We start from the raw sequence: 136,763 nt of genomic DNA, 5'->3' as shown, positions 1-136,763 counted from the left end.
AGAAATAGAAAATCTGTTTACAGTTCTGTTTCATATGGGTGTTGAGAGATGTATCCATAGATCTCTTAATGTTGCTCTCAAAGTGCACCAGATTGATGCTTTTAACTTCAATATTTAAAAAAAATCTTCCCGGGGGAGCATGCCCCCGAACCCCACTAGAGGAGGTGAGGTCCCTCCTAGAGGAGGTGAGGTCCACTCCCCACTTGTAAAAATAGCACTTTACCCCTGCTTACACCTATATGCCGTGAGCTGATTATCGAGCCTTCATTGTAACAGTCGCGGGTGCACTGTGTGTGTGTGTGGGGAGTGTTGCAGTAGAACATTCAACTGTAGCGCTGGTGCATTAATGGGAAACCCTTAATGTTTGAGCACCCTCTATGAAACGTCAAGCTACCCCACAGCACCCCCTAGAGAAAATCTCTGGCGCCGCCACTGGTCTGAGGGCATCTTAATATTCAATAAACTATGAATGTTTTATATCCATGTAACGGGAAGAAAGTCAGCTAACTGATAATTATTTTTATTTTTTTTCAAAAAAACCCACAAAGTTAACGCTCTGCCTCTGAATTAGCCATGAGCGAAAAAATAACAGGTTTATCATTACTTTGAGAAAAAAGATTATACATTTTTTCTCAAAGTAATGATAAACCTGTGAGTTGGATGTAGAAAAATCAGAATCAATATAGATGTTTTTTATTTTAAAGAAAATTCAGATTGAACATAGTAAAAAACTGTAAATTATAGTGTCCGTCAAAATAAATGTTGTACTTATAGTGAAAACTAACCTTGGATGATGGGTTAGTAGACTAAAAGCTTTAGGAATCCAAAGTACAACATATAATAAGTACCCTGTGTAAAGGAATATTTTGGTCTTGTTAAAGTATATAGAGTTTAGTGATTTGTCCTCGGGAATCTGTTTAATGGTTAAAGTGTATTCCTGCCTGTAATGTGATCCATAGCTTCTCAGGAAGACACAGGTCAAGAGGTCATCTGATGTCTTGTGGGGGAGAAGCTTGGCTCATGTGGGTTTACAATGCAACGAGTCTTTGTCTCGACATCTGGCATGCATTAAAGGAAAACCCGCGTGTTTTAGGGCCCTCCTCTTCTCCATGTATAGATGGGTGCTTGGCGCTTTTGGGGCAGAGTTTGCTGGGATCTTACATGAGAACTGTGATATGCTGTGAACTCTCCGGCCGTTCAGGCTCTCAATAAATATCAGTGTATTGACAGGCGAATCCAGTTTCACTCATTTCATGATTGGCTCAACATTGCTGCAAAGAAGTTTTAACTTCACATTTTGGCGTCACGAACAGTTACCAACAAATCGTCGAGCTGGTGAGTGTAATTTCAAATCTATATTTTGACATTGCCTCGCCAGACTCTGTGATTGACGGTATAAAATTACCTGTGGAACAGATAGATGCAATATTTTTGGTTTCCTCTGTGTGTGTGCACGGCAAATATTCGGAGAGACCTTAAAGAGGGCATCAGTAATGTGGAACTTCGGTTTAAAAGCAATGTAAAGATTTGTACTGAAACGAATCGCCGAATTCTGGAGATTTCAACGGTTTAACTAGTTAAATCAACTCGCCTCGAAATTTTCCTGTTGCTGCTGCGGGTGCAGGGTGTGGGTAATTCCCCTCCCCCCCCCTGTGGGGAACAGCACACACGGGGATAAACAAAGCACAGTGTCGTATCTTCTTAAATCGCACCATTATGAGTTTTGGAACTAAACAGAACTCTTATTAACGGGAAACGTGATACGAAATATTACGTCACGCTGTGTTTCATAAACTGAGGGGTTGTTGAATTTGGCTGTTGTTAAAATAAAGGGTACTGAATTCATTAAAAGTCTCTGCTCTCCGGATCGGGGAGGGCAGAGCACCACTAAATTAGCATAGTGGTTGTTGATTGAGAATAATGTGGTTATTACTCTTCAGCAGATTCCGTTCTTAGAATTAATTACATTAATTAATATCTCTGCTCTCGGTCGGTTGAGCAGTTTTACCACTACATTTGCATAGTGGTTTTGATTGAGAATAAGGTAGTTTATTGCTCATCAACAGAATTAATGTTTAACAACACAGACTTGTATTTTCTGTTAATCACACCATAAGCTCAATAACTAAATTGAGCTATTAAATGGGAAGGGTGGTGGCAGAATATTACATTCACACTGTGTTTAATAAACTTACGGATTATTGAATTGGATTTTGTTTAAAAAAATAAAAATAAAAATAAAAAACAATAAGTAAAAATAAGTACTGATATTTCCCTACCCCCGCTGAAGTTTCCCTAATTCGGATTAAAATTAAACTGGATGAGTTTAGCTGTCACCTGATATTTGTTGCGGGTTCATGTTTGTTTGTATAATTGTTTCGTGTTTGTTTGTATACCTGCCGTCTTGTGCATGTTTTTGTAACAACTAATAAATGAATCAGTCCACAGCCAAGGTAAAATGAATCTAAATTTCCGCAAAAGGAAAATAAATAGCAAAAAAGCCTCTGTTTTACACCCGGGAACCTCAGAGGCATAACTGCGGGTCATCTGTCTGCTCAAATAGGTCAATGTTGTATTATTTGTTTCATTTATTCTTAATCTATGTATTGTATGGTAATAATGAAAATAAAATAACCTAATGTATTTAACAGATTCCGAAACAAAGCAGATAAGACAAGACTTAGACACAATGGTGATTGAACCTTTTTGCACGATTGATGCAAAATGAAAACTTTGTCATTATCTGTTTCCAACTGGCCACTGGAATCAGATAATGGATATGAGTTGAAGTTCAATTACAGTTTTAAATATAGTTCAACATCCTTTTCTATACTCTGCTTGGTGCTGCAGAAGAAGAAAATAAAATAAAACGCAAGACATGGGGTCAGAGACAGGCGTGACCTCTGGAAGGAGAAGATAATCTGAAGCAGACCACGGCGCGACCCATTGGGGGTTTTATGACCTCAGCACAAAGAGGAACATCTAATTGCAGCAGTCAGTTTATAATTTTGCCAGTACTGTTGAGCATTTTCAAAATGTATTTTCATGCCTCTGTGCATGGCTTAGTCTTTCTATCTGCATAGCCACTGGTGTAACTAAGTTCATAAACTTAACAAGTACTATACTTGGGCACAATTTTGAGATACTGGTATTTTATTTGAGTATTTAAATGTTTTGCCATTTTAGCCATCCGCTCCACTACAGTTCAGTGGTACATGGTGTATTTCTACTCCACTACATGTATTAATACCTTTTAGTTACTTTCAGATCTGGATGAATGATGTGAAATCTAATCAAGTGTTGAATCAGACTTTAGTTCCACCTGGAGTAAATCCACCAGCTACCCTGCAGTATACAAAGTCATTCAAACTAGCTGCACCTTCACCAGCTTTGAGAACACTTTCATGATCAATCATTATAAAACATATCATATAGTATTCTGAAATAAACCAATCTGCACAGTGACTACTTTTACTGTCGCTATGTTCCCTATATTTTGATGACAATACCTTTATACTTTTACTTGAGTAACATTTTGAATGCAGTACTTTTACTGTAACATAGTATTCCTACACTCTGGTACTTCTACGTTTACTCAAGAACAAGATCTGAGTACCTAAGCTAACGTTAGCCAGAAACATTTTCAGTTCGCTTCAAGCTCTGCCGCTCAGGGAGCCGACAGGGAGCTCTGCTCTGAACACCCCGTTCTAACAGCTGTTCTCCAGCCGTCCAGTCTGTGCCACAGTCACTCCGGACCACACAGCTAATATTAACGAACACATCCGTAGGCAGTAATGCACATGAACGCGTTCATATTTTGGGCGAACGTGAACTGAACGTACTGTATTTCCGCTAGATGAACGTAATTGAGAACGCGTTCATTCTCAGCGCTGTACATAACGGCGTTCAAGAGTGCGTTCATTCTCAGCACTGTATTATAACGGCGTGGTGTTGTTGCAGGAAGTCCCGACGGGGAATACTTTTGCGGTAGTACATCTCTATATACATCGATACAACATTACGTGTTGATAGAAATCATCACATAATGAAATAAGACCCCACGGTTTGATGATTGACAGGTGTGTGGGCTATCTTCCATTTTGTCACACAGAACAAGGGGGGGCGATCCACCCGTATCCAAAAATGTAAAGTAATTCAAACAGACTCGTCCCTCTGTGAGGAGCAGCAGGTTCATTTAAATATGTCGTGCAGTAATAGATGGATTTATTTTTTTTTCATCTCAAGAGAGAATGTGTATTTTATGTTAGTATTTAAAAAATCTCCTGGGGGAGAATCCCCCCAGACCCCCTGCGGGGGTTGGGTTTTCAGCATGTCAACTCTTTCACTTGTGAGGAAATGGCAGGATTGGCTCCAGATCGCCTTTTTATTTACTACAAGACAAATGTTTTTATTTTATTTTAATTTCATACAGTTCAATTTGGATTGAGACAGGGAAATATTCTAAACCTCACGCGTGGCGTTTCACTGACAAGGGGGCGATATAGCGTGTATGTAATTACATTTCAAATACTGATTTGAGCCCCACCACTGTATGGGTTAGCCCTACCATAGAGTACCCAACGCAAATATCGCAAATACTCGGGAGCCGATAAGTCAATAAGTTGCTTATCGCGACAGGCACACAATAAAACAGTGGAAACAAACATGTGTTTGACTTTCATTAGTGAATGAAACTGTGTGCCCTTTATAGTCTGTGTCCAATATTGTGTATTTGTATATATATATTATATATATATATCCTAAATATATGCTAAGGTCCCGCTACGGACACGATAGCAGTCGCTTCGTGCGCATGTGTGTAATTAAACCCATGATATCAAAATCTCACTCCAGCCAGGTACCAAAAGTTAGCAACCCTGTCCATACCCCAATAATATTTTATTGATGACAAGTTTGCATCCCTGCCTGTTATTGTTTTCATCACGGAGCTGGAAAAATGGTGTATTGATTACTGATCTGTGCAAGTCCAATTTGTTAACTGACTTTGGTTCTAATGTTAATGTTAATTTGATTTCAACCCATAAGTAATTATTTAAATTAACTCAACATTCCACATGATTAGGCCAATGGTAAAGAGAGACATTGATGACCCTGTGTCCTTTTTGTTAGCACGTGGTTCCATTTTGTCTAATGGCGTTAGACAGCTTCACTAAGAGTCACCCAGTTCTACCCTGCTACAGTCCGGCTGAGTGCAGTCACAGAGATGCTATGGCTGCTCTACATGACATTAATGGTTTGGTCCGAGAATGGACACCATTTCCTGCTCCCAGAGAGAATGACGCTCCTCACACTGAACAATACAGCCATTGACACTGTCTCACGTGGGTCTGCTCCCCCCCACCGAGCCATGAACTGGAAGCATGAAGTCTGCTCTGAACACTTGGAACTGTCACACCAGCACCAACCCTTGGGTCAGTTAGATGAGACTAACGGCTTCACTTAGGGCATATGGGTCAGAAATATGACTCTCGTTACCACGGAGTGGGTTGTTTGTTTTTTTAAGGCTATTCATACTGCTATGCAGAGTGAAGAGTCCCTACTATTTTAACAAATACGCCTGATGTCAGGGGCCTCTTACTGTCTACTTCTGCATGTATTCACATTATATGGACCATGTTTACACCTGTTGAAACTAGGGCTGCACGGAACTCAGGCTACAATACAACCATTTTGTTCTGCTCTAACGATTCTACATCAAAATAGTTCGTTTTTATTGTTTCCAATGATAACGTCACCTTAAGTGGAGGAATGCAAACCTGTTTTAAAATGTAAGGTTTTGAATTTCTTTGACATTTCTCAGTAATGACACCCTCAGACACCCACTATCATTTATGCCAGTGGTTCCCAAACTTTGTTGTGCCCAAGGCACACCAAAGGACAAGTAAAAAATAAATCTCAAGGCACACCTATTGTGAAAAGATAGCCCTTATAACACGTGTTATCACTCATATTATGTAAAGTATCTGTAAATGTGCATAATTATTTACTAATGCCAAATCAAATGTGACAAAGACAACTATATTACGAAATATTTCCGAAATTAATTTGAAACTTTATCAAATTAGGCTTCATCAAAGCAGCAACACACTCATTTACACCAGACAGGTCACAAAATAGAAAATGAGGCAAAGGAAACTCAGCAGAAATTCAGCACAGACAACTGTCAATGCAAGGAAGCTGCATTGTCCATGGTCCGGAACTACAAATTATAAATGTATTACTTTAAAAAATGTAATATATTACACTACTTCGTTACTATCTACATAAAGTAACTCGGTACTTTACTCGTTACTTTCCTCGCCGAGCACGTACAAACTGCGCAGGCGTGAGTGGCAATAACTTTCCTTACCAGCAGGCGGCGGTAGTCAAGCCCCCAGGTAGTGCGCCGGACTCAGATGAAAATATTCGTGCTGGCCAAACGGCGGTACTACACTTCCGGTTTGGTTGCCAGGCCCGAAAACACTTTTCCCAATGATTTACATGGGGAAAGAGTGGTCTGTAACTCGTTGGATAATTTGTTTAACTAAATAAACTACCCAGTATGAACACTTGTATAGCCCTTATTAAAAAACATTCGTTCCTCAAGTTGTAAAACATTTGCTAATAACGTTATTTTGAGAGTTATTTCCCTCTGCATTATGAACGCGCATCTAATCCACGGGACCGCGCAGCCCGGCACGTTCATGTTACGTGTCCCGACCAATCAGAGCACACTGTGCTCACAGGGAGGGTGCTGGAGCCAGGCTCTGGCTGGAGTTTGTGGAGCTACAACGAGCGTTAAAGGCAGAGAGTGAAATTCAGTGAATACACGTAGTTTACAGAGATGCTGTATGAGGAACCAATGTGAGTTGCGTTTATCTTTACCCATGGATGCACAATGGGAACGGATCCATATCGTCTTACTGCCATCCCACGGAGCTGTAATAATGGATATATTGCACATGTTTGCTGTAATTCATTGTCATACTACATGGGCTGTATGATTGAATCTTGTACCGTAAATGTTGTATTAAATGGAGTTAATATTACCGATATCACTAGATCATTACTAGCTAGCCGCTAGCTGCTAACTGCCGCCTCGTTCATATCAAATCCATGGCGGTAGTGTGTATTTGTCATTTAATACAGGCAACAACCGGAAGACAGAGAAGAAGAATAGACTGCGTGATATAAAAATAATGGGCATACCTCCACCCCTCGATAGTTATCGCTGACTCAGCCATGTTTATGCAGCACTGCACGTGGAGATGTGGACGCGCAAGTCGCGCAGATTACGTACATAAACCTACAAAGTACTGATATAGTAAATAAAAAAATAAATGATTATTTTTGTGTAGTTGTATATTGAAAAAATAATGTATGGTTGTCACAAAATCCCACGGCACACCCGGACTTGCCTCACGGCACACCAGTGTGCCGCGGCACACCGTTTGGTAACGGTGGTAACTCAGATGCTTACATGGACTTGTATGTTTTTTCCTTCATATCTAACAGAAATAAGAGAGAAAGAGATGGGAAAGTGAGTAAAGAGGGATGGGAAGGAGGAGAGATATTTGCGAGTTGCATACTGACTCTGAGTTTTCTCGATTAATAGCTTATATAGACAATACCATGCTTAAATAGACTCCTAAGTTATTATTTCATATGTGACAATATGTAAGAAAAGGGAGGGAAGAGTCAAATTATATTGAGAAATTGAGCAATTGATTTCATATTGGAACATTCATTTCTCAAACCTATGTTTTATGGAAGAGGAAATGTACTTCTGATAAACTAATCCTTGATCAAACGGTAAATGGTGAATTAATATAACATTTATAATCATTGAGAAAGGGTTATTCCACAGGGACTAGCTCACATTTAACTTAAAATAACATTTCTCTGCTTTGGACTGATGAGTATATGATTCTTGCATGTTAAATGACTAACACAAACCTTACATTTATAATGTGCATGTCTCAGGAAGGCTCCCAAATAATTCTGAGGGGGCCTATCCTATTTTTGTAATTGAATGATAATGTGCTAATCCATTACCTTGAGTTGTCTGCACTCAGGAAAACATCCCTATCAAGTGTTAAACAGCTCTGAAGGCGAAGGGTCAGAGAGAGAAGCACACTCTGCAGCTGCAGAGAGCAACTTATCCACGGGCAAGGAGGTCGTTTGAGATGAGAGGATTCTAATCTTCAACTTTCTGATGAGATGGGATGCTTCTTCATTTTCGCTCGCAGGACGAGCGATGGCTTCAGAGGCTTCATACAAGGTTTCCATGTTTCATTGGAGGAGCAGATGTTTTCATAACCTCTCCCATCACGGGGGGGGCATCTGGATGTGCCACTTGGAATAGGCAGGTGCTCTCAAGCAGATAGCAGAAGGAATGCAGGCAGATGAGCCTCTGTTTCACTGGGAGATCATAAAGTGCTCACTGAATTGAGCCACAAAAGCAGAGCAATTGGGGGGGATTGAGATATGGCGCTCTGATGAAGAAGAGTTTTGAGCCAATCAGCACCTCAGTGCTAATCTACAGTATCAGGATGCCTTTACACACCAGACATTCTGTGTCATAAAGAGAGGAGGAAAATATGTCTTCTAGCTCTCGTACAAAGATAACATTTGAATTGAATGACCAGATGATTACAGATGTACAATTAATGATTGTTTTTGTATTCCCAATGAACAGATATGTGTTAAATAGTGGTGATAAATATATTTTATCAGATTACACTTTCACACTAAACTAATTAATTAATTGATATTTTCAGATTTATAAGGTATTGAACAATAAGATATTTCTAATATTATAACAGACAATGTTACTATCCTTAATCATTACCAGGTAAGAACAGATGTTTTGATATTGATTACAGTTGATGCTCTGAATAAAGAACAGATGTTTTGATTTTTTTCCCTTCTCAGGTCGTTATACAATAACATGTTTGATTCTTCAGATTGTTAAACATTTTGAGAATTGTTCAGTTTTCCCTTCAGATTTTGAGATGACATAATGATTGATAGTTGAAGTCTGATTTATACCTCAATTGGATTTATTATAAATCCTAAATTATAATTGTGTTTTAATAAGTAATCGCCTTGAAGTAAATCTTTGAGATGTAAGCTGATTTAGAATTTGTGTTTGATGAAGGAGATTAACTGAGTGATAAATGATAAAATATCTTATTCTTGAAACATATATTTTGCTATAATATTGTTGTATTTCACGTGTTTATTATTGTGCTTTTTGACAAATGATGCCAAACACTGAAGAGAGATGATTTTATTATGATTGATTGTATCTTGTCATGGTGATTGAAGTGTTTTCAATCTTGTTCTACTTTTGATGTTATTAACCTCTTAAGCCCCAAGCCTGTTTTTCAGGTTTCAGGCTCGAAAATGACATGCCCAAAACAAAGGACTATAACTTAACTTCTAAAAGGGTTATATGAATAATTTCTTTTATCAAAGCAAGGTCACATCTGTGAGTTGGATGTAGAAGTGTCAGAATCAATAAAGATGTTTCAGTGTCAGAGTAAATCCAGATGGAACATAGTCAAAAAGTGTACATTTTTGTCTCCGCCCAAATAAAACCCATTACTTATAGTGAAAACCACCCTTGAATGATGGGTTAGTAGCCTAAAAGCTTTAGGAATCCAAAGTATAACATATAAGTACCCTGTATCAAGATTGAGGCACAACAAGTGAGAATTGACATTTTTAGAGAGATTTAGCAAAAAAAAAGTCCAAGCGGACTAAGCTTTGGGTACATTTGGTTCCATCAGTGCCATTTAACCTTTTTCAGGTACCAGACTGTAAAAATCATTGTACAACATTTAATTATCACTATAGGTATTCATTCCATAAAAATAAAAATAAATGATTGTTAAAAAAAATAATATATGTATGTATGTATATGTATATATGTGTATGTATATATGTGTGTATGTATATATATATGTATATATATATATATATATATGTATATATATATATATATATGTGTGTATGTATATATATGTGTATGTATGTATATATATATATATGTCTCAGTAATCATTTTAAAGTGACAAGAGACATTGGATTAACCCTGAGCAGCGTTTTTATTCCTTTGAACACAACTTTTGATCACAAAACAGCCAAGGTAAGACCTAATTATTGTCAGGGATTTGAAAACTGATATTGTTTACTTGCTATGTTGTGGCTGCCAGCTCGGTTAATGTTGTGCCTGTAGTGATGGGGTGTATACCCATGGAATCTGTGGAATCTCAGCTTTCAGAAAATGTGTTGTTTGTGCGGAAAGGATGAATTATAAATGATCGTTTTTGTGAGTTATGAGCAGACATAGCAATTGTCCGTTTTTGACATGGGGTCATTTAGAGGCTTCTTGTGAGACTTCTTTTTCGAATTTTTTTTTTCTTTTTCGTATCGTCAGTTAGCCAAGTTTCCTCCGGTCAGATGGGTATGGAATAGTAATAGTTTCATGAATGACACTTCAGATATAGCACTGTTGCTACATATATAGCATTTTCGGACCCGAGTTCGGGTCCGTGGGGCTTAAGAGGTTAATGTGAGTGAGCCCACACAACTCTGAAGACGCTTATTGACTTAAGTATTGACTGAAATATTCTTTAGACTAATGTTAATTGATTATCATAAATTGATAAAAGGGTGGATCTGTAAAGGAATATTTTGGTCTTGTTAAAGTATATAGAGTTTAGTGATTTGTCCTCGGGAATCTGTTTAATGGTTAAAGTGTATTCCTGCCTGTAATGTGATCCATAGCTTCTCAGGAAGACACAGGTCAAGAGGTCATCTGATGTCTTGTGGGGGAGAAGCTTGGCTCATGTGGGTTTACAATGCAACGAGTCTTTGTCTCGACATCTGGCATGCATTAAAGGAAAACCCGCGTGTTTTAGGGCCCTCCTCTTCTCCATGTATAGATGGGTGCTTGGCGCTTTTGGGGCAGAGTTTGCTGGGATCTTACATGAGAACTGTGATATGCTGTGAACTCTCCGGCCGTTCAGGCTCTCAATAAATATCAGTGTATTGACAGGCGAATCCAGTTTCACTCATTTCATGATTGGCTCAACATTGCTGCAAAGAAGTTTTAACTTCACACCCTGTATCAAGATTGATGCAAAACAAGTGACATTTGACCTTTTTAGAGAGATTTAGCAAAAAAAAACACTTCTGGGGTCATTTGGGTGGATTTTCCATATCTCTGGCCCCCCTTGGTCGATTTTGATGATTGACATCTCTTTCTAACCGTCAGAGCCAATGGAATCGAGGGAAAGTTCCACATACACACACAGGTTACCAAATAAGGAGTGATAGTGACGAGTAGAAAACCCGGAAGCCGCGCTAGCCTCTGGTGGCTCATTTTGATTCTCCGTTTTTTGCATAAAAATTGAATTATGGATTATCAATAATTTGTTCAAAGTAACAGACACATTGGATTAACCTATGGATTAACCTTCAGCCGCGTTTGTTCTCGTTGTAATGCCATTGAACATAACTTTTGATCAGAATAAAAGCTAAGGTGGGTATGATGAATTGGAAATGGGGGACCCTGATGTAAACAAGACGAAAGTCTTTCTCTGGTCTGCATCCCCTTAACAATTGTATGTTTTGAGCTGTACTGTACTGTACCCAATATACAAGCTGTTAATAAACTTTTCAATCAATCAATCAAAGGTGAGCATATCTCCGTTTTTTGCTACCTAAAGCTACGTCGTGTGATGTCTGTATTTGCTTCCCCTGTCACGAGTTCAGATCGCTCAGTGATGATACTTATATTTCTATAATCTGTGGAATCTCAGGATGTTATCTAAGCTTGTTTGTGCAGATCCAATAAGTATATCCATCAGTATAGCTAGAGTTCTGTGCTAACGGCCTTAAAAAATGTTTGCCCGTGGCTAATTCAGAGGCTCAGCGTTAGCTTTGAGGTTTAAAAAAAAAAAGATTAGTTAGCTGAGTTTCTTCCCGTTACATAAATATGAAACATTCATAGTTTATTAAATCTTAAGAAGTCCTCAGACACTTTTGCTTGCAGATGTTGTGATTTCGGCCCCTTCAGCGGGTCCGTGGGGCTTAAGAGGATGGTCATTTGTTCTGGAAATGTCATTTTCGAGCCTGAGACCTGAAACACAGGCTCAGTGCTTAATAGGTTAAAGTTTAAATATGTTTAAATGTGTTCTCATGCTTTGCATTGGCTCTAGCTTCATGTTTAAGTCATAAACAAGAGTGGTATTGTCCTTTTCATCTAACTTACAAAAAGAAGGTGAATAACCATACAAGATGTGGAATAGTGAGTATTACTTTAAACAACCTATGATCCTGTCATAGAGACATAGAATAGAAGAGCAGATAATGAGTTGTGATTTTCACCGGGTGAAGACTGACAGGGGGAAATTGACTGATGCACAGAGTGAGTGACAGCTACAGTCCAGCGTGACCTCACACCCTCGCTGTCAGTGAGATATTTTTAAATCCTGCGGAAAACATCAGTGAATCATCATCAATCAATCAATGTTTATTTATATAGCCCAATATCACAAATGTTACATTTGTCTCAGTGGACTTTACAGTTTGTACAAAATATCAGTATGACAATACGACACCCTCTGTCCTTAGACCCTCACATCGTACAAGGAAAAACTTCCGAAGAAAACCCACAGTTTAAAGGGAAAAATGGGAGAAACCTCAGGGAGAGCAACAGAGGAGGGATCCCTCTCCCAGGACGGACAGACGTGCAATAGATGCCGTGTGTAAATTTAAAAGATAATACATTTGCAACATAGGTAGTCCAAATGTTTGAAAATGCATGTGTGTATAATAGGAAGATGAATCCACGAGGATATCCATCCAGGACCTATGATCCAGGACCACAGCCACGACTCAAGATCCAGGGCTCGCGATGCAGGACACAGGACCGCAGGATCATCCATGTCTCCGGATCCCGGCGTATATAGACACCAAAAAGAAAGAAATTTGAGGAAGCTGGGTTAATCGGAACATGAGAGTATACAGGTATAGACAGAGAGAAGGAAGAAGTAAGATGTCCCCCGACAAACTAAGCCTATATCAGCAAAACTAGGGGCTGAATCTAATCAGCCCTAACTATAAGCTTTATCAAAAAGGAAGGTCTTAAGCGCACTCTTAAAAACGGATAGGGTGTCTGCCGCCCCAACACAAACTAGAAGCTGATTCCACAAATGTGGAGCTTGATAAGAAAAGGCTCTGGCTCCCATTGTACTTTTAGAGACTCTAGGAACAACCAACAACCCTGCATTCTTGGAACGCAATGCCCTAGTAGGACAGAAGGGTATAATGAGTTCTTTAAGGTAAGATGGCGCCTGCCCATTAAGGGCTTTGTAGGCGAGAAGAAGAATTTTAAATTATATCCTGTGTTCTATAGGGAGCCAGTGTAAGGCAGCCAGAACAGGAGTAATGTGGTCCCTTTTCCTAACTCTGGTTAGTACACGAGCCGCAGCATTTTGAATCAGCTGAATAAGCTTGACTGACTTCTTCGTACACCCTGATAATAAAGAGTTACAATAATCCAGCCTTGAAGTAACAAATGCATGGACTAGTTTCTCTGCATCGTTTTGAGGCAAGATATGCCTGATTTTTGCAATGTTACGTAGATGGAAGTAGGCGTTCCTTGAAATTGATTTTATGTGGGCGTTAAAGGATACATCCTGATCAAATATAACACCAAGATTCCTTACAGTCTCACTGGAGGCCAAATTAATGCCATCCATAGTTAGTATATCCTTAGATAATTTGTTTCGTAGATTCTTCGGGCCAAGTACAATAACTTCAGTTTTGGTCGTGTTTAACATCAAAAAGTTTAAGGTCATCCACGTTTTTAAGTCCTTAAGGCAGTCTTGAATTTTATTTAGATGATTAATTTCATCAGGCTTGATTGATAAATATAGTTGAGTATCATCCGCATAACAATGAAAGTTTACAGAATGATTCCTTATAATATTGCCTAACGGAAGCATATATAATGTGAACAAAATAGGTCCGAGCACTGAGCCCTGTGGCACTCCATGGCTAACTTTGGTTTGCGTGGAAGATTCATCATTGACACGTACAAACTGAGAGCGTTCAGATAGATAGGACCTAAACCAGTCTAAAGCAGTTCCTTGTATGCCAACTAAGTGCTCTAGTATTTGCAATAAGATATCATGGTCGATAGTATCAAATGCAGCACTGAGATCGAGCAAAACAAGAATAGAGACACGTCCCTTGTCAGAGGCTATTAGAATGTCATTTGTGACTTTAACCAGAGCTGTCTCTGTGCTATGATGTGTTCTAAAGCCAGACTGAAAAGCTTCAAATAAATCATTGTTTTTTAAGTAATCACACAACTGTTTTGCGACCGCTTTCTCAAGAATTTTTGAGAGGAACGGAAGATTGGAAATAGGTCTATAATTGGCTAAAACCTCTGGATCGAGGTTGTGCTTTTTAAGAAGCGGTTTTATCACTGCTACTTTGAATGATTGTTGAACATAGCCTGATAATAAAGACATATTTATAATATTTAATAAATAAGTGCTAATTAATGGAAAAACTTCCTTCAACAGCTTAGTTGGAATTGGGTCTAACATGCACGTTGATGGTTTAGAAGAGAGAATCATTGAATTTAATTGTTCAATGTTTATGGCTGAAAAGCATTCTAGTTTACTATCTAGTGTAATATTAGAACTTACGTTTCCGGGAGCTGTTGATAACACTATACTGGTCAAAGGCAAGAGGTCATTAATTTTGTTTCTAAGAGTAACAATTGTATCGTTAAACAGAAGATAACAACAATATTATCAGTTTAACTGAAACAGACACAGTGCCGACTTCACACATAGAAGTCATATTGTGCAGGACTGCAAGATGCAAACACTTTCATCTTTCTTAACTGAATAATAAACCAGTCTGGGAATTAGTGGTGTGTTATTCATGGAAAATGCTGCAGAAAACAGGCTCTTCCTTACTAGAAAATAATATTTACACAATTACATTTTACCACACAGCGCTCTTTATTATATGATCCTGTGTCACGCCGCCTAACGTACTTTTGCATAACTCAGAGCAGTAAAACAGTTACTTAAGCTGTGGGCACAAAAGAAAATGATCCTACATGGAGAATGATGAGTTCCAATACACGTCTTTTTTTTCAAATTTGCAAGAAAGCAGGGAAATAAACGTTTAGTTCTGCTGCATAACTGTGTTCCTTTGCATGATTCAGTGCATAATATTTACTAGAGCAGACATTTGAATCAACAAGAATACAGCCTAATACCTGAAATATGATGTTTATTGCCAGCCTATAAGCTATAATGATCAATAAAGGAGGATGGGTTTATAAGAGAATGAACATTTCTGTCAGATTTAATTCAGTGTACAAACAGAGAAACACATCTAAAATGTAAATTAGCAAAAACTCCAGGAAGTCACTGTGAAGAAACAGCACACAACAATTCAAGTTATTAGATGGAACAAAGCTCTGTGGATAAAGCTGTGTGTGTGAAGTGATGAATAAATAAACTTCATATGAGTTGAATAGTGTTAAGATATTAAATGTTAATTGTGAAGCTTAGAGGTGCCTATATGGCAGATATTGACCTATTTTATACAGCCTGTGTTATCCACGGACTCCTGTTATCTGATGCTCTGCTCTGTACTGCAGACATCTCCGCCTCATGCTTCTTTTGTGGTTTTCACTCACACACACATGATCAAATAGGGCTCAGCGAAAGTTCAAGTAGGAAGATTGGTTATACATTTAGTCACTCTGCAACTACTAGGGGTGTAACGGTTCACAAACATTTAGGTTCGGTACGTACCTCGGTTTTTAGGTCACGGTTCGGTTCGGTATTTTTTCGGCACAGCAGAAAAAATTATCACAAAACATAACATTTAAAAAAAAAATGGTTTTATTATTATTAAACTGTGAATAATGTATTCACTCAAATAAATTAGGGCTGTCAGTCGATTAAAATATTTAATTAATCGCATGATTGTCCATAGATAATCGCAATTTAATCACACATTTTTTATCTGTTCTAAATGTTCCTTAGAGTGATATTTTTTCAAGTTTTTAATACTCTTATCCAGGGGTGGACTGGGACTACAAATCAGCCCGGGACTCTCGACCGGCCCACTTCGGTATTGTATTATCACTGGCCCCACCATTGTAACCACTGGCCCGGAGCATTCGTCCAAAAAAAATCGACTAATAATGAAGAAAATTAACACATTTGTTGCAATAGTAATTTATGCACTAACTACATTACTACTTCTACTACAACATTTTAATCATCAGGTCTTCCTCATTTTCCTCAATTGTTCATATTTGGTTTATTAAAATAATGATATTGTGGTCATTGTTAAAAAATGTCTGCTATTATTATGAGTAGCCTATTATTATTTGTATAATGCACTTTCTGCCTTCCTGTCATTAGGAGTTAGACTTGTAATGGCTATGTAATTGATTTGATTAGAACCTTCATTATCCTAAATTGCTGGGACATTTCGCCAATACCTTTATATTGTCTACTCTTCACTTACTTGTCAGCATAGGTCGGCATTGATGTACAGAGCCAACAGAAGGCCTTGTTTATATTGGCATCATATTGAGAGGTGCAGTGACGCATCCTAAAACCAGGAAGTAAGCTGCTGGTTCCCTCGACAAGGGTTTTGGAAAATAGCTGGAAATAAGGTCTGTGGAAAACAAACCTGTTTGATAAATGCACGTTTTGTTCAGCCGGATAATCTCCACATGTCTACCCTACTTTTATAATTTTCGAATCTTAAATCGAATCGATAGATTATAAAAGGGTTTTAGGACGCGTCATTGCAGCCAACTCCATCGATCAAGCTGGCTGAAACTTTCTCTCCCTCTTCTTCTCATACTCCCTGTCACTCTCCTTTAACTCCTCCGGTGACTTTCTTTTATTTGAAGATTGTTTTTTGCCCGGCGCTTGGCCGGTTACCGCTGGTATTAAAAACATTTGACGAATGGTTAGGTGGCGCGATAGGCTGTAATGAAGGAGCGCGCTCCCGCTCACGGGAGCCTGCTCCCGCTGCGCTCCGCAGCAAACAGCTGTTTGCTTTTCACCCAACGACAACCGACTCACGGAACGCTATGTTGTAGCGTTGATAAACGAAACAATTTAACTAAATTGCTAGTCAAAATACCAATACCACAGGACCATTTTTTTAAAGCAATATTTTTAGTGGCCCGAGCGGGCAAGTACGTTATGCTAGTCCGGGGAGTCTAAATAGTGTTTCCGGGCCAGCGGGCCATTTAATGTCGAGCCCTGCCGGTTACCGGCCGGCCCACATCTTCCGACCGGCCCACTTCAGTACCGATTCGTCCCAAATGTCCCGATGGCCAGTCCGCCCCTGCTCTTATCAACATATGAGTGGACAAATATGCTTTATTTCGTTGGAGCCATGTGCAACTCAAGGCATATGCTCGAACGGGAGCTGCCTGGACGCTGCAATCGTGTTGCGCGCACTAACTGTGCTGAGTGTGCTGACTTTTCGTACAATGTCCCACTGTCTGGCTACCTACATAAAGTCAAGTGCTCTGCGCAGTTGTCGGCGAAATGTCGCTCCTCTGTTTTCATTGAAACAGCTCCTTATATCCGTTAGCGCAGCTAGCTAGCACCAGATGCTAACAACAACACGTAAGGTGTGCCCGTTCTCTCTCTCTCTCTCGCGCGCCACACATACACACACCCTCCCGGTCCTGCCGATGGCCAGTCGGTGCCTGCCGGTGAGCGTGGAAGTGTGGTCTGCCGCAAGCGTACGGCAGGAGCGGGGCTGTCAGCATCAGCTTGTACATGGCCGTATCATATCCACCATTGAGGTCACCGAGGTCCGGACCTCGGTAATATTTGTCGAGCTGTGTATACAAACTTGTGAAATAATTGCACTAAACGGGGTTATTTGTAGTACTTCCATTTACTGACGATGGGGGCGCTGCATAACTACGTAGCCTCGGTTAAAGCAAACAGAAGAAGACGACAATTATCAACAAACCACAGCAGCTCAGACTTGTATTGGAGCAGCGGAGGAGTGATGAGGTATCTAGAGATCTGAGTCCAGCGGGCTTCTTGTGTTTCTGCTCCTCACAGAACATCATATGACCAGCAGATCCTGTGTGAACGCTCTACGTTAGTCAGTGGACGTCCGATAACATGCACACTAACTGATATTGCAGCTATAGGCAATACTTTGGTTTAAATTGCGTGAATAAACTAGCTAGAGAGCTAACGTGAATTACATTCATCCAATGTCAGAAGGATTACCTTTTAACAAATGTTGTAATGCTTTTCTTTCATTTAAATTTGAGTAAAACATTGAAGATATAACATTGTATTGTTTTCTTTTTACACTGAATCAGATATAATGAAAATACTACGTCAGTCAAAGCTCAGCTTTGGTAAGGAAGAGACAGGACAGGCAGAGAGAGAGAGAGAGAAAGTGATGGAAGTCAGGGAGGAACTAGGTACAGTTAAAATAAAATAATGTAGGCCATCTATTTATCTATCTATATATCTATAACAATAGTCTTCATTTACAATAGGCATCATTTTATAACAACATATATCTATTGCAGTTATGATGTTGTTACAGCCGCTGTTACCTTGTGCCCTTAACTCTGGTTGTGTGTGTGTATGTAAATGAGCTGTGCGGTTCCTATGCTGTCAGTGGCCGTACCGACCAACGTAGCATCCACGGTGATTGGACGGACGTCACCCAATCCCCGCCCGCTTCTGCCACGTCATCCGGGGGAGGAGCATAAAGGCCGGACACGGACATCATTCGGGAGGCTCTGTATTTTGGGACAGACGCCTCAAGCCTCGCATTGTGACATTGCCATATTCTGTGATTCCTTAGACTGCCTAACAGTGTGTATTCGGTGATTCGTTAGACTGCCTAGCAGTGTGTTCAGTAGGGTTCTGTGCGAGCACACTGATTAGCAGTGTGTCGTAGTACTCTGTGTTTAGTGTAGGGTTTGTGTGTGGGTATTGCGTAGATCCAGGTTGCTTAGCTCCTATAGAACCGCATTTAGATTATTGACATTGTGAAACAGCTTAGACCCAGGTTAGCTTAGCGCCTGTAGATCAGCCTTTGTGAAACTATTGCTTAGACCCCGGTGATTAGCACCGGTTGATCAGCAACAGCTGTGTTTCCACACAGCTTCCTTTTGTTTAGTGTTTTGTTCCACTTTAGAAGTGAGGTACGTTCTTTCTTTTATAGCATACTGTGCAACTCTCTTTTGGAGTCCTTTGTTGTTAAACCGTAACAGTTTGGTCCGTTGTTGGTCCAGGCTGTTCGTGTGGATATTATTGTGTTCAAAGTTTTGGTTACAAATAAACCACCGGTAACAATTACCAATTCCAAACTGGTCGTGTCGTGTCCCTTTGTACCCCTAGCCAAGAGGGAACGTAACACGTGGGGACTCGTCCGGGATATTTAAATCAATTCCGGGGGTTATAGGTGGTTTTATTGTGGCTGAAAACTTTGTAAAACGTATGGGTATGAGGAGCTGGACCGGTGTAAAAAGGACGACTTGATGGAAATAGCGCGGCACTTTGGTCTTGTGGTGAGCCGGCAAATGTTAAAACAAGAGTTAAAGGTAGTGGATGAGATGGTGAGAAAGGAATTACTAGTACTGGCTACCTGCTGAGCTCCCAGTGTCCAATGTTCTAACTGAAGACCCGTTAAGTCAGAGGCAAGCGGCGGAGTTTAAGTTTACCGAAGAAAAGAGTGGTGACAGCGAGGGGGGCGAGTCGTGTGAAGCACGGTTCATGTCGCCTCGCAGAGGTCCACCCTCTCCTGTGGGCAGTACAGATTCCCGGGAAGGGAATAAACTCAAAGTCCGTCTTGCCCGACTACAGTTGGAAGCTAAAGACAGGGAGCAAGACAGGCAGTTTCAGTTGGAAATAAGGAAAATCGAGGCAGATAAGGAAGTCCGGATCCGGATACGGCAGATGGAGCTAGACTCCGAACTGCGCGCATCCGGTGTTGTTGGCAATCCTGGAGAAAGATTTTCACTTCCTTCTCATTCACCTGCCTTCAATGTAGGGACAAATGTTGCATTAGTGCCGGTTTTCCGTGAGGCTGAAGTGGATGCATATTTTGGTGCGTTTGAACGCATTGCAGCGGCATTACAGTGGCCGGTTGAAGCCTGGGCTCTGTTAGTGCAGTGTAAACTTCACGGGAGGCGGTTGCTGCTCTTTCACTGGAGGACAGCCTAAGTTACGACCTGGTGAAGCGTGCCATACTTACACTGTAGGGTGTACGAGCTAGTTCCCGAAGCTTATCGGCAGAAGTTTAGGAATCACAGAAAGGGGGCTAATCAAACACATGTCGAGTTTGCCAGGGAGAAGGGGATGCTGCTCACTAAGTGGATTGACTCAGGTGACGCTGCAGAGTATTCTGCCTTGAAAGAATTAATCCTGATGGAGGAATTTAAAAGGGGATTACCTGACCGTATTGTGGGGCATATAAATGACCAGAAAGTGCAATCTCCCTCCGCAGCTGCTGTGCTGGCAGACGAATATGTGCTAACGCATAAAACGGTGTTTTCTCCGGCTATTGCTGAGAACTCTCGCCGCATGCCGGGTGCACCTGTTGGTCAGTCAGCTAAAGTATTCACAAGGAACAGAGAGGAGAGAGAATGTCATTATTGTCATCAGCCTGGACATGTTATTGCTAACTGTATGATCCTTAAGCGGAAGGAGCAGCCACCAAACATGACCAGGCCGAAAGGCATCGGCTTAATTAACACGAACTCACTCAGTATTTCCGCATCTGACAACGAGGAGGAAATAGATCCCTGTTTTAAGCCTTTTGTGTTCGAGGGGTTGATATCGTTAACAGGTGAGTCGGACGATCAGAGACCCATTCGCATTCTACGAGACACTGGAGGCTCACAGTCAGTGATTGTAGCATCGGCCCTGCCATTCTCAGACCAATCAGCGTGTGGGTATGGATCACTATTATGTGGCATTGAAATGGGTTATGTGCCCCGTCCCGTACACAATGTACACATACAGTCTAAGTTAATTACTGGATTTGTCCCTGTTGCTGTGTGCCCAGCATTACCCATACGGGGTATAGTTATTTTAATGGGAAATGACATCGCAGGAGGTAAGGTAACTCCTGCACTTGAAATATTGGATTCTCCTCAGACTGTGTTGTCTGAGGCAACAAATGCTCAAATTTTTCCCATTTGTGCTGTCACTCGCGCGTAAGAGTGACTCGAGGTGTCTCTAGATGATACTATGTTTGGGACCCTGTTTACAGATGATAAAATGCCGGAGGAAAAGCCAGCAGTGGCGATTTCCGTTTCCCCTGCTGAGACCGCTGCGCCAGCGCAATCTGCCAGCCCAGCCGTTGACGGTTCCACACTCCCGGTAACCCGAGAGCGGTTACTCGCCGCGCAGAGGGCGGATCCGACGCTTGTGAAGTGTTTCGAGCAGGTGGTGAGTAATAACAAAGCAAGGGGTGAGAAGGTAGCATATGTGTTGGATAAAGAGGTATTAGTGCGCAAATGGTCCCTCACTGCTACTGCTGAAGCTGACTGGAGTGTAGTGCATCAGGTAGTCGTGCCGGCACCATACCGCCAACATGTACTTTCTGTAGCGCATGAAAGCCAATGGTCAGGACACTTGGGCGTGATAAAAACCTATCAAATAGTTCTCAAGCATTTATTTTGGCCAGGTTTAAAGAAGGATGTTTCTAGCTTCTGCCGCTGCTGTCATGTGTGTCAGGTTGTCGGTAAGCCTAATCAAAAGATTCCGCAGGCTCCGTTACATCCCATACCGGCTATAGGTGAGCCCTTTGACCGGGTGTTGATAGATTGTGTTGGCCCTTTACCACGTACAAAAACGGGTCAACAGTATTTGCTCACCATTATGTGTACATCCACGCGTTTTCCGGAAGCTATTCCGCTGCGTAGCATTACTTCCGCATCTGTAGTTAAGGCCTTGACGAAGTTCTTTTCTACATTTGGAATTCCGCGAATAATTCAGAGTGACGTCTGTCCAATCCCCGTGGTGACCAAGGGACACATTTTAAATCGAAGTTGTTCAAACAGGTCCTCCAAACACTGCAGGTTAAACATGTCATATCCAGTGCGTATCATCCCGAGTCGCAGGGTGCGTTAGACCGGTGGCATCAGATGTTAAAAAGCATGCTGCGAAAATACTGTATGGAAACAGAAAAAAATTGGGATGAGGGAATTCCCTTCGTTTTGTTCGCAGCCCGTGAAGCTGTTCAGGAGTCATTAGGATTCAGTCCCGCGGAGCTCGTCTTCGGCCATACGCCCCGCGGGCCACTAAAAATCTTACATGATGAGTTTCTCTCGGCTGATAATCCTCCAGATAAGAACGTATTAGATTACGTTAGTCACTTTCGTGAGCGTTTGCACCGAGCAAATTCACTCGCTAGAGAGTCGCTATCCGCTTCACAAGCTGTCATGAAGCGTAATTATGACCGTGCCGCTGTCCCTAGGCACTTTGAAATAGGTGATAAGGTCCTCGCACTATTGCCTATCCCCGGCTCTGCGCTCTCAGCAAAATTCCTCGGCCCGTACGAAATCCGTGATTGTCTCAGTGACACAGATTACGTGATCGGTACTCCAGAGAGACGACGAAAAACGCCCGTCTGCCATGTAAACATGTTGAAGCGTTATTATTCACGCACTGCCACTGATAGTCCGCCGGCCGGTTTGGCTAATCAAAGAGTAGCTGTTTCGGCGTTAATCGTTACAGATAGTTCCGGCCCATCTGACGACGGTTTGGTGATGCGTTCACATCACCAGCCGGGTGCTCGGTTATGCAACTCGGAGATGGTAAAGACATTGCCAACTACGTTGGGTCACCTGCAGGAAGGGCAGCAGCACGACATAACGCAGTTGGTGGATCGTTTCCCGAGCCTTTTCCATGATGTCCCGACACAAACTAATGTGATAACGCATGACATCGATGTAAAAGGCGCGAGGCCGATTAAACAACATCCGTACCGTGCCAATCCGACCAAGCGCGAGCTCATGAAACAGGAGGCTGAATATATTATAGCAAATGGCCTGGCGACACAGAGCTCTAGCCCATGGTGTTCGCCGTGTCTTGTAGAAGCTAAATCTGATGGTTCTCCGCGCTTTATCACGGACTACCGTAAAGTGAACGCTGTGTTTAGAGTCGGCGAGGTCCTGATAATTTATTCCGGTAAATTACTCTGACCTACTAATTGACCTGACCGAAGTTATTGAGTCTAAGTTTACTGCTTGGCTCAGATCCACCAACGTCAGCAAGATCTCACCTCTACTAACCCCCCGAAGAACCAGGTTCAATTAACTGCTGTTTCAATTCAGACAACTCTTTTTTAATCTGTTTAAGGGATCCCGAAGGATTTTGATATCAGTAAATGGAGTGTGCTCCTACCTAAGTGTGTGTGGCAGGGTGCAGTCTTACCTTTTAAGCAGGAGAGGAGAGCACAGGTTGGCTTTTAAGTTATCCCAGTCCAAAAAGGTGGGATCAGTTTATTTGAAGAAAAATAGGTCCAAACTAATACAGGGTTTTTACCTTCTCTCTTTACAACATTATAATCATACTCAAAAAAAATTGTGCTGTGATCATGTTCAAATATGAAACTTTAATTCACAGTCTTACATTTATTACCAAAATGTTTAATTTCAACTGCCCAATTCAGTTGTGACATTTTAAAATTCTCCCGATAGAATTTAGAGGTATTTCCTCATAAAAAGACCGGTGACAATAAAAAGCGCATTCAACTTTTCATTCACCAAATCAATTCACATCAGTTTCATACCTTTTTTCCGACACAGACGGCGGGTATAACATTCAAAAACCTGTTCCTATCCGCAATTAATTCGGAGGAAGATTCCTCACAGGTGGCGGGTATAATATTCATACACTTTTTCCGACACAGACGGCGGATTAACATTCAAAAACCCATTCCTGTCCGCAGTAATTCGGAGGAAGATTCCTCACAGGTTGCGGGTATAATATTCACAAACACATCTCTCATCAAATCATTCCACTCAGCCAACAACCAAGAAATTCGAGAGATATTTTCCAAGTGTGAGAGGACCTTACCGAGAGCTATAACCCAGCTCTGAAGGACAAAGCCTACCGGGAGAGAGTCTACCAGGGGAAACCCCCCTCTCTCTCGCGCTCTCTCAAAAAACCAGTCTCTTTATGCTCAAAAAACCGGATCGAAACCCCAAAAAACAAACATCTCCTCTATTCCCAACCAACCTCTTCTATTGGCTATGGCCTAAGACACACCTTCCCATGTTTGTGTAGAAAACAGGACATGAACAGACATATTCTATGGCTCTCATAACCAACTTTTTGACGCCTCAATGTTTTTCTCCTTCAGTAAGGAGCCCCCCTCCCTGTGAACTGCTGTCAGAGGAGAGGGAAAAAACAGCCTACTCTCTTATCAGAGACACCCATAACTCTTATAGGCCTTACACTCAACTTAACAAACTACTTGGTTTTGTTTATACTGTAACTATAGAAAAACCTAAAATATGAAGCATTTTCATTGTGGGTTATACAAGAATATAATTGATTATATTTGATTATAACTAACTTTCGTTTTAAGTATTAAACATACTATGAAAACTCTCAACAGCTGTTACGGTGACAGATTGCTACCCATTGCCGAGAATGGAGGATTGCATCGACAATTTAGGTTCCGCGAAGTACATCAGTAAATTGGACCTACTTAAAGGTTACTGGCAGGTACCTTTAACGGACCGTGCCTCACACATTTCTGCTTTCGCTACACCTGACTGTTTTCTGCAGTACACACAGTCATGGCGTTTGGCATGTGTAATGCTCCGGCTACGTTTCAAAGATTGGTGAATACTGTCCTATCCGGAATAAGTAATTGTAACGCGTATTTGGATGATCTCATTGTGTACACGCCCACCTGGGAGATGCACATGAAGATCCTGGGGCAGGTATTCACCCGGCTCGCACAGGCGTCTCTTACTTTGAATCTGGCCAAATGTGAGTTTGGTAAAGCTACGGTCACATATTTAGGAAAGCAGGTTGGGCAAGGCCAAGTCCGACCAGTGGAAGCTAAGGTTGCTGCGGTGGCTGAATGTGCGGTGCCCGTCACCAGGAGTGATCTCCGCCGTTTCCTCGGTATGGCAGGCTACTACCGCAGTTTCTGCCGCAACTCTTCCACTGTAGCCCAACCCCTAACTAAGTTGATAAGTCCCAAGGTGGACTATGTTTGGACCCCTGAGTGCCAGCATGCATTTGAGTGTGTAAAGACACTCTTAAGTCACGCTCCTGTGCTCGCTGCTCCCGATCTTGCTAAGCCCTTTAAACTCGAGGTGGATGCTAGTGCAGTGGGGGCCGGTGCTGTTTTACTGCAGGAGGATGCGGATGGAGTTGATCATCCTGTCTGTTATTTCTCCCGCAAGTTCAACAAACACCAGGTCCACTACTCTACCATTGAAAAGGAGACCCTTGCTTTGTTGTTAGCTCTCCAGCACTTTGAGGTTTATGTCGGGTCCAGTTCTTTGCCAGTTGCAGTGTTTACCGATCATAACCCCATTGTATTTTTGTCCCGCATGTACAATCACAACCAGCGTCTCATGCGGTGGGCTCTGATCGTCCAGGACTACAACCTGCAAATCTGCCACAAGAAAGGTTCAGAAAATGTGTTCGCAGATACGTTGTTCCAGGCTGGAATGATGTGTTCTGTGGTCATGGTGTGGTATTGTTCGCAAAAACCCTGTGGGGTTTGTGTCTTAAGGGGAGGGGGGGTTACAGCCGCTGTTACCTTGTGCCCTTAACTCTGGTTGTGTGTGTGTGTATGTAAATGAGCTGTGCGGTTCCTATGCTGTCAGTGGCCGTACCGACCAACGTAACATCCGCGGTGATTGGACGGACGTCACCCAATCCCCGCCCGCTTCTGCCACGTCATCCGGGGGAGGAGCATAAAGGCCGGACACGGACACAATTCGGGAGGCTCTGTATTTTGGGACAGACGCCTCAAGCCTCGCATTGTGACATTGCCATATTCTGTGATTCCTTAGACTGCCTAGCAGTGTGTATTCGGTGATTCGTTAGACTGCCTAGCAGTGTGTTCAGTAGGGTTCTGTGCGAGCACACTGATTAGCAGTGTGTCGTAGTACTCTGTGTTTAGTGTAGGGTTTGTGTGTGGGTATTGCGTAGATACAGGTTGCTTAGCTCCTGTAGAACCGCATTTAGATTATTGACATTGTGAAACAGCTTAGACCCAGGTTAGCTTAGCGCCTGTAGATCAGCCTTTGTGAAACTATTGCTTAGACCCCGGTGATTAGCACCGGTTGATCAGCAACAGCTGTGTTTCCACACAGCTTTCTTTTGTTTAGTGTTTTGTTCCACTTTAGAAGTGAGGTACATTCTTTATTTTATAGCATACTGTGCAACTCTCTATTGGAGTCCTTTGTTGTTAAACCGTAACAGTTTGGTCCGTTGTTGGTCCAGGCTGTTCGTGTGGATATTATTGTGTTCAAAGTTTTGGTTACAAATAAACCACCGGTAACAATTACCAATTCCAAACTGGTCGTGTCGTGTCCCTTTGTACCCCTAGCCAAGAGGGAACGTAACAGATGTCATAATAACATACAATTGTATAAAACACCATTTGCTTACATCTTTGTTCTCTTTTGAGAATCAAACAAAACTGATTTAAATAAAAAATTAAAAAATGCAAACAAGTGAAATTAACTAAATGGCTGAATTGCTTTTAATTCACTGGCAGGAGCGACAAGTGAGGAGGAGCAAAAAGTGAACAACGAGGGAGAGATTGAACACAGAGAAAGCGTAGAGGACAGAGAGACTAAAGAAGATGGAAGAGAGGGCTATGGAAAGGAGAGAGAGACATGGAAAATGAATGTTGACAATTTTTTGTGATCATTTTAGCCTCTTCTGCATGTCCAGATCATTAATAGTAACAATCAACTGATTCTTATGCATTACACTTTCAAAAATAATTTAAGCTGACATTGTCAGCCCACTGACATGGTTTGAAATCAATATATTATCCAATTTGTGACCCCCCACAGGACTTCAAAAGCACCTAACTAGATCATGAAAATCCCAAAAATCTCGAGGGGTATCCCCCAAACCCCCCTAGCATGTTTGGACCTCAGTATTTCGGAAATCCTGGATACGGCCCTGAACTTGTAGATGGTATTTTAAACTTGATGCGCTCTGAAACTACGGAGCGGCCGAGGACAAAAAATACACATGCGTTAATCGCGTTAAAATAATTAGTGGCGTTGAATTTTTTTGTGCGTTAACGCGTTAACTTGACAGCCCTAAAATAAATACAAAATATAATAAAATAAACATTAAGGTGCAGCATTTCGATGAACTCAAATAATCTGTATTTTAATTGTACTGTACTAGTACCTAAGCAGCCAGTTTGACATTATGACTTGCTTGTCATTGTATTTTCATGTTTTTTTAATGAAAAATTAACTTGTCCACATTGCTTGCCGAAAGGGCAGATCTGCTGGCACTAACAATGTCTCCTGCTGTGGAGAACACCCTCTCGCTAGGGACAGAGGTAGCAGATACAGCCAGGTAGCGCTTTGCTAACATGGCAACATAAGGATATTTGGCGTTTGTAATAGCTTTGGCTCGGTCTGAACTTTTTGCGAGTTGAAGAATTGAAATAAAGTGTTATGGCAAAAAGTTTAATACAGTGTAATTCTGGTATATTCATTTATATATCACCTGATATATGGGATGTTAAGTGTTAGTTAATGAGAGAAATGTATGTGCGTTCATTTCAAGACTCCTAAAGAGCATGAGACGATTGGGTCACACACAATTAGAGAGACAATGGTCCTTCTGATTCTGGGTGAGCTGACTTCAGAGTGGAAGGGAAGTTCAGAGATGGCCTTAGGGTAGGGGAACAGTTAGGCTTTGTTGGTTAGCTGGTCCTGAGGAGGTCATGAGATGATGACTGTTAAACCCCAACAAGTATGGCTTTCATAAAGAAAAACATATAACTGTTGTGTAATAAGCTACATGATAAGATGAGTGTGCGTTCTGTTAAAGATATGTGGATACTGCTCAAACAATACCTGGGTTTGTGTTCTATTGACTTCTCTGCTTTATTCTTTCATAAAATGTGAGGACTAAATTGCTACAAATATTGTGAAATAATTGGCTTAAACATGTTTAATTACTCGGTCATGACAGAAGACTAGAGAGGGAGGGGAGGAAAACATTCTTCTTAAAATCTCCACCAAGGGAAGTCTACATATCTTGAATAGTAGATGTGTGTGTTTAATTACTTTGTATTAATAATAAGCCACTATGTAACCAGGAGCTGGAAATATGAGAAAATTAAACCTTTGTATATCTTTGTGAACAAGGGAATATTCTTTAGACACAACTGAAGTTTCTGAAATGCTGCAGGATGGGCTCTGTGGGAGGAGAATCTCCCCCGGGTCCTCCCCATGGTACCTCTGTATCTCCTGTCTGTGTTCGTGTGTTCGCTCCCTTCTTCCCTCCTGCTGCCAAGACGAGTAAGTAAGAGTTCCCAGCGGGAGGACAGGGCCGGAGTAATCCGGATTACTTCGTGAAATGGTGTTATTGTGTATTTTACCATTAAATCAGCATATTTGTTATAACCTTACCAATGGTTGCTGTGAATTATTTCTCTGTTAATCTGACCCATTCACAAAAGGACGCGCGGAGGCAGAGGGGGGCCTTAGAGCCCCCACCAAAGAATGACCCTGCCGCAACAGAGTGGTGGAGGCTTAAATGCTAGTGGGAGTTGGGTTTGCACTTCAGTCTTTTTTCTTTTGGTACTGGTGATATTCACGTTCGGGTGATGCCTTTTCAAATGAGTGTGCAAGTTTGATGTATTGCCAGCCGCGTAACCAATTTTAGTTGAACAATGCCGACAAACAGCTTTGGTTCGGTCCACCTGTCTTTGTCCGTCATCCTTGTACGTAACTGCGAAACCAAAATGTTCCCAAACCGGAGACTTCAATGATGCTGGAGGATTTTCGAGCTCAACTTTATCTGCGTTCACCATTTCGCCAGTTCTTCAAATTACTGACTACATTTACATTACGCTGTGTAAAGAGCACATATTTTTTATATAGTATGTCTATTTTATTTATATGTATAGTAAGTCTTTATATTTTAAATGCACATTTTATCTTTAATTGTATCTGCACCACGTCACTATTATTTATTTATATGTACAATTTTAGCAAGTTTTTATATTGTCCTGTTCCTGTAAGCCAGTACAACGAAATGTCGTTTTAATAGTACACTCTGTGTCTTGTTGAAATGATAATAAAGTATGTCTATGTCTATTTGAACGCATCCCTCTGACCAGCTCTCATAGTATGCTTCTCGTCCAATGAAATGACTTGCTCGCTCTATGACGCGTTGAACCCAATGTGAGCAAATTACTCTGAATGCTGCGACGCAGCACCTGAGATTACTTCCAAGAAGTTGTTCACGTTCTCAATTTTTTACGTTTAACGTTGTATTCGTTCGGTACACTTCGGTACACATGTGTACCGAACCGAAGGGCCCGTACCGAAATGATTACGTAATGTATACCGTTACACCCCTAGCAACTACATATAATCAGCTCATCACGGGTGTTGTCTTTCAACCAATTACATTTTACCACAATCCCCTGCAGCCAATCATCGTGCTGCAGTCAAACTTTAAAACCGTTCTCCTCTCTCCTGCAGTCAGCTGTGATTTCAGGTATTTATGCTGCATCCCACCTCCGCTTTATCCCATCTCTTCATCAAATCCAGATCGTTAACATCCTCTTCATCCCATCTCATCATCAAATCAGATCTTTAACATCCTCTTCATCCCATCTCATCATCAAATCAAATCTTTAACATCCTCTTCATCCCATCTCTTCATCAAATCCAGATCGTTAACATCCTCTTCATCCCATCTCATCATCAAATCAGATCTTTAACATCCTCTTCATCCCATCTCTTCATCAAATCCAGATCGTTAACATCCTCTTCATCCCATCTCATCATCAAATCAGATCTTTAACATCCTCTTCATCCCATCTCTTCATCAAATCCAGATCGTTAACATCCTCTTCATCCCATCTCATCATCAAATCAGATCTTTACCATCACCACCAGTGTCTGGACCAGGGGGGATTTTCCTATTATACTCACGGCTGTGTTTCCCCCTTAAGACATACGATATCAGGGGGGGTAATCTCCAAAGACTATTAACATTTATATCAAATAGTGCATCAATAAATGTTCTTTAAGCTACAAATGAAGTCTCTCCAGATTTAATTATAATGAGGTAATGTGACTGAGTTTGCAAGTGGAGTGTCTACCCTAACCTTGCAGTAAAAACTCCTTGGTGGAGTTATCTGTATAGTATGTTAGGCTTGTACACTTCTCATATGACAACTTTATGTTAGGACTGGGGCACAAGAAAATGACAAGACCCAAATGCACAACTCCAGACAAAAAAGACGGTTAAAAAAAAGGTATTTACTTTGGTGATTTGCAGGGCAATACAAACACACTACATGGACTCCAAAAAATACTTACTAATACTAACTAACTCTCTAGCACATAAATCAACTGGCTGTCTAATCTCTAATAATATGTGTAAGGCTCAACAAACGCTGGAAGGCTCGACTCTATGGCACGAAACGATCTGGCACTTGGCACAGAGAAAACACAGGGTGTTTCTCAATGTCGAGGACACTTGCTTGGTAGCACATGTATGCTGGGCATTTAAACAGTGATTCGGCGCCACTCGATGACGTAGTATGCTTGAAATAGTGGCTCTGGAGCAGCTTTACTCGACATTGAGAAACGGCCACTGATTAAATGCACACACCGGGGCTCTACAGGTGCAAACAATAATGGCGGGGCAGGTAATCAGGTCAGTGAAGAACACACATGGGGAGGAGTCAAACTACCTGAAATGAGAGGGGAGATTAGTACCCAAATAAAACTAACAAATCTGAAGAGACACAACAGTACCCCCCCTTATACGGCCGACTCCGGACGGCCCATAGTCCTGTGGATTCAGCCTGAAAAAGTAATCTATCAGCCTCTGATCAACAACGTAGCTTGCTGGTACCCACGACCGATGTTCTGGACCGTATCCTCTCCAGTCTACAAGGAACTGTCGCCCACGTCCTCTCTTCCTGACTGCTAGCAGTCTCTTGACTTTGTAAACCAGACCACCGTCTAACATCCGGGGGGAGGAGGGGGCTTGGATGGAGGGACCAAACAACTATCATGAACCGGTTTGATTTTGGCAACATGAAAGGTAGGATGAACTCTCAGGGACCTGGGCAGGCGCAGTCGAACAGCCACCGGGTTAATAACTTTAGTTATGGGAAACGGACCCACAAACCTCGGAGCCAGCTTCTTGGAGGCCACAAGTAGGGGTAGATCTCTTGTAGATAGCCAAACCTTCTGCCCGGGTCTGTAAACAGGTGCAGGACGACGATGTCGATCTGCTGCCTTCTTCATGCGAGCAGCACTCCTTAGGAGAACCTGGCGAGCTCCCGTCCAGACTCTGCGACACCGCCTCACCAGGGCATTTGCTGACGGTACAGTCACTTCCTACTTCTGGAAAAAGTGGAGGTTGGTAACCATAGGCGCAGTGAAAAGGGGAGAGACCCGTGGCAGATGTAGGTTGGGTGTTGTGAGCATACTCTACCCATGACGAGGCATGGGGATGAAGTGAGTCATTTTGGTGAATCTGTCAACAACAGTGCAGATGGTGGTGTTACCTGCAGAGGGCAGCAGTATAGTGATAAAATCCAGCGAGATGTCAGACCATCATGGGCAGCTTGGAATGGACAAGGGTTGCAGCAGACCCACAGGAGACTGGGTGGAGGTCTTGTTCTGAGCACAGGTAGCGCAGGCTGCCACATACTCAGTTACCGCCTTCTCCATTTTAGGCCACCAAAACCTTTGCTTAATCATGAACATAGTTCTTTTGATACCTGGATGACATGTTAGTACAGACGTGTGAGCCCAGTGAATTACGTCAGAGCGGGCGGATAGAGGAACAAAGAGACGGTTAGGGGGGCCACCGCTGGGTACAGTTTTTCCCTCTAACGCTCGATTTACCTTAGCCTCAATTGGCCATGTCACCTCTCCTATCACCCGAGTGGGTGGTAGAATAGACTCGGCCTCCTTGGGAAGGGCCTCTTGGTCAAAAAGTCTGGATAAGGCGTCTGGTTTGGTGTTCTGCGAGCCAGGACGGTAGGAGAGAGTGAAGTTAAACCTATTAAAAAACAAGGTCTATCGTGCTTGTCTGGCATTTAACCTCTTAGCCTTGAGTATATTACATTACATGCATTTGTTAGACGCTTTTATCCAAAGCGACTTATATACATTCAGTACTGTGGACAATCCCCACAGGAGCAATTTGGGGTGAAATGTCTTGCCCATGGACACGACATGCTGACTGCAGTGGGACTCAAACTTGCTACTCCCTGATTCGAAGTCCAGCACTCTATCCACTGAGCCAAAGACATAGCGCGTTTAAAATCTTCAAAGTAACTCATGTTTTCAAATCAATGAAGTTAAGAGTAAAATATGAGCCTCTGAAATGTAGAAGTTGAAGTATTAAGGCGCATACAAGTAAGTACATCATTGTACAGTATTCTATAGATGTACTTAATATAGAATAGTACTTAGAATATAAGTAATATGACAAATATGAGGATTATTGTTATTTTGTGCATTTATTATTATAATAAAAAAATGTAATAAATGTATTAAAACTTCATAACAAAGTATTAAGTAAATGTAACAATAATGAAAGTGAAATATGATGATGAAATATTCAAAACATCCATACTTGTTTTATATTTATGTATATATTTAAAAGAACAATAATAATAACAACAATTATTACAATATTTATAGTCAAGTGTAAAATAAATACAAATAACAAGACAATAAAAACAGAGCAAAATATAACAAAGTGAAAAAGTTGCAAAATAAATAACAAATATTTAAAAGAAATTGAAAACTCAGAAACATCTAAAACTGTTTTATACGTGCTATGAGGTCACAACAACATTGTAATACCAATATAAACAATAATAATAATAATAAAAGTGTACCATATATAACATAACTATTGAAACAGTGCCATAAAATGTAAAGAAATAAAGTGTCAAATAAATAACAAAATGACCGCATCCCCTCTCTTTTTTCCCCCATACTCTCTTTGCTCCAGCACAGCCCTCCCTCTCCTCTTTTTCTTTCCTGTGCTGCTGTGTGGTGTACGGCACGTTACTCTGACTGGATGTTAGCGCCTGAGTAGCTGATGGCAATGGCATGTTGAGAAGCATCATCTGAGAGCTTCCAGGCACAACCTGTGAGGGTCCAGGCACTTGAGGAAGCTGCACAGATGGTACCATATGGTGTTGAGAATTGTGGAGTCGGTGCAAGGAAGGGAAGAGCATAGTATGGAGATGGTGGTGGGACCTGTGAGATGGCCACTGGTTGGGATCTCTTCTGGAGCTTTGCCTCACCAGCAGTGTTTGGTGGCAGAACAAAGGTGTGAGGCTCAGCCAAACTGCCAGGAAACAGAGGTGTCCCTTTCTGCATTGCCACAAGAAGCTTCTCAGATTGAGATTTATTTGTACTTTCCTGTAATTTGACTTCCCTAAAGTTATGGGGGACACCCACAAAGTGTTGTTCTGCTTTATTCCATCTGACACACACACTTGCTTATTGTATGTCTCTTATGTAATTGTTTGTTTTGGACCCAAGAAAGGATAGGTGGTTTTGAAAGGATCCTTTAATAAACTTGACTACACTTAATAAGGTGGAGACAGTATTTCAGACAGATTTAGTCATTTTATAATGTTGTACATAATGTATCTGTGTTTACTTAATGTAACAAACCTTTTAGTGCTCTCCACACTTGGTGCCACAATCTGTTTTGCTGCCCTGAATCGCCCCTGCTTCAGTGTGTTTTTGTGACGGGGTGGATAGCTGGGCTTCCTCTTGTCGAAATCCCCCAGTGCCTGCCACAGAGTGATTATTTTGGCACACTCCTCTCCACTTAAGGCCAGTTGGTGGTCTCGGAGACCAAACAAAAACTCTGCCAGCTCCTGGACGGCTTCATACCCCTCGACATTGTCGGGGCCAACACAATCCTAAAATGAAAGATAATTAAAACATATTTGATAGCAACAACAAATGCTATTAATTGTTGCTGACATAACCCAGATTGTGTTACAAGCATGTAAATAAACATAAGAAAGGTAAATTGGTCCACACATACTGAAGTGGATCGTTGTGAGGACTGGGTGCTGGTAGATGGAGGTGACACTGTTGATGTAGGGACCACAGACAGGGAGGACAGGGTGCTGGAAGACCAAGGAAGGACCACAGACAGGGAGGACAGGGTGCTGGTGGATGGAGGAGGGACCACAGACCGTGAGGACAGGGTGCTGGTGGATGGAGGAGGGACCACAGACCGTGAGGACAGGGTGCTGGTGGATGGAGGAGGGACCACAGACCGTGAGGACTGGGTGCTGGTGGATGGAGGAGGGAATACACACAGTGAGGACTGGGTGCTGGTGGATGGAGGAGGGAATACACACAGTGAGGACTGGGTGTTGGTGGATGGAGGAGGGAAAACACACAGTGAGGACTGGGTGCTGGTGGATGGAGACGGAGATACAGAGGACGATGCTTTTGATGAGGCAGCAGGTACTATCGCCACCTTGCTGCTCTCTGACTCTTGTATGGCCAGCTTGTAGTCCTGCAGAACTTGACCAGTTTGCATCAGTTCCTCTTTAAAATCAAATAGATAATACACCATCATATATATAATATCATTTTAAATATAAATGACTTAATGTAATTACTCTTGGTATTTAGATGATATGTTATTTGCATATCAATCAGAAAACATAATGCAAGTGATAAAATGGTAGGCTATTAGTATACTACAAGCAAATAAAATATGTATCTACCAGTGTATTTTTGTGGCCCAACATAAGGGATGATCTTCTTGCCTAGAACCTCCTCTGCCAGAGTATTCACAGCATGGCGAAGAAGATTATTGTAGCATTGTGGTTCCTGCTGCTAATCCCTTGTTGCTGCAACAGCCCGGTCCTCATTCCAGCGTGCCAGTCCATCCAAAAGATAGGGTTGGAAAAAGGCGTCTGTTTTTATTTACGATCATTTCAACATTTGTATAGATAAAAATGTTATTTATTCCAATCCAATGGTGATTAATGAATTAATTAATAATGAAATCTAATCATAGGATGAGAAAAGGGAAACACATATTTACCTGGGATGAACCGGTTCAGGTGCAGGTGAAATGACTCCAGTGAAGTAGAGCCTCTGGCACAGCGGTATGTTGGCAGGCGGTGCCCTCCCTTCACACTGGAGCCAGTTTGTGTGTAGAGCTGCACACCTGGAGGATCCTGGATGCAGGCCACATGCTTCCACTGGGACTTGATGATTTCACTCATCCGGGCCGAGTTGATAAGTGGCACTCCCAGAGAGTCCCGACCAGCATCTCCATCAAAGGCCTGGATGAGCCTATGAATCTGAGCCTGGGTCTCCTCTGTGCCGTGGGTGATTCTCCGGCAATGCAGAGCTAGCTCACTTCTGCTGACAGAGCGAAGCACATCAGCCTCGGATGGATGTCTCCCTCCAGCTTCTAGCTCTGCACGCTTTGCATCATTCGCGGCCCTCAGGTCGTCCTGGTCCCACATGAAAATACAGTGGCTGAGGCGACTCATAAAAGTGGCATACAGCTGGTGGGAGTCAGTGCTGCAACCCACAGCAAATCTGTGCATGAAGTGCCAGATGTCTAACCGGATTGCCATGTTGTTCCACTCTTCAAACATCCTCCTTAGAAGAGTGTTTCCACAGCAGTCTCGGTCCACATATAGCACCTCAGGAGGAGCTACCCTAGCCATTCTGTATCTGTCCTTCAACCATAGGACCGAGACCATAGCCCTCGCTGGCTGTGAGCACGGACATGATGACCTGTCCATGCTCATTACCAACATTGGTTGCCCAGGTAGCGGTGCAGTAGCTTTTTCCCACTAGCTTACGGGCCACCTTTTTGGTTGAATCCATCTTCAGGATCCGACCATACTGGGAAGTGATGGTGGCCTTGATTTCATCCAGCCTTTGTAGGACATCCTGGGCATAAACTTGCATCAGCCAACGGTGCTTCGGGACAGGAGGCATGGCAGGTGCAGGATCAAAGGGCATGGGCAGAATCAGGCCTGATGTAACAGCACTGGCAATTCCTTTACAATCTTGCAAGTACTGTACTGTCTTCTGCATCCACACCTCAGCATGACGCTCCTGCAGCTTCCTCTGGATCTGGCTACTGCTGTTTCCCAGCCCTCGTTGACGCATCAAACTTGCAACCTCAAAGTCACATGCAAGTTTTGATGTCAGGATGCAAGGGAACTGCACCCTGTGTCCAATGTCCAGCTGAGAGAAGAGGCCGTGGCTCCAGCTGATGCCCTTCCTCTTGTACCTTCGGCAGGCCAGGTACTCAGATGCAACAAAGTACATCTTTCCAACAGCCACCACCTGCCTGATCTTCTGATGCAGGCCAGCTGAGGTCAAAAGTTCTTGGTTGCACTCTGGATGCAGACAGGTCAGCTTTACTTGCCACAGCTTTTGTGGCATCCACAGCAGCAGGGGATGACCAAAGTAATTTTCCTGAGCAGGAGATTTGCTGGTCCTCAGTGGCACCTGGGGGGATACCACCAAAGTTTGTCTACCCTGCTAAACTCCAGCTCAGGATGCCCCTTTGCGTTCCACTTGAACAGAGCCTTTGATATCCACCTCTGATCCACTTCAGGCAAGGTGTGGGTCCAGCCAGCTGGAAGGCAGATTCATCATGCTAGAAAAAAACAAAACAAAGAAATAAACAAGTGCAAATTCATTTTTGCTTTATTGTCCCTAGATATGAAACTTATTAAAAGTTCATTAGATAATGTTTTTATATAAAGTGTTATGCAAATGGTTAACCTTTTAATGTGATAACAGATACTTTGTTGTCTAAGGGAGGGTTTACGACCATACAGGAAATGGAGGGGGAAAAGGAAACAATGGGGGGTGTTTGCGACACCTAATTGATCTCTATAGGGGGTGGGCTTTCTTTGTTTTGTCTTTGATTTAAACTAAAGCCGAGTCTGATGTACTCTTGCAGACACTCTCAAGACGATGTGTCGTGTATGCACACATCAAAGACCTTCTTAGGCCCCAGCCACACAAGGACGATAACGGTCATATATACAGTTCTCTATCAGATAGACGGTTTGGCCACACAAGGCCGACATGGAAACGCATAAAACGATAACGGGTCCCAAGGTGGGTAGATCTGTGAACGAAACGCTCTCGGGGGGTCAAACGACTCTGTGTTCACGCCTATACGATCATTTCCTGATAACGTTGAAGCAATAGCCCCGCCTCTCCCCACCTCTCCTGCTCAGAGATCAGCTGCTGGGCTCTCAGGAGAGGGGGAGGAAAAGAGAGGCTCCGTTTTTAATTGTTATATTATTATATAGAGTCGTTATCAATTTGTTTTAAAGCTCAATAAATAACAAAGAAGACCTCTGACCGGCACTTTTCTAATTTTGTTTTAAAGATTTAAACTTTAACGGACATGTTGACCGGCGAAAAAAAATCAAACTGAAACTCTGCCGCACGGTCCCCTCGTCCCTTGGAAGAGGCGGAGAGGTGGGTGTTTTTCATCTGCTGGTGGAATACCGGAGAGATTTACAGCAGGAGCAAACGCTTGCCTCAGGGAGGGAGAAAAAGAGCCAGAGCGTCCACAGCGGAGAATAAACAGAAGGGCAACCATGGCAACCATGCGCGGGAAGTCTTCTTCGCTGCTTTTGTGGCAGGAGTACAGCGCCACTTATAGGCCCGGCATATGTACTACAGCGTCTCCAGCGCTTTCGAGCCGTCTCATGTGAACGGACACGTTTCTGGTGCGTATTGCGTGTAGTGTTGTCACGATACCAACATTTTGGTTTAGATACCGATACCAAGTCAAGAATTGCAATTCCGATTCTTTTTCGATACTTTTCTTAAAAAAAGGCAAACAGTCTTAAATGTAATTATTGTGCTTTCTTTCACACCAGAACCATAACCATAACACAAACTTTTAAACAATGACAACAATAAATAAAATAATTGACAAGAATTTGTATTAAATACAATTAAGCATCATCTATAAACAACTTTTTTGTTTTTCGCTTCTGACGTCTTTTTTGTCAACAAGCCGAGGCACAGCGGCAGTTACGGCCCCTCCACACGGCCGCGGGCGTTGACGCTTCAACGCTTCTGCCCATTCACTTTGAATGGGGTGACGTCACGATTTGCTGAACTGCATTGCGGGAGCAAAGCGTAGCTTCACTCGCGTTGCTCGCTTCAAAGTAGAGCAATGTTCTACTTTTGACGCCTTGGTGGAGCAAATCTGCCAGTACAAGCGCTAGCCAATCAAACCGCGTGTATGCTGGGAGTGACAGACTGCAGTTCATTTCCTCATCCAAAAAATGGAGGAGGAAATTATCGTGGCGGTAGGGAATCACCCGGTCCTATATGACCAGTCCCTATTCATTTACAGAGATCTAAACCGGAGGAGCCAGGCATGGAGGGAGGTGGCAGAGGCAGTCGGTGAAACTGGTAGGTTTTCGCCTGTTTGGAGAGTTTATATCCAGTTTACTTCGTTTGAATGGACAGCTAGCATAGACAGTATATTTAGCCAGCATGGAATGTTGCATTAAACAGCACCAGACATTAATGTCATTAATGTTCATCATATAAAGAGTGACATGTCAAATATTTTATGCAATTGACAGTGATAAAGGGATTTGGTTTTCATTAATGGAGGAACAATTTAGTAAATTCTTCAAGTAATTCAAGAAATTAACTTTATTATTTCATTTCATTTCATTAGAGGAAGTATGCAGGACAAAGTGGAAGTCGATGAGGGACAGGTTCCGAAAGGAGAAGGCAAGGGAGAAGGAGACAAAGAGAAGCGGGACAGGGTCATCTGGGGGATTTAAGCCCTGGCGTTTCACGGGGGTGATGGGTTTTTTAACCCCATTTCTCATTGACCGTGAGACGTCCAGTAATGTCCCCCGGCAAACCCTGCCCCCATCCAACCTGGTGCCAGAGGCAGAGAGCCAGCAAGAAAGTGAGCTAGACAGTCAGCCAACAGCCAGCCAGCCAGCCAACAGTCAGCCAGCCCAGGCAGGGGAGACAGGACAGGAGGAGGTGGCGATTGTTCAGGACCAGGACTGGGGAAAAAGGAGAAGGGGAAGGGAGATGTCCTCCTTTGAAAAGGGCTTGATGTCAGCCATCAGCCCTCTGCTCACGCCACCACCTCGTCCTCATCCTCCACCACCCCCACCAGTAGTGGTGGAGGATGAGGACGAGTTATTTTTAAGGAGCCTCTTGCCTGCCATCCGAAGAATGTCGCTGTCACAGAGGGCAAGAGTCCGTTTTCAGTTCCACAAAATAATTTCTGAGTCAGAACAGGAGGTGGAAGAGAACTATTTTTTTTTTTTTTTATTCACACACATACTACACTACACCACACTACATGTTTTACATTTATCCACTCATCACACACTGACATAAATAAAAGTTATTTTAAAAGTATGTTATGGATATACTGTGTCTTCACTTGTTCATGTGGTTTGTCATTTGCAACATACCAGAAGCTTCATGTATGTTGATATATAATGTGCTGTCTTCTGTATAATTGTTCATGTGAAAACCTGTTGAAGTTATGAGTGGTTTATCAGTAAAAAACAGGGCTGAAGGAAAAAGGTTGTTAGTCATATCATAATATCAATTCAAGAAACATGTTTATTAGGAATGTTTTATTTTTAAATGGCTCATTTGGAATATTTGCTTTTTAAAGAAAATATGGGTAGCTCTTAAAAGAGCTTTTGGTTTGGAGGCTCTTAAAAGAGCCATGGTGACCCTACACCACATTCTGCTGCCATGGCACTGCACCCTCCTCATTGAAATAGGAGCAGAAGTTCTCCCGCAGTTGGAGCGATCTGCGTGTGACATTGTTGGAGCCCATCCTTGGTGCATCACGCAGGGTTGGAGTATCTGGAGCTTCATCCGTGGACTCCTCGACAGGTGTGCGTGATTTCCTTCCTATCGTCTTCCTGCGGAGGAAGTTGTTCAACACACAGGCGGCCTTCACACACAACTCTGTTACCTCCGGGCTGGTGGTGATGGCACGCCTGAACATTCTCCACCCAGATGAGAGGATGCCAAACGCACATTCAACCACCAACCTGGCCCGGCTGAGGCGGTAATTGAAGATCCTCCTTTCACGCGTGATCTGGCGTCCAGGGAACGGACGCAGCAGGTTGTCCAGCAGCGGAAAAGCCTCATCCCCAACAAACACATGGGGAAGAAGGCCGAGCCGCTCTGCTCCTGGGATGACGGTGTCAGGTGGTAGCTGCAGACTGCCATCTCTGAGGCTCTCTCCAAAAGCGGAATCCTACCAAAGCCTCCAACATCCACTATCCTGAAGAGGTACTGGGCATCCACGACAGCCAGCAGTACCAAGGAGTGGCTGGACTTATAGTTGAAGTACAGGGACCCAGAATTTGCCGGAGCCTGGATCACCACGTGCTTCCCATCAATGACACCAACACAATTTGGAAAGTTCCAGCGCTCCTGAAACTCAGCAGCGATGGCTCTCCAGTCCTCCATCTGTGGTACCGGCATGGTCTCCTCAACCAGGGCGGTCCAGATGGCACCCGCAACCTCCCTGACGATGACAGCCACGGTTATATAACCAACCCTATAGCTGAATGATATGGTCCTGTAGGAGTCACCGGTTGCCAGGTACCTGAGAAAAAAGTAATATACATGAATACAAAAATAAAACAATTTCAGATCACACACACACACACAGACCCCCCCCCACACACACACACATACACACACACACCTGCTCTGTGTGCCACAGTACTGCTGCCGCACCCCTCTCTGCCTTTCTCACACACACAGACCCCACAGACACACACACAGACCCCACAGACACACACACAGACCCCACAGACACACACACACACACCCCACAGACAGACAGACACACAAAGACCCCCCCCACCCACACACACACACACACACACACAAACACCCCACACACACACACACACACAAAGACCCCACAGACACACACAGACCCCACACACGCACACAGACCCCCCCACACACAGGGGAGCAATACTGTGTTTACCTAGCTATCTTAATTAATGTTATCCATCTGAACTAAATCACAGACTTCATTCATCATTCATCCATGGCATGCATTCTCTCTCTTTCTATACAGAGTCATATTACAGAAGTAGAAATACACAAAACTTACCGTAGAAAGATGGCGAGTCGCTCGGCGGGTCCGATTGACAAACGCATGGTGGTGTCTGCCTTTGTAATCAGTGGACCCACTTTGCCGAGCAACTCGTCGAAATCGTCTTTGCTCATCCTGAAATACTGCTGAAACAGTTCATTATCCAGACGGAGCTCTTGGACCAAAACGTGGTATTCTCCCCATTGCAGACGTTTTCGGAGTATCGGATGTACCCAACAGCGACGCACACGACGTCGCCTCCCGAGATACAATGCATATACCAATGCCACCCTTGCTACCAAACCGGCATCCATTTTGGCTAGAGTGGATAGAAGACCCGGGATTTTTTTGTTTACTATGTCCGGGGCGGGACATTCATGTTGTTGGTCGCGTTGCTCGCATTGGTCGCGTTGCTCGCGTTCACTCCCCCAAGCTCCAGACACGCCCAACGCTAACGGAGCGTCCACACAGCAGCGTGCGTTGACGCTTGGAGGTGGGCGTGTCTGAAGCTTGGGGATATTTTGCGAGCAACGCAACCAACAACCAATCACATGAATCTCCCGCCCCCGACATACAAAGCAATAGCAATGTTAAAACGAAGTAAAGTGGATATAAAATCCCCAAACAGGCGAAAACCTACCAGTTTCACCCACTGTTTCTGCCACCTCCCTCCAAGCCTCGCTCCTCCAGTTTGTATCCCGGTAGATGAACAGAGACTGATCATACAGCACCGGGTGATTCACTACCGCTATAATGAATTTTCCCTCCATTTTTTGGAATATGAGGAAATGACCTGCATAGTCTCTCCCAGCATACACGCGGTTTGATTGGCTAGCGCTTGTACTGGCAGATTTGCATAAACGGAATTTCATTGGTTGACGCTTCTGCCGAGGCGCCAAAAGTTGAACATTGCTCAACTTTTGAAGCGAGCAACGCCAGCAACGCTCCACGTCGCTTCCCAAAATGCAATTCGGCTAAAAGTGACGTCACCCCATTCAAAGTGAATGGGCAGAAGCGTTGGAAGCTTCAACGCACGCCGCTGTGTGGACGGGCCTTAAGCGTTAACGCCCGCGGCCGTGTGTAGGGGCCGTTATTAAAACGGCACTTTGTCACCGGAGTACTTTTCAAGTATCGGTACACCGTGCAACACTAATTGCGTGTGGACGGAAGACTTTTTTGATATCGATTTCGGTCCGTTTGCATTATCGTCCTCGTGTGGCTCCAGCCTTAAGGACTTCATTACGAATATTGAGTTTATTTGCCTAAGCAGCAGCTGATTTTAAGTTGCGACAAAAAAAGGAAAAGGACATGAAAAATAAATGAGAAAAATGTATCACTAAATGTGTCCACTTAAAAATATTGTGTTTTAATGTTTGAGATATTGAAATGTTAACTTACCTGCAGGATTTGCCTCCTCAAATTGTACTGCCTCTGTCAGGAGTGTGCTGTCATCGACCTCACTGGACACAGCCGGGTGTGTGAGGGTGGAGGCATGCCCGGCGCCGTGGGAGGGGCAAGGAGGGCCAGGCCCTCCCATTTCACATTCCTGCCCTCCCCCAATAAACACGATTTTTATTATTTATAAAAAATGTAAATAAATTATAAATAAACTGTGAACTTTTATGCTACGATGTATATTATGTCAGATAGTAACTAAAACAAAAAATCGCAGGCTACGTCAAATAAATTCATGTTGTGATTTGTGATTCGTCCACATTTAGACCAATCACAGCGTCACACTCTGCCGCCTATTCTGGATTTGTTTATTGTGCATTCTGTAGACTCCCATTTCTGTTTGAATTACAAAATGGACATCAGAAATTGGCTTAAAAGGTCTAAGGATTTATTAAAACGAAATAGCGATGAAAGAACAGGAGCCGATGGTGCTGCTGGGGACCCTGCATCTGCCGTTGCAGCAGCACGCCTTAATGTCACAAGCTTGACCTCGGCAAACCCCGGGGCTGAGTTAGCGAGCCCAATCCATGACTCATCAAGGCGGCCGCCACCAACGCTGTCCTCCGAGGCACAGCTCCTTGTGCCCCTACCATCACCACCTGCGTTGCCACACCCTGTACCACACCCGCCAGCATCCTCCTCCTCCGTGCCAGTGCCTCCACTACAGACGCTACCTTGCAGCACATCAACAGGTACTGTTTGGCCAGCAACCGCTCAAAGACCAACAGCCCCAGGTGATCTTGGGGTTAATAAACCCAACCAGGTGAAACTGGATCGTTATCCAGGGAGATTGTTTTCAGGAAAGAAGCACACTTTTGCCGCTGCATGGTACAACAACAGACCATGGCTTGAATATTCGTTAAAAGCAGACGCAGCCTTTTGTTTCCCCTGTAGACAGTTTAAAGTAAATACGTCTTCATCTAATGCGGCTTTTACTGTCAAAGGTTTTTGCGACTGGAAACACGCATTACAGACTGGTAAAGGACTGCTAAGGCATTTTGTGGAGAGAGAGACAGATACGCGAGGAAACAAATAAGGAAATTAGTACTTTGTTGCAGATCAGCTCCACGGAACCGTTATTACGTGTCAGCTGTCGTTGATATTATAGCTTTTTAAGCTGTCAACCAACTCCCTCTCAGAGGTGACCACGATTCACTCCACAGCATGTCCGAGTCAGCCAGTGGGCTCTTCCTATCGCTGTTTGAGTATACGCTGCACAAAGATGCAGAGTTGGCCAAAATAATGGAAAGCATTCCCCACACAGCAACATACACCTCTCACGAGATGCACCATGCCATAATAGAACTAACAGCAGTTCATTGTCTCCGTCTCACTATTTCTCTCCGAGTGCAACGATGAGGAAACTGCCATCCTTAACCAGTGTGCCTTGCTCGTGATTTACCAGTGTTTGTGCTGCCACGCACACAATGTTTCAAAAGTGGTTTCTATGTTGCCCTTTATTTGTGTATGTATTTGCGCAATGCCGTTGGCCTTGCTGTTTGATATATATATTGTGCCGCAGGCCCGCAGCACATGACGGTTTTGTGTGCCCTCCCATGAAAATCATATGCCCTCCCTTTAGATTTGTTCTGGCGCCGGGTCTGGGTGGAGGGTGGAGGGTGGAGGGTGGAGACTGGAGGCGGGTGTGTGAGGGTGGAGGCCGGAGGCGGGTGTGTGAGGGTGGAGGCTGGAGGTGGGTGTGTGAGGGTGGAGGCTGGGACGTTTGCTGCCTCGAAGGACACAGGCAGTTGGATGAGGTGGGGTTTTGGCCGTGCACGTGCATGGACCAAAGCTAAAGGAAGACAAATTAAGGACAAACAGATAAACATCACACGTATTGAAGAGTACTAAACATTAAACAGAAGTGTTATCAAATAAATGTTTGCTTACAGGGTTTGGTTTTGCTGGGGGAAACCAGCCGTTTCACTGCGTTGGTCAGGCTCCTCTGATTTGGCATCTGTCCAGCCAAAAAGGAGCGGAGTGAAAAAGTTGAAGCATGCTGGCTGGTCCCAGCTTGCTGGGTGGGAGCAGCATGCTCTGTGGTGGCCAAGTGCTGGGCAGGGGGAGTGTGCTGGGGAGCGTTGGCAGAATATTGCTCTTGTTTCATGGCAATGGCAATTCTACCAGAAGGAAAGAGCTCAATATACTCTTTGCAACAGCCCTTGTTCAGGGAATGTTCCTTGGAGTCTTTGCTGCCTCCTGTCGGGTCTCTTCTCATAGCTGCCACCAGGTAAGCAGCATAGCCAAGAGAATTTTCCGCCACCCAACGGAAAGTCTGCTTGCGAAACAGACCAAACTGGATTTCGAAGAAACCCAGCAGGTGTCTTCTGTTGGATGGATCTCCACGGTGCTGGGTTATGGCTGTTCTGGCCTTGTCCATCACTTCCTCTGAGGAAAGAGGTCGAATCCACGGCCTAGCTTTGTTAGACTGCTTGACCTCTTTTGCTTCTAAAGTGTCTGCCAAGTTAAGACTACCGTCATTCCGTTTCCGAAAGGGTGGTTCCAGGGGCGGCGGGTACTGTAGGCTAGGGAAGGCTAAGCCTTCCCAAATATTTTGTTACTGCATCCTGTTAAAATAAAAATATAATGTTTGTGTCTTTGACATTAGCGCTGCTATGCAGCCACCTGTGCCTTGTAGGTCTACTATGAAGCCAGTTCAACATATCCTGGATATGTTTGAGTTATCTTAACTAACCCTAACAAACGAGATCTCGCTAAGCGGTCCTATGACGCTGGTTATCAACTCGGTAAATCAAGCCAGGGTTTCTCTCACCAGCTGAGAGCGCATTCATGTGAAAGGGGTGGGGTTAGCAACATTTGACCAATCACAAACAGGGACAAGTGTACTGACAATACAGCGTCATACTTCATTCATGAAAAGTAAACTAATATTAGACAAATATGAACTTTAAACATCCATGACTTAAACATATAATCCAGGATACAAACCACATAGTTGCACCTGCAAGGTGAATATAGAACAAATGGTTACAAAATAAATAAACTACTGAGTGTTTGAAAGCGTACAACAGTTTTATGATATCACTGCCCCGTCTAAGACACAAGTGGATCTGACTTTAATTAGGCCTACATTTGACTCGAGTGTTTCGTCAACTTAATGTGTTGCTTAAAAAAATACTTCTGCATACATGTGACACTGTAAATGTTGCACGGCCAGATACGGCTCAAGAAGCTGACTCAGATAAGGAAATATATGATACATTATGATGTGATATGATCGATGATCTGATTGATGATGTGATATGAATGATAAGTGTGACACGTCTGCGTCTTCTCTGCAACGGCAGTTTAAACTCTATTTCCTTTATCCTGTAATATGACTTGATATATTTAAACTCTGCACACTGAGCTCTGATTGGTCAGCAGGCGGTGCTTTCACTGAGTTGATCTCTTTTCTATAGACGCCGGGAGCAGGCAGCGTCAGGTAAAAAGAAGTTATTTAGCCTTCCCAAATCTGAGCCTCACGCGCCGCCTATGGGTGGTTCCATCTAGAGAATAAGAAAATAGTCATATTTAAAAAAAACTGAGAAATATGTCATTTATAATAAATATTTAATAAACAAGCTGTAAAAGATGACATATTGATTCAAAGAAAAACTGATGACTACATACAATACAAATTAAAGATGAATAAAAACAAGTACAAATGCAGATTATGCATTTAAATGTAATCAATCAATCAAAATGTATAAATAGCCTATATTTTGAATGAAAAACTCGACCTTCATAGTAACTAATTTCCTCTCAATTATAGTGAATTGAAGTATCTTACAATGGAAACAGGCCTGCCTAATCAAGTAGAGTACAAGCATTTCATTAAAAAAAAAAGGTGGTGTAAACTGCATTGTAACTTCCCTTCACTGTCCCCCCCGGACTTTCATTGTTTATGTGAATTTTATTAAATGTAGACAACAGTGTTTAATTTTGTATTTAACCCTTCACTCCGCTTTCAGAACCATGATCTGATTGGCCAGCTTGGATTGGGAAGGCGGGCAGTCTCCTATACATGTGGTTGGGAAGAGAGGGGAAGGGGACATTTGTGTTTGTTCCTTGCTGGTGAACACAGCACCAGGCATGACGATTTGTGTTCCTGTAAAAGAATATGGAAGGCTAAGAAATAAAACGCCTGTTTATTTTTTAAAGAAAACCCTCTCTCCACGTATTGTTTTTTCACCTGCACCTCACATTGTAACAATTGGTGGCAGTGGTGGGATATTTAACGCCTGTGAGGAGTCTTTGAGAGCAGACTGACTAAATGAAAGGTGTACGTGGAAGAGGTCGTTCGACAAGGTCCACAGCCTTGCCAGACGTGGAGGAAAAAAAAGACAAGGGACAATGGAAGAAGAGTCACCACTTGAGGGAACCATGGCAGATGAAAGTGAAGAAGATGAGGAAGAGCCGTTGGTTCGCCCCAAAGTGTTTACAGCCCATGCTGTAGGTGAGGAACTCTCTGCCCCAAGCTTCGTTGAAGAAATGAGAGAGAGTTTGTGCACAGGTCTAAAGAGTCTGAGGCAATACTTTTTGAACAGATTAAACAATTAAGAGGTGACATGGCTTCAAAGTCAATGTGGGACTCAGAAGTACATTCAATACGTGCTGATAATCCAAGGCTACAAGCTGAAACCTCAACACACCTGCTAAAAGCTGAGCCAAATGAAACATTCAATCCACTTCAAACTAGCAGGCCTGTCTCCTTATCAGATTGGCCTATCCAGCCTCTGCAGAATATTGATCCACCAATCCGGACAGCAAGGCCCTATGTAAGTGAGCCAAGAATACCTGACTTCAAAGAAGGTGAAGACCCAGAACGTTTTTTTGTTTGGTTTGAACGGATGGCCAGAACATGGGGGTGGCAGCCATTTGAGTGGGCAGCCAGGGTAGTGACCTTGTTGACAGGAAAAGCTTTTGAGGCCTATGCTGGAATGGATGAGGAACAGTCAGAATCATGTGAAGCCATTAAAGCAGCAGTGTTAATGAAGTTTAATGTTACTGAAGAGACTTACAGACAGCGGTTCCAGAGCACCATTTTGCCAGTGGGAGAGACTTAGAGAAACCAACAACCGTATTAAGGGGCTTTACAAAAGATGGATGAGACCGAACAGCCGTACTAAGGATGAAGTTTTGTGTTCCTGTAAAAGAATATGGAAGGCTAAGAAATAAAACGCCTGTTTATTTTTGAAAGAAAACCCTCTCTCCACGTATTGTTTTTTCACCTGCACCTCACATTGTAACAGTTTACAAGTGAGGTTTAGTATTTAAATGAATGGTAAAATAAAAACGGGTGTCCGGTTACAGTCAAGGGCAAGATTTGTTTTGCTCTTGTTTTATTTGTATATCATGCTGTTAAAGTTTATTTAAATACTAAATTAACTTTTAAAACACGTCGGTCGCTGCACCGGTGATGGAGATAAAAAGACAACAAGAGAAGCTCCGCTCGATCGCTCCCGTCCCGTCCGAGATTCTCTCTAGCTCACACCATAGTTATGTTAATCCTTAACTTAAACTGGGTAATGTCATAATCAGGCATGTTATTTAGCCAGATATGTCAACATTAAATTGACGATACATGTACATAATAATCCGCTACTGGCAAGAGAGAGAGCGAGAGAATAAGTGTGTGAGAGACAGTGGATCTTACCTTTTAGAAGTGTTTCTTCCTTGCCTTTCTCTTTGAAAAGTCTGTGATTAGGTCATCAAAATCCAAGGCTCAAGGCTAACATTGCTCGCTAGCTCAACAACATCCTCCGTGACCGCCGCCACCGTTCCTTGTGGTTGCTGGCCTATTTTGTCACTTTTAAGATAAAAAAATAAAAACTTTTTTTTATTTTTTTTTATCTTGTCACTGAGGGCCCTCTTTGCTCAAGGGCCCCTGGGAACTTGCCCAGGTTGCCCATATGGTTAATCCGGCCTTGGCTACTGGTATACATCACATACATGGAACGGTTACGGGACATGTCCGGTTCGCTAGTCATTAGTCTGTATATCAGCGTCTCATCCTTTTTCAACTGCAACCACAAAAGAACAAACTCATACTATACTATTTACTTTATCACAAGCTCTGCACACAGGTCGTAATGGTTTAAATAAATGATACAAAATAAAGGATTAATTCATGCATATCTGAGGCACACAGTTGCTGTTAGAACGGGGTACAAAAATACTGGACTCAAATGCGACGGCTCAGATTTTAATGAAAAAATAAAACAAAGTTTTAACAAAAAATCACTCATGCGAGGACAAAACAAAACTTCTCGATTTCAAACAAACAAAACTCTCCTCTCTGGTTTTAACGCTGGGTCTCTGGACATGGAAGCACACTGAAACAAGACGAACTGGCACAAGACAAAGGGAGACAAGGACTATTTATACATGAGGGAATAGGGACCAGGTGGAAACAATCAGGGGCGGGACAGACGCTGACGGAAAATCCCCCAAAGTGAGGAATTAACAGGACCTGAAAGGAAAGACCAGAGGTAAGTACAAAATAAAACAGGAAATGGGAAAACGAGACATGACATGAAATAGGCAGACAAGACATGAAGTAACAAGAAAACCTGACTCTACATAGAAACCTGACTAGACTTGGAATTACATACCTGACAAAACATGAAGTGACAGACATAAAACAAACACGACTAACACAATTGACGAGACACCACAGTACCCCCCCCTCTAGGGACTGCTCCGGAAGTCCCAGACCCTCCTGGATGATCCTGATAAAAGTCAGTGATCAAACTCCGATCTACAATGAAGCTTGCAGGGACCCATTGTCTTTCTTCGAGACCGTAACCAACCCAGTCCACGAGGAATTGTTTCCCTCGACCACGGTTACGGACTCCAAGCAGTTTCTTAACAGTGTAGACAGGACCACCATCAACCATCCGGGGAGGCGGTGGGGGCTTAGAGGCGGGCACCAGAGGACTCTCTCTTACAGGCTTGACCTTCCCCACATGAAATGTCGGATGGACCTTGAGCGACCTGGGTAGACGTAAGCGCACAGACACTGGGTTAATCACCTTAGACACCTGGAAAGGACCCACGAACCTTGGGGCTAGCTTTCTGGACATGACATGAAGGGGTAAGTCTTTGGTAGCCAGCCAAACACTTTGTCCAGGCCTATAGGATGGAGCAGGTCTGCGATGCCGATCCACCACCTTCTTCATCTGGCTGGCACTGCGCAGGAGAGCACGACGAGCACCTGCCCAGATCCGGCGGCACCGACGGACCATGGCGTGTGCTGACGGGACCGTGACCTCACCTTCATTGGCAGGGAACAAGGGTGGCTGATACCCATAAACACACTGGAAAGGAGTAAGTCTAGTAGCTGCGATGGGCAGTGTGTTGTGAGCATACTCGACCCACACCAGGTGCTTGCTCCATGATGCCTGGTTCTGGGAAACGAGACACCGCAAACAGGTCTCCAGCTCCTGGTTGATCCGCTCTGATTAGCCATTGGACTGCGGGTGGTAACCCGAAGACAAGCTGACGGTGGCACCCAGGAGATGGCAGAACTCCTTCCAAAGAGATGAACTGGGGGCCTCGGTCCGATACGATGTCCCTGGGAAAACCATGAAGGCGGAAAACTTCACGTAACATGACCTCTGCCATTTCTTTGGCAGAGGGGAGCTTGGGTAATGCAATGAAATGTGCCATCTTACTGAATCTGTCCACCACCGTCAGGACGGTGGTGTTTCCCTCGGAAACGGGTAATCCAGTGACGAAGTCCATGGAGAGGTGTGACCATGGACGATGTGGAACAGGAAGAGGCTGCAGCAGACCCATCTGAGCTTGTTTGGAGCTCTTGTTTCTGGCACAAACGGTGCAGGCTGCCACATACTCTGCCACCTGTTTCTCCATAGCCGGCCACCAGAAACGTTGCTTTATCATAAAGATTGTGCGTTTAACCCCCGGATGACAGATGAGCAAAGACGTGTGAGCCCAGTGAATTACCTGGGAGCGAACTGAAACAGGTACAAACAACCTATTTTGCGGGCAACCACTAGGAGCCGGGCTCTCACCATGTGCTTGCTTCACCACAGATTCTATTTGCCATGACACTGCCCCAACCACACAATGAAGTGGAAGGATGCTTTCAGGTTTTTTGGCAGCAGGTTCAGGCTCGTACATGCGTGACAAAGCATCTGGTTTCCCATTCTGAGAGCCTGGTCTGTATGACAAGGTGAAGTTAAAGCGACTAAAAAACAATGACCATCTAGCCTGGCGTGGGTTTAGTCTTTTGGATTTTCTAATGAATTCCAGGTTCTTGTGATCAGTCCATACTAGAAATGGTTGTTCCGCCCCCTCTAACCAATGACGCCAGTCTTCTAAGGCTATCTTTACTGCCAAAAGTTCCTTGTTCCCCAGATCGTAATTCCTCTCTGCGTCTGTCAACTTCCGTGACAAGAAAGCACAAGGATGGAGCTTGTTGTCCTGAGCAGACCTTTGGGAGAGCACCACTCCGACGCCTTCGTTCGAGGCATCCACCTCCACAATGAATTGTCTCTGCGGGTCAGGCACTGTGAGGATTGGAGCGGTTGTGAACAACGTCTTAAGTCTTTGAAAGGCTTTCTCCGCCTTAGTGTTCCACTTAAAAACAACATGAGAAGAGGTTAGTGCATGTAATGGCGCCGCAATGGTGCTAAAGTTTCTTATGAACCTTCTGTAGAAATTGGCAAAGCCTAAGAATTGTTGGATCTGTTTCCTGTTTGTGGGAGTTGGCCAATCTTCCACAGCACTAACCTTTACTGGATCCATCTGAACATGGTTAGCGGTGACGATATCACCCAGGAAGGAGACCGTCTTGACATGAAACTCACATTTCTCAGCTTTGCAGTACAGTTGATTCTCCAACAGTTTCTGGAGTACTTGGCGGACATGTTGAATGTGAGTTTCCTCATCCGGTGAGAAAATTAAGATGTCGTCAAGGTAGACGAAGACAAACTTGTTGAGAAAGTTCCTCAACACATCATTGATCATACCCTGAAAAACACCTGGAGCATTGCATAAAGCAAAAGGCATAACAAGATATTCGTAGTGGCCACTCAGAGTGTTGAACCCTGTTTTCCACTCATCCCCCTCCCGAATTCTGACGAGATGATAGGCGTTTCTGAGGTCCAGTTTGGTGAATACTTGGGCATCCTGCAACAGTTCAAATGCTGTAGACATTAGTGGAAGGGGGTATCTATTCTTGACTGTTATTGCATTGAGTGGACTATAGTCTATGCATTGACGGAGGGAACCATCTTTCTTGCCCACAAAGAAAAAGCCTGCAGCCGCAGTTGATGATGACGGTCTGATGAGTCCAGACTTAAGGGAAGAGTCAATATACGTCTTCATGGCCACTCTTTCTGGTGCAGAGATGGAGTAAAGCCGACCTCTATGGATCGGAGCTCCAGGCAAAAGGTCAATAGGGCAGTCATAAGGTCGATGAGGTGGTAGCGAAGTAGCCTTAGTCTTGTCAAAAACCTCTTTCAAGTCCAGATAACATGCAGGCACTCTGGACAGGTCAGCATACTCTGACTTGATGTCAGTGGTAACTCTATTGGGGATGTCTGTCTGATTAACAGACTGTCTGGAGTTCCCAGGGGAGGCTAAGCAGGTTACTTTACAATCAGAGCCCCAGTTCTTAATGTTTCCCGACCGCCAGTCAATATTCGGATTGTGCCTGAGGAGCCATGGAAGTCCCAAAACTATAGGGTGAAGTGCAGAGTCAAATAAGTGGAATCTTAATGTTTCTGTGTGAATGTCATCTATGGTTACTTGAACGGGTTCAGTTATATGGGTTACTCTGAATAACAGCTTGTCATCTAAGGCACTGGCATCTACAGGAGAAGTCAAAGGAACAGTAGTAATGCCCAGTCTTTTAACAAGACCCCAGTCCATCAGACTTTCGTCCGCTCCTGAATCCACTAGTACCCCCTGAGTCATGGTGTAGTCACGTAACTGTAATTTTACCTTGGTCAATGAACGTGGAGGAAAGTCAGCTGCAGAAAATCGGCTCACCAGCGCCCTTCGTCGCGCCGATGAGCCTGTCCTTTTAACGGGCAGGAAGATGCAGCATGGCCATGTTGTCTACAGTAGAAGCAGCATCCTTCACGGAAACGGCGCTATCGTTCCTCTGCCGTGATCCTGGCTCCGCCCAGCTGCATTGGTTCCTCGGATGATGTTGTCAGAGGTGTATTTTTTATCCATGGGCGTTGTGGGGCAGATGGGCGCACGCTGGTCCTTAACCTTTCACTGTTCCTTTCATTAAGTCTAATATCAATGCGGGTAGACATTGCAATGATAGAGTTAAGATCTGTTGGTAGCTCCAGGGGTGCTAATTGATCCTTAATAGAATCCTTTAATCCATTCATAAAGGCATCAATAAGGGCTGGGGTGTTCCACCCGCTATCTGCTGCTAAAGTGCGAAATTGTATCGCATAATCTGCCACTCTTGTGGATCCCTGTTTAATTTGCATTAACACTCGGCTGGCCTCTCTGGATGGTGAAGAGTGATCAAAAACACGCTTTCGAGTCTCTGAGAACATGTTCACTGACTGGCACACTGGAGAATTAGAGGACCATTCGGCCGTAGCCCAGGCGGCAGCTCGCCCGGTTAAATGGGACAGCATAAAGGCTACTCTAGCTTGGTCTGAGATAAAGGCTGAGGGGTTATGGGTGAAATGCAGTTCACACTGTACCAGAAAGGAACGACAGTCCCCAGAGTCCCCAGAAAACTTTTCTGGAGATGCAAGGCGAAGCGACGTTCCAGAAGAGGGAATGTGGTCTGCAGCAGCACCAGCGGATGCAACGGATGGGCTTGGCATAGTAGGAGACCGTGTAGATGATCCAGCTTCGAGCTGGGCAAGAGCTCCGTGCACTTGAACCGCCAGGTGATTAACTTGATTTGTTACAGCCTCCTGGAATTCTGCTTGGCGATCAGTGAGGTTAACAACTCCTCTGTTAATGGAGACCAGCCGTGCAGCATGGTGAGCAAGCTCTGCTCTCTGTCCTTCGACATTCGCTTTAATTCTTTCTGAGTCCATGTTGGCCAGTTCGTTCTGTTAGAACGGGGTACAAAAATACTGGACTCAAATGCGACAGCTCAGATTTTAATGAAAAAATAAAACAAAGTTTTAACAAAAAATCACTCATGCGAGGACAAAACAAAACTTCTCGATTTCAAACAAACAAAACTCTCCTCTCTGGTTTTAACGCTGGGTCTCTGGACATGGAAGTACACTGAAACAAGACGAACTGGCACAAGACAAAGGGAGACAAGGACTATTTATACATGAGGGTGTTTAGAGTTTTGAGAGGTCCTGATAATTTATTCCGGTAAATTACTCTGACCTCCTAATTGACCTTTCCGAAGATTATTGAGTCTATGTAAGTTTGCTGCGTGGCTCAGATCCACCAACGTCAGCAAGATCTCACCTCTTCCTAACCCCCCCGAAGAACCAGGTTCAATTAACTGCTGTTTCAATTCAGACAACTCTCTTTTAATCTGTTTAAGCGATCCCGAAGGATTTTGATATCAGTAAATGGAGTGTGCTCCTACCTAAGTGTGTGTGGCAGGGTGCAATCTTACCTTTGACGCAGGAGAGGAGAGCACAGGTGTCTTTTAAAGGATCCCAATCCAACAGGTGGGATTCAGTTTATTTGAAGAAAAATAGGTCCAAACTAATACAGGGTTTTTACCTTCTCTCTCACAACATTATAATCATACTAACAAAAAAACCGTGCTGTGATCATGTTCAAATGAAACTTTAATTCACAGTCTTACATTTATTACCAAAATGTTTTAATTTCAACTGCCCATTTCAGTTGTGACATTTTAAAATTCTCCCGATAGAATTTAGAGGTATTTCCTCGTAAAAAGACCGGTGACAATAAAAAGCGCATTCAACTTTCCATTCACCCATTTATTCACATCAGTTTCATACCGTTTTTTCCGACACAGACGGCGGATTAACACTCAAAAACCCATACCTGTCCGCAAATTTCGGGGGACCAGATTTTCCCCACAGGTCGCGGTATTTATAAAGGTTCATACACTTTTTCCGACACAGACGGCGGATTAACACTCAAAAACCCATACCTGTCCGCAAATTTCGGGGGACCAGATTTTCCCCACAGGTCGCGGTATTTATAAAGGTTCATACACTTTCTCTCATCAAATCATTCCACTCAGCCAACAACCAATACATTCGAGAGATATTTACCCCGTCTAGAAGGACCTTACCGAGAGCTATTAACCCAGCTCTGAAGCACACAGCCTACCGGGAGAGAGTCTACCAGGGGTCACCCCCCCTCTCTCGCGCTCTCTCAAAAAACCAGTCTCTTTATGCTAAAAAAACTGGATCCTAAACCCAAAAAAAACAAAACTCCTCCTCTTCACCCAATTCAGTTGAAAACTGCGCATGCGCACTAATGTACAAGGCTAAACATGTCTCAACATGTTCCACAGCTGTTATGGGATAAGACACCCTTTCATATGAGGTAAAAAGGACATGAACTCTCTTTGGCCTCTTAATGTTTCTCCCCTTAGTGTGAAGCCCCCCCCCCTTCCCTGTGGACTGCTGCCAGAGGAGAGGAAGAAAACTCAACCTAAACACCACTTTGTTTTGTTTATACTGTAACTATAGAAAACCTAAAATATGAAGCATTTTCCTTGTGGGTTATACAAGAATATAATTGATTATATTTGATTATAACTAACTTTCGTTTTTAAGTATTAAACATACTATGAAAACTCACAACACCCTCTTTTCAAAACGCAAAGTTATCAAAATAGCAACAGAAAAAATTGTAAGCATAGATACATATTCAAAAACCGTCAAGAAGCATTCTCATTATGGGTTTATACAAGAATATGATTGATCATGTATGATTTATAATTAACTTTCGTTTTTTAAGTATTCACTTCATACCATGATCTCAATTAACTTTCGTTTTAAGTATTCACTTCATATGAAGATCTCAACAGGGAATAGGGACCAGGTGGAAACAAACAGGGGCAGGACAGACGCTGACGATGACAGAAAATCACCCAAAGTGAGGAATTAACAGGACCTGAAAGGAAAGACCAGAGGTAAGTACAAAATAAAACAGGAAATGGGAAAACAAGACATGACATGAAATAGGCAGACAAGACATGAAGTAACAAGAAAACCTGACTCTACATAGAAACCTGACTAGACTTGGAATTACATACCTGACTAAACATGAAGTGACAGACATAAAACAAACACGACTAACACAATTGACGAGACACCACAGTTGGTGCTTCCTACCCCGTCTAAGTAGATGTTGATGTATCCTTCGTCCAGATCCACACGCTTCACTGAGCGGTCGCTTTTCAGCTAAAAATAAGCACAGAACACACAGCCATCAGTATACACCAAAATAAAAATATATTATGTAGTATGTATTTGCTACAGTCTGATAGTACTGCACAGACTACATGTACATCTAAATATGTGCCATTCAGTGGAAGAACTGACCAGCTCCAGGGAGCTCTTATCCAGAATGTATCCAGACAGCAGCTTGATGTTGATGATCACCATGTAGGTTTCCTCTCTCCTGCCCTGATACCTGTGCGCGCGCACACACACACACACACACGCACGCACGCACGTAAAGCTCATCTGATTCAACTACGATCTCCGCTGAATTGTTTGGAAACAAAGAGAGGCGCGTCAAAACCCACAACCCCGATAGAGGTGGCTATTAAATGGTAGACAAGGATTAAAACGCCACCACATTAGTCAAAAGACTCCGTAAACTGTGGATAAAGATTTCGAAGAACAAGCACAGGATTCGTGTGGATTTCAGCTCTGCTTTGGAAACAGCGAACGGACGTTCTAAAGTGCCGAGGAGGAGGCCGTGAGTAAACCATGCCGGCCCGGAATTTATGAATGAAACGCTGTTTACAACGAGATCGCTTCGTCAAACAATGCAAGTACTGATGTGTGCATAGTTACGGATGTTTGACAAAACGAAACGGGAAATCCATCCAGTGAAATCCTGATGCTTACTGAAGATAATCCGCAATTGCTGTTGGAATGCTTAAACAATGAAATGCATTAACGAACTATCACGCAGTTAAGGAAGCGGATGTTAAAGGAATATTTGGCACAAAAACAGGACTCGCGAAGAGCTGTTCTTGGAAATATTAATGACTTTATTTCATGTGGATTAAGTGAAGAAAAAATTAAATAAACAATGGATCCTGATATACCTCCAGCTGATGTTGCCGCCGCAGAGGAGAGATATAAAACTCTCAGCCAATCGCGAAGAGGAAAACTTGGAGCATGCACCCGCAGAATGAATGAAATTAACCCATTACTGGTGCGAGGTGGAAATATGGAAAAGGTGGATGAAGCTGTTGCAACATTCAAGATGTTACTCAATGAATTTATGAAATGTCATGGAATTGTTCAAATGCTTTTATCTGAGGAAATAAGGGAAACTGAGAGAATAGATTGGTATGAACAAAAAATGTCTGCATTCACGAATTTCATTAAGGATGTGGAAATGTGGAAAAGCTCTCAAATGGATCCTCAGATACTGATTGAACCCCATGACAGTGTTTCCAATGCATCAACCAGGAGGAGCTCAAAAGCAGGATCAGCAACTTCTTCTGCTTCCTCAATCCACCTCAAAATGGCCACAGAAAGAGCTGCCCTCCTTGCCCGGGCAGCAGGATTAAAGGAAAAGCATGCACTTGAAATGGAAAAGGCTCAACTGCAAGCTAGATCCGAACGGATAGAAATGGAAGCCAGCCTAGCTGAATCTGATGCAAAAATGAAAGTCCTGGAGCACTTGGGACTGGTTCACAAAATCCAACACAAGGAAAATATGATGGCATGAATGACTATTTAAAGGACTACAGATTAAAAACACATATGTCAATGGATGCAGAGCCGTCTCCAATTTCCTTTGCTGAGTTCGGAGCCATTCCCAAGACACCACTTCAAAGGCTTCTACACCAACAACCAAGACCACCAGAAAATATTGATAATGCAAACCAAAGCTCTCAAAACACAGCTAGAGATGCAGGAATTACAGGGACAAATAATAATGACAATTTCCTGACTGTGATGCAAAGACAAAATGACATTGTTAATTTACTTGTACTTCAACAAAAACAAGCATCACTGCCCACTAGGGAAATCCCAGTCTTTGATGGCAATCCCCTGAATTATCAAATATTTGTGAGGGCATTTCAACATGGCATTGAGGAGAAAACCACCAGTAACCAGGATCGATTATATTACCTGGAACAATATACTTCGGGATCCTGCAGGGAACTGGTGAGAAGCTGCCTTCACATGGATGCTAATAGTGGCTTTGCTGAAGCTAAGAGACTGCTAAAAGTGCATTTTGGAGATGAGCTCAAGATAGCAAGCGCATATATGGGAAAAGCTCTCAACTGGAACACTATAAAGGCAGAGGATGGAAAGTCACTGCACTGTTATGCACTTTTTCTGAGAGGCTGCTGTAATGCAATGAGGGATCTGCAGAACATGGAGGAGCTGGACCTGCCATCCAACCTACGGCTCATTCTTTCAAAGCTACCTTACTAAACTAAGGGAGAAGTGGAGAACAGCAGCTTGTGATATTCTGGAGCGGAGCCATGAAAGAGCAAGATTACCTGACCTTGTTGTATTTATTGAAAGACAAGCTAGAATACTTCAAGACCCTCTCTTTGGTGACATTCCCGATCAACTTAACAGTACAAAGGCGGCTTTTAAGACCAAGACTCTTGTTGATTCATATCGAAATAAGAGCAAAGGGAGCAGTTTTGCAACCACAGTGGCTATAGTGTCAGACAGCCGTGCAGAGAAACTCAAAGAAGACAAATATCCTGTTAAAAGCTACATTTCCTCCACTAACAATGACACCTCATGTACTTTTTGTACAAGTAAACATCCTTTAGCTGAATGCCATAAAATACATTCAGTATCTCATGAAGCTAAAATTGAGTTTCTGAAAGAGAAAGGACTATGCTTTGGCTGCCTGAAGGTGGGGCACTTGAGCAGGAACTGTAACAGGAGAATGACCTGTCAAATCTGTCATGCTAAGCACCCAACTATTCTGCACATTAAAATATTTTCAAAGCCTGAAACTGATAACTTTAAACATGGTAAGGCAGAGCAGCAGAGTGGGGGAGCAAGGCCTGATGAGACATCCATCAGCAGTGCTCTTGTTTCAGTAGGAGAAGGTGAAGGAATCAGGGCTGGTAAAGACAGCTTTACTTGCCATAGTGCCAGTGAAGGTGAAACTCTGCCAAGGAAATAAAAGCATACTGACCTATGCATTCCTGGACCCTGGTAGCACCGACACATTTTGCACAGAAGGGCTCATGAGGCAGCTTGGTGCTAGAGGACGGAGAACTGAAGTCCTTCTTCAAACGATGGGAACAGAGAAAACAGTCAGGAGTTTTGAGGTAACAGGTCTAGAAGTGGGACATATGGAAGATGGCACATATATAAACTTGCCCAAGGTTTACACTCAGAACAAAATCCCTGTTACCAAAAGAAACATTCTTACCCAGGCGGACCTCAAGAAATGGCCTTATCTGCAGGACATCCAAATAAAAGAAATAGATGCTGACGTGGGACTTCTTATTAGAGTAAATACTCCAAAGGCTATGGAACCATGGAGAGTTATAAATAGCCAAGGAAATGGCCCATATGCAGTGAAAACACTGTTAGGATGGGTCGTTAATGGTCCACTTAATGCTTCCACAGATCTGGATGATGAAACCCCCGTGGCATTAGTGAACAGGATCTCAATTGTTCACCTTGAGAAGCTAATTGAAAGACAATATATTAACGACTTTCCAGAGAAAGAGTATGACGAGGAAAGACAAATGTCAGCTGATGACCGAAAGTTCATGCAGATTGTATCAAGCTCGGTTTCTCTTAAAGATGGCCACTACAGTTTACCTCTTCCTCTAGATCAGTGGTCCCCAAACTAAGGCCCGCGGGCCGGGTACGGCCCGCCTCCACATTTGGCCCGGCCCCCTGAACAATACCAGAGACGCATTATGATTTTTTTTTTTTTTCAGTCTGGCCACGCGAATCCTAGACTAGCCCCTGTCAAAATGTTGTGCTCTATCGAAATCAGTCGCATTGACCCGAAGACACCTTTTGAGTTGTATACACTGTTGGAAAGAGGATATTCCTAGCTTTCTAATGATATCAGGATTGTTTTTGTACTTCAAATATTAAGCGAAATATGTCACATTATATAATGACTGTCACCGAGTCATCATTTTGAGAAAAAGGCCTTCAAAGTTGTCTCTTCTCTGGAATCCATCGATCTGATTGATTATTAGCGGAGCAAATGATCAAAATACTACCGAGGGAAGATATCTTCGTTTGGAGGGGAAGCTCGCGAGTGTGTGTGTGTGCGTGTGAGTGTGTGTGCTTGTGTAATTTTGCGTTTGTGTGTATTGTGTTTGTTTCCCAGGGAAAACACTCACGAGAAACACCGGCTGTTGTTATGCCTGCCGTTCTCCGCTTGTAATTATGCCGAAGCTTCAAAGTTGTATTTATCATCTGAATTTGCCGAAACAAGTTTAATATTCTGAAAGCCAAGACTTTGTTTAATTGAAATCAGATGAAAACAAACTGTAACGGACCCTGCAGTGTTATCTATGATTACTATACTCTTACATTCATAATTTCAGCGGAGTGAGGGGGGGGCGGCGCTGCGGAAGAGCAGATTGCGAGTGAGAAATAAATAAATTGGAAATAAAAGTTTCATATTCTGAAAGCCAAGACTTTGTTTAATTGAAATCAGATGAAAACAAACTGTAACTGACCCTGCAGTGTTATCTATGATTACTATACTCTTACATTCATAATTTCAGCGGAGTGAGGAGGGGGCGGCGCTGCGGAAGAGCAGATTGCGAGTGAGAAATAAATAGGAAATAAAAGTTTCATATTCTGAAAGCCAAGACTTTGTTTGTTTAAAATCAAACAAAACACCCGAACCCCGAAAAAATAGTTTTTTTTACGTAAATCCACGTTTATTTTGAGAGATTCTGCTCTGACAACTAAGCTAAACTTTTACCTGTTAAGATTGTGCACGGCACAACAGAAAGTTACAGTAATTTTCAATGGACTTTTTTTCTGTGAAGAACCCAGAGAGGGTTATTTGGTTATTATTTATTTCATAAATAGTGTTATTTATTTCATTAATAGTGTTATTATTTATTTCCTGACTTTTTTTCTGTGAAGATCTCGGAAAGGGTTATTAATATTTGGTTATGTGTGGCTTTCTAGAAAACAATAAATGTTTACGTTTAAACACCCATGCGATCGTCACACTTTTTCTGTTACAAACTGACCCGGCCCCCATCAGAGAAGGGAAAAGTTATGTGGCCCTCACAGGAAAAAGTTTGCGGACCCCTGCTCTAGATAATCCAAACATTATCATGCCAAACAACCGCCAAATGGCAGAGCAACGAGCAATGTCACTAAAAAGGAAATTCCAGAAGGATCAGACCTATGCAGCTGAGTATAAAGGCTTTATGAGTGACATTATCAAAAAAGGATATGCAGAGAAAGTACCATCGGACGATCTACATGTGGAAAACGGCAAAGTGTGGTATATACCCCATCATGGTGTCTATCATAAACGTAAAAAAACGATCCGTGTGGTCCTTGATTGTGCATCATCCTATAAAGGCAAATCCCTCAACAGTGTACTCCTTCAGGGCCCTGACTTGGCAAACTCATTGATTGGTGTTCTACTCAGGTTCCGTCAAGAGCCCATCGCCATTATGGCAGATATTGAGGGGATGTTTCACCAAGTGCGTGTAAATGAGGAGAACATAAACTTGCTGAGATTCCTGTGGTGGCCTGAAGGAGAAACCAGCACAAATCTGGAGGAATACCGGATGAGGGTCCATCTCTTCGGAGCTGTTTCCTCTCCAAGCTGCGCAAACTTTGCATTGCGGAGAACAGCTGAGGACAACTGTGGCAAATTTGATGCAGAAGTGGCAGAAACAATCAAATCAAATTTCTATGTGGATGATTGCCTCAAGTCGCTAGCAAGAGAAAATCAAGCTATAAGCCTTATTAGGTCTCTCAGAGAAATGTGTTCCCTTGGTGGATTCAAACTGACAAAATGGATAAGTAATAGTCGAGTGGTGCTAGAATCCATCCCTGATGAAGACAAGGCTAAACAGGTGAAAAACTTGGATCTGGACAGGGATAAGCTGCCACATGAAAGAGCACTAGGGATGTACTGGGACATTGAAAAGGATATATTCAGTTTCCGTGTGACTGTGAACAACAAAACCCTTACAAGAAGGAGTATACTTTCCACTGTCAGCTCTGTGTACGATCCTCTTGGTCTTCTCGCCCCTTTCATATTGAAGGCAAAGCAAATACTTCGATTACTCTGTAAAGCCCAATATGGATGGGATGAAGAAATTCAGGTGGAACTCTCAAAGCCATGGCAGAAGTGGCTCATGGATTTAGACCAGCTGGCCAGATTCCAAATTGACATGTGTATAAAACCCAAGAACTTTGGAAGAGTGAAAACTGCACAGCTACACACCTTTTGTGATGCAAGTGAAGAAGGATACGGTACCGCAAGTTACCTGAGATTCACCAATGACATGGAGGAGGTACACGTAGCCTTTGTGATGGGAAAATCAAGAGTTACCCCACTAAAAGTCATGACAATTCCAAGGTTGGAACTCACTGCTGCTACATTGGCTGCACGAATGGACAAAATGCTCCGATCAGAGCTACAAGGAGAGCTTCTGGAATCAGTATTGTGGACTGACAGCCAGTCAGTACTGAAATATATTCGAAACAGGACTAAGAGGTTCCACACTTTCGTGGCAAACCGGATTGCTGTTATTCATAACCTCACAAAAGTGAACCAGTGGCGGTTTGTAGACACCAAAAACAACCCCGCTGATGACGCTTCAAGAGGACTGAGCATTGAATCCTTTTACAGTTCAAAAGGATGGCTTCAGGGTCCAGAATTCTTGAAGAAATCTGAAGCACAGTGGCCAAGTATTCCAAAAGAACTTGGTTCTCTCCTTCCAGATGACCCTGAAGTACGCAAAGAAGCGATTGTCACCAGCATTGTCACATGTAAGATGGAAAAAACTCCAACAAGCAAGCTCTTGGACTATTACTCTTCATGGAATGACCTAAAAAGAGCTGTTGCATGGATAATGAAATTAAAGACAATCCTCCTGCAGATGAGAGAAAAAAGAAAAGATGGCTCCAATGATCTTGGAGCAAGGCAGGATAAAGGAAATAGACTGAAGGATCAGATGCTTCTGCTCAATATGCCTACAGCTAATGCACTAAGACTTTCAGTAGAGGACACAGAAAATGCTGAAAAAGCCATTATTTGCCACGAGCAGAGACAGCATTTCAAAGAGGAAATTGCCTTGCTGGAAAAAGGAAAACAGTGCAATAGAGGAAGCTCCCTATACGTATAAGCTGGACCCTATCATTGATGCCGGGCTTCTGAGAGTTGGAGGAAGAACTAGAAAGATGGCTATGCCAACTGAGGTCAAACATCCAATGATTCTACCGAAACATTCTAATATCTCCAAGTTGATATTAAGCCACATCCATAATCAAGTTGGTCACTCAGGAAGAGGTCACATGCTCTCCAAACTCCATCAACGTTACTGGCTATCCGCTGCTAACTCTTCAGCAAGGAGGATCATAAAGAACTGTGTGTTTTGCAGACAGGCTAGAGCTGGAGAGCAGAAAATGGCCAATCTCCCACTTGATCGAATAACACCGGATCCTCCACCTTTCACTCATGTCGGCATAGACTATTTTGGACCCATGGAGGTGAAACGTGGCCGAGCTCATGTCAAAAGATGGGGAGTAATCTTTACCTGCCTGGTAAGCCGTGCTGTCCACCTGGAAGTTGCCAGTCATTTGGATACAGCTGCATGCATAAACGCTCTTCGTCGATTCATCTGTCGTCGTGGCACAATAAAGAGCATCAGAACAGATCGAGGCACCAACTTCATCGGCACACAAAAGGAACTGGAGGAGTCTGTAAAACAACTGGATAACAACAAAATCAAGCAAACACTACTCAAAGAAGGAATTGATTGGACATTCAATCCCCCCTCTGGAGCTCACCATGGCGGAGTGTGGGAGAGGCTAATACGACTGGTTAAAAAGACCCTCCATTCTGTCCTGAAGGAACAAACATTGGATGATGACGCTCTGCACACAGCCTTGTGTGAGGTTGAGGCAATAATCAACGATAGGCCAATCACAACAGTGACAAACGACCCAAACGACCTTGAACCCCTCACACCTAATCACCTACTTCAGTTAAGAACAAATCCAATCTTGCCCCCCGGACTCTTTCAGAGAGAGGATCTGTACTCACAGAGAAGATGGAAACAGGTGCAGTACATTGCTGACCTGTTTTGGAAGCGCTGGACCAGGGAATATCTTCCTTTGATGCAAGAACGGCACAAATGGAATACTATCAAAAGAAACTTCACCCCCGGAGACCTGGTCGTCATCGTTGATGAGAACGCAACGAGGAACACTTGGCTCCTGGGACGCGTAGTTAAGACCCTTCCTGGTTCAAAAGGACTTGTTAGGAGTGTCCTGGTTAAAACCAAGACAAGTACGATCGAAAGACCCATAACTAAGTTATGTCTGCTCCTGGAGGCGACAGACTGAGCCTACTAAGCCTTAGCCTTTCAGTCACATGCACCTCTGACTGTTAGACCAAAGGACTAGACTCTTGGTCTCCTACCCCCTCCCCATCAAAGGCTGCCTTTTGAACGCAGACCATTACAGACAATTAGTACTAGACCTACACACTCCAGTACTGGTCTTACATGGACTTGAAAGTATACAATATACTATGGACTTAAGTATACAAATATGCTACGGATGGACGTTATGTTTTGTTAAAATGACTGTTGATGTATTATTATTGGTAATTGCTATGTAATAAGCAATTAGGGGCTGGTATGTTAGAGCCATTTTACCTTTTGTTATTATTGTCTGAATGTTCGGCTTAATAATAATATAAATTAGATTATACTGTAAATTATTGGCTATTTTTGTGAGTCACATTATGGTTTAAAATGCATTAATTTAAGGCTCACTTATTATTTGTGATATGTGCGTCAGTATCACGTGCAGGGCTATGCCTATATATGGTAGATTGATAGGACACAGCTGAGGGTGATAGACGGGGAAACGGAAAAGTCTTTTGACCGTGTTCTTTTTGTTACTTTGGAAAATGATACACTTTTGAGTTACTATGAAGCGAAGAAATGTGTCCTCCTGTATGTGCCGTGTGGATCAATGAATAAAGCTCATCTGATTCAACTACGATCTCCGCTGAATTGTTTGGAAACAAAGAGAGGCGCGTCAAAACCCACAACCCCGATAGAGGTGGCTATTAAATGGTAGACAAGGATTAAAACGCCACCACAGTATGATTGAATATTTGCGACAATATTTGTACCAAAATATACAGTGGAAGAAATAATTATTTGATCCCCTGCAAATGATTTAAGTTTGTCCACTTTTTGACACACAATATCAAAAAGAAAATCCAAAAATGTACATTAAATAAAAGATAAACATTTATTTGCTTTTAAAAGTGTGAAATAAGTATTTGATCCCCTTGCAAAACATGTCCCATGGTGGAGAGGTTTGAATCTGATTGATTGATTCTGTGGACAGGAGTCCTTTATACAGGAAACAAGTTGATATTAGGAGTCTTTTTTAAAGGAAAATGACTTCTGTAAGCGGTCTGTGGGAGCCAGAATCCTTGTTTGTTGCAAGGGGATCAAATACTTATTTCCCACAGCAAATACATTTATATCTCTTATATGATGTACATTTCTGGATTTTCTTTTTGATATTCTGTCTCTCATTAGTAAAATAAACCTACCATTAAAATGATAGACTGTTCATTTACTTGTAAGTGGGTGAATTTACAAAATCGGCAAGGGATCAAATTATTATTTCCTTCACTGTATTACTGAAACTAAACGTTTCCAATCTCTATTACAGCTAACACACACACTGTACCTGACATGCACAAAGAGGATGAGCTGGGGCCTGTTGATGTTGCACTTGGTCTTGGTGTTGGTGGTGATGCTGAAGGCAGAGAAGTCGGGGGGGAGGGGGGATGTTGTAGTGCATGGAAATCTGAGAGAGACAGGTCATCACAGTCAATACACAGTACAAAGGAACAATACGCTTTGATCAAATATTTCAGTAACTTAAAAAAACACACATCTGTAGCATTACAATATCATATACTGCTTTTACTTCTTAGTTTACGTCAATTTGAGCCCTTTGTGTTGCGAGCCTCTTCTTTTTCTCGTCCTTCGAGGCCCCCTTACCAAGACCCCAGTACCCAAGTGTGCCGGACGCTCATGCAAATATTCGTAGTGGCCAAACTGTGGTTCTACAACTTCTGCATCATTGGGCCCAATATTACTTTTCCCCCATTGACTTACATTGGGAAAGAGATGTCTGTAAATCAGCGGATCATTTAAAAATAAATAAACAAACCAGTATGAACACTTGTATTGCCCATATTTGAATCATTAGGGTTTTAAAATGTGTAAAATGCGCTAAAACCTGAATTCAGTTTGATTTTCTCTCTCCATTCTACTGAGCAGAGAGAGGGAGATCGGGGGCGGGGCTTAAGGAGAACTCAAGTGCGCATGCTCTATGAGCGTACATACGGGCACTTTGCTCTCGACAGGCGGGCATGATGGGTCATTGGTGACATTTTGCTCTCGAGAGCATCAGACCATTTGGGCTCCATGCGCCACTGAGCAACTCTCATAAGAATGAAAGAGGCCCCTCCTCCTCCGCAGTATACAGTTCTCTTTATACACCCATGCCCCGTACCTGTGCCAGGACGCAGCTCTGGCCCTGGGCCCTGATGGTGTATTCTCCGGGGACCTCGCTCAGCTTCTGCTCCTGGTACAGCAGCCTGTTGCTCTGATTCACCCTGAACTCTGTGTTCAGGCCTCCCAGCGAGGTCACCGTCACCGTCGTGCTGCCCTCCGTCCCTCTGGAGGGCCACCACTGTGTCCTGAGAGACGGAGGGGTTACAGGAGGAACATAAATGTTGGTTTGAAGGTGTTTTAAATGTGACCTTAAAATATATTTTTATCGAGATCTACACTACATCAGGATTACATGATAAAAACAAACAAGTTATAGGATGAAGTGTTTTTCTGGAGTCTGTGGGAAGAGAAACAAACTGACCTGGGGTTGTCAGGAAGAAATGGAAGAGGTACTCAGAATTTATACTTTTTGTTGTTGTTTATACTATAAGTAAAAGCAGTGATACTCAATTGTAAAAATACTCTGTTACAAGCAAAAGTCCTGCATCCAAAATCTTACTTAAGTATATTTTGATCCCAATATTTTTGTATCCAAGTTGTTAAATGGTGACTGATAGTAATCATTTTGTATACTGCTGCTGATTATCTTAACCTATATTAGCTTATAATGTGTGTGTGTTCAAAGTAACTAGTAACTTAAACTGTCAGATAAATAGAGAGGAGTAAAAAGTACCACGTCTGCTTCGAGTAGAAAACTCAGGTAAAGTAAAAGTACCTGTCATCAGGTCAACAATTTGAGAAACCCCTCAGAGTATATGTCTAGGGTTTTATAACGGGTACCTGGCTTGTGGGTGTTTTACCTTACGTATGTGTTTTATAGTTGAGTGGTGCTCACTCATTAGGAGGGTGCCATCATTGCAAGCATTAACAGATTTTAGCAAGATTAATATACTAATTAGGGCTGGGACTCGATTAAAAAAATTAATCTAATTAATTAGAGGCTTTGTAATTAATTAATCGAAATTAATCGCATTTTTAATAACATATAAATATTTGACCTAAGAACAGTGAGATTTTAGACATGGATTTTAGTATACCATTAGGCGCATTCACACCGCAGTACTTTTCCCACAAAGGTTCATGAGAACTTAGTTCATGAGAACTCTTTGAACCTGGGGGAGGATTAGGCAAATGAAGCCGCTGACGTCACTTCTTCTTCTTCTGCTTTGGGTTTACTGGCAGGCCGCAAACCACTTCACGGCGTATACTGCCGCCCAAAGTCCCCGGCCGGAAGTCCCCGGAGTTGGGGACTGGCTTCAGTAGAAGCTGCTGGGAGTCCCAGCAGCCTTCCGAGTAAATCGCCAGAACGCCGACACCTCCTCATCTCCACCGCTCCCATGTTTTATTTTGTGTTGCCATAAGTTAGTCTCTCTGCGTTTCTGCGCTGGGATAATGCTAATGCTAATAATGCTAATGCCAGGATAATAAAATGGCGGCTTCACAAAACTTTTTGGGAGTTTTACGGGGCGTGGTTTGCAATCCGCCCAGCCAATCAGACATATAGCTCTTTTCTCACAAGAGAGCCGTACGAAAGTCCCTGCTCTCTAGCAGCTCTCTGCTCTCTAGCAGGGACTTTCGTGGGGGTAAAAAGGTTCTCATGAACTAATTTTAGTACCTGCTCTTTTTGGTGTGAACGCGATAAAAGAGGCTAACGTCCACGCTAGCTGCTATATGTTTTGCATTGAGGTGATACTTGAGGCTTGATGTGCTGCGGTGATATGCGAATTCCTTTTTGCATAATTTGCACACAACCGTGCTCTTATCGACGCTTCCATCCGTCCGTTTTTTAAAACAACATTTCCCACTGTTGTTCACTGTGGTTTGTTGTTGTCTGAAGTCATGAACGTTAGTTGGTGCTCCAGTATAATCGGTACGCCTGAAACTCATCCAGTGAGAAACGTTCCGCGGTGCAAAAATAAGTGCGATTAAAATGCGTTAATTTTTTTAACGCGTTAATTTTTGTGTAATTAATTAATCTTAATTAACGCGTTAAAGTCCCGGCCCTAATACTAATTACTATTTTTGTATGCAATTGTTGCCTCACTTATCTCTCTCTAGACAGCAGCTGATTTTTACGTTGCTACGCCAGGTGTCACTAAGAAGAGTTTTCCCATAAGCCACCTGTGTGTGATGTGTTACCTGTGTGGAAGAGAAGCCCCCGTACGGGTTCTGCTGCTGGACCAGCCAGCGCACGATGCTGGAGGAGTAACCCAGGCCAAAGTCTGGCAGGGCCGGACCGGAGAGCAGAGCCAGCAGGACGTAGGAGGTCATCTCCACCTCCAGAGAGTCCAGGCCTTTCCCAGAAGCCCCGGCTCTGTCCCAGTGACGGGAGCCGCCTGTCAATCAGAACAGTGGATTCATCCTTTAGAAGGTAAGCAATGACCGACCCTGTGCACTAGCTCGCTGTGCTAGGCTTTGTAAGATAACTTTTAATCGTCATTTGGCAATGTTTTTTAAATTAAGGTGGATAATCCTTAATGGAGGCTGAACTGCATATTCTAAAAACTAAAAGCATTCATGTTTTCTTCAAGGTGAGTTCTGATTTCTCGTTGCACTTCAAACAGAAGCTATATTGTCTATTCTATGTCTTTCTTGTGACTAAAAAATGCATTTTAATCTGCGTTTATCTGTTCAGTCTTATTGCCTCTTATGGCTAGAATCTGTATTAAAATAACAACAATATCCTGACAAAAAAATAAATCTATTATTCCAACATTTAATTTTTAACAGTTTATTTCTTAAAGATAAATGTTATTTTTGGCATGAACTGCCTTCATTGCTTGAAAAAACTGCTTTCAGTGCACAGACTTCAGGCTTTCCACTTTAACTAAAATGTCACTTACGTTTAACAATTACTTGCAATCTGACGTAAAGGAATATTAAAGTAGTTAAAGAGAAATATGAATGTGTTCAAGGCTTACACTACAACATCTGCTTCCTTTCAGCACTTCCATTTGAACAGTTATGCTGATTTCTTTCAATATTTAATTGCTATTTGAACTTCGCAGTTTTTGTAATACTATGTCATGCTACAAATTCAGCTTTAGTAAAACATTTATCAATGAGACAGTGTTGTCAGAGGTCTAGCATTAACTTATATTAAGGAGAAAAACCGAGGTTCAGATGTTTGCTGATTCCACCGTCTTACCCTGCGTGTTGGACTTCTGGTTCAGGTAAGTGATGAGTTTGACCCTCATCTCCTCGTCTCCAGCCAGAGTGAAGGTGTAGGACAGCAGCGCGGTGGTGTACAGGTTTTCTTCTAGCTGGGAGTCCACTGATGCCTTCAGACAGCTCAGGCACCTCTGCACCACGGGGTCCTGTCACACACCCAGCACCCACACAGAGGAAACAATGAGCAGCAGCATATAAAGGAGGGAGAGAACTGTATCAACCACAATAATTAACCATATTCATTTTGTATACGAATTTGAAGTCATTTGAACTGAAAAGATGAAAAATATAATAGAAAGATAATAGTGAAAAATAAAAAGCAATGACATCCACTCAATATTGATGATAGAGCATTTTTTTTAGGGTAACACTTCAAGTAATAGATCAACCTTTACTTTTTCCCCTGTTAATTATTTACAATAAGATATTCCTTTTTAAATGACAAGTTGCCACATTTGTGTTGAATTAAAGAGAAATCCACACTAATAAATATACAAAGTTAGACACAAATAAACACCTGTGTATTTTTGGATGTGTTGCTCTCAAAATTGTCTGAAAGAGGAGAAGTTATGGGAGCAAATAGCCCAAAGTTTTAATATTTACCAGGGCATGAAAACAATGTTTTTATGTTTGACTTAATAATTAATCTAAAGGATCCAGGTTGCAAAAATATTTACAGTAAATGTATCATTGTTGCAGTACAAGCACTTATCAAATGAACATCATATGATAACATTTAAAATCAGGAATGCGACAGGTGGATATCAACAATGAAAGTTCATCAGAATTCGAGTTGTGACCGAGACTCACTGAGGTGCTTGTGTCGAGCTCCAGCATGGCAGCTGTGATGTAGGCCATCAGAGACACATCGTGACTCACTCCTCCCTGTTAGAAACATCACAGGAGGAACAGTCAGAAAACACACTTTTATTCATGTCACTGTCAATACTGGCAACTTAAAGAACTAAAAAATGCATGTAAAAAAATGTCCAAGTTTCAGACTGATGTCGTCACCTTCATGCCGTTGTGGAAGAGTTTCCCCACAGATTGGATGCAGCCGTCAGGCCGCTGGAGTTAGGAGAGCCAGCTCCGGGCTTCTTGAATGTGCTTGTCTTCCACAAAGATGTACGGTTTCGCCCCGCCAAAGGACTTCATCACGAAAGAGGTCAGCCTGGAAGGATACAAACACAAAGTCTTTATAAACAAATCCAACCAAGTGGGCCTGTGTTCAGTTACCCCAAAATGAACCCTGCTATTCCTCGGAGCCCAGAATAAGGATGGGAAGTAAAATATCCACATATTATATTCTGATTAGTGCTGTACATAGATTAAAAAATGTAATTGTGGTGATCACAATAATAATCTGTGATTAATCACATTCATTTAAATATTAGTATTTACTTTGAGTGTTTGGGGGAGATATAACAAATACATGTGCGATTATAATAAGCAAGAAATGCAAGTGGTAAGAGGGTTTGTCACTTTAATACAACATGATTTCTGAATTGTTGCCAGGAAGTTCGACAACTTCCAGACACTCTAAAACATCGGGAGCATTAATGTGGTAATGTGACATCCCTAATTTTAATATTGTATTTCAGATGTAATGCGTCAAGAAATGTTCACAATAATAGATATATTACATTACTAAGCATTTTGTCTTTTTGTCTAAACAGTATTGGTCAACCCTGCTAATCTTTGTATTGACCATTTAAAGTGCACAAGTTGCACACTTGGGGGCAACAAAGCAAGCTTCACACACAACATTGACCAAATTGTCTGTTAAAGGCAATTATTGCCATGTTGTTATATACTCAAAAAACTTTCCCGCAGCTGTATTTCCAAGACTAATAAAAAAAATCTACACATAACCAAATGTGCAAATGTTCATATAAGATGCTGATAATAGTAGCTTGGAAAGAAATCTATAATAAAATTGATTTGAAGCCCTTTTTTTTCAAGTTTATTAGACCATTCCACCCAATCTCTGTTTGGAATTCTAATTCAATTAAACACTTGAGAGCCCTACTTCCTGCTCACCACAAACACACACCCACACCTCACTGACAAAAATGGGGAAATCCACATTTAAAAAATAAATGTGGAAAATTGCAAGGTCTAGTTTTCTTTCGTGTATATGCTCTGCCCAAAAAAAGGCCTCTTTACTGGGGACCCCCACAAACTCACACTGTCCCAACATTTCCTATTCCCCCTTTTCAAATGTGCTTTCTGTATCGGTGAAATTAAAAACACATCATTTGTATTATTATTTTTGTATTATATAAATTATATTTATTATTTGTATTAATGTTACTATTTTGCCTTATTCCTAAATATTTCATCTAATTTACTTTGCACCTTTCAAATGTATTTTCTTTCAATTTGGTTGTTATTTCTTTGTACAGCCGTCTTGGTTTTTTAATAATTTAAAATGTATAAATGACACATCACAGAACAGAATATGTATTTTAAAATAATAATGATAAAAATGCCTCTTCTAATTAAAACATTTGTGTTGTGCTATATCCCAACAAAAAATAAATGACAAAATAAGGCACAAAAGATCTTCTCATCTAAAATATATGACACTGGTTTTGCCATCAGCTGTTAATAAATATAGAAAATGTTAGGGCTATTACAAGTCATTAGCTTTATCCTAATCATCATGTCGTTACAGATGTTGAGGAGGGTTACTGACCAGGTGTTTCCAGACTCATCGCTCTTCCCGAAGGCGCTGTAGGAGCCGTCGTCGTGCTTGTAGGTAAGCTCCCTCTGATATCCTGCAACAATCACACACACATTTACGAAAAAGTCAGCTTTGCAGACAGACAACAACAAAAGAAGAAGAGTGCTGGGGGGCTACACTGGTGAGGCCCAGTTGTTTCACATGCTGGTGAGACGATGATACAATCCCAGCAGGCTGCTTTAAATAATACATCAAGAGTCTGACGGCCTATCAGATGTCAGAATACTGCACAGCATTTATAATACGAGATTTAAACTAACTTTTTTTTTTTTTTCAAGATGAATGAGGTGACATTCATGTGACATAGGGATCTACTGTCTGATGCAACACCTTGTGAACTATTTTCCACTTTCACTGTCTGTCAAAGATGGCACTCACCGCTCTCTAGGAAGCGTGTTGCTTTCTCCTGAATATCCTTGGTCAGCTGTTCTGTGCTTTTCAGGTAGTTGAGGATGAAGATGTTGGGCGCAAACAGCACCATGTTCTGCTCCCCTCAGCCGTACGGCATGGCCAGGAGTTTGTCCAGGTTCTTCATGGCCCGGCCCATCAGGTCCCCTGCAGGAGCAACAGGTCAAATATAACACCCGCACATTTCATTCTTCGCAGGTTGGAGGGTGAAAAGTTGGAGCTGTCAACGTTAACACCATGATTAATCTGAAAACCGTAACGCGTTTAAAAAAACAAGTTTGACCCAAACTTCGTCCTGTATTTTCAGCACAGATGTTTACCATGAATCTGGAGAGCTCTCCATGACAAGGTCAGTAATTCAGAAATCTTGTTACAACATCCGATTTATTTTACCAGTTTGTCATGCCACATCTCTATTTGTTTTATCTCCCGCCAAAATACAAGTAGAAACTATTATTTTAAACTTTTAAGATTATTATTGTGATAAACACGATAAAATGTTGTTATTGATTGACAGCACTATTAAAAATACAGGATAAACTATTTGCTGGTCAATCACAAGTATTGATAACTAGAGTTAAAAAAAGACAAGAGAGACTGTGTGACTGACCAGTACAGAGACAGAGGCCCTGGCGGATCCAGCCACAAACATCTCGGGCAACAGAAGGGAAATCGTCTTCTCCACAGGCCCCTCTGGAAACAAAGAACAGAAAAAAAGGTTAAAAAAACAGCTTTCCCAGCTTGAAAAAAAATGCCTGTATAGAGAGGCGTGTGGCGCAGTGGATAGAGCCTTGGTGTTGGGATAAGGGGAGCACAGGTTCAAACCCCACTGCAGTCAGCATGTCGTTGTGTCCCTGAGACACTTCACCCCAAATTGCTCCTGTGGGGATTGGCCACAGTATTGAGTATGTAAGTCGCTTTGGACAAAAGCGTCTAACAAGTAACATGTAATGTCAATTAAAGCAGCAGCTAATTAGCTTAGCATTTAACCACACATAAAGCAATAGCTTGGCATTCTTTTTGAATGTATTAACAAAGAAAAAAAGATTAAAAGCAACATGTAAAATGTTAATTAGTGAGTTTTAGAGAGTCTCTCCGCTAAGCTAAGCTAATCGTCTCATGGTTTCTTAGTGATGAATGTTTTTAACACTAACAACGTAGGGTTGTATTGATTCTGTGTATTTAGTTTAGCAACCGTATACAGCTGTTATGCTTTTGTTCTAACATGGTCAACTATTTCACACATACTCATCTGCGATCCGACAAACACAAAAGGCTTCTGAACAATGAATGAGGTGCAGATAACTAATTTTATCATCCCTCACACTCAACCCCTGACCCTGACTCTGGTCTCCATGACAGAATGAGAGATAATCAAGATGGCCGTTAACCCAGAGGCTTCAGATTACAGATGCTGATACACAGGTTGTGTGTGTGCTCACCTGCAGGACAGAGGAGAGTGTTATGACTGACCATCTGTGGTGTTCCTTCAGTCTGGTGGAGACAGAGACAAAGAGAATGAGATTGGGTTGAAGATATACCTCAGGAAAACTGGAAAGCATTGTAACAAGTGCAATCTTTGTGTGTATCCAGCTTCTAATACAAGTTATTCCTCGGGGTGCAAAAACTATTAAAATTAATCAATTTGAAATTATGTTGCCTTGGGCACCAAGTTCCTTCATCAACACAAACAGTTAATTTGGACTAATTCCCCACACTAAATAACATTCATCGTCCAGCTGACCCAAACTAGTAAACCAAACGCGGATAATCCGCCGTTGGAAATAGTCCCAACATTATTGACCATGTCTTTCTGTCTGAGTTATGTTAAACTACAGCAACAAGCTGATTTGGAAAGAGTCTTTTTGCTGGTTTCAGACAGAGGGTGAAAAGAGGTGCAGCAGCACAGGCAGTATGAGAAAAATATATACCTTTTTGAACATTAAACACAGTGTAGAGGCACAACATACAAATATGAAAATGAGCATAATAGGGACCCTTTAAATAAAGTACATTTACGATTTTTGTCTTCAGTAGAAAGAAATGGCCAACGTGCCATAAACAGGGAATATACATAACTGCCACTATCATTCATCAAAAAGACTGGACTCAACAAAGCCAATTAACAAATATAACAAGGTAATACATTTGTGTTGTCTAATGATAAAACAAATTCTACTAAGTATTTTAAATGTATGCATGTGTTCTCTTTAGAGAAGGCTCTTCAGATGCAACCACACTACCAAACATGGTCTGCAGCTTCAGATGGTTAATTCTTCTCAAATCCCTAAAATAGGTCATTTCCCCAAATATTAAGGAAAATATTGTCCATATCAGTAGTCAAACTCTTCTGCTCATGCCACCTTGTTTCTCCGGTGTGTTGTGTTTGACAGAGACTCACCTCTGTTGGTAATGCCTCGGGGTTCCGGTGGGCATGTAAACAAATGCATAGCGCTATACTTTGCGGCTTCATATAGCGACACTTATTGTTTAGGTGTCTTTTAATAAGCAGGTAGTCATATCATTAGCTAGAACTAGCTAGATCTGATCGATATGGACATAAACGCGAGTAAAGTCTAATTTGACGGGAGAGAGAGATCAGCTGCTGCTGACGAGTCGACACGCAGCTCTGCATAATCACATGCAGCGGTGAGCGAAACAAAACACACTCTTCAGGTTAGAATATCACACGTAGCTATTTTAATACCTCTCACTACCTAAACTAGTCATAGATATGTTTAGTTTTACTGTCGGGTCACTCATTACTGGATCCGCGAGCTGCATGATACTGATAGGCTGTCAGGAAAGGGAGAGAGCGCTCTGTTTATTATTCCCGTGTTATTGTAAATTACTGTACACTTTTGAATAGTTAATCTACTATTATTAGTTTGTTTAATATTGAATCATATCAATTTGTTTTAAAGCTCAATAAATAACAAAGAGGCCTTTCTAACGGGTACTCTGCTGCGTTCTTCCAATTAGTGTCCACAGTGTGCCAGTGTACAAGCCCCGATCTAGCCCCTCTCTCTGCTGTCAAAATGAATGGGTGCTGTAAAAACTACACTGCGCTTGCTCAGAATATGTTTCTATTCAATGTGTGCGGCAAACAAATAATCACCATTGGGGCAATGTGCTGACATACCTACCAAACGTCATCTCATAATTCAGAGAGCTGATTGGCTGTAAGTACGTGTGCCGCGAAAATAGTAGTTGTGAAGAGGAGACGAGAGAGAGCAGCGTATTGCGATTAAAATCAGTAAAACGGAAAGAAAATGAATGAAGTTGACCATCAGCTTTGGTAAGTTATTTTATGTCATATATTTTGTTGACCTTCTGTGTGTTGCCTATGGGCTTCTGCTGGATCGATTGATATTGTGACCTCGGTGATGAGTGTCTGCGTTTTCCTTATACCACCCCCCCCCCCCCCCACCCCTCTCTATCGGAACCATGGATAGCCTACAGCAATTCCGTTACGTGTTTAAAAAAGCACCAGAAGTGTATATATACACATCTAAGTGGTTCGTGCCCCATCACTTTAGTACATATAAAAAAACGCCACTGCTGGCACATCCCCTTCCTCTTCTGCGTCTGCTGTGGCGCAAAAACACCTGATTGAGATAAGGTACAAAACAGTTTATCTGTTTCATTGGAATTGTTATCAAATTGCTAGACTCTGTACCCAAAAACACATGCGTGACATGTCGTCATCAAAAGGTAGCTCCATGTCAGCCTAGAAAAAGTGTTTATTAATGCTATAAATGCATAATGAAAGTAATAGTTAAATCACATTTGACACTTCATAAAAAATAAATGTGAATTTGTGTTTTTATAATATTTTTAATTAATAATACTAATAGCAAGTGTTCATCAGAATCAGTAATTTGTCAAGACCGTCAGAAGAAGGTTTTTGTAATTTTGTTAAATAACTGCTACTCTTTGTTAAATGTATTGTGTTTATATATAATAACATCAGCCAAATGTCATGCAATGATATTTTGTGTAGGGCTGTCAAACGATTACAATTTTTAATCAGATTAATCACAGTTTAAAAATTAATTAATCATGATTAATCACCATTCGAACTATGTCCAAAATATGCCATGTATTTACGTATATTGTTGTGGGAATGGAAAGATAAATTAAAGAAGGCGGATATATCCATTTAACATACAGTATCTATGTTTATTATAGAAAATGTCTGCCTGTCAAAATGAAAGACAACCCACACACCTATCAATCATCAAACCGTGGGGTCTTAATTCATTACGTGTTGATTTCTATCAACGGGGGAGTACTTCAGGAAAGTCGACAGAGGGGGGGGGCGGCGGCGGCGGCTAGTGGAGTACTTCGTGACCACAGGTGAACGTTGTGATCAGCTGTTTTAGCGCAGTTCTCCAGTGAAGGGGGGGGGGGAGGGAAGTCTCCCGCCGCAGCCGGTTGGCGTAGTTTTGGCACAATTCCGTTGTACAGACCGACGTTAACAGCAGCCCTGTCTGTGCACACGGAGACCGACTCTGTCATCCCGTGATCTAACCGCCTTCTGGAAAACCTTCACAAGTACGTCGGTACGCAAATGCGCTTTGTGACACAAGTGACGGTACGCATTTCAGATTACGCACATAACCTGCGTACCAGTTCCGTCTGGACTTCCTGCAACAACACCACGCCATTATCAAAGATGTTCTATTGAGAAGACGATCACTACGTGACAAAAGTTTTCAAAACCGTGGCTACCGAAATCAATCTTACTAACTGCTGTCTCTGCAATTTACTCCGCGCGAGTTGGCAGACTTTATTTTGCTTACTTTAACATCATTTTTCATGGTGGGGCTAAGCCATTTCTTGGTATGGGTGTAGCCTACCCCAGCCATACCTTGGCGCTGCCACTGGTGGCACGTATGGGGCGGGCCATTCTGCACATGCGTTAAATGCGTTAAATATTTTAACGCAATTAATTCAAAAAATTAATTACCGCCGTTAACGTGATAATTTTGACAGCACTAATTTTTTGCCTTAGATTATGGATTATATAAACACCATAATCAGATATTTAAGAACTCTTGTTGAATTAATTTAATAAAAATGGCATGTCAGGTGTATCTGACAGAGTTGACAAAATCAAGTTAGGAAATTAATAAATGTCAATTGTACTAAAAAGTGTTTTTATAAAAAAGCTTTTCCCTTACCTGATTAGTTGGCTCATTCCTTTGTCTAATAAATATACCACATTCAAATAAGGGTTGTATTTAAAACTTGTTTTGTAACTTACCTCAAGAATCAGTGCTGTAATAGTGTACAGTATATTATATTTCTTGCCCTACTGTCAATAAGAATGGACAATATCAGTAGCAAACTATAAAACATACTCTCGTTATAGGCCCATGGATAGCAGTCATAAGGTTTTCTAACATCGGAGTTGGTCACAATTTTTTTCCCGATTCCCTAGAAGGGGAAAGAGAGAGATTATTAGTTAACATACAAAATATGAAGTCATATTTTGTATATGATTGGTCACACATTTCTAACGCAGTCACACAGTTTTAAATGACCCTGACAGAAATGACAAAAGGATACATTTTCTCCTTAAAAATTAATATTATATCTATCAATCTCAATATCAGCCCATTATTTAAAACCAATAAAAAAATGACATGTTTCACTGTAAAAATGTTGTAGACGTCATTCTTCTGATCGTTCTCTGGAAAGTAGAATGGGCGACTATCAAAGGGCCTGATTCCAGGCCCTGGCATTGGCAGAAGCATGCAGGGATTGGACTCAGCGTCTGCAACCTCATAGCTGTATCCTGAGAGCTTTTGCACAGGCAACCGGCTGTACACCTGCATAAAAACACACATGAGTCAGTCCAAGTAGAGGCCAACATCATCATCATGTTCCTAATACAACATTTATTTTCCTTTTAAATCATCTTAAAAAAAAATTAAAGGTCCCATGACATGCTTTTCTGGTTATTACCCGTCCCCTTGTGTGTTATGTAGCTTTCTCTGCATGTAAACGGTCTGCAGAGTCACAAACCCTCAAAGTACACCCTGGAGCGAGTAAAACTCTAACACAGAAAATACCTGTCTATGCTGCCCCAGAACGCCTCGTTGGAGATTTTTCTTTTTCCATGTTTTTCTTCCTGGTCAGTGTGACGCAACGACGACCAAATGGACCAATCCGTGGAGCTCCTCACACACACACATACACACACACTCCCCCTTATATTTTCTCAGTCGCGCTACTCTGCGGAGTTTTGCCGGCACACACTCACTCAGCCTTATCTTTTCTCAGGCTGTGAGTGTGTGGCGAACAGCCTGGCTGTGAGTGTATGTGTGTGTGCTCAGGCTGAGTTCCGCGGTGTCTCGCAGACCCCACGCAGTAACCAGGAAACTAAACCAGTAATCCAGCTCACACTGTCCGCACCTCGAGCCTCAAAGGGCGGAGCAGCAAGCCCCACAACGTCCCGCCAACATGGCTGCTTTTTTTGGTTGCTAACAAACGCCATTGTAACACATAATCACTGATGTTCAGCTGTAACGGTGGTGGACTCATCTGAACAGAGTGGGCGAGCTGACCAATCAGAGCACATAGGGAGGGGGGGGGGGGGGGGGGCAGGAGCTCCAACAAGCCATTTAGGACTTTTTCCTGCTTATCTTTCTTACAGTGCAGACGCTTTTCTGCTTGCTCTTGCCTCTGCTTACTTTTTATGCTGATTTTCCTATTCTTATTCTCTGAAAACTTCGAGCAGCGGCTCCTGGACATTAACTTATCACTGGGACAGTTCATCTTCGTAAATAGACGGAGGGTTTCAGCCATATTTCAACATTTTTACGACGACGTCAGTCTTACAATAGCGTGGCCTAGCAACAGCTAAAGCCTGGTAGGCTACTGCTATTTAGCTAGTTGGTAGCAAAATGCCTCCGTTCTCTACAGATGACTTCCAGAAACTTATACAGAAGATGGCTGTGTTGGAAATGAAAATGCAACGGTTGGAAGTTAACGTGGAAGTGAATGGACTATGTCGTGGGAATGACACCACTTTACCAGTGTTGCAAAATAATGGAGAAGGGTATGCTAACTCACAGCTAGTTAGCAGCTACAAGGATTCCAAGGAACAGGAGGGCTGTGTACCTGGGTAATAAATCTACAAGTGGTAGTCCTCCCTGGAACTCTCTGGGTGCAAAGCCTAAGAGTAAATCATTTCCATGGGATTTGGGAGGACGGATAACAGGCAGAGCCCAGAGCTCCGAAATCTGTGATGCGACCGGCTGGCCTGCATTGTTATCACCCAGGAAGAGCGCCTCTTCAACCCCTATTCATACTAGGAAACAGCAGTGGACAGCTGCTAAAGGGAGAATTACAAACAATCCTCCTAAACCACCAAGTGTGCCAATCCAGAACAGATACGCTCCGCTGACCGAGAACCGGAGATCTGATGACCTGGATAACCTGTCCTCTTCACACAGCAGGGTAAGGACCAATAGCTACTCTAAAAGTAAAAGGCTAGAGGGAAAGCTAACGACTGGGCCTGAAACTCTGATTGTGGGTGACTCTGCTGTAAGAGATGTAAAAGGTCTGTGTAATAATAACAACACCAAAGTACTCTGTTTTCCCAAGGATGTGGTCTCTAACTTGGCTGAGAAGATCCTGCATATTGGGGCTGAACATCCGACTGTGAAGAATGTGGTACTGCACATTGGAACAAATGATGTTGTGAAACAAGAGTCAGAAGTGCTGAAAGAAGACTTTAAATGTTTGTTGGAAACTGCCAGCTCTCTAAATGCAGAGGTGTTCATCAGTGGCCCTCTACCGCCAGTCAGAAGAGGAGTGGAGAGATTCAGCAGATTGTTTGCACTGAACACCTGGCTTTCAACGGCCTGTACTGACCATTCTGTTCATTTTATTGACAATTTTAACTTTTTCTGTGATCGCAGACATCTTTTCAAGGCAAATGGAGTTTGCCTGAACAAGTCAGGAGTGAAATTGTTTATCTCTAACATATTCAACTGCCTGCGTCATCAATCTGTTCCCAAGGACAAGCGGCAAGAGGAATCAAAACAGGAGAAAGACACAACACATCACGCAGAAAACCCTGAAGAATTATCACTGCACCCGCCTGAGGAATGTTCTGATTATGGGAGACCTATGAGACAAATGGAGGAGTCTCCACTGCCCGTCACCCCCCCCCCCCCCTGTCAACGCCTTTGAGGATACTCCGTTCACCCTTTCACCCTCGCCCACCCTCCTGGAGATCGTTGAACACACAAAGGAGATACAGAGGGTTGGCACCGATTCCTTCCTGGAGTTCAAAGACCAAACGAAGGCGATACGCAGGGCTGGCACCATGTCCTTTACCCCCGCTCCTCAACGACGCCCACCAAAATCACCGCGGAGACGCGCACCATCTCCCCCGTCCTCATCACCGCGCCTACGTCAACCACCTCCCCCCCTGGCAGCATATCCTCTACCCCCGCACCATCTCGCCCGTCTCCATCACCGTGCCTACGTCGACCATCTCCCCTCCCTTCGAGGGGGCATCTGCAGTCTCCGAAGCCTGATAAGGATGTGTGTGTACAAAACACAACAAACTCTTACTGATATGTGATGGGTCCAGGCTCAAGGGCGTATGGCACTCTCAACTCTTTCCAGGACATGTCGGGGCCCTGCCTGCCAGTAGCTTTGCCGATATCTGTGTTGATAGGTAATAGATTAAGAGCGGTGAATCATAGAAACAGGAAGCGCTCAAACGTTTGTGTGAGTGTATCTCATTTAGCAGTGATTCCATGTCAGCCACAGCTTGTTTAACAAACTTAAACTAGCTTTATTAAATGTCAGGTCTTTGGCAGGAAAAACATTTTTAATCAATGATTTTATCACTGAGCACAATCTCGATTTTATGTTTTTAACAGAAACTTGGATTGAACAAAATAACAGTGCAGCTGTTCTTATCAACACATCCTCACTCCCAGGTCGGCCTATGTTGACGTTATGTCAAGTCCTGTGTCGGCTTTTTCCAACGCAAGAGGGGGGCCCTTAGCGTCCATTTTCAGCTTTCCGGGACGTCCATATGCTTCTATGGACGCTCATGGAAGCACGGCATTCGTTTGTGTCGGCTGCCCTTAACCCTTAAAGGCCGAGCGTGCCGCCCGCGGCTTCATAGAGGTAGCGTTCTAAAATGCTTAATAACTTTGTAACCGCTAATCCTATCCATCTGATTTAAAAAGTGAGGTAAAGCGGCTATTCTAGGCTTTTTGCTGGTATCACTATGTCCTTTTCCGGGATTCAGAGGCTCCGACGTGATCGGGGCAACGTTATCACATTTTACAGCCTTGATTCGTCAAGGAGACCCACGCGGCCCCTCTGTCTGAGCCAAACAGCAAAGGTTTTAGACTAAGTCCCACCCCCCTGTGTCCGGATAGGTTTAAAATGTAAAGGTCCAGGCAAACCTCTGCCCATGCTACCATCTTCTCGACCAATCAACATAGGTTGCTGTGTATGTTTTGGCGGCTGGAGATAAACAAAGAGAAACAGAGAGACGAGAGAGTAATACTAAAGAAGAGTAATTCTGCCAGCGTAAGAGAAATAAATACAACACGAGATATCTAGATACAGTCACACACACACACAAATACACATACATACACACACACACATATCCCAAGACAAATTCAAACCAACATGTCAAAACGGCGTTACACTACGGAAGAAGCCGTAGAATGTATTTTGTCTGGCGGACCGCTTAGCGATGCAGCGGTGGATTCCTCAGATTCTGAAGCTGACAACTGGCAAGGAAGAGGAGTATGATCACGGGATTGATCCCTTCGAAGATAAAAAAGTGAGTAACTTTGCTTATTTCTTATTGTTTGTGTTGCATTTATCGGTTGTTGTTTCTGTATAACGCCGAAAATAATTAGTCCTAAGAGTTTTTATAATGGATGGCCATTTGCCGTAATTGTGTCATAAAGTGAAGTCCTGAGCTCAAGATTCACTATCAATAGAGGCTACTATTTATTTCAGTAAAAAAACGTCAAGCAATACCTTTCATTTATTGCCTCATTCCGCTTGCCCTCTTTGGTTGTTTGTTATGAGGTCTAATGTTATTATATTCATTGCATTACAATTCAGTTACTGATTCCATCAACTAGTAATGTTAGCAGAGGGATAAAGTGTGAATCAAATCAAAAGTTGAGACTGTGTTTAGAAAACAGATAGGATGACACTGGAGAAATAAAAGCAATAAAGGAAATAAAATAAATTCAGACATTTATATCTGTATATTTTCCTCCCTTTTATTTTAGTCCAGAGGATGAGAGAGGGGATGCACAAGCCCCTGTCCCCATCAGTAGGCCTCCTTCAAACCGAGAGGGAAAAGAATGTGGCCAGGAGGGTGCAGCATCCAGACAAAAGGCCAAACCAATGCCAGCCCCCCTGACAGTGAAAGGGAGAGGAAGAGGGAAAGGGAAAAAAACATCTCTGACCCCAGAAGAGCCAGGAGCTGTTTGGAACGGACCTGAGGTGCCAGATACTGCCCAACAACTACCACACTTTTGCCCGAAAAGAGCCCCTGGAGTCCAAGGTTTTGTTGGTGTGGAGTATACTCCTGCACAAATATTTAGAAATTGTTTTAACAACCAAGCTGTAAATATCATCTGCAAGAACACAAACAAAAATGCTGAAAAGGAGCAGGCTAAGGGGGAAAAGTTTGTTTGGGAAAGCCGGTAAAATTCCTCATGTATGTCGGCCTTATGGCACTTCTAAAACTGCTAAAAGTAAGTGACTACTGGAGGAAGGGATCACACCTGAGTGTTCTCTTTCCTGCTCCTGTCATGACAAGAGACAGGTTCATGGCAATCAGCAGAGCTGTACATCTGAGCGACCCAGACCATGATGAATGTGGATACATTTCCTTTGCTCTTTATATATTTTTCTAATATTTTGGTTATAGTTTGAAGATCATTTGCTCTTTGTACTTTTGCACTTTCTATATATTCCTAATACTTTGTTTATAGTTTTAATATAATTTGCACTTTGTTAATTTGCACTTTGAATTTGTTTCACTGTTTGTGTTTGTATTTCAATGTTCAAATGATAATATATATCTCTGAAACAAGTTATTTTTGTTGCAATGTCATCTGTTATGGTTTAATTGTTTACTCTCAACCTTTTTTTGACAGAAGAAACATGATCAGTCATTTAAATATGGAAATACATTTCGTTTTAATTATTCCATATGATCCTAGGCGTTTTTCACTGAAAAACGCCTAGGATAATATTGTAATAAATAGCTGTAACTTGCTCAGGGAACATAATATGCAGATGAAATTTAATTTGAAAGCCTAAAACATCTAAATGCAGCTTTGTAAATAATAAAAAAGAAAATCCCTATGTTCCTGGCGGAGTAAACAGTAAAAAAACACAACATTTGTACTGGCGTTTTTGAAAAGTGCTGGTAAATTCAGCCATTATCACACAAAGTTATGGTAAAATTTGGACTTCAAATTAGCCAGACTTGAACTAGAGGTTCTCCTGAATCAAATGAGGTAAGGCACTTGATGCTGACTGCAAGAAAAGGTTAGAACAGGTTAGGAGAAACAAATAAATACAGGAGAGTCAGGCAGGCGAAAATTCCGTCTAGGTCTTTAAGGGTTAAAGGCAATGTGAGCGTCCATTCTCATTGGATAACGGAGAATTGTACACCCGGAAGTAAGTATTCCCCTTACTGTCGATTGATTTTACAGTGATATCTGCACTACTCATCGACTAAAAAACACCAGATTATCCTTGTTAATTACACAACATTGATTGGTTTAAATTGTGTGCAATGCTTTTGTATTTTTCCCCTTCGATTCGGAGAAACAAATATTTTTTCGGAGTAAAGGATGGCAGAAGACACTACACTACCCAGAATCCCCAGCTATCGTTTGGACTACACCATGTGCTCTGTTTGACGTCACGTGATCTTCAAATTTCTCCCTGCAGAAAAAAAAAACATGGCCGAACTTCGTTTTATTCTCGGTGTAAAATGCCTATTTTAAAGTTAGTTTGGCCATTAAAATGCGTTTTGATGTCATTTGATGCGAGAAATATGAGTTGTTATTTCAGATTATGTGTGCAGTGGATGTACATGATCTTTAGTTTGCTAGTTATTATGAAGATTACTTCAGGAAATCGCGACGTTTTCATTGTTACCAAGGTGGTTGCTAGGGACGCTGCTATCGATATTAATTCTGTTGTGTTGTGTAACTGTTTAATGGTGTTATCTTTATTGCTACCCCCTTCCCCGTCAATGTATAGTGTTGGTCCACAGCGCAAACGTATTAGTTTAACAAACTCCGCATCTAAAGATACGTTATTTTCCCCTGTGCAATTCCAGTCTCACATCTCACAGCACATCGTCATTAACAAATACCGGAAACAGACCGAAAACATAAAAAAAAAAAAAAATAATACTTTATTCCGAGTGTGCTTGCTTTTCTCTTTGAAAGTCATCACATAACGGCATTGTAATACACGGTTCGGCTGCATTACATATTACATATCTGCCGTAGTTCTGTATTTATAGAGCCCTGATGAGAAGACTTCTAGACAAACATGAGGAACTGAAAACGTGATGTGGATCATAAATATATCAGCCATTAAACAACATCTTACATTTCTTTTCACACAATACGTCTCGTTGCAGTATCAACACTAATTCGGCTGCCTTTTATATTTGATCCAATTGGTAGATATGCTGTATTTACACCATAAAGGTGCACAGCTGATATAAATGGACACCTAGTGGTTAAAGCATGTTATTGAATTTCATTATTTTTATTATTAGATATTAATAGGATCCCTATAAAGTATATTCATTACTCGTTATTCTCTACTAATAGTTAATTAAAGACTGTATATAATGACTATTTTGCACATCCCTTTCAAGATTTCAAGATTTTCTAAGGTTTATTGACATATCATATAGACCTACACAACTATGGTGTAGTTCTGCATTGAATGAAAAACTTGGGTCGCAGGTTCCTCAATAGTGCATTACAAGACATCTATCAATATTTGTGCGTACCTCCAGCAATGTTAACTATGTTGAAGCACTTATTTTAACTGATATTATACATAATGTATTATACTCTTATAAGATGTATGTAGATATTTGATCTCCGGCCTTGTCAGGTATTGAACAATCAATAAATAAAGAACACAGAATTGTTGAATATAAAACACAGAATTTGTGTGATTATACTAAATGATTTACAAATGAACACCACTGCATATTTAACTGTTACACATGCTGATGTAACGCAAATGTTCCAACTTGGGATCAATAAAGTATATCTTATCTTAAGCTGATCGATGGCTACTGCCATATTTGCAAAATGTGCCTCTGAACCTTGACAAGTGCATATTTCAGGCTTATCAATTAATGCAATGTAATGTTATCAATTAACAACAGGGGTCACAAACATAAGACCAGCTGTTAAATAAAGCTCTTCTGACCTTAGCTGGCATGTGTGTATATATATTAATGCTGCCCATTATGGGCACAAGCAATTTTCACCCATTTATTAATTATATGTTTTAAATGTGAGTGTTTCCTATCCCCTAAACCTCCAGGGATGTACACAGTTTAATACTGGCAACTTCTTATTATGGGAAATACGAAAACGTCTTTTAAAACTACAACTCCCAGTAGAGACGTGCCATAGATAGAGAACATGTTGCGAAACAGAATAGCCAGCATGTGTAGTTCTGGGGATGGGGTGGGGGAGGGGGGGGGGACGCGGTGGTCCCGTTCAAATCCAGTTTTGGACATTCTGCCGTTCGAGGCTCTGCGTAACCCTCGGAGCACACTCTCCAATCACAGAGCTTGAGGACTATCACGGGGTTTGTCAAACAGAGCACATGGTGTAGTCCAAACGATAGCTGGGGATTCTGGGTAGTGTAGTGTCTTCTGCCATCCTTTACTCCGAAAAAATATTTGTTTCTCCGAATCGAAGGGGAAAAATACAAAAGCATTGCACACAATTTAAACCAATCAATGTTGTGTAATTAACAAGGATAATCTGGTGTTTTTTAGTCGATGAGTAGTGCAGATATCACTGTAAAATCAATCGACAGTAAGGGGAATACTTACTTCCGGGTGTACAATTCTCCGTTATCCAATGAGAATGGACGCTCACATTGCCTTTAAGGGCAGCCGACACAAACGAATGCCGTGCTTCCATGAGAAGCATATGGACATCCCGGAAAGCTAAAAATGGACGCTAAGGGCCCCCCCCTTGCGTTGAAAATGGACGCTAAGGCCCCCCACCTTGCGTTGGAAAAAGCCGACACAGGACTTGACATAACGTCAACATAGGCCGACCTGGGAGTGAGGATGTGTTGTTCTTATCGAATCAACCCCTCCCAACTTTAGTTTTATGAGTCAGGAAAGAATGCATAAGAAAGGGTTGCTATTCTGTTCAATGATTCCCTTCAATGCAGGAAGACATCTTATGGGAACTTTGCTTCTTTTGAATATGTGGCCCTTCAGCTGAAATGCTCCTCTCGAGCTCTGTTCCTAAATATCTATAGACCACCCAAATACTGTGCAAGCTTTTTTGATGACTTTACTGAACTGCTGTCTATAGTGTGTATTGACTTTGACCGTCTAGTCATTGTTGGTGATTTTAACATCCATGTTGACAACCCCCAGGACAGAGGGGCTAAAGAACTATTTTGTGTTCTTGATAGCTATGGACTGACTCAGCATGTGACGGAGTCCACGCACAATAAGGGGCACACTCTGGACTTAATTATCTCAAAGGGTCTGAATATCTCTAAGGTTGTGGTGACTGATGTTGCACTCTCTGACCATTCCTGTGTTTTCTTTGAGAGCTCTATTTCTGTTCACAAAAATGTTCAAAAAGAGGTAACCACAAAGCGATATTTAACTGAAAATACTAGGGAAATGTTTACTCAGAATTTCTCTTCCACACTTGCCCCTGCCAACATCTCAGTAAATGAGCTAGTAGATCATTTTAATTAAAAAATTCAAAATGTTATAGATGCCATTGCTCCAACTAAGGTAAAGGAAGTGACTGGCAAGAAAATATCTCCATGGAGAAAGGCCAAAAAGAGAATGTCGAAAAGCTGAACGCAGGTGGCAAAAAACAAATCTCCAGGTTCACTTTGAAATCTATAAAGAGAGACTTGGCCTTTATAATTTGGAATTGAAAAACGCACGACAATCGTTCTTCTCTGACATCATTACCAAAAACAAAAACAACGCACGTGCCTTGTTTGCTACCGTCGACAGACTAACTAACCCCCCAGTGTCAGTAGCCTCTGAATTTCTATCCACCAGGGCGTGCAATGATTTTGCCTCCTTTTTCACTGACAAAATTCAGAAAATCAGACAAGCAGTCAGTGCCTCTGCATCAGGAACAGCAAATGTGTTGTCCCTATCTCCACTTAACATCAATTCAGACATCATGACACAATTCCATCAGATTAATGATAAAAACCTAGAGGACATTATTCAACTTCTGAAATCCTCCTCTTGCTGCCTTGATATTATTCCAACAGGATTTTTCAAAGATGTTTTGCCTTGTATGGCCTCAGATCTACTTCATATAGTAAACAAATCTCTTCACTCTGGTATTTTTCCACAGGCCCTGAAAACTGCAGTCATTAAACCGCTCTTAAAAAAGAATAATCTAGATGCTTCAGTAATGAACAATTACAGGCCCATATCAAACCTGCCATTTCTAGGTAAAATCATTGAAAAAGTTGTTTTTCAACAGTTGAGTAATTTCTAATTAAGTAATTAAATTGCATTTAAATAACTGTTTTGATGTGTTCCAGTCAGGCTTTCGTCCAAACCACAGCACTGAGACTGCTCTTGTAAAGGTCTTTAATGACATCCACTTAAACACAGACAGTGGCAGAACTTCAGTGTTAGTATTATTAGTAGGGCCGGGACTTTAACGCGTTAATTAAGATTAATTAATTACACAAAAATTAACGCGTTCAAAAATTAACGCATTTTAATCGCACTTATTTTTGCACCGCGGAACGTTTCTCACTGGATGAGTTTCAGGCGTACCGATTATACTGGAGCACCAACTCATGTTCATGACTTCAGACAACAAAAAACCACAGTGAACAACAGTGGGATATGTTGTTTTAAAAAACGGACGGATGGAAGCGTCGATAAGAGCACGGTTGTGTGCAAATTATGCAAAAAGGAATTTGCATATCACCGCAGCACATCAAGCCTCAAGTATCACCTCAATGCAAAACATATAGCAGCTAGCGTGGAAGCTAGCGTGGACGTTAGCCTCTTTTATCGCGTTCACACCAAAAAGAGCCGGTACTAAAATTAGTTCATGAGAACCTTTTTACCCCCACGAAAGTCCCTGCTAGAGAGCAGAGAGCTGCTAGAGAGCAGGGACTTTCGTACGGCTCTCTTGTGAGAAAATAGCTATATTTCTGATTGGCTGGGCGGATTGCAAACCACGCCCCATAAAACTCCCAAAAAGTTTTGTGAATTTTATTATCCTCGCATTAGCATTATTAGCATTAGCCCAGCGCAGAAACACAGAGAGACTAATTTATGGCAACACAAAATAAAACATGGGAGCGGTGGAGATGAGGAGGTGTCGGCGTTCTGGCGATTTACTCGGAAGGCTGCTGGGACTCCCAGCAGCTTCTACTGAAGCCAGTCCCCAACTCCGGGGACTTTGGGCGGCAGTATACGCCGTGAAGTGGTTTGCGGCCTGCCAGTAAACCCAAAGCAGAAGAAGAAGAAGTGACGTCAGCGGCTTCATTTGCCTAATCCACCCCCAGGTTCAAAGAGTTCTCATGAACTAAGTTCTCATGAACCTTTGTGGGAAAAGTACTGCGGTGGGAATGCGCCTAATGGTATACTAAAATCCATGTGAAAAAAATTGCTTCTCACTGTTCTCAGGTCAAATATTTATATGTGATTAAAAATGCGATTAATTTCGATTAATTAATTACAAAGCCTCTAATTAATTAGATTAATTTTTTTAATCGAGTCCCGGCCCTAATTATTAGATCTCAGTGCTGCGTTTGACACTGTTGACCACAGCATATTACTAGACGGACTGGAAAACTGGGTGGGACTTTCGGAAACAGTTCTGAATTGGTTTGAATCCTACTTAAAGGACAGAAACAACTTTGTTTCTATAGGTAAATACACATCTGAGTTGACAAATATGACATGTGGGGTTCCTCAAGGCTCCATCTTGGGGCCTCTTCTCTTTAACATCTACATGCTACCACTGGCTCAGATAATGAAAAACAACAAAATAAGTTACCATAGCTATGCAGATGACACACACATTTACGTAACAATTTCACCAGGAGACTATGCTCCAATTCAAACACTGAGTAAGTGCATTGAACAAATCAATGACTGGATGTGTCAGAACTTTCTCCAATTAAACAAAGATAAAACTGAGGTAATGGTTTTTGGAGCCAAGTCAGAACGTATAAAAGTTAGCGCTGAGCTTCAGTGTGCAATGTTCAAAACAACAGATAAAGCCAGAAATCTAGGTGTAGTCATGGACTCTGACCTGAGTTTCAACAGTCACATTAAAACTGTTACTAAATCAGCCTACTATCGCCTAAAGAATATATCTAGGATTAAAAGACTAATGTCACAGCAGGATTTGGAAAAACTTGTCCATGCTTTTATCTTCAGTAGACTCGACTACTGCAATGGTGTCTTCACAGGTCTCACTAAAAAATCTATTAGAAAGCTGCAGCTAATTCAGAACGCCGCTGCTCGAGTCCTCACTAACACTAAGAAAGTGGATCACATCACTCCTGTTCTGAAGTCTTTACACTGGCTTCCTGTGTGTCAAAGAATAGATTTCAAAATACTGCTGCTGGTTTATAAAGCACTGAATGGTTTAGGCCCAAAATACATTTCTGACCTCCTGCTAAATTATGAACCATCCAGATCTCTCAGGTCTTCAGGGACTGGTCAGCTTTCTGTCCCCAGAGTCAGAACTAAACATGGTAAAGCAGCGTTCAGTTATTATGCTCCAAATATCTGGAACAAACTCCCAGAAACCTGCAGGTCCGCTACAACTCTGACTACTTTTAAATCCAGGCTGAAGACTTTTCTTTTTGTCGCTGCTTTTAATTGAACTATTCATATCTTAGACTGCAGTGTAACTTTTATCCATGTACTTTTTTCTTTTAATGTTTAATTGACTGCACTGTAACTTTTATCCATGTATTTTTTCTTTTAATGTTTATTTTATTAGCTTTTCTTTTTAATGACTGATTTTAAATGCCATTTTCTTAATCTCTTTCATTTTTTGTAAAGCACTTTGAATTGCCTTGTGTTGAAAAGTGCTATATAAATAAACTTGCCTTGCCTTGCCTTGCCTTGCCTTGCCTTGCCTTGCCTTGCCTTGCCTTGCCTTGCCTTGCCTTGCCTTGCCTTGCCTTGCCTTGCCTTGCCTTGCCTTGCCTTGCCTTGCCTTGCCTTGCCTTGCCTTGCCTTGCCTTGGACAGAGAGTGAATACACACAATATACACAGATGCTGTATGAGAAACCAATGTGATTTTGGAACATTGAACAAAGTAAATCTATTCTAGTAGACCTCAACAATGGAATTATGATTAGTAGAAATTGCCATGTCATGGCACCTTTAAGTTCAAATAAAAAAAGACCTGCAGAATGCAGGCAAAGAACAGCTGTACTGCTGGGCTAATTTCAAATTCAGTGTGGATCTGGCAGCTGACAGTGGAAAAAAGGTATTTGTAATGCCTTTATCTGGAGATCACAACTTGATTTTTTTGTTTCTATAACTGGTCAATTTATGTTAGTTTGCGGGAAAACAAAAGACTGATTTCTCAAGATAAGTAGTGTGAATAGTCAGTAGCTACACAGCACCACAGGTCAGCTCTGCTGAATCTTTCTGTGAAAACTGTAGACTATAAAAAGTGTCAAAAATGTAAGCTCTATGTTAAAAAACTGTTAACTGACAAATGAAAAGGACTGATCTGAATGTTATCTTTAGCAGAAAGTCATTGCATTTACCGATTCTGTATAGTGTATTAGAATGATTTACAGTCAGATCAAGGACAATCATTACTGATCAATTAAAAAGATATTTCAGGGGCTATACTGTAGTATCATCCAATATCATACTATCATCCAATATAATGCTATTGCACTTGACTCCAGTATTAAGAGGAAGCAAAATAAATGTTAACTAGGTCGATTTGTAAAGTTTTCTTTCTCTCTGTTCCATCGGGTTTCCATGTCTAGCATAATGGACTAGGCTACAACGACATTTGGTTGTGCAACCGTATGTTGCGTAATGAGAATCCTTGTTTTATATCTATACTATTTTAACTTCTAGCTCCTTTTAAATCCATGCCTTGTTTTAAGCATTAAAAACATCATGCTCAGATGTGCGTAAAGTTATGATATGGTTTCATACCGAGTCAACAGTTCTGGTCGATGGCTCTGACGGAGCACATGGAGCCTGGGTGAGCCTGCAGGGTGAGCGTGGTCTTCTCTGCTGGAAGCTCCTGGAGAGAGGAGAACCTCAGAGACACCTGCAGAGAAGACACCAAGGTGGGGAAGCATTAGTTTGACAGCCCAAAAGAAGTAAAGACCTACTGTACAGTATGGTAAAGACTTAAAACCATGAAGTTGAATACCTTGTTATTGAGGCAGAGACTGATTGGGAAGTCCATGCTATCGGCCACAAGCTCCCCTTTGGGCATCACAGTATAAACGACCACCTGGGCAAAAGGTGCCAGGTTTGTAACCTGACGTAGTGGCACAGACAACTCTCCTTTGTTGACTGAACCATGACACACAGAGAGAAAAGGAAATTACATATGAAATTATCACAATAAGTAAACACAAATAATGTACTCTTCTCATTCAACTAACATAATATAATAACCTGCGAAAGTAGCCTGATGCTAATGTAGGTACCAATAGGCACATACATATTTCTTTTTATAAATGCCCAGCAGGTGGAGACTCCACTGGTTGCAAAAACTCTAAATGCATAGAAGTCTATGAAAAAAAAGTCTCTGATATAATCATTTGGTAAATATATTCTTTATGAGTTTATGGTTTCATTGAGTAGTTTTAATTATCTTTAATACATCATGATGTTAATTTTGTACATTATGATTTATGATCCCATTTAGAGTCAAATAGACAATGAAGTAGGTTGTGCATTTGGGCGTGGCTACCTTGTGATCTGCTGACAATAATAGAAATACAATCATGACCAGACTAATCAATTTTGATGCCCATCTTAGTTTAAGTAGCAGTTGTTATTACCAATTTCCGGTTGAACAGCAACTGGGAGACTGCCATGCTGAACAATTCCACCCCTGGACATTACCTACGAAGAAACATGACGCAGGCAGATCAATTAAATAATTACATTAGATATAGTTTTGCAATGCATCCTACAGTCTTTCAAGTTCAGTCAGATATTAGATTAGAAAAACAAAAGACTGTCCAACTAGACAACAGCGCAAACAAACCCATGACATTTTGCAACTAACTTTCCCAGTCTGTAAGTGTGCTTCAGCTACAAGCAAAAAGCTAGCAACATGTGGATGATCTTTGCAAAACTGGTAATTACAATGAGCTAATACTGACAGTACCTCATAACTTATTACACGAGTCTTACCAGGTAAAAGATTTGGAGGATCTCCTGGCCGTTCTTCAGCTCCGTCCCCTCGATGATGTACTGAGCACGCACCGTTGCGTCTTTGTCACAAGCCAGCTCCCCGTTCACCTGCATGAGTTTCAGGAAACTACTGCTCTTGGAGTAAAATGCTATGACGTTGTGGTATGCAGTCCTGTACTCTGGTCTGCGCACGTCTGGCACATACAGCTCATTCACTTCCGTCTTTCTGGATCGCGCCTGTAGACCAAACAATCACATCTCAGGTTTTAAAACAACCGCCTTCACTTCACAAAAAGGTGCAGTATTGACGTATTTTTGAAGTCTAGCATCTCAAGGGTTCTCTCGTCAAAAAGCAACAGGATTTCCCTTATTAGATTTCTGTCTAATGCAGAAAATAAGCTTTGTGGCCAACACAAGTTTTTTTTACGCAGGATAATCTCCACATATTAACACCACTTTATGATTTTTGAAGAGTAAACACAATAATCCGAAGTAAAAAGCTATAAACAAAACTACATGATGGAAGCAACCGCCATTTTTCTGACTCATAGAAGCTTTGGACATTACTGACACATTTTATATCGTAGAACCAAATATGACAATCTCGTAAATGTGTGTAAGCCACAGACTTTTTTTCAGGCTGCTAACCACAAACACATTGGAAAAAACGTTGAGACAATGTAACCGGAAGGGGTAAATTACCAAGTATTTTCCAGATTGTAGGCCTTATCCCTGCACTCTATATACCTTTAACTATTACATAATGAACCTTAATGATCTCAAAATGGGATTAATTAAAAAATAATCTTGTTCACCTCCAACATGATCAAAAGGGTGGAAAGTTTCTTTAACTAGATATGGATTATATAATTGATCAATAGAGAATTGGTTATAAATAGGAAGCTCTTCAACTGAATTCATTATGCTGCAGTAACCAACCTGTAGATTCACATTGTCCTTCCAGAGGGCGGTGTCAAAAGAAAACGAAGCCTTGCCATTCGTGCCTGTAGTCAGCTTGACTGCTTGAGAGTTGCCAGCAGACACATACACGGCCTCATTGGTGACAGCTTTGTTGTCTGGACCGATCACTTTGACCTGTAAATAAGTGAGAATTGGACACATTTTTAAATATCTTGTTCTTCTCTTTTCTAAGGTTACATTAAAATAAAAAACATCTTATTGATATTTTGTATCTCTTTTATTTATTTGAAATTGAGGTTATCCAAAAGTAACAAATCTGGTTACATTTCCTTTATATTTAGATACTCAGATTAGGTTACTAATTACATTCTTTTTCTTTACAGGTCAATGTAACGCAATGCATTTTTTCAAAGATACCCTCCTAACTGTTTGTGGATAATTTCCCAAACTGTAGTATCGCTAACTATCCACTAGTCTAGCATGGATATGAATAAATATGTATCATGTGGTGTGGTAACGGCATCTATATGGTAGCTCCCAGTGGTCTCTCTCTCTCTCACTAAATACCTTTCCCTCGAACAAGATGCCAGGCATGTATGCTTCAGGTACGTCCTCGAAGGTGACAGTTCTGACAATAGTGCTGAAGCTGGTGCGCCCAGTGCCTGTAAGAATGACTCCTAAATGGTAGAAAACATACAGATCACAGCTCATCAGGAAACAATGGTGATTACTCAATGAACAGTCAATGCTCCTATGTAAACAGCCAAGCTACCTGTGCCGTACTCCTCCAATTCTGCATTCAACTCAAAACTGACATCGTTCATGCTCCATGTTGAGTTGAAACACTGCCAGGTTCACAGTTTGTGTAGCACAGCCAGCTTTGTCAGTCTGGAAGATAATAGCACAAGTCCATTTCAAACCAAAAATAGAATTTAAAGAGAGAAATAACAGCATGTATTTTATTAATCTGGGGTACTCACCGTCAGTTCATACGTTTTGCAGATATCTTTTTCCTGGTTCCTTGAAAACCAGAACCTTTGGGTAGCAATTTTGCAAAAAACTGCCTTGACTGAACCGACAACTGGTTTCCCATAGGTGTATCTGCAGGAGAGAGCACACAGATTGAGGAATGCTCTTCAGGAATGGATATTTAAAATGTGTATTTATTGCAGTACAATACGTTAATGTTCATTAAGGTCTGAAAGCTCTTATTTCTTAAGAATCGCACTTAACACTACAGTACACAAACTGCTCATTTATTTACCAAAGAAAAACGACCATTGCTCCAAAAATACGTACGCTTTTATTTTCCTTCCATCCATGATTAAGACATGAAAGTCCCTACTCAGTCTCCGATTGACTCACCTTAATATTTTCACCCCAACCGTGATATTTGTAACCATCCATCCATCCATCTTCTTCCGCTTATCCGTGGTCGGGTCGCGGGGGTAGCAGTTCCAGCAGAGAGCCCCAAACTTTCTTTTCCCTGGCGACATCAACCAGCTCTGACTGGGGGATCCCAAGGCGCTCCCAGGCCAGCGAAGAGATATAATCCCTCCACCTGGTCCTAGGTCTACCCCTTGGTCTCTTCCCAGCTGGACGTGCCTGGAACACCTCCCTAGGGAGGCGCCCAGGTGGCATCCTAACTAGGTGCCCGAACCACCTCAACTGGCTCCTTTCGACGCGAAGGAGGAGCGGCTCAACTCCGAGTCCCTCCCTGATGACCGAACTTCTCACCTTATCCCTAAGGGAGACACCAGCCACCCTGCGGAGAAAACCCATCTCGGCCGCTTGTATCCGCGATCTCGTTCTTTCGGTCATGACCCATCCTTCATGACCATAGGTGAGGGTAGGAACGAAAATGGCCCGGTAGACAGAGAGCTTTGCCTTCTGGCTCAGCTCCCTTTTCGTCACAACGGTGCGGTAAAGCGACTGCAGTACCGCTCCCGCTGCTCCGATTCTCCGGCCCATCTCACGCTCCATTGTTCCCTCACTCGAGAACAAGACCCCGAGATACTTGAACTCCTTCACTTGGGGTAAGGACTCATTCCCTACTTGAAGTGGACAGTCCATCGGTTTCCTGCTGAGAACCATGGCCTCAGATTTGGAGGTGCTGATCCTCATCCCAGCCGCTTCACACTCGGTTGCGAACCGATCCAGTGAGTGCTGAAGGTCGCAGACCGATGAAGCCATTAGAACCACATCATCTGCAAAAAGCAGTGGTGCAATCCTTAGTCCACCGAACTGCAGACCCCCTCCCCCATGACTACGCCTTGAAATCCGATCCATGTATATTACAAACAGGATTGGTGACAAAGCGCAGCCCTGGCGGAGGCCAACCCTCACCGGAAATGGGTCCGACTTACTGCCGAGGACCCGGACACAGCTCTCGCTTTGGGAGTACAGAGATTGGATGGCCCTGAGTAGAGACCCCCCTCACCCCATACTCCCGCAGCACCTCCCACAGTAACTCCCTGGGAACTCGGTCATACGCCTTCTCCAAGTCTACAAAACACATGTAGACCGGATAAGCGTATTCCCAGGCCCCCTCCAGGATCCTTGTGAGAGTAAAAAGCTGATCCGTCGTTCCACGACCAGGACGGAATCCGCATTGTTCCTCCTCAATCTGAGGTTCGACAATCGGCCTGACCCTCCTTTCGAGTACCTTAGAGTAAACTTTCCCGGGGAGGCTGAGTAGTGTGATGCCTCTGTAATTGGCACACACCCTCTGATCCCCCTTTTTAAAAAGGGGGACCACCACCCCGGTCTGCCACTCCTTCGGCACTGTTTCCGACTTCCACGCAACGTTGATGAGACGTGTCAACCATGACAGTCCCTCAACACCCAGAGCCTTCAGCATTTCCGGGCGGATCTCATCCACCCCCGGGGCTTTGCCACTGTGGAGTTGTTTGACGACCTCAGTGACCTCCCCCCCGGGAGATTGGTGTTGATCCCCCGTCATACTCCAGCTCTGCCTCTAACATAGAGGGCGGAGTTGTCGGGTTCAGGAGTTCCTCAAAGTGTTCCTTCCAACGCCCTAACACTCCATCAGTTGAGGTCAACAACGTCCCATCCTTACTGTACACAGCTTGGATGGTTCCCTGCTTCCCCCTCCTGAGGTGTCGGACAGTTTTCCAGAACAACTTTGGTGCCGCCCGAAAGTCCTTCTCCATGTCTTCTCCGAACTTCTCCCACACCCGCTGCTTTGCCTCGGCCACGGATGAGGCTGCTGCCCTTCGGGCCTGTCGGTACCTTGCAACTGCCTCGGGAGTCCCCCGGGATAACAAATCCCTGAAGGCCTCCTTCTTCAGTCGGACGGCTTCCCTGACCACCGGTGTCCACCAGGAGGTTCGAGGGTTACCGCCCCTTGAGGCACCTAGGACCTTGAGACCACAGCTCCCCGCCGCGGCTTCGGCAATAGAGGCTTTGAACACCGACCACTCTGGTTCAATGTCCCCAACCTCCACAGGAATGCCCGAAAAGCTCCGCCGGAGGTGTGAGTTGAAGGCCTCCTGAACTTGGGCCTCCTCCAGACGTTCCCAGTTCACCCCGAACTACACGTTTGGGCTTACCAGGTCTATCCAGAGGCTTCCTCCCCGCCACTCGACCCAACTCACCACCAGATGGTGATCAGTTGACAACTCCGCCCCTCTCTTTACCCGAGTGTCCAAAACATACGGCCTCAGGTCCGATGATACGATAACGAAATCGATCATGGACCTTCTGCCTAGGGTGCTCTGGTACCACGTACACTTATGAGCATCCTTATGTTCGAACATGGTGTTTGTTATGGGCCAATCCATGACTAGCACAGAAGTCCAGTAACAAACCACCACTCCGGTTCAGATCAGGGGGGCCGTTCCTCCCAATCACGCCCCTCCAAGTGTCTCCATCATTGCCCACATGTGCGTTGAAGTCTCCCAGCAAGATTAAAGAGTCCCCTTCAGGAGCCCCATACAGGACTCTTTCCAGGGTCTCCAAGAAGGCCGTATACTCTGAACTGCTGTTGGGTGCATAAGCACACACAACAGTCAGAGTTTTCCCCCCCATAACCCGCAGGCGTAGGGAGGCGACCCTCTCGTCCACTGGGGTAAACTCCAACAACGAAGCACCTAACCGGGGACTTGTGAGTATCCCCACACCCGCCCGGCGCCTCACACCTTGAGCAACTCCGGAGAAGAATAGAGTCCAACCCCTATCCAGAAGTAAGGTTCCAGAGCCGACGCTGTGCGTAGAGGTGAGCCCAACCAGATCCAACTGGTAACGCTCCACCTCCCGCACAAGCTCCGGCTCCTTCCCCCCCAGAGAGGTGACGTTCCACGTCCCCAAAGCCAGCTTCTGTCGCCCGGGTCTGGTCCGTCGAGACCCTCCGCTTTCACTGCCACCCTTCTGGCAGCGCACCCGACCCCATCGATGTTTCCCGTAGGTGGTGGGCCCGCGGGACGGAGAAGCGGAGGTGTTGCCCACGTTGCCTTTTCGGGCTGGGCCCGGCCGGGCTCCGTGGCAAGCCCGGCCACCAGACGCTCGCCGACGAGTCCTCCTTCTGGGCCTGGCTCCAGAAGGGGACCCCGGGCTTCCTCCGGGCCGGGTATCCTCACTTCTTAGTTTTTCTTTCATGAGGTCTTTTGAACCAATCTTAGTCTGGCCCCTTGCCTGAGACCAATTTGCCATGGGAGACCCTACCAGGAACACAAGGTTCCAGACAACACAGCCCCCAGGTTCATCAGGGCACACAAACCTCTCTACCACGGTAAGGTGCTGGTTCTTCAGAGATTTGTAACCGACCTATAATAAATCTCAAACGACATTCCTAATTTTAGCCAACTCAACATGTACTAGCCAATCGGAGGCAGTTTAATGCAGGTCATGCCTTTGCTATAGTAGGAAACACTTTTATTGTTAAGACAAAATTAAAAATCGAATTAGATTCAGATGGCTGAATTGTTTATGCTCAGTTTGTTTGTATGGCATTCTCTATTATCTAACATGTTACATTTGTGTTTTTCTATTGTTTTTAAGGTTTTCTACCTGGACAATTACTATAGATATCTACATAAGTCAACTGTTGAAAAGAGAAATAAATACAAACAAATAGGAAAGAGTTGTCTATGCGTCTATCTTGCCCTCAAGCCTCTCATATTTGGACAAACATTGAAAAAAGCCCAAAAATCCCCAAAGAACTTTACAATAATTAAGGTTTGTTGCTATGTGGTTGTAATAGCTATACGCTGCTGTTTGTTCGTTAAGAATGTGTATTTGTGAAGCAATGGGCCATAGGACGAATGAGCTTTCGGTCCAGTGGGACATGTTTTGGACTATTGGGGTGTTGGCCTTCAGATACCAGAGAACGGTTTTCTGTGTGAAACGCACACTCAGACACCATTGCCTAAAACAGTTTTATACTCTTGCAAAAAAATGCAGCAGTACCAGTAGAGTTTTCCTTTTCGTTATACCAAAATTGAGGAGAATTACATATATTTTTAATAAAATAGCCACTGTGCTAAACTTCATTGCCATTGCTAACCACTGTCAGGTCCTTGATGTGAGACACTCACTTTCCACAAATCTTTAGTGTTGCCTCCTTGTCCAGGATGGAAATTACATTGGGTAGTTCAACCTTTACCTCATATTTTGGCAAAACTGAAGGCGAGGAAAATTATTTCAAAATGTAACTGCTGAAAAGGAACATACAGTGTAGATCAAACATATCAATCGTTTTGGTAATATTCAGCAAATAACTGCAGCAGACCGTATTCCTTGATGTCGAAGCTGTGGGATATTTGCTCTCCTTGGTCCGTTGTGGCAGTGATCACGTAGCTTCCCTGAACCGCCTCAGGAATCATGGGGTGGGAAATATCAAGGATACCGCTAACAAGGTTCCTATCTACGGAAGAGGATTAGGGCCACATAAAAAAAATTTTTGTGAGGATTTGAAAAAAATATTATTATTTTTTGTTCTGAGAAAAAAGTCAGAATTCTGACTTTAATCTCAGAATTCTGACTTTAATCTCAGAATTCTGACTTTAATCTCAGAATTCTGACTTTTTTCTCAGAAAAAAAAATAATATTTTTTTTGGGAGAAAAAAAGTCAGAATTCTGACTTTAATCTCAGAATTCTGACTTTAATCTCAGAATTCTGACTTTTTTCTCGGAAAAAAAAAATGTTTTTTTTTTGGGAGAAAAAAAGTCAGAATTCTGACTTTAATCTCAGAATTCTGACTTTTTTCTCGGAAAAAAAAAATATTTTATTTTTGGGAGAAAAAAAGTCAGAATTCTGACTTTAATCTCAGAATTCTGACTTTAATCTCAGAATTCTGACTTTTTTCTCGGAAAAAAAAAATGTTTTTTTTTTTGGGAGAAAAAAGTCAGAATTCTGACTTTAATCTCAGAATTCTGACTTTTTTCTCGGAAAAAAAAAATATTTTTTTTTTGGGAGAAAAAAGTCAGAATTCTGACTTTAATCTCAGAATTCTGACTTTAATCTTAGAATTCTGACTTTTTTCTCAGAACAAAAAAACATTTTTTTTTTGGGAGAAAAAAAGTCAGAATTCTGACTTTAATCTCAGAATTCTGACTTTTTTCTCAGAAATACCGGTAACTGTCGAACCAGCTTCACTGCGATTTACACATTGCAGTAGGCAACAATGGAGGACGTGAGTGAATTTCTGCGCGCCAGAGGGGTCCAAGAGGAAACCATATTGCAAATGGAAGAACAAAAGGTGAGTTATAAATATATAAGTGTGTTTTGGGCGTTCGTAAAAACAACGAAAAGGCGTTAGAATATGAAATGCAGACATTGATGAGCTAGCAGCAAGTGCATTAGCTTATATGCTATGGCTCCCCCCCATCTAATTCAGTAAATAATGGTTTAGTTCGTTGACACGCAAGTTTGTGCTTGTTGGAACAGTGGCGACTAACCAAGAGCAACAGCCTGGTGGTTTTCATGTTTCTGTAGAGAAGATTTCATTAAGTGTGTTTAACAAGGCAGCTAGCAGCTAGCTGAGAGCCTGACAGCTACCGCTCACCAGCCTGGCGGGGAAAAACCATGGGAAATACATATCGCCCAAACTTCTTTTTGTTTGCCATCATTACTTCAAATTATTTTTGCCTGTAACAGTTTAGAGATCAGTGGTCAAAGTACAACGCAAGGAGGCAGTTGCTAATTATATTCCCAAAATTCGCCCAGTAAAACCCCTCTCGGTACTGTAGCATTGTTACCACAGGGGTTTGGGCCATTGTCCTTGTATCCCACAATCACAGAATTATCAGCATATGAATATGAATCCTGCTGTACTGTCTGAAGGAGATTAAAACAGCAGGACAGTGTTGGTAATTGTATCTAGTATCGCTGCGTATCATGTCAGTCTCTAACGTTAACGTTACTGAAAGCTGCCGTTGGTGGGCCGCTGGCTCTGGCATAGGTGGGCCGTGGACTTTCACAGCGCCGGTACCGCATCCGCCGCCGCAAACACCCGCCGTTGCGAGGCTCTGGTGGCTCCGGCAGGTCCGGTGCAGCGGTGCTGTGAAAGTCCACCGCCGTTGCGAGTCTCCGGCTGTAATAATCCACTTTAAAAACACTTTTAAGGGTTATACTTATGTGAAGGTTATAAACTTTAGGGTAACCAGGGAAACTAGTAGTTTCTGGTTTTTTCTAATAAAGTGACAACAGTACCATCATGGCAAAAACTGGCTTTTTAAGGGTTAATATTCTGAAAATTAATGAATGTTTTGTATTATGAACAGGACTGATTTGGTCTGCGAAATGGCAAAATAGTATATATCTATATATAACGATGTACAAGGGTTGACAATAGTTATACAATGTGCACAAACTTCATTGTGTTTTCTTTTCTTTCTTCTTTGCAGATTGACAGCGACGTCATTGGTCTTATGGATGATGCCACTCTTCAAAAATACATCCCCTCCTACGGAGACCGAATAGCCATCTTTAATCATTGTAGAAGTAAAAGGCCCACATCAAAGCGAAAAAAAGGCCTTTATGAAAGACTGAGGGAAAAAATGACACTGAGATCGGAAAGTTCTCAAGGAAACGCATCAGGTACAGAAACAAGAAAAACACAGACAAAGAAGCTGAAAGCCACAAGAAATATTGAAATAGGCTGGATTCACAATGACACTAACACAACCAAACAAGTAAGGGCAAAACAAGGAGGTGGCACTAGAAAAATTAAACTATCAACTAATGCTGGTTTGAATGAAATCCTTGAAACAGGAAAGACACTATTTTTTCCTGATGGAATATCACCTAAAGGACCTGAATCAGAGTTCGACTTTGAGGTGTGGGATTTTAAACAAAACTGCCTTACAGCTGAAACATGCCCTTCAATTAGCACAATGTACGAAACTGTGCAAATGACAATGTTGCGATTTTACATTGCCACAAAGCGAAAACCTTCTGCAAACGCTGACAGCGACACAGTTGAAGAGACTTCTGAGTTTAATCTTGTCTCGGGTGAAAATGACGACTACACAGATGTCATTATTGTTTTGGACGACATACAGCGATCACTAAACATTTCTAGTGATCCTGAAATCACCTTTGGTCCTCATTTCGGCATCGAGGAAGATGAAGAAGACACACTCATATTTGAGAATGTTCCTGTCCCCGCCAGTCCACTTGAGGCAGAGAAACAACTAACAATCACTGTACATCATGCAAACACCCTAGCTGACATGATTACTGCCTTTTCTGATGCAGAGATTTTAAACAAATCATTGAATGTGAGGCGCATTCTCCCAGATAACAAGGAAGAAGCAGGCAGTGGTTCTGGGGTACTGAGGGATGTTCTCAGCTGCTTCTGGCAAGAATTCTATGAGAGATGCACACTTGGGACAACAGTTAAAGTGCCCTACATTCGCCATGATTTTCCTGCTGAAACATGGAAGGCAATTGGAAGAATCCTTTTGAAAGGTTACCAAGATTGTGAATATTTCCCAAACAAACTTTCACTGCCTTTCCTTGAACAGGTGCTGTTTGATAATGTGTACAGTGACCTCAAAGCATATTTTATGCAATTTGTGAGCAGCCAAGAACGTGAAGTTTTGATGCAAGCGCTGACTGATTTCACTGCAGTTGACACTGATGACCTTTTGGAGGTTCTCGACAGCTATGGCTGTAGAAGGAAAGTCAGCGCAGAGAATCTTCCTAAAATAATTGAAGAAATTGCCCACAAAGAGATGGTCCAAAAACCAATGTTCGTTATTGACTGCTGGAGGGAGATTAACCATCAACATCTCAACCTCAGTCCAGAGGCACTGACTAAGTTGTTGTCTGACCTGCAACCCACCACAAAAAAAGTCTGCAAACTACTGAAATTTGATGTTGATTTGACTACAAACCAAAAAGAGGTAGCAAATCATCTGAAAAGATTCATCAGAGAGCTAGATGAGAGTAAACTTCAGAAGTTTCTACGGTTCTGCACAGGATCTGATCTCATTGTGACCGACAGCATCTACGTGGGATTTGAGAAAATGACAGAGTTCACAAGAAGACCGATTGCACACACATGTGGGAATATTCTGCACATAGCTGACAGCTATGAGAACTTCCCAGATTTCCGTTCAGAATTCAATGCAGTTCTTGAGAGCAATGTGTGGGTTATGGACATTGTTTAGACTCCAACAACAATAACCAAACCAATCCAAACTGTTAAGAGTTTTTCATGTTCGAAGTAGTTGTGCAGAATTGCAAGTAATGGTGTGCTATACTGTATATTTGGGAAGCACTTCACCAGGACCTTTAATAGTTATAGAGAAGTCCAGCTGGCCAGAAGGGAGCCCATCTTTCACTACACAAACTTGGTGGTGTGTTCACAAACTACAACAAACTTGCATATTGACTATTATTCTCCAGTTGCAGAACACAAACCTGACTTGACAGAAATGTAATTTGTTCATGTAATTCAAGACCTTTTAATACTGCTAAGATGTTTAAGGATTCAAACAAGAACAGTGGCATGCTTCATTGTTCTTATATGGAAACAGACAGTTGTAAAATACAATGTACTGTTTGCTCCCTCTTACTTTTTGTGTAAATTGTAAAATGATATGCCACTTACCCAGGTGAATAACTTGTGTAAAAGCATGAATGTGTAACTAACCCCTTATCTGACCATTGACTGGAATATAAAGTTGCAAAGCAAGTGCCTTGTTCAAAGCATACTTGTTTATTTAGAACATATTTTATACTAGTGTAAAAAGTAATTAAGACATGTGCCAGTGCAATAACAATTATTAAAGTATCCAAAAATAAAAGATAGGTTTTGTTGCACACAACAATGCCTGCAAAACAGATGTTGAGACTTAATACAATTTACCTTCAGAATGTCTTTCAGTATCAAAGCAATACTTGCAATCTTAGTAAAAGCAAACAATTGTAATCATAACTTCTCATAACTAAGATAACTGGTAGAAGACTAGTTCAGTCTGTTTATATGCACATCTGAGAGGTGTGTGTGTGTGTGTGTGTGTGTGTGTGTGTGTGTGTGTGTGTGTGTGTGTGTGTGTGTGTGTGTATATGGAAAGTGTATGTGTATCTACTTGTTTAGAAGAACCAACCAGTCCACCACTTGAAACTTTAACAAGACATTTGGAATCAAGGCAATGTGACACCTGAGGAAACATTTGATCATACAACATTTTAAGCATTATTTTTAAGATATTTGTTCCGTTTCTATATTTCACATCTTGTTTATTTAGAACATATTTTATACTAGTGTAAAAAGTAATTAAGACATAATCTTAAAATAATGCTTAAAATGTTGTATGATCAAATGTTTCCTCAGGTGTCACATTGCCTTGATTCCAAATGTCTTGTTAAAGTTTCAAGTGGTGGACTGGTTGGTTCTTCTAAACAAGTAGATACACACACACACTTTCCCTATACACACACACACACACACACACACACACACACACACACACACACACACACACACACACACACACACACACACACACACCTCTCAGATGTGCATATAAACAGACTGAACTAGTCTTCTACCAGTTATCTCAGTTATGAGAAGTTATGATTACAATTGTTTGCTTTTTACTAAGATTGCAAGTATTGCTTTGATACTGAAAGACATTCTGAAGGTAAATTGTATTAAGTCTCAACATCTGTTTTGCAGGCATTGTTGTGTGCAACAAAACCTATCTTTTATTTTTGGATACTTTAATAATTGTTATTGCACTGGCACATTACAGGCAGATATTTGTTCCGTTTCTATATTTCACATCTTGTGGATCAACCAATAATTTAAAAAAAAAAGCAAAGCAAAAGGGCTGTAATTTTCCGGTCATCCTTGTGCGGAATTCTCATGTTTTGTTAAATGTTACTTTTAACATTGAAATGTAAGTTAAGGTTACATTGTGAATCAAATGTATTTTCTTACACCACATTTGTATGCAGGCCTTCAATTGAATGTTGATAAAGTTTCCTATTCTTATGGGTATAAAGTGATTGAATAAATAAGCTTTACAATAGTTGTTCCAAGACTTCTCTAAAATATCTTATAGTAATTCATATTTGACACTAATGTGAGAATTTAATTAGTCATGTGGCATTAAAAACAATGATAAAATAATTGAAAATTCATTAAGAACACTACCATTCTGTTTATCTATGCTTTGAGTTCTTGATGCCTTTTTTACAAATGTGTATTTAATTGTCTAGAAATGGTATCCTTTATTGTCTTAATAAAGTTAATTGTTTATTTTTGCCAACACTAGGTTGTAATGTTATGGTGATACAGGTAAAAGACTGATGTATATCAATACTGAGAACATATGATGAATACTGCACTGACATACTCATTGTATCAGCATTGGATCAAATGTGCTCCTATTAGTATGAACTCACAACCAAGCTTCCCAAAGTCTGTTCACCTCAAGTTATTACGGCTAAATTGTTTCATTGAGTTCCGAGAATACATAAATGTAACCACATTTTGAAATATAAGTAATTGAAATAAATAAAATGTGTTACTGCATAAAGACAATCTGATTCATTTAATTAATGTGTTATGCAAAAAGGTGTGAACGATGTATCTATTGCTTAAATCATTCAATTTGTGCTTACACTTTTGCAAGAATGTGATCAGACATTTTTAGTAAAAACAATGGAGTTATACTGAAAAATTAACATGTTCATTATTGTATGCATGTGGCAATCAATAAGTCATTCTAAAGTGATGTTTGTATTCACCAATACATGGCACTAGTAGGTTTGTTATGTCAGCGAATGGCGTTGTTATCCTTTCTTAAAGGAGGAAGTTTGCCCAGTGTAAGCAAGGCCTTCTCAGTTGCAGCAAACTACATGGCAATATTAATGACTGGTCCCTTACTGTTTTTAGAGCGCACATGAAATAATCTGGCAACTGAGTGAAAATTAGCAATCAGTTGTTACCATTGTGTAACACATGGTACATTATTTGTGTATACAATGTAGAAACATGTAACAAAGATTTGGCCCATACATACAGTAGGCTACCATTAAAAAAAACTGTTGAAAAGCTGTAAAGAAAAATGAAAATAGTGTTGAGAGACAAACATTTAAGGAATACATGAAATACCATTGACTATGATTTTTATTGATACATTTTTGACTAAATAATTACTTATTTTTTAAGGTCAGTTTTGTCCTGAACAGTATTTTGTGTTTTGCATAATGACATGTACGCTACATGTACCATTAATCAAATACTTGTCGTCGTATTTCATCTCGTAACAGGATGTATAGATCAGCTGCAGCAAATGGATCTGCTGGATCATCCCATCCGTTTTCCGCCATGAGTAGACAACACAGTTCAAAAACAGTTTCATCGCACGGAAACTGGCCTTTGGGAGTACACTCTAACATACACAAATTGACCTCCTCCATGGCAATAGGTTTGAGTCTATCCTCAGCACTGTGCAACTCTGGGAATGAGTACATAATCACTGGCCGACCAGATGCTGTGTCATCAGTTGATCTTGGTCTGATTTTGTGGGAATTCCAGGTGTTGACCACTTCATCAAGTTCATCCTGCATAGAAAAAAAGCACAGTAAATGTAGACGACATGTCTTAAGAAGCTTTCGGACATAACTTCTACCTGTCTAGATGGAGGCTGAGGTTGCTGCAATGTCCACGAACATAGTGAATTATAATATTATTATTACTCATACTACTTTTATTAATGACTAATCTCAGAAATAAATAAAATATTTTACCTGAACAAGATTAAGGTAACAGAATTGGATAAGACTTTTGTCCAAAAAGTCTCCTGTGAAGTGGCCATCTTCCTGGAGAGTTTGGAACAGGTTCATCCAGAACTGCACACTCTGTTTGCGGAGTATACCCCACCATCCTTCAATGCGCTGGTTTGCTGTGCTTCTTCCATAAAGGAAACTTCTCTCCCCAGCAAAACTGTCTGGGTGGTTCCTTCGCAAAAACATCTGCATTTCTTCAACAGAAACATTTTCCGTGCCCCTGTCTGCACGAATCCTCTCTGGACATCCACCTATACCTGAAACTGTTTTGATAAAGTAACTTGCAACTACTTTAGGATCACTGTTTGTGATATAGGCTTCCATCCATAACACATAGCGGCTAAAACCATCTATACAGCCGTTGATGGCAATGCCATAGGGCTTTAGTTTATCATAACCATCCATGTGCCAAAGTGCATTTGGCCCTCTGCATCTGTACTGACGTCTTCTCAAGCGGTGGGCTCGTCTTAATTCCACACCTTGTGGATCAACCAGTTTGATGATGCGTCTTATGCTATCTTGTGACACAACAAGGCCCTGTTGAATTGCACGGAGATGAAGCCAACGGTATCCCTGCATCTGTCCATTAGTCATGATCTCATGCTGTACAAAAGCTAGCACTTCCTCCAAGTCAGACTGGTTCTTCCTCCTGAACAGGTTAAGTCTTTTACAAATTCTCTTTAATGTTCGGACACTAATTACAATGTGATTAGTGTGTGCCAAAATAGCAAGTATTTCTTTGTTACTTAGGGAAAGTCTGAAGTATAGTTTAATTAAGTCATCCAAATCTGGCTCTGCAGGCATTGTTGTGAGCAGCGCAGCAAACTGATGTAATGCAGAATATAAAGAGGACAATTTGGTATTCGTAGGAGGGGTTGTAATATGGCAGTTGAATTGTACATCAGACAATAACGTTGCTTTTAATCTGCAAAAAAGAAAAGAAAATATATTGTTTAAATATTGTAAGGTTAAGACTCTTCTTCCTATTTTACACAGTATATGTTCAGTAAAAGTGTCCATTACGGAGTACGGATCTTATTTATCAGGAACACTTTATATGCAGGAACACAAATCCTACCTTTAATTTAAAGCCAGAAAGTGTTAAACATTCTTACTGTTAACCTCACTAACTTGTTTCATAAAATGCGTATATATAGGCATATATATATATATATATATTTTTTTTTTTTTGTAAAAAAATACGCATTTTATGAAACAAGTCTAGAATGGAGTAAGACAGTTGTGGTTGTGGGCCACAACCACAACTGTCTTACTCCATTCTAGACGAGATGATGTTTGAGATGTTGATCATTTTGATGGTTAATAGCCTTCTGATTGTCAGCTAGCTGCCTTGTTAAACACACTTAATGAAATCTTCTCTACAGAAACATGAAAACCACCAGGCTGTTGCTCTTGGTTAGTCGCCACTGTTCCAACAAGCACAAACTTGCGTGTCAACGAACTAAACCATTATTTACTGAATTAGATGGGGGGGAGCCATAGCATATAAGCTAATGCACTTGCTGCTAGCTCATCAATGTCTGCATTTCATATTCTAACGCCTTTTCGTTGTTTTTACGAACGCCCAAAACACACTTATATATTTATAACTCACCTTTTGTTCTTCCATTTGCAATATGGTTTCCTCTTGGACCCCTCTGGCGCGCAGAAATTCACTCACGTCCTCCATTGTTGCCTACTGCAATGTGTAAATCGCAGTGAAGCTGGTTCGACAGTTACCGGTATTTCTGACTTTTTTTCTCCCAAATAATTTTTTTTTTTTTTGTTCTGAGAAAAAAGTCAGAATTCTGAGATTAAAGTCAGAATTCTGAGAAAAAAGTCAGAATTCTGAGATTAAAGTCAGAATTCTGACTTTTTTTCTCCCAAAAAAAAAATATTTTTTTTTTTCCCGAGAAAAAAGTCAGAATTCTGAGATTAAAGTCAGAATTCTGACTTTTTTTCTCCCAAAAATAAAATATTTTTTTTTTCCGAGAAAAAAGTCAGAATTCTGAGATTAAAGTCAGAATTCTGACTTTTTTTCTCCCAAAAAAAATATTATTTTTTTTTCTGAGAAAAAAGTCAGAATTCTGAGATTAAAGTCAGAATTCTGAGATTAAAGTCAGAATTCTGAGATTAAAGTCAGAATTCTGACTTTTTTCTCAGAACAAAAAATAATAATATTTTTTTCAAATCCTCACAAAAAAATTTTTTATGTGGCCCTAATCCTCTTCCGTACCTATCCAACCACTGAGCAATGCGAATTTAATTGGGATCCTACATGAAGGCAGAGGCACATTTGAGGATGAGTTTAGACCCACAAATGAACTATGAACTGATGGTGTCTCATGGTATCTACGCTCACAAGGATGTTTTTCTATCCTTCATAATAAGGCAACACAAACCTTATGGATTTGTTCCTGTAATAGTTACATATTTTTAATTATTCAGATGGCAGACATTATAATACTTGTGAAAGTTAGTGTACTGTAAGTTCATGTCAATGTTTGTTGATTGGATTGTATTTTTGGCACTACAATCAAATGAAAAGCCAGAAACAATTTTTAAATCCTGCCAATAGGGCCTTTAAAATGTTCTCAAAATAAAACACTGCATTTATGTATTCTATTAGTATAGCATTATATAATTAGCACACAATGTGTATAAGGGTCTTATACAGCAAGCATTAGAGACAGCTTCTCATACTATAACTTTGTGTCATTCTTACCTGGAGCTCCACCACTTTGTACTGAAAAAGAAAATAACATTTTCAGTTGCATGTAGAATTTGTACTTTATATGCAAGAAGAATACAACTGTAAACAGGGATGCAAACTTGTCACCTTTCGGCGAAATTCGCCGTTTTGAATCCAAAATAGGTCGTGTGTGTGATTCAGGTAGATCTGCAATAAAAATATTTTTGGGGTATGGAGGGGGTCTGGGACCCGGAGTAATCTGCGGCCGCGATGATGGTCTAGCTTCAGCAGCTACATTACCTACGGGTGCGTTCGTTAATATTAACTGTGGTCCGGAGTCACTGTGGCACAGACTGGACCGCTGGTGAACTGCTGTTAGAACGGGCCGTTCAGGTGTTCAGAGCAGGACTCCCTGTCGGAGCGGCAGAGCGTGATGTGCACTGAAAAGTGTTTCTGTCGCAATATTATCGTTGAGCTGGCTAACTAGCATGCATTGTCACTATCTGCTAACGTTAGCTTTAGCCTTCGTTTTCTAATAGTTTTTTTCATAGGCTATAAACAGAGGTGGTATAAGTATAGATCTTGTACTTGAGTAAAAGTAGAAGCACTCAGATCTTGTACTAGAGTAAAAGTAGAAGTACTCAGATATTGTACTAGAGTAAAAGTAGAAGTACTCAGATCTTGTACTTGAGTAAAAGTAGAAGTACTCAGATCTTTTAGGCTACTAGAGTAAAAGTAGAAGTACTCCGATCTTGTACTTGAGTGATAGTAGAAGTACTCAGGTATTGTACTTGAGTAAAAATGGAAGTACTCAGATCTTGTTCTTGAGTAAGAGTAGTAGTACTCAGATCTTGTACTTGAGTAAAAGTAGAAGTACTCAGATCTTGTACTGGAGTAAAAGTAGAAGCACCAGAGTGTAGGAATACTCTGTTACAGTAAAAGTCCTGCATTCAAAATGTTCCTCAAGTGAAAGTAGAAAAGTATTATCATCAGAATATAGTTAAAGTAGCGACAGTAAAAGTAGTCGTTGTGCAGATTGGTCCATTTCAGAATAACATATATGATATGTTTTATAAAGATTGATCATGAAAGTGTTCTCAAAGCTGGTAAAGGTGCAGCTAGTTTGAATGACTTTGTATACTGCAGGGTAGCTTGTGAATTTACTCCAGGTGGAACTAAAGTTTGATTCAACACTTGATTATATTTCACATCATTCATCCACATCTGTGAAGTAACTAAAGGTATTAAATACATGCAGTGGAGGAAAAGTACACCATGTACCTCTGAACTGTAGAGGAGAAGAAGTACAAAGTAGCAAAACATTGAAATAATTAAGTAAAGTACAAGTAGCTCAACATTGTACCCAAGTATAGTACTTGAGTTTATGAACTTAGTTACACCAGTGGCTATAAAGATAGAAAGACTAAGCCTTGCACAGAGGCATGAAAATACATTTTCAAAATGCTCAACAGTGCTGCCAAAATTATAAACTGACTGCTGCAATTAAAATAAATGCTTTTATATATTTCTATTAGATGTGACTCTTTGGCGTTTCTGTTATTACTAACTGCTGCTTTAGTTGTTCTGACTGCTAACATCCTGTTATTCCTCATTTTAAAGCCGATATTCCGTGGGGTTGGGGGGCTCGGATCCTTGTCACCTTTTTCATACCTGATGAGTTTGCATCCCTGTGTAAAGCAAATTCACAGAATATAAATCATTAGCTTTTTCAATAGCAAAAATTAACAATCCACAAACAGGAGGAGTACTGGGTGATTGGCAAGATGTACCTGGTTGAACAGACACCAAAGTGCAAAATACAGAATATCAACATTTAAAAAAAGACATTTTCATTCACTTAATTAAAACAGTTATAGTTTTGGATGCAGTTTCATACAGTTAAAAAATAAAGATTATAAGATTATACATTTCAGCAGGGGCACTCGTCAGTATAATAATACAAAATAAATACATTTCTGATTTTTAACATTTGATTTGGACATTTTTTTCCGTCATTTTATATATTTACAAATATTCAATATGTTTAATATGTTTTAGTTTAGAGACTTGTATAGTAGGTCAGACAGTATTACACATATTATTAAAGTTGGCTAGGCATGGGATGAATTCATGGCACAATTATCCTGGTGAAAATGATTGCAATTAACAATATAAATATACATACCAGTCGGGCTACAGGAATGAAATTGGAATCCATTGAGACGATTCGGAATTGGACTGTTAATAAAAAGCAGGAAAAAATAAATAAAAATAGCATTAATGTTTTCTCACAAACAGCAATAATAAAACACAAACAGCAATACATAACATCGGTAAGGGAAACAGAGAATCAATTAAATAAAACCCTACAGTAGCCAGTCGGAGGAGGGACATTGTTGGATAACTTGCATGGTACAAAGGCACTATTCTTAAAGGCCTAAATTAGATAAAGTTTGCTAAGTTTCTAGTGATAGTGGACTGTGTGAAGCTATTTTAAAAAGCATATTTCTGAAGTTTTCCTATTGCGTTGCACTGTAGACGGTGAAGTGCTAGTCAGCCACAGTCTAGGGTTTATGAGAAACAATGTTTAAAAAAGGCACTGCAACAATTAATATCTGCCTCTTTGTCAAGTTAGGGGAATTATTTAAAAAATAAAATCTAAATTAGATCAGCAGAATCTCTGAAGTAGTAAGGGACAAAAGGTCCAAAACACTGGATACTGTATATTGTTTAATGCTACTCTATAGAATGTCTTTAGTGATACCCCTGGTGCCTGGAAAACCCCTATATGTAATATTGGCTTTTCATGAAAAATCCCCAAACACAAGACAAAATAACCCTGATGACATCACTGAACTAGTCATTTTATTGAAGCTCCTGGAGCCAAAAGCCATGGGTAGGGTCTAATCATAGAGGATTTTATGGTAAAGATGACAAAGACCTTCTTTACCACTGACCTTTCAACACACAACCAATCAGATGAAAACTGAATGAAGATAGCAGGGGAGGTCACCATAGAAACGTTTCTTTAGGTGTTTTAATTCAACCCGATTGCGTGAAATGCCTTTTACTACCGAAGCACTTTTTGATTACATATGTATATTATTCATACCAGCATGTGCCAACGCTCTTCAAAACCAGCTAAACACTTTCTGCACATTTTCCGCTGCACTTTTCAAATATAAAAACTAAAATGTGCCCAAACACATCCAAATGAGGAAACATCTTCACCAACTTCACGAAACATGTACATCGTTTACTGAAGGCGCACCATAAATGAAACCCTGCAAACACAAAATGCTGCAAAAATAAAACGCTGCAAGTAAAAACGCTTTAAGTTGCTCAAAACACAACAGGGACACTAAAATGAATGCACTCTGGAGGGCATTCGGGAATAATTTTAGACAACTGTAACTGTTGTTGGAAACTTTCCTAAAATGTCCTTTTTATTGGATTATTCCAACAATGTGATCGCACGATTCCTTCCAATATTATTGCAAATCTGCTGAAAGCAATAGGGAACGTATCCAACCTAGTCATTTCAAATATACTGATGATGACACTTAATTATGGAACAGACTAACGTCAACAAGAGCTGCTTTAATCTCGTTGCAATGTTTCCAGAGAGAACAGCTGTGAGGTCCGTGCAGAAAGCAGAGCAGTGTGTATAATATATATCACTCAGTATAACAGGCCTATACTCTCTTTATTTGCTTTAGTTTAGCAGATATCTACAAACAAAGAGTCGATATTTTTCTAAGACCATTTAGTGCTTCACATAATAAAATACACAACGGCTGTAGCCTGATTATGCTTTAGGAGCTGTAGGTGTGTGTTGTACAGTGTGTAGGTGTGTGTGTGGTACAGTGTGTAGGTGTGTGTGTTGTACAGTGCGTAGATGCGGCGGACAGACGGGTCTCAGTTGGTTTGGTGTCCTCTGCTTACTTTTAATACTTGTAAATACAACTTTTGGCCCGTCATTTCAATTCCCCATTTCAGCCACCAGAGGGGGGGGGGGGGGGGTATATCCAGTCTCTGATTGTGTAACGTTATTATGAGAGTGCTCTCATTCTTGTTTGATTCTGAAATTGTATATATTTATATAAATATATGTGTGTGTGTGTCCGCATCTGTAGCCTGTTATTGTCTCATTATACCGCACTGTGAATGAATGAAAAGTAAATATATAAGTCTTCATGAACACATCTGTCCATTAGACAGAGGGCTGCTGTGCCTCCTGTCATCATTAATGGACGTCTCTTTAAAATGACCGCTCAGAGGAGAGGAGTTCTCATGTATCTAACCGCCTGCTGCTTCCCCTCCTCTCTCCTCGGTTCACCTCCTCAGTCCTCCGCTCGCATCTCCTGTGGGCGGGACTAAGTATCGAGGAGGGGAGTCGAGGAGGGGACATTTAAGAATTGAGAAACCTCTATGCACTCTTCTTCCAGCTGTGCATCACTTTTTAGTGTCCTCGTTTTCATTTGAGCTTCTTGCAGCGTTTTTTTATTTGCAGCGTTTTCAGTTTGTAGAGTTTTGTTTATGCGGGTACTTTAGTCAGTCATTTGCATAATTTTTTTAAGTGCAGTGTTTTTCTCCTAATTTTAGTGTTTTTGGCTTTGTGGTAGATAATAGTAGTATCATATTAGGACACCTGTCTCGTCTTTCTATAGCAAATATACCAAGGTTTTACTGCGTTTAATTGGTGATTTGTTTGTGATATTTTTTGCATTAAACCACCAAGAACTCAACCACCATCTTTCTGTGTGCTGAATTTATCCAAAATTGTGCAAATGCAGCTGAATCGGTAAGCATTGCAGAGGGGAGAATGTGGGCAGTATGAACAGTACGACTGCAGCAGAGCAGTCATTTTACCACACAGCAGGAAACCCTAAAACTGAAGTACCACAACATGTGATACTAACCTTTCTGTCCAGGTTTGTAGATGGGTTTATCAGTCTGGATGATGTGGATGAAAGCAGGACGCTCAATCAGGATTTTGGTTTTCTTGCTCATCGAGACACCCTCACCCGTAATAGTGACATTAATGGATGCCACAGTTCTGTGATGCACTGTGGGGACCTGTACAAGAAAAAAACATACATCTTTCAGAGAGGGTATGTGACATGGCCCATATTATGCTTTTTGGGGTTTTGTCTTTCCGGTAGTGTGTTGCATACGTTTTTGTGCATTAAAATGCCTCCTTTGGACTCCTTTATTTACTTCTGCGACAAAGTGACATCACTTTGTAACACGTGTGCTTCTATTTGCTAGCGCTAATCTGTAAGCGGTTGACCTATCACAATGAAGCCAGCCAGTTTACCAATCAGAGCAAACTGAAAATGAGCATAATCTGTTCGCTTTAAAGCTGAGGACATGTTACTTGATTTTCAGGTTCATATTTGTATTTTGTGCCTCTACTGTGACATGTTTACATGCTCCTGTTAAGCCCCAAAGACCCCTTCGGCGGGTCTTTTTTTTTCACGACACTGTCTCAGGGCATCTTAATATTTAAAAACCTATTATTGTGTTATACCAGATTAACGGGAAGAATCTCAGCTAACTGACGATACAAACCATGTTTACCAAAACAAAACACAAGTGTCATAAGAAGCATCTAAATGACCCCTGAGCGGAAAAATGACCCCTGAGCGGAAAAATGCTAACGCACTTTGGCACAGAACTCAAGATAAAGATACCCTTATTACTTATCGTAACTTTACATACAAGATATCCGATTAAATCTGAGACTCCGCAGATGATATAGGTATAGTATCATCACTGAGCGATCAGAACTCGCGACAGGGGAAGCAAACACAGACATCACAACACGTAGCATTACGGAGGAAAAACGGGACATCGTCTCACCTTAGCTGTTATTCTGATCAAAAGTCATGTTCAATGGCATTAAAACGAGAAAAAACGCGGATGAGGGTTGATCCTTAATTGAATGTGTCCGTCACTTTGAAAAAAATATTTATAATCCATAATTCAATTTTTATGTAAAAATCGGAGTGTAAAAGTTAGCTGCTAATGGTAGCCACCAGAGTTATCGCATCTTCCGGTTTTGGCTATGCGTCACTCTCACTCCTTATTTGGTAATGTGTGTGTATATGTGGGAGTACCCTTCAATTCCATTGGCTCTAGCGGTTAAAAGGAGATGTCAATCATCAAAATCGACCAAGGGGGGCCAGAGATATGGAAAATCCACCCAAATGACCCCAGAAGTGTTTTTTTTTGCTAAATCTCTCTAAAAGGGTCAAATTCCACTTGTTTTGCATCAATCTTGATACAGGGTACTTATTATATGTTGTAGTTTGGATTCCTAAAGCTTTTCGTCTACCATCCCATCATTCAAGGGTGGTTTTCACTATAAGTCATTTTTCTTTTTTGGACGGACACAATAATTTAAATTGTTTTACTGTGTTCAATCTGAATTTACTTTAAAATAAAAACATCTATATTGATTCTGACACTTCTACATCCAACTCACAGATGTAACCTTGCTTTGAGAAAAAGGATTATTAATTTAACTCTTTTGGAAGGGAAGATATGGTCATTTGTTCTGGGAATGTCATTTTCGAGCCGGAGACCTGAAAAACAGGCTCGGGGCTTAAAAAGGGCCTTTATTTTTCCCCATAGTGCCTGTGCTGCAGCACCTCTTTTCAACCTTCGTCTGAAACCAGAGCCCAGTCTGCTCTGATTGGTTAGCTGGCTAGCTCTGTTGTGATTGTTCAACCTTTTAGAGATGACGAAAATGTCCCTCCCCTTAGCCTATCATGTACAATGTATTGTGTTGGAGCGCTGGGTGGGAGAGAAACTCCCTCTGGAGGGAACTTTGTGATTGTACCCTTTGCAGACCATTTACATGTACAAAAACCTATTTAACACTACAAGAAAGGGAAAACTCCAAAAAGCAAAACAGGGGACCATGTAAGGTAAGCACTGGGGTATTTTCAATGTAGATTGTACCTATAATTGTATACAAGAACAGTTTGGAGAAATAAAAGAACAGACCTCTACCATGACATGGTTAATCAGGAAATGTCGTCATGTGTTTTTACTTGCTAATGGAACTGCGATTATATAACAGGGACTACTTCCAAAATGTGGGTGCTAGGCCTCAGTCATGGAGCCAGCTGTCTGATTAGGGGCGAGAGGAACGTGCCTTGAAAGCTCATGAATGCATCTAACCACTAACAACAACTTCCCTCCCCTCCCGATCTTCCATACTCTACTTTGGAAAATGACTAAGAGCAGTTATACATTGTATTTGTTTTGACTGACATTTGAGACGACACTTTGCAAATTGCGGTGTACACATGCTGACTCAGACCTGGAAGTTTAAGCAGCGATAGAAGTCCTTGTCAACAGCCTGCTCGAGTATGGTGGTTTTGCCGGGGCCCATCTCGAGGGTGATGGTCAATTTGACGGGCATCGTTGGGCCGTCGATGTGAGCACACAGGGTCTCCTGTTGCCCTCCTCTCACCTGGGAGCTCACAGTCACTGCAAAAATACTGCAGCCAGAAAGAGGACATTATATTAGTTAAAAAAAGGACATGGTGTGCTTCACATCAGAACAGAAAGCAGGGTTTTTAGTACTCATTCTTATGCGTTTGGTTATTGCAAAAATGCTCCTATATCAACTATTGGAGTCATGGATTTGTTCTAATACCCATTGAGGCTGAGCAGAAGGAAATAATTAGCCGTTATTGACATCACCTGTTACATAAATTAAAGCCATGAAGTGGAGCTGAACACTTAAAAACCCTATGCTGTGTATTCATTGTCGTACATCTGTGATTAAACGTGCCATTTTAGCTGTTTAAGTGCGTTCCCATGCAAAATGATGGTAAAAATGCACCACGAGTTCCCGAAAGGTGCACTCATTCCGGTTAAAAAGTTGACTGTGGAACGCTAATCACACTCTACGATCGCCATCTTGGCTACGTAACAGTAGTGGTGTTTCCAGGCCCAATTGCGACAGCTCAAGTCAACACGGCACTATTTAAATTAATGTTATACATGTGACTGTTTTTCTATATTTGATACACTTTCCACTCTACTGGTGATAAAAGCAGCCACTGTTCATTTTATTGGGTAAATTGAGAAGTCTGTAATGATTTGCTACCACGAAAGATGAAGTCGCTAGCTAACTAGCTAGCTGAGGGTCTATCATTACTTAAGGCATAGCAGCCATAAGCGATTCGAGACAACACTACACAGTCCCATGCTGTGCAGGTGTTCACCAAACACAACATGAAAGTGCACTAAGAGAGCATCACAGCAACATTGTACCCTACCCCATCAGCACCAAGTGGCACGCTCCCTTCAGATAGACCTATATTTAACAGGTTAAGATTCCATTTTAATGAAGTATTCACAAGCTCTAAGTAGAGTTTTGCTGATACTGTCAGAAATGGCAGAGGCTATGAACATTTTTTTTTTTGGTGTGAAATAAGTTAACATATCTCGACTGTTTTCCATTTATTATAAAGTACAGTAACAGATTGACAGGAAAGCTAAGTGGTGCATGTCAGCAACTGACATCGATCAAAGAACTAGTTTGGGTTTTATATTGTAATTTTAGTCTCAAAACGTTTTTATTTTATACATTTTGCTTTTGTCATTTCATGCATTATCTACCCTCTAGCTAGCTTACTAAATTGATAGCCTCGTTAACTTCTACATTCTGACAGTAGCATTAATATTGCAGTTGTCGAGGATTTTTTTTTCTCCCAACTACTACTGCCATGCATTTTGTGTGTGAATTTAGCCAGAAAGATCGAGCCAGAAGCTTTGAATACTGGCAGACTTAACTTATGGCATTTTGTACTTAAGGATGTTTACCTTTAGAACTATACCCTGCAATAAAAAACGACAGTTGTTGTTTTGCTCCTAGGACTTATTCGTACTAGCTTTCCATAAAGTCCTTATCGAACTGGAAAAATGCCAGCCAAGAATGCGGCTTCTGCAGTTCAGAATCTGTTGCAAAATCCTCTGAACCTGGTCTATTTGGATGCATTTAAAAGTGATTCTAAAATAATAACATGCTTTGAATGTGTTTAGATTTTTTGTTGGTCTTTAATTTTCTCTTTGATTTTATGTTAAATTCTTATATTGTCTTTTTGGTTGCAACCTTGTCATTTGTGCTGCTAACTGTACTGGAGAGGAGTCTTTTGAAATTGATTTTTAAATCTCAATAAGTCTTTAATATATTTGATATAATAAAATCAGTTTTTTCCTCAAAAATGTTTCCTAGGTAAAAATGCGAAAAAGAGCAGTGTTTTAAAGTATGTCAGTGGATTTAGCAGTATATCGTAATATTTGTTTACACTACACTGCATGAGTTAAAATATAACATAATCAGTGGCAATTTAAGTAGATTTTGATTAGAATCTGTACTGGACCTTTAGTTGTAATTCTGGTATTGAGTTCCTCTTTCACCACTGAAAAATACATATGCAAATTGGTGTTTGAAATGTTGTATTATTGTAAATTGCATGAAATGACACGCCTAAACAACACTGCTGAATATGCTGTGTTTGAGGCTTGTTGGCATACAGGGGCCTGCACTGCTGCCAATGATAAATAAGGACACATTTTATTGAGTTTTGGGTGGTAATGCTGAGAATATTGATGCCATCTCAGCCTGAGCAAAAGTTGCATGATGAGGAAAAGTCTTATGACTGATACTAAACTATGAAAGGCATGCGAGTCAAGATGAGCACAGAGCAGGTAACAAAGAAGGCTGTGAAACAAGGGTCAGAACTCGATCAATATGCAGAGTGTGTCCGTGGAAATAAGAGCTAGTATCTTGATTTAGGAAAAAAACAAAAATGTGGCTTTAAGGCTAAAACAGCACAAAGTGTTTCCTTTAAACTGATGGTCACCACTTGATTTAGTAGAATAACCAAATAATACTTTATCATTGTTCAGTAACTTAGCAGATATGGCCAGCCAGAGGTGGAAAAAGTACTCACATCTTGTAATTAAAAGTAAAAGAACCAGTGTCGGATTACTCTCTGTTACAAGCATGGGCGTAATTTCCACTGGGGAGAGGGGGGACTTGTCCCCTCCACTTTTCAAAATCCCGTTTGTGTCCCCCCCGCAAGCGGTCATCGTCACGGAGTATGGGGGTTATTCCCTATCTTTATTCAAGAGTGTGGTCTTTAAATTTGAGAGCATACTTTATTGATTTATTTCCCTCAAACCCTGTCCTCGCACTCAAATAGTGCCTGCTTGCGCTTAGATTTGCTCTGCTTCTGCTCTAACTGTACGCTTGCACTCAGATATATTGCTGCTTACAGATTTCCTGTGTTCCAGCTTAAAACCTTCTCCTCGCACTCAGGCTGTTATATCTCTCACAGGCTCCGCCCTCTACTGGACTTAAATCGTGTACTGCATTTCTACTCCACTACATGTATTTATCTTAGATTACTCTGCATATTTAGATTAATGATACATTCACAATCTACCCTGCAGCGTACAAAGTAATTACAATTTGTTCAACCTTTACCAGCTTTGATAACACTTGAATGCAGCAATACTCATCAAAACATTGTATTATTCTAAAATGGGCCAATCTGCATAATGAGTACTTGTACTTTTGATACTTTAAGGCCAATACTCTTACTTGAGTAACATTTTGTTTGCAGGACTGTTACTTGTAACCAAGGGTGTAACTTTGGTTTGAGAAGTGGGGGGGAACACAAAACCGGGTTCTTCCGCAATGAAACATTGTTCTCGATTTAATTCCATTCCCTGCCTTTCTACAAATATATTAGGGACTATGGTGTTAACTAATCCAAGAAAAATGTGTAGTGTATATAATGAGTGCGCAAACTTGTATCATGTGAGCCTGTTTTATTTGTGATGACCTCACATCCTCTAGGGCAGTGGTTCCCAGCAAGGACACCTGGCCTCCTATTGGTTGAGGGATTTTGACAGGGTTGTTGCACAAAAGTTCCGAGCGCACACAGAAGAAATCTGAGAGCAGACATTTCACGAGCGCACAGAAACGTTGGGTTACGTATTGTAACCCTTGTTATATTAGCACAGGCTCCGCCCTCTACTGGACTCTATGGGTACTATCTTACCCCGCGAGCATTCTCCCACTGAGACTTCTATAGATGTAGCCGGCCTCGGGCGGGCCTACCTGAATGCGCGCGCATCACACCGTATAAAAGGAGGCCTCGCCTCCTGACTATCATCCTTTTCTCTTCAGCGGCGGAAGTGTTTTCACGGAGCTTAAAAAGACGAAGAATAGTAATGGAGTCAGTTCTTGACCACAGGACCTGTCCGAAATGTCCAAACCTGATCGCGGGGGTGGATCCACACCCCTTCTGCTTTTTGTGTATGGGGCCTGACCACGCCGTGAGCGGTATGGGCCCGACGCCGGCATGCTTAGCCTGCCAGATGCTTCCTCGGCTCACGCGTGAGCATCGTGGGCAGCATTTCCTGTTGGCAGAGGCCCCGCAGGAGGAGGTGGAGGATTCGGATCTTGAGGTCGTCGAGATGGGCGGAGGAGGAGGACGAGGACGCCTCGGTGTCAGGAGGTCCGACTCTCAGGTCTGCGCGTTTGGATTTCCCAGCGGTGATGACCCTGGTGGCGGAGCGCGTAGGCCTACTGCTCCCCCTACCGCTGCCACCGAGGCCTGTAAGCCGCCTGAGACAGGGGTTTTACGGCCCGGTGCATCCAGCGCAGCCGACCTTCATTTCGCCCCAGCTGCCTGATATATGGCGGTGTGTGGAGGCGACATGGCAGCAGCCATTTAAAATGAAGGCCCCAGTAGCCGCTATGGCAGGCATCATCAAGGTGGAGGGCCGCTCGGACACAACGTGTTCGGGTGTGCCCCCCCCTTGATGAGAGCCTGGCGGCCCATCTGCTTCCGCGGGCGGCTGGTTGGGCGGAGGGTAAGCGACCCCTGCCCCCGCTGCCCCGGGACCGAGACACTCTGGAATATCTGGACAAGATGTTCAAGCTCGGTACGCAGATGGCGGCTGCAGCAAATAATCTCGGCGTGTTGGGCGTCTCCCTGATCACCCCTCAGGCAGTCGCCGTCGCCCTCCTGTCTCAAGATGGGAGCGATTATCCGGACCGCGCTATAGGTCAGATGAACAATCTGATTCATGGCGTGGCCGCTGCAGCAGGGCGGGTGATTTCCTTGGCCACAGTGGCGTCTCGTCACGTGTGGTTGGGACTCACTGCCCTATCTAAGAAAGACCGAGAAGATCTCCTCGGAGCCCCCGTGTCCACGGAGGGGCTCTTTGGGTCAATCTCCTCGGTCAATCTCCTCGGTCACTCAGCGCTTCAGCCGGCTGGAGGAGGAAAGGGTCCAGCTTAGCCGGATGCTACCGCTGGCCCCGCCTCCGGCCCCGCTACGCGCTCCTCCAGCACAGTGCGACAGTGAAGCGGAGGGAGAGGCGCCGGCATGGGGGTCCCGTGGCTGCGGCGCCCTCCACCTCTACGGCCCATCCCGTGGTACTGGCATATCGGCAGCCACGGGGACGGGCTGCCGATATGCCGGCAGGCTCCTCAGCAGCAGAGAGCGGCCGGGTGGGGTGCGCCATCTGCCCGGAGCTGACTGGCGGGGGAGCATCTCGGCGGGGGGAGGAAATCTCTTCGCCCGGGACGCAAGGGTGAATCCCGCACAGATTCCTTTGAAAAAATTTAAAAATAAAGAAAAAGTTGATCTGTATCCAAGTCTAAGTGTCCTTTGTTTCCACAATGCTACACTTACACATGATGTCTGTACAGATTCCCCACTCGCCGCCCCAGCCATAGCTCCTGTAAGGGAGGAGGCTAGTGGGAGTGCGCAGATGAGAGTGATACAACGTAAACAAAGCTATCGTAGTGCTATACGTGTACAGAGGCATTATGGCCGGTGTATTGCTGTTAGGGAACACACTAAGCCTGGGGCTAGAACTAAAAATTAATGCAGGTTACCAGAGTTGCATTATGGCAGCGCCCGCACTCACAGAAGAGCGCGTGGCGGTGCGTTCAGGGTCCTCAGTAAATAATCGGCCCTTTCTGTGTCGACCCTCCATGGGCGAATCTTCCCTTCACGGGGAGTTTTGCGGCGGGACGGGTCGCCAGAGAGTACCACAGCTTTATAGCTGCGGCCCCACAGCTGAGGGCATGCCCTTTAACACAGTGTTATGGGGAATGGAAACTCAGCTATGTACTATCAAAGTGGATGGACAGGACGCTGAGACGGGGCTATTCACTCCAGTTTTGCAGCGTCCCACCCCCTTTTATGGGCATGCGAGAGGTGAATCTATCCTCTCGAGAGGGGATGGGTTTCCTCTCAGCAGAGATTCAGGCTCTGGTGCAGAAACAGGCTGTGTCTGTTGTGCACCCTCAGCGCATGGAAGAGGGTCTTTATTCCATGTACTTCCTGGTTCTCAAGAAGACGGGGGAATTCAGACCTATTCTAGATCTCCGCGGCCTGAATCGCCACATTTCCCGCAGGAAATTCTGCATGTTAACTGTGAAACAGTTACTGGGGCTTGTGCAGCCAGGCGATTGGTTCACCACCATCGACCTGAAAGACGCGTACTTTCATGTAGAAATTGCTCCAGAGCACAGAAAGTATCTGCGTTTTGCCTTCCAGGGAATAGCCTACGACTACAACAGGCTGCCGTTCGGCTATTCCCTATCCCCACGCACATTCAGCAAATGTGTGGCCACAGCGCTTCAACCGCTGCGCGCACACGGCATGAGAGTTTTATTTTACATAGACGACCTCATAGTCATGGCTGGGTCACGGGAACAGGCAATGTTTTGCACAGCACAATTGATCACACACCTGACCAAATTGGGCTTTGCGATCAATTGGAAAAAGAGCACCCCCATACCTCACCAATGGGCGTTGTATTTGGGTGTGGTGCTCGTTGCGTGCACGTTGCGCGCCACCCTGTCAGAGAGCAGACGTGCGTCCCTTCTTCAGGGGGTGTGCAGGCTGCGACAGGGGGCAACAGTGACAGCTTTTACTGTCATGCAGACACTGGGTCTCATGGCGGCTGCTCACATGGTGGTCCCGTTAGGGTTACTACATATGCGCCGCCTGCAGAGGTGGTTCTCCAGCCTGCGCTTGGATCCCAAGAGGCACAAGCGGCGGCTGGTGACCATACCCCCCTCAGTGAGGGGCAACCTCCGGTTTTGGGGGTCCCCGGATCACCTCCGGAGGGGGTCTCCACTGGGACGGGTGACCTACATCACAGTGTTCACGGATGCATCCAGAACAGGATGGGGAGGGACCTGCCTGAAGAGGGCTATAGGTGGGCGCTGGGCTCTAACAGAGTCTCGACACAGCAACCTCCTAGAGCTACGGGCGGTAGTGTTAGTCCTCCAGCATTTCAGGCCCCTAATTCAGGGGAGACATGTAATGGTCAGGAGCGACAACAGCGCCACAGTGGCTTATATCAACAAGCAGGGCGGAGTTCGATCTGCCGCCTTGTTGACCACAGCGGAGGAACTGTGGTTATGGGCTTCAGAGGTGGTGTTATCTCTGAGAGCCCTCCATATCCCGGGACTGGAGAACAGAGGAGCCGACCTCATGTCGAGGGGCGGCCCCCTGCCAGGCGAGTGGGTGCTTCACCCGAAGGTCGTGAAGCAGATCTGGGCCCAGTTCGGGAGAGCGGAAGTGGATCTGTTCGCCAGCCGGCGAAACAGCCACTGTGGTTCTCCGTGGCTCGGAGCGACGACCCACCCTTGGGGGTGGACGCGTTTGCACACGAGCCATGGCTAAGGAAGCTGCTCTACGCCTTTCCACCGCTGCGTCTCATTCTCCCTCTCCTGAGGAGAGTGAGGCGAGAACGTCTGTCAGTCATCCTAGTGGCTCCGGACCGCGTTGGGGCGCCGTGGTACTCAGAGATGACACAGATGAAGGTGGGCCAGCCCTGGGCGGTTCCCCAGTTCTGGGTGGCGATGTCTCAAGAGGCAGGTGCAATCGGGGCGTTACCCACTCTCGGCCGTCCTCTCCAGGCTTGGCTCCTGAAAGGGACAGGCTGAGACAGGGTGGATTGTCTGACAGTGTTATTCAGTCTATCCAGGCAGCTAGAGCTGGATCCACCACAGCCTGTTACAGGCCAAAGTGGCTAAGATTCCAGCGATGGTGTGAGGAGCGGGGAATAGAGCCTCTATCTTGTGAGTTAGGCTCTATTTTATCCTTCTTACAGTTATTGGTGGACAGAGGGCTTGCGCATTCAACAGTGAAGGTGTATGCAGCAGCCATCTCGTCCTGCCATGAGGGATTTGGCGGCAGGTCAGCCTTTAGTCAACCACTGATGTCGCGGTTTTTACAGGGGGTCAGGAGGCTGCGCCCAGTAGTGCACGCCTCCACCCCACAGTGGGACCTGCCCCTAGTGCTCGAGGCTCTGGCCTCGGGGCCGTTTGAGCCTCTGGAGCTCTCCTCTCTGAAAGCATTATCGTGGAAAACAGCTTTGCTTCTTTCGGGGTGACCGGAGCGGCGCGACACTCAGACCGAACCCCTCCTTTGTGCCCAAAAACCTAAGGAGTGCGTTCAGGTCGAGGGCTATTCAGTTAGGGGGGTTTAGTCTTCCCCCCCATGGTGGGGCCAGGTAAGTCGTCTATTGCCGGCATGGACATTCTTCCCATTGGGATAACATTGTCGTGGGCAGTATATCCAGGAGGAGGGACCGACTCAACTTTTTACCGTCGCTCGGCAGGCTATTTGAGTACTTACACAGCATATGAGTGTGTAGTCATGTATCGGACAATAGATGGCGCTCTTCTCACCAGTGTGTACTTATACTGCATGGGGGGTGGCCCAAAGGCAATATGATGGCCCACTTTCCACATATTACACAGTAACACATGTATTCACTTGCTGTGTACTTGTACGTATGGGGGGGGTGTCCGTCAACCCAATATGGCGCCCACTTACCATATATTACACAGTAACACATGTATTCACTTGCTGTGTACTTAAACTTGGGGGGGGGGGGTGTCCGTCAACCCAATATGGCGCCCACTTACCATATATTACACAGTAACACATGTATTCACTTGCTGTGTACTTGTACTTGGGGGGGGGGGGTGTCCGTCAACCCAATATGGCGCCCACTTACCATATATTACACAGTAACACATGTATTCACTTGCTGTGTACTTATACTTGGGGGGGGGGGGTGTCCATCAACCCAATATGGCGCCCACTTACCATATATTACACAGTAACACATGTATTCACTTGCTGTGTACTTGTACTTGGGGGGGGGGGGGTGTCCGTCAACCCAATATGGCGCCCACTTACCATATATTACACAGTAACACATGTATTCACTTGCTGTGTACTTGTACTTGGGGGGGGGGGGTGTCCGTCAACCCAATATGGCGCCCACTTACCATATATTACACAGTAACACATGTATTCACTTGCTGTGTACTTGTACTTGGGGGGGGGGGGGTGTCCGTCAACCCAATATGGCGCCCACTTACCATATATTACACAGTAACACATGTATTCACTTGCTGTGTACTTGTACTTGGGGGGGGGTGTCCGTCAACCCAATATGGCGCCCACTTACCATATATTATACAGTAACACATGTATTCACTTACTGTGTACTTGTAACCAATATGGGTCTGACAGGCTTGTGGTGGGGAGGGGCAGAAAATGAAAAAAATTGAAAAAATGTAGTTGGCGTTCTGAAACTTTGAGAGTGTGTTGCTTAACGTCTGTGGAACCCGCTTGCAAAATATGGGGACCCTGCGACCTTCGACAAGGTCAAAACGGAGGTCAGAGGTCACATTCGCAATGCCGACAGTACCCTTGACGGCACAAAGGAAGGTCCGACCGCTTTGAGCTTGCTCTCATTAGAACCGGCTCGAAAAGTACATGCAGATTGATGCCTCTGCTGCTCCTAATGTCAAAAGTTACGGCTTAAAATGTAACAAAGCTCCAAAGGTCAAAGGTCACCTGTGCATGCTATACCCTACTGTTTTTGCCACTTAGGAAGGTCCGACTGCTTTGAGCTTGATGTCATTTTAACCGTCTCGGAGAGCAGATGCAGATTCATGCCTCTGGTGCAACAAAATGTGAAAGGTTATGGCTTAAAATGTAACAAAACCTTCCGTTAAGGCCTTTTGAGATGCTGTAGTGCTGCATGAGTGTTTAAAGTACTTTGAAAAGGGCTAAAGAGATAATTTCTTCACAGGGGGCCTCTAAATAGGGCTCAGATCTGGAATCTGAAATATGGGAAACCTAACCCACACAGAACTTTTTTTTTGATAAAATGACAAACTTTCTCACACAATGCAGTTTAGCATCTGACACCCTTGTGGTGGAGGAGGGGAGGAAAATGAAAACAATTGAAAAAATGTAGTTGGCGTTCTGAAACTTTCAGAGTGTGTTGCTTAACGTCTGTGGAACCCGCTTGCAAAATATGGGGACCCTGCGACCTTCAACAAGGTCAAAACTGTGGTCAGAGGTCACATTTTCATGCTTCACGGTGCCCTTTACGGCACAAAGGAAGGTCCGACCGCTTTGAGCTTGCTCTCATTAGAACCGGCTCGAAAAGTACATGCAGATTGATGCCTCTGCTGCTCCTAATGTCAAAAGTTACGGCTTAAAATGTAACAAAGCTCCAAAGGTCAAAGGTCACCTGTGCATGCTATAACCTACTGTTTTTGCCACTTAGGAAGGTCCGACTGCTTTGAGCTTGATGTCATTTTAACCGTCTCGGAGAGCAGATGCAGATTCATGCCTCTGGTGCAACAAAATGTGAAAGGTTATGGCTTAAAATGTAAGAAAACCTTCCGTTAAGGCCTTTTGAGATGCTGTAGTGCTGCATGAGTGTTTAAAGTACTTTGAAAAGGGCTAAAGAGATAATTTTTTGACAGGGGGACTCTAAATAGGGCCTAGATCAGGAATCTGAAATATGGGAAACCTAACCCACACAGAACTTTTTTTTTGATAAAATGACAAACTTTCTCACACAATGCAGTTTCGCATCTGACACCCTTGTGGTGGAGGTGGGGAGGAAAATGAAAAAAATTGAAAAAATGTAGTTGGCGTTCTGAAACTTTCAGAGTGTGTTGCTTAACGTCTGTGGAACCCCCTTGCAAAATATGGGGACCCTGCAACCTTCGACAAGGTCAAAACGGAGGTCAGAGGTCACATTCGCAATGCCGACAGTACCCTTGATGGCACAAAGGAAGGTCCGACCGCTTTGAGCTTGCTCTCATTAGAACCGGCTCGAAAAGTACATGCAGATTGATGCCTCTGCTGCTCCTAAGGTCAAAGGTTACGGCTTGAAATGTAACAAAGATCCAAAGGTCAAAGGTCACCTGTGCATGCTATAGCCTACTGTTTTTGCCACTTAGGAAGGTCCGACTGCTTTGAGCTTGATGTCATTTTAACCGTCTCGGAGAGCAGATGCAGATTCATGCCTCTGGTGCAACAAAATGTGAAAGGTTATGGCTTAAAATGTAACAAAACCTTCCGTTAAGGCCTTTTGAGAAGCTGAGTGTTTGAAGTACTTTGAAAAGGGCTAAAGAGATAATTTTTTCACAGGGGGCCTCTAAATAGGGCATAGATCAATAACCTGAAATATGGGCACCTTCACCCACCCAGAACTTTTTTTCAATAAAATGTCAAACTTTCACACATAATGCTGTTTGGAGCTAAGAATCTGACACCCTTGTGGTGGGGGAGGGGCAGAAAATGAAAAAAATTGAAAAAATGTAGTTGGCGTTCTGAAACTTTCAGAATGTGTTGCTTAACGTCTGTGGAACCCCCTTGCAAAATATGGGGACCCTGCGACCTTTGACAAGGTCAAAACGGAGGTCAGAGGTCACATTCGCAATGCCGACAGTACCCTTGACGGCACAAAAGAAGGTCCGACCGCTTTGAGCTTGATGTCATTTTAACCGTCTCGGAGAGCAGATGCAGATTCATGCCTCAGGTGCAACAAAATGTGAAAGGTTATGGCTTAAAATGTAACAAAACCTTCCGTTAAGGTCTTTTGAGAAGCTGAGTGTTTGAAGTACTTTGAAAAGGGCTAAAGAGATAATTTTTTGACAGGGGGCCTCTAAATAGGGCATATATCAATAATCTGAAATATGGGAACCTTCACCCACCCAGAACTTTTTTTCAATAAAATGTCAAACTTTCTCACATAATGCTGTTTAGCATCTGAGAGGCTTGTGGTGGGGGAGGGGCAGAAAATGAAAAAAATTGAAAAAATGTAGTTGGCGTTCTGAAACTTTCAGAGTGTGTTGCTTAACGTCTGTGGAACCCCCTTGCAAAATATGGGGACCCTGCAACCTTCGACAAGGTCAAAACGGAGGTCAGAGGTCACATTCGCAATGCCGACAGTACCCTTGATGGCACAAAGGAAGGTCCGACCGCTTTGAGCTTGCTCTCATTAGAACCGGCTCGAAAAGTACATGCAGATTGATGCCTCTGCTGCTCCTAAGGTCAAAGGTTACGGCTTGAAATGTAACAAAGATCCAAAGGTCAAAGGTCACCTGTGCATGCTATAGCCTACTGTTTTTGCCACTTAGGAAGGTCCGACTGCTTTGAGCTTGATGTCATTTTAACCGTCTCGGAGAGCAGATGCAGATTCATGCCTCAGGTGCAACAAAATGTGAAAGGTTATGGCTTAAAATGTAACAAAACCTTCCGTTAAGGCCTTTTGAGATGCTGTAGTGCTGCATGAGTGTTTAAAGTACTTTGAAAAGGGCTAAAGAGATACTTTTTTGACAGGGGGACTCTAAATAGGGCCTAGATCAGGAATCTGAAATATGGGAAACCTGACCCACAGAACTTTTTTTGATAAAATGACAAACTTTCTCACACAATGCAGTTTAGCATCTGAGAGGCTTGTGGTGGGGGAGGGGCAGAAAATGAAAAAAATTGAAAAAATGTAGTTGGCGTTCTGAAACTTTCAGAGTGTGTTGCTTAACGTCTGTGGAACCCCCTTGCAAAATATGGGGACCCTGCGACCTTCAACAAGGTCAAAACGGAAGTCAGAGGTCACATTTTCATGCTTCACGGTGCCCTTTACGGCACAAAGGAAGGTCCGACCGCTTTGAGCTTGCTCTCATTAGAACCGGCTTGAAAAGTACATGCAGATTGATGCCTCTGCTGCTCCTAATGTCAAACGTTACGGCTTAAAATGTAACAAAACCTTCCGTTAAGGCCTTTTGAGATGCTGTAGTGCTGCATGAGTGTTTAAAGTACTTTGAAAAGGGCTAAAGAGATAAATTTTTGACAGGGGGACTCTAAATAGGGCCTAGATCAGGAATCTGAAATATGGGAAACCTGACCCACAGAACTTTTTTTGATAAAATGACAAACTTTCTCACACAATGCAGTTTAGCATCTGACAGGCTTGTGGTGGGGGAGGGGCAGAAAATGAAAAAAATTGAAAAAATGTAGTTGGCGTTCTGAAACTTTCAGAGTGTGTTGCTTAACGTCTGTGGAACCCCCTTGCAAAATATGGGGACCCTGCGACCTTCAACAAGGTCAAAACTGTGGTCAGAGGTCACATTTTCATGCTTCACACGGTGCCCTTTACGGCACAAAGGAAGGTCCGACCGCTTTGAGCTTGCTCTCATTAGAACCGGCTTGAAAAGTACATGCAGATTGATGCCTCTGCTGCTCCTAATGTCAAACGTTACGGCTTAAAATGTAACAAAACCTTCCGTTAAGGTCTTTTGAGATGCTGAGTGTTTGAAGTACTTTGAAAAGGGCTAAAGAGATAATTTTTTGACAGGGGGCCTCTAAATAGGGCATATATCAATAATCTGAAATATGGGAACCTTCACCCACCCAGAACTTTTTTCAATAAAATGTCAAACTTTCTCACATAATGCTGTCTGGAGCTAAGAATCTGACAGGCTTGTGGTGGCAGAGGGGAAGAAAATGAAAAAAATTCAAAAAATGTGCTTGGCACTCTGAGCCTTTGAGAGTATGTTGTTGCACTTGTGTGGAACCCGCTTGCAAAATGTGACCGTGTACAGTACTAAGAGCCATTTCATTTTATTCCCCTCCCCCACCACGAGCCTGTCAGATTCTAAGCAGTGCAGTTGCACTGATATAAGGGTTGCTCATTGATCGCGAGTTCGAATCCATGCTGTGGCATGCATGCAACATTTTTTACATTTAGTCAAGAGAGAATTATATGTGGAAAGTTGTCTTCTCAGACATATTTGAAGTTGATTATTGTATAGTTATAGTTGTTTTTCACACGCTGGGAGTACTTCCATTCGCTACGTCTTGGTCTGTAGATGTACATACTGAGAAATATATCTCTATATATTAGACGTTTTTCTCAGTAGTCTCTTAGCGGCCCTGTGTCGCACTGAGATAAGCGTTGGACTTTGCTGCGGGAGACCCGGGTACGATACCCGCCTAAGCAGTTTTAATGAAAATGCGAAAATTATTTAAAATTAGTTAGGGAGAAAGGATCTTTACTTATAGGTTTATTTATTTTGGAATTATTAAATATAAAACAATTGTGTTGAATTAAGAGAGGGAAAATGGGTTACATTATATGTCAGGGTGAACAGTGAATGTGTGAAATCCTAGTATTATGCTAACCACTAGCAGCAAAGCTAGCATCACAGCTACTGCTCCGTTCTGCCTCACTTCATTGAGGAATATCTCCCCGCCCCATGTGCACTCTGGCCCCGGTACATGTGTTGCCTGTAAATGCTAACCGCTAGCAGCAAAGCTAACATCACAGCTACTGCTCCGTTTGGGGATACTTTGCACACGTTTTTCACACGCTAGAAGTCTGGGAGTACTTCCGTTAGCTTCGTCTTGATCTGTAGATGTCTATCGGTGCATCGTTTGTCCATTTTGATGGTGTAAAAGACTACTGTCTGCGCGAAATCGGAAACCGGAAATATTTTTGGAAAAAAAAACGGCTGCCTCACTTCATTGAGGAATATCTCCCCGCTTCATGTGCACTCTGGCCCCGGTACATGTGTTTGCCTGTAAATGCTAACCGCTAGCAGCAAAGCTAACATCACAGCTACTGCTCCGTTTGGGGATACTTTGCACACGTTTTTCACACGCTAGAAGTCTGGGAGTACTTCCGTTAGCTTCGTCTTGATCTGTAGATGTCTATCGGTGCATCGTTTGTCCATTTTGATGGTGTAAAAGACTACTGTCTGCGCGAAATCGGAAACCGGAAATATTTTTGGAAAAAAAAACGGCTGCCTCACTTCATTGAGGAATATCTCCCCGCTTCATGTGCACTCTGGCCCCGGTACATGTGTTGCCTGTAAATGCTAACCGCTAGCAGCAAAGCTAACATCACAGCTACTGCTCCGTTTGGGGATACTTTGCACACGTTTTTCACACGCTAGAAGTCCGGGAGTACTTCCGTTCACTTCGTCTTGATCTGTAGATGTCTATCGGTGCATCGTTTGTCCATTTTGATGTGTAAAAGACTACTGTCTGCGCGAAATCGGAAACCGGAAATATTTTTGGAAAAAAAAACGGCTGCCTCACTTCATTGAGGAATATCTCCCCGCCCCATGTGCACTCTGGCCCCGGTACATGTGTTGCCTGTAAATGCTAACCGCTAGCAGCAAAGCTAACATCACAGCTACTGCTCCGTTTGGGGATACTTTGCACACGTTTTTCACACGCTAGAAGTCCGGGAGTACTTCCGTTCACTTCGTCTTGATCTGTAGATGTCTATCGGTGCATCGTTTGTCCATTTTGATGGTGTAAAAGACTACTGTCTGCGCGAAATCGGAAACCGGAAATATTTTTGGAAAAAAAAAAACGGCTGCCTCACTTCATTGAGGAATATCTCCCCGCTTCATGTGCACTCTGGCCCCGGTACATGTGTTGCCTGTAAATGCTAACCGCTAGCAGCAAAGCTAACATCACAGCTACTGCTCCGTTTGGGGATACTTTGCACACGTTTTTCACGACGCTAGGAGTCTCGGAGTAGGTCCATTGACTTCGTCTTCATCTGTAGATGTGATTTGATGTGTTTGTTTGTCAATTTTGATCGCCAAAACAATAGAGAAATGTCTTTTTACTTTATATGGAGTCTATATATAATGCTTTTGTTCAATAAGCTTTAGGCGCCACTTGTGGTGCAATGGAATGAGAGTCGGCCCCTGCTGCGGGAGATCCGGGCTCGACTCCCGCCCTTGGCATCAGATCCCGACCTCCCTCAATTCGTTTGTATATGTTACCCAAGTCAATACAGGTCAATACGGGTGCATATTTAATAGTTATAAAATATATTATTATTTTGTAATTATTAATAATATTGAGAGTGGGCTTCCATATTGATCTGTGCACACCCCTACATGGCAGGGAGATATGCTGGGTTAGGGTTATCTTGATAATCTCATAATATGTGACCCAAATCAATATGGGTGCATATTTAATAGTTATAGAAACTATTATTATTTTATTATTATTACAATATGACTGTTGCATGTCAGGGTGAGATGCTGGAGCTGCTGCGTCCGTGTTTTGGGGGGTCTTGGAGCGGCCCAAAAGAGGTGCTTTTCGCGCTCTGTCTCCTTGCAGTGTGATATAGTCTGTTTGCTCATGACAGGGTGAGATGCTGGAGCTGCTGCGTCCGTGTTTTGGGGGTCTTGGAGCGGCCCAAAAGAGGTGCTTTTCGCGCTCTGTCTCCTTGCAGTGTGATATAACCTGTTTGCTCATGACATGGAGAGATGCTGGGGCTGCTGCGTCCGTGTTTTGGGGGTCTTGGAGCGGCCCAAAAGAGGTGCTTTTCGCGCTCTGTCTCCTTGCAGTGTGATATAACCTGTTTGCTCATGACATGGAGAGATGCTGGGGCTGCTGCGTCCGTGTTTTGGGGGTCTTGGAGCGGCCCAAAATAGGTGCTTTTCGCGCTCTGTCTCCTTGCAGTGTGATATAGTCTGTTTGCTCATGACAGGGAGAGATGCTGGGGCTGCTGCGTCCGTGTTTTGGGGGTCTTGGAGCGGCCCAAAAGAGGTGCTTTTCGCGCTCTGTCTCCTTGCAGTGTGATATAACCTGTTTGCTCATGACATGGAGAGATGCTGGGGCTGCTGCGTCCGTGTTTTGGGGGGTCTTGGAGCGGCCCAAAAGAGGTGCTTTTCGCGCTCTGTCTCCTTGCAGTGTGATATAGTCTGTTTGCTCATGACAGGGTGAGATGCTGGGGCTGCTGCGTCCGTGTTTTGGGGGTCTTGGAGCGGCCCAAAAGAGGTGCTTTTCGCGCTCTGTCTCCTTGCAGTGTGATATAGTCTGTTTGCTCATGACAGGGTGAGATGCTGGAGCTGCTGCGTCCGTGTTTTGGGGGTCTTGGAGCGGCCCAAAAGAGGTGCTTTTAGCGCTCTGTCTCCTTGCAGTGTGATATAGTCTGTTTGCTCATGACAGGGTGAGATGCTGGAGCTGCTGCGTCCGTGTTTTGGGGGTCTTGGAGCGGCCCAAAAAGAGGTGCTTTTCGCGCTCTGTCTCCTTGCAGTGTGATATAACCTGTTTGCTCATGACATGGAGAGATGCTGGGGCTGCTGCGTCCGTCTTTTGGGGTCTTATATTTATATCATCTGTGACTCCTCCTCTAAAATGGTGGCTAACCACATGCTGTTAAGTCAAACCAAAAGTGTAATAGCATAGTCATTATTTGTTAACTACTAATCAATAACCCAAGTGGAAATATGCTCCGTTTCGGATACTTCACACTTTCGCAAACATTTACACACGATAGGTGTCTGAAAGTATATCCATTCGCTTCGTCTTGGTCTGTAGATGTGATTTGATGTGTCGTTTGTACATTTTGATGGCGGAAATATTGGGTTAGGGTTATATTGGGGTTCAGCACCACGGAGAGCGCCTCCCCTGAGATGTGGGATCTACAAGTGGGCTTCCATATTAGGATGGGGCAGGGGTTCAGCACGACGGAGAGCGCCTCCCCTGAGATGTGGGATCTACAAGTGGGCACCTACATCTACACCCCCCCCCCCCCATAAGTACAAGTACACACAAGTGAATACTTGTGTTACTGTGTAATATGCGGAAAGTGGGACCCATATTGGTTACAAGTACACAGCAAGTGAATACATGTGTTACTGTGTAATATGCGTAAAGTGGGCACCCGTATTGGTTACAAGTACACAGCAAGTGAATACTTGTGTTACTGTGTAATATGCGGAAAGTGGGACCCATATTGGTTACAAGTACACAGCAAGTGAATACATGTGTTACTGTGTAATATATGGTAAGTGGGCGCCATATTGGGTTGACGGACCCCCCCCCCAAGTACAAGTACACAGCAAGTGAATACATGTGTTACTGTGTAAATATATGGTAAGTGGGCGCCATATTGGGGTTGACGGACACCCCCCCCAAGTAGCAATACACAGCAAGTGAAATACATGTGTTACTGTGTAAAGATATGGTAAGTGGGCGCCATATGGGTTGACGGACACCCCCCCCAAGTACAAGTACACAAGCAAGTGAATACATGTGTTACTGTGGAATATATGGTAGTGGGCCCGCCATATTGGTGTGACGGACACCCCCCCCCAAGTACAAGTACACAGCAAGTGAATACATGTGTTACTGTGGAATATATGGTAAGTGGGGCGCCATATTGGGTTGACGGACACCCCCCCACCAAGTACAAGTACACAGCAAGCGAATACATGGTGCTACTGGTGAATATATTGGTAAGTGGGCGCCATATTGGGTTGACGGACACCCCCCCCAAGACAAGTACACAGCAAAGTCGAATTACATGTGTTACTGTGTAATATATGGTAAGTGGGCGCCATATTGGCTTGACGGACACCCCCCCCAAGTACAAGTACATCAAGCAAGTGAATACATGTGTTACTGTGTAATAATATGGTAAATGGGGGCGCCATATTGGGTTGACGGACACCCCCCAAGTACAAGTATAACAGCAAGTGAATAACATGTGTTACTGTGTATTATGGTATGGCGCCATATGGGTTAACGGACACCACCCCCCCCAAGGACAAGTACACAGCAAGGCGAATACATGTGTTACTGTGTAATATATGGTAAGTGGGCGCCATATTGG

General features: G+C 42.6%; 1 protein-coding gene, 2 long non-coding RNA genes and 1 pseudogene across 3 annotated transcripts; 1 reads left to right on the top strand and 3 right to left on the bottom strand.

Moving 5' to 3' along the window:
- Positions 1–46,873: 46,873 nt before the first annotated feature.
- LOC117542818 lies at positions 46,874–95,588 on the bottom strand (annotated as a pseudogene).
- Positions 82,675–83,864, top strand: LOC117542802. Its single transcript, XR_004568491.1, has 2 exons — positions 82,675–82,991; positions 83,455–83,864. It is a non-coding gene; the product is annotated as an uncharacterized LOC117542802 (long non-coding RNA).
- Positions 95,589–100,366: 4,778 nt separating the features above from the next.
- Positions 100,367–110,310, bottom strand: LOC117542801. Its single transcript, XR_004568490.1, has 3 exons — positions 110,271–110,310; positions 100,514–100,644; positions 100,367–100,404 (listed from the first exon to the last, which is right to left on the bottom strand). It is a non-coding gene; the product is annotated as an uncharacterized LOC117542801 (long non-coding RNA).
- On the bottom strand, positions 107,355–109,787 carry LOC117542800. The gene is made up of 3 exons (XM_034210649.1): positions 109,650–109,787; positions 107,996–108,959; positions 107,355–107,809 (listed from the first exon to the last, which is right to left on the bottom strand). Exons 2-3 carry the CDS (start codon positions 108,836–108,838, stop codon positions 107,477–107,479), a joined length of 1,176 nt encoding a protein of 391 aa, XP_034066540.1. The 5' UTR covers positions 108,839–108,959; positions 109,650–109,787; the 3' UTR covers positions 107,355–107,476.
- Positions 110,311–136,763: the final 26,453 nt, after the last annotated feature.

Source organism: Gymnodraco acuticeps, unplaced genomic scaffold, assembly GCF_902827175.1.
Source record: "Gymnodraco acuticeps unplaced genomic scaffold, fGymAcu1.1, whole genome shotgun sequence".
In the NCBI taxonomy this organism is placed as follows: Eukaryota; Metazoa; Chordata; class Actinopteri; order Perciformes; family Bathydraconidae; genus Gymnodraco; species Gymnodraco acuticeps.
This window is presented reverse-complemented; position numbering and strand designations above follow the sequence as displayed.

Excerpts from the sequence above, each read along its gene's own strand:
- LOC117542800 (XM_034210649.1), bottom strand. The coding sequence starts at position 108,838 with ATGCCTGCAGAGCCAGATTTGGATGACTTAATTAAACTATACTTCAGA. Across the intron at positions 107,810-107,995 it reads GTTACCTTAATCTTGTTCAG|GATGAACTTGATGAAGTGGT; the intron begins GTAAAATATTTT and ends TTTTCTATGCAG.